The sequence below is a fragment of the Lytechinus variegatus genome, chromosome 7 (assembly GCF_018143015.1).
Source record: "Lytechinus variegatus isolate NC3 chromosome 7, Lvar_3.0, whole genome shotgun sequence".
Classification (NCBI taxonomy): Eukaryota; Metazoa; Echinodermata; class Echinoidea; order Temnopleuroida; family Toxopneustidae; genus Lytechinus; species Lytechinus variegatus.
The window spans coordinates 28,342,567-28,486,654 of NC_054746.1; the positions used below are offsets into that span (position 1 = coordinate 28,342,567).

Consider the following 144,088-nt stretch of genomic DNA (forward strand, 5'->3'; position numbering starts at 1 on the left):
CAACAGGAAAAAAGTCTCGCAGGCAGATATTAGGCGAGGCCAATGATTAAAATCTTGATACACCAATCAGTACCAGCATACCAGGTATCACCTAGTGATGACACTTATGTCAACTGGAGCCTTTGGTACATGTTTTGCCTGAAATAGTATCATAAATATTAAATTTCATTCCGGAAGTGGAATTTTTTTACCATGTTATTTAAGTACATTTTCGACTTGTAGTTCATGTAGCAAATCAATGAGTAAGTAACCCACAGATCTCTCACACATGTGAGGTCTGGCAGACTGTTCAGGATGGAGTTACTGAACATTTTTGTGTGTTGAATCAGATTCTCATGTTATTTACCATCGGCATCAGGTAGAGTTCAATCCAATATCTATTGATTAAAATTCTCATTAACAAACACTGAATGGAAACATCAATTAATTAAACTAGGATGATTAGAATTCACTCCAATAATATGTAAAAATAGAAAAAAGTTTGGGGTACATTATCTCGCATTGCACAAGAAATGTCACATCATGTGTGGGGCTATTCTTGATCATGTGTGTGTGACAGAAATTATCACAAATCATGACTTTGGTTACCGTAAAATTTATTGAGATTTATAAGTAATTATGACAATTTAAATTAAATTAAACTTTCATAATCATGATGCTGTGTTAATTCACATATGTGACCCACTTCTTTTGACCTCTGACCTTGAACTTGCATTTTGGAGACAGCAAAAAATACTTCCAAATGATAGCGGACTGAACATTTGAATTAGTAAATCTCTAAATTTTTTAGATTAGTCATACTTTCGGTCACAAACATGACCAAGAATGACCCTGTAAAGTAGCTGACCCCGTGTTTTTGTTCTACATGAACTGGTTTATCCTATTTTAACATAGTGGGAGTGTATCCCTAATCAAATGATGACAGATAACAAAAACTGGATTTCATCTCTTGAATTTGATCAAAATTATTGAAAATTTAATTCAACAAGTCTTTTGAAAAAATCTGTGTAACTTTAAAGGCCAAGTCCACCCCTGAAAAACATTGATTTGGATAAATATAGAAAAATCAAACTAGCATAACGCTGAAGATTACATCAAAATCGGATGTAAAATAGGAAAGTTATGACATTTTAAAGTTTTGCTTAATTTTTCACAATATGACATGCAAATGAGACAGATTCAGATATTTTTATTGTCCAATTGCGATCAAGTACAAATGGAAATTTAATTTGTTCGTCAACGATGTCCCTCACCATTTTTTTTCTATTGTTTGAATCATACAATATTTCATTTTTTACGGATTTGACAGTAAGGACCAACTTGACTGAACCATTTAGCATTAAACAATGTGAATTCCATATGTCCAGGGAGGAATTATTCCACTTGACAATGAGAAAATTAGAATATTTCATACCATAAAATACAACAGAAATAGTGAGTGGATGACGTCATCAGTCTCCTCATTTGCATACCGACCAGGATGTGCAAAATTAAGCGAAACTTTAAAATGTCAGAACTGTCGTATTTTATGAAATTTTCAGTGTTATGCTTATTGGATTTCCTCCTTTTATTCAAATCAACTTTTTGTTGGTGCAGACTTGTCCTTTAATAGAGCTGTATGAAACCCAGCCTACATTACACAACAAATTGTGCACTTCTAACAGTGTACACCAAAGAAATAAAAACAAATGTTTAGTAGCCAGCAGAGCAATAATGCAATAACTAATAAAAACAGTCTCAATTTGGGGATGTAAAACCTCAACTATGCAAATTCTGTGAACCACTTCAACATCATTTTCATTTCAGCTTTATTCATTAAAACCAAAATGAATTGCGGCAGTAAATGAGAGAAAAGATAAGCCTGTGCCACATTTTGATCAGGAATCCTGCTTGAACAGGGTGAAACCACATGCTCCTACAACATTTGCTCCTGTCCCGATATCTCACATGTATGTCCTATTCTGGAAACAATCCCCATGTTATCAAATCTATGCTTGCCATCTTGTGGCTAAAACTGTGAATTCGGTCAACCTCTGTTCCTAAAATATGATCCATTTCCCCAACTAGAAGAGAACAAGAATGCTGTTCTGGATGACAGACTTCTGAAGCTGTTGATGTTCTTGATGTACCTGTCCAATTGAAGCATCTGGAGGAACTGGTAGTAAGAGCTCTGAAGAGTACAGGGAGGATAGATGTAGGTCAGGTTGACAGGCCTTCAAGGTTGTTGATGTCCTTCACATAATTGTCCCATTGTTGCATCCACTACCAATCATATTCACGGATTGTTCAGTTCATTGTGACCCTACAACCCTAGAACTCATCCTCTGAGCTGTCGGCTAGTAGCATTACCCTGTCATTGCTTGTCATTCTATGCACCTGGGCAGAATTAATAAAAAAAAGTGAAGAGGGCTATTAGTTTAGATCATAGAAATTTAATTTGTGTATCTCTTTTCATTCTTGGAGTAAAAAGCAACATTTTGTCATAAGAAAACTCTGGCAAAAACATTGTCAGAGTTTTTTTATTCATGCTACAAGCCCCTGGTTTAAAAAATAAGTTCCATTTAGAATAATATTTGAATTGGAATGTAGACTTATAAAATACAAGTTGACCTGTAGTCAGCATACATGTACCAACAAACATTTTGTTTTTAGTTGTGAGTCTGTGAAACTGGAAACGGCCCCTGAATGTTTATTAACAAAGATACATTTTCAGAAGGAAAAGGCAATTACATGTATCTGTACCATGCACATTTTATGTCCAATCAAGTTTGGAAGAATTAGGTTGGACATCAGATTCATGATATTCACCACAGATACAAACCCACAAAAAGTAGGGATTAGAGGGATGAAACATTTCAGGTGGAGAAACAGATGTGTGTACATGTATAACACATGTTTAGAGAAAATAATTTTTTTCTTAAACCTGCAGTAACTTATTGGATCAAAAGCAACAGGTGGCATTTCTTATATTGAAATACAGAAATATAATTCAAAAGTAACTATGAATATATTATTGACACAATGATTTATAAAGTACCAACACGTCAATATGAAAATCCATGCAATATCTCACCCCATTTCTACTTGACTTGGCTGCTCTATTTGATCCTCTCCTTGAGCAATAGCAATAAGCAACAGCTATGATAATCACAGAAAATGCAGTTCCCACCGCTATAGGAAGCAGGATTTTACCTGTAAAACTGTTACCCTGTTTGAAGAGACAAAAATGATACAAATTTGATTATTTGAAAATTTTAGTTAAAAATACCTTGTGCTAAAAAAAAAATCAGATTTAGGCATAATGTAAATGTAATGAGCACAGACAAAAAATTACATGTAAACTACATGTATCTCCATGAAAGAAACAAGTGGAACCATATCAGCTCTTAAGATTTATTCAGAAATGCAGTTTTGAATCCATGGTTTAGTTTTTTCAACTTGTATACAAGAAAGCATCGCAGTGCCCTATCCAGATTGAAGCTTGCTGCTAAGGTTATCATTAATGAGTCCACTGATCTGAATTCATGAATCCATTCTTGGTTTTGATGTACCTAACAGAGGTGTGCCCCCACTTTTGAAATTGAAGACCTTTTTTTTGCGTGTCAAATATTTTTCTACGAATAAATTGCTCCCCCCTTGGGAAAATCCTGGATCAGCCCCCCTGCTAAAAGTGGAATTATTCATAGCAACCCATGTGGTAAAAGTGTGCATTCATCAATGGACTCTTTAGTTTAAGTCACGGTTTTGAAACCACAGATTAAAACCACATTTGTGAATTCCGTTCTTTGAGATATATTAAAGGTCAAGCCCACAGCAGAAAAATGTAGGTTTGTATAAATAAAGATCAAACTAGCATAACGCTGAAAATTTCATCAAAATCGGATGTAAAATAAGATAGTTGTGACATTTTAAAGTTTTGCTTATTTTTTACAAAACAGTTATATGCACAACTCAGTGGCATGCAAGTGAGACAGACGATGATACCCTTCACTCAATATTTTTGTTTTTTATTGTTTGAAATATATTATATTGCATTTTTTACAGATTTGACAATAAGGACCAACCTGACTGAACCATATGGTATTAAGCAACGGTAATTCTATACATATTAGGAACTAATTATTGTTTCACTTCACAATGGGGAGGAAATTAGAATATTTCATATAATAAAACACAAAAGAAATAGTGGATGATGTCATCAGTCTCCTCATTTGAATACTGACCAGGATGTCCATATGTTTTGTGAAATTAAGCAAAACTTTATAAAATGTCATAGCTTTCTTATTTTACATCCGATACTGATGAAATTTTCAGCAATATGCTGATTTGATTTTTCTCTATTCAAATCAACATTTTCCTGGGGTGGACTTGACCTTTAAAAGAGGAAAATGGATCCCATCTAAGAATATAGCCATATATTCTTCTACATGTACATGTATCTCTATCTCCATATACCTAAGGCTTGAAAAACAAAACATTTTAACTGAAACCTTATACATGTAATCCATGGAGGAAACAAATAATGACTGAAGAACGCTTTGATACATGTAATGTGCATACACTTCTATTCTTAGCTTGTAAAATGATTTTTCAGCCAATAGTCCGCCAGATTTAGTCATTTTCAATAAGCCAATGGTTATAGTACAACCAACACCCCTTATACCATAGTTCCATATAAAAAAAAAAAACCTTTGCCTCTCTACTGATTGTGCCAGATGGCAGTTTGCCTGTGTATACATACATTTTATTGTTTGTCTGTCTGCACTCTACAACACAACGTAAATACCTAATAACTAATTAGCATCCAATCTTTCAATTTCTTGAACAGGGTGCATGGATACTGGATATTAATAGTTTTAATTAAAGTTTATTTTTTAATACTTTCTATTGATTTAGAGGTTATTACTGTCTCAAGTATTAAGTATTAGTGACTCAATTTGTACGTGATTCCCATTAGTCAATTAGTGATTCCCATTAGTCCAACTGTTCGATGGACATGAGAAATTGTAACACTTTTGTGAAATAATTGTGTGAAAATGACCAAAAGGTGTACATGATATGTAAGATTTTTCATTTGGAAGACCTGGAATCATCCCAAGCCCAATTTTCTAATTGATCATATTATGTAGGGTCACTGTTACACTGCATATTCGTGTTAACATCAATTTGATTCAACAGATAGGCCTACACCTTATAATAAATAAATTACATGTACAGTGCAAAAATGCTAGCTCTCACTCTACTCAAAAGGTATGTAGCCTAAATGTAACTAAGGCCTTGTCATATTTGGCATGGTTCCTTGTATAGATCCATGGTTTCATTTCATTACGTGTTTTAGAAATTTGATTTGCCACTGTATTTCCTTGAATGTTTCCTGTTAACACCCAAATACACAGGAGTTCCAGACAAAAACATACAGTATGAAAAATATGTAACATGCCTCTGCTAGCCTCACTGTAATTTGCTTGAAAACAACTACTACGTGTAGTAAATCAAAAATAAATTTTTCGAGCATAAAATACATTCCAGGATTGTTAATTTAATTCTTAACCTATTGTTATACCAAGGTTTTATAGGCCTACATGTACCTGACTGCTAAAAAAGCACGAATGCCTGTGAGCAAGCAACCAGGGGACCAATGGCTTAAGGTCCTGAGGATAAATGCCTTACTACCCCCACTCTACCAACTGAGCACCTCCCGAAAATTGATACTGGTAACATGACATGGTAGTCAAATGGCCGTTGACCTTGTCCATGTGACCTTGAAAGAAGGGAGTCTAGCGAGTAGCGACAATAAGTTTGAAATATCCTTTCTGGAATTCTGTTTCAAATTTATCTAAGATGTAAACAGAAAAAACTATTAGTAATTTCCATTGTGCAAAGAAATCTGTTCTGCCCCTCCGACAGATTAACCTATGTCCAAGATTCAAGAAATAGAAATATTTAGAAATATAAATAACCTACATACCTACATGTATCTCACCCTATGGTCTTTGATTCAAACTTAATAAGCATAATTTACTTTCGAGTCGAAAACGCAGCCCACTAGCATCACCTATTCATGCCAGCCGAAAAAAGGCTGACATAAATAGATAATAAACAAGACCAGCATACAGCTTAAAGGTTAGCTGGGGGTTATGGTATGTTGTAGAGTCTTGTGTGTGCATGTTTATTGTTATGTAGATGTGATGACATCATCATGTAATGACATCATCATCACATGACTAGTCACATGTTCTGTTATGTGTGTTACTGTACACTGGCCTTGCTTGCTCACTGCCTCCAACCTTTTAGCAAGCAATGCATTTCTTATATACTCCAACAAAATGATAAGCAAACTTTTAGATAGTTGATGAAGAAACCACCACGTCATGGTTTAACTTCCCTAAATCTCATGCATAAACATAATGTTTGACAATAGACTTTAGTGCTTTCATCCAATAGGCAGAGAGAAGGTGAGAATCCTTTTATAATGCATTCATGAATACAAATTAGGAATTCATTACTAAGGAGACTTGAATTCACAATGACCGGTTGAGTTTAGGTATTGAAATTTTAAGACTACAATGGCTGTAATGTATCAAAGCAAGCTTCATTAAACCTCAATGAATGCATGATTCATGACTGTTGCTAGGTCAGATACTTAACTGTTAATAGCTAATTTCACATACCGTATCATGCATATCTTTCAGAGGAAGAATGCATTGCTCATGGCTGTTGCTAGGTCAGGAAAAGTTGTTACAAGGTTTGGCAAAGTAATATATAGATTGGCCATTATTCCATTGGGCCTCATGCCCAAGATAACTTGAATATGCTATGGTTCATGGGGAAATGTGTTTCACAGTCAATGGGGCTGCACTACAGGGGCTATGCTACAGGGGCAGCAGGGGTGATTCCCCCACAAAACACTAAAAATATGATCAAAATTTGACAATGAATAAGAAATTTATGACATCTTTAAAGTTTTGTATTATTTCGGTGAAACAGTTTTCGGCATGTCTTCATGAACATTCAATGAGCAAACTGATCACGTCATATCCCCACTTGTTCTTTTGTATTTTATTATTTGAAATTTGATTTATTAACATGTCTTCATGAACATTCAATGAGCAAACTGATCATGTCATATCCCCACTTGTTCTTTTGTATTTTATTAAATGAAATTTGATTTATTAATTTTTTTCCCTCCAAGAAAAAAAAGGATTGATAACTGATTTAGTGCATTAGATATTCGTTGCTGCAACTTTAATAATAACCTAATTTTTATATAGCGCTTTTCCCAGAATGGCCCAAAGTGCTTTACAGCATGTTATTACCCTGGTCATTGGATTCATTTCAATCCCCCACGAAAAGTGCACGATTTCAACTCCCTGGGGAGCATTCATTGCATTCATCGCAGCCTCATAATGGCACTGACAAATTCAAACATACAATATCTTTCGCATCCTACCAGGCACCCATTTAGCACCTGGGTCGAGAGTGGCAAAATTCAATAACTTTAATTGTTATCAGATTTTGATGAAATTTTCAGCCAATTGCTCTGTGAACTTTACTCTATTCATCTAGATATAAATATTTTCAGCCTGGAGTAGTACCCCTTTAAAAAGGAAAAGGAAAGATAAAGGAGGGTACCAGATAGAGAGGTTTAGATCATGTCCATTACAAATGGTGAAAGAAAAATCATGTTATCTCCCCCCTTCCACTAATCCTCCTTGTTGTCAACAGTGGAGCGCATTTGACAGTCCCACCTGCATTACGCATTTCAGCAAATATTGAATTTGAAAAGAATTACATGTAGGTCTATCTTAATAATTTTTTTAAAAGAAAGAAAAAAATAAATTGATGATAAAATCCTATTGAGCTTGCCTTTGAACTTGACAAAGACACTTGTTTTTTTTCATATCATTTGTGATATACATATCTATCATTAGAAGTGGGCTACAAACAAACTTAATTCTTATGTTCAAAGATAAAAGGTGACAGAGGTCCATAAAAAATGAAGCTGTTATCGGTGTAACTGTAACCTTCAACCTGAAAGCTGGGTCCATGGTAAAAAATATATATTACAAAAAAGGGTAAATCAAAATCAATTATTGTATTTTTTAAAGAAAGCTACAATGTAGGCTAACTGGCTAAGTAAAATAAATTGATAGAGGAACACGATGGGTGATTTCAAGTTCAGTGTTGACCTTTTGGTGTTGATGCTAGGTCAATTTTTACATAATTATTAACACCAAACATAACATGAAGATGGTCCTGAAAAGTCACTCACTAGTTGTTGAGACGTCAATAATGTGATGTGGATCAGTTTTACAAATTCTGAATAAGTTTTGGAGCAAGGGGAAGCAATTCAAACACCAATACCAAGGCCAATCAGCCAATGAATTTAATTCATCAAGTCTGTTTAGCATTACTGAGCACAGAAATTAAAAACAGATGAGAATGTCAAGAGTAAATTTGAGTATTTCTACTGAGTTTTTAGACAGAAAACAGCACTTGGGCATTCTCAAGAAAATGAATTTGATGAAATACACATTGAAATTTACTCTTGACATTTGAAAGATGAACATTTTGCCTTTTTATGTATTCACTCAGAATGCATTTAACTAAAACATATCAATTCTATTACTCAGAATGCATTTAACTAAAACATATCAATTCTATCACTCAGAATGCATTTAACTAAAACATATCAATTCTATCACTCAGAATGCACTAAAACATATCAATTCTCATTCATACACACAAGTTTATGTGAATATGTGACAAATTATCTTTTTTGTTAAAAAGGTTGTTGCTATTTTGACTTAGTAGGGGGAACTTACTTTCATGTTAATATGAGGTTATGAGTTTGTGCACAAAACTGCACATAATTTAAAACAATATACTTATTTTAATCTGAAGCATATAATGATTGTTTATTAGCATAAGAAGGGTGATATGACCATAATATTGGGAAAAGGCTTGATCTATATACTTATGGTTATGCGTTAACATACATATAGATACACTCTCAGTTCACTTTATGCGAACAACAAATTCAATTTACAAGGCAGAAATGTTACGATATGTAGCTTACATACACAGATACGAAAGCAAAAAAAGATAAAATCTAATCTTGGGCTGGGCATGGCTAGGCTCGATGCACTTGTTCAATCAGGGATAATCAACGTAAAATCAATGTGTGGGACTACACAGATGGCGAGTGACAAAGAGAGACCATATCCAAGGTTATTGAGATAATACAGCAGCCGGCTGCTGATAAAATATGGTTATATCAAAGAAACATGAGATGGGTGATGACTCATTTCTTTTGGTGTGTTTCCTCACAATTTCAATTAAATTGGATGTCTATGACTACATACAGACATACATTAAAATGGCTAAATTGTTCTGGAGTAAACAATAGCAAATAAATTCATCACATGAATGAAAATAATGAAAATGATGATAATAATAATAGTAATTATTATAATTTCATTTTTATTATTATCCTTATTATCATCATTATTATCATAATTAATATTATCATTATCATTTTTATATTATTGAATATTATCATCATTATTATTACTATTAACATCATCATCATTATTTTTATTATCATTATTATCATTTATTAATTATTATATTATCATTATTATTGTACAAATACAAAGTTCATAATAAAAATCTGCAAAGCACTTACCGAAATTCCAATTATATTCCAATCTCCACCTGAAGAGAAAGAGAAGAAAAAGATAGATATTTCTAAAATGAAAAGGTTTTTTTTTTGGGGGGGGGCACCTAGAATATCAGATGAAAGCAAAAAACAGCAATAGGCCTGTCTATGAATTTGAACAGAGTACAAAATTGAAAATTCTTTCCTACAATGAACATTACCTGCTGTTCAGTGTGTACTCTGTATACTGTACTTTTCTTGTTGCTACAACGTATGTTTACATGTTATCTTTTGGCAAATTATCAGATTGTTAAGAACAGCTGTTCTTTAAATAGTATGCATAGCATTTTAATATTTAGTAAAAAATTCATCAAACTATATCCCTGCCAAATGAAGTTTATGTATCAAGCAATTCATAAATTCAAATTAAAAGTTTTATTACAGCAGTAATTAAAAAAATTCAAATGAAGCATAGGAAATACACAAGGGCGAGGAGCCCTCATGATGGTCAAAATCAACCCTATAATTCCACCAAAATGCATGCTTTCGGGTGACCATTCTTTCTAGAGTCACCCCAAGATCTTTCACAAACAATATTCAAGATTGTTTAGAAAATCAATATTCTAACTATCGCAGAATAATGGTATATTTGCATTTACTGTATAATTGCTTGTTGCCTCTGAAAAAATATCCTTTCAAAATTCAAATAAAAGAAATAGCCTCCACAATTTTGCAATCACCGAAATGTGGGGCAAAAAAGATAACCCCTGAAAAAAAAAATATATATATACATTTCCTATCCTGTTTAAATGAGAAATTACATTACATTCTAATACATATAATTTTCACTATCTAGACCTTGTTTAATACATACTGGAAGTCCTACATGTACTCATACAGAACTACACATGGGTATTATCTGTTGTTGCCTTCATACCATACTACGACAAAGATAGTGTAAGCAATCCCTACTTTAAAGAAAAACACATAACGTATGTCGAAGGAAATTCCCCCCTGCAGATATTTTCCTCATAATCCTAATCCAATCTTGAATCACCATGGCAACAAGAGGACTCACATGCAGAGTTAACACCAAGCAAATAACATGCTCCCGATAAAGATCAGAAATTGTATCAATACAGGGTCTTTTCTTACTGAATCATAAATTTGAAAGGAGGAGGCGAGGTTTATAAACGCAGGATTGAAGCCATGACCTTCCTGAACATAAATCCATGAAATTTAATATTTCTGGCTTTGAAAATCCAAGAGCTTGAAATACATATACTTGGCATGTACGTATGTATCAACACAGTATTGCATGATACATACGTATAAATCACAAGTCAACACTTAGCATGTAGTCTAGCTCGACCAGCATCTTGTATGAAAAGGAAACCTGAATGGAAATTTTGCACTTACATGAAGCAACCATAATTGCAATGAACTTCAATTTGGGTATTTGATCATTTTGAGTTTTGCAGGAATACATCCCTTTAAATATGAGCATCCATGGAAACATAAAACCCCTTTCCTAAAGCCCTACCAGTCACTAGACATACATGTACAGTGGGTCGGAAGCAATTCATTTCACTACAAAACATATTGTCTGAGGGGAATTATCACATTAAGAATTTAGGAACATCTTCCTGTTATCCCACGAATACAGGAGCCTATCACATGGAAACCATGTTGACAGGATCATCCCTTTCCGCCAATCCAGAGAGTTAATAGATCATTTCCAATAAACAGGGTTTGAAACCATTGAGAAAGGAAGCACTATACAGTGGCAGGAAGAGTGTGACAGGCAGGAGAAAGAAAGAGTGGAAGAAAATCAAGAGGGGGATTTTGTAGCTTTTAGCACTGAAAAAAAAGAAGTGAAGGAATAACCTGTTCTCCACCAACTCCTCCCCCACACCCCTTCTCTCTCCCCACCCCCTCTGTCTACCACACATCCTCCCCCTTCTCTATCTGTCTGGATCACTTGTTGATCTCTTTATCTGGATCAAGATTATTTTGCTAAATGAAGTATCAGATTCCTTTTATGATATTTAGATTTTTCGAAAGTTGCCAAGATCAAAGTTGTATAACTGTACACCTTCTGTCTCTCATACATGTACCTGTATGAATGCTGTATGCACTATCATGACTTTTCATAATAGGTTTAGTTAAGCGGAGCAAGCAATATAGGTGGTATTAAAACCAATCAAGTTTGTCCTCTCTGACAGTTACTGAATGCACACTAGCAGTGTTCCCCATCAAACAAATGGAATGAGCACCCATGCAACCTTGCCTGTATCATTACTTAAAGGGCAAGTCCACCCCAACAAAAACTTGATTTGAATAAAAAGAGAAAAATTCAACAAGCATAATTCATCAAAATCAGATGTAAAATAAGAAAGTTATGACATTTTACAAAACAATTATATGCACATCTCGGTCGGTACGCAAATGAGGGAACTGATGACATCATTCAAGCACTATTTCTTTTGTATTTTGTTATATGAAATATGACATATTTTAATTTTCTCGTCATTGTCATGTGAAATGAAGTTTCATTCCTCCCTGAACATGTGGAATTCCATTATTTTAACATTTTGTGCTTCAGGCAAGGAGGTCCTAATCATCAAATTCGTAAAAATTGAAATATTGTATAATTAAAACAATAAAAAACAAAAGAAATAGTGAGTGACATCATTGACTCTCTCATTTGGATGTAACTGGCTCGTTCATATAACTATTTTGTTAAAAATAAGCGAAACTTTGAAATGTCATAACTTTCTTATTTTACATCCAATTTTGATGAAATTTTCAGCATTGTGCTTGTCTGATTTTTCTCTATTGATTCAAATCAACATTTTTCTGAAGTGGACTTGACCTTTACTTCAATATAGGCCTACGTATGATGTAGACCTAGATGTTGATATTTTACATCTTTTACTTATGGTTTGAACCTACATGTATATAGACTAGCACATCAATGATGTGGAGCTCATCCGGCATCTCACAACGATATTTAACACACACCCAGTTGGCACTGTAGTGAATTATATTGGTGACATAAATTGAGGATATAGAATTGAAATTGATGAAGAAATGACATACATGCTGCAGAATCATTTTTTTGTGATCTATGAACAAATTCATAATTTTCTAGCCAAATTGTCTAAACTCTGTGTATAAAGAACCTTGGTGAACCTCATGTAGCTCTCAGATAGAACAAAATAATCAAAACCAATCAACAAATAAGTATTTTTGTGAGTTTTTAAAATATATGAATAAATGAGCATATTCAATGAGTTTCAAAATTCTGTGTTGAAATTTTGTATCACTACCTCGAGCTATCATATAAGCAAACAAAATTGAAATTGATCAATAAATAAAGGAATTTTTTTTGTGTGATTTATGAATAATTACAATTGTGCATAAATTACCATAAATAATTTCCTAGAAAAAATTCAAAATTTATTGTATAAGTTAGGTGAACCTCATGCAGCTCTACCAGATGGAAGATAAAAATATAAAAATCAGTCAACAGATAAAGAAGATGCATTTTCTGTGATTTATAAATAAATTTTGCATAAATTATCACAACTTTCTACTGAAAATTTCAAAATTCTGTGTGGAAGTTTGGTGACCTTCATGAAGTTCTACCAGGGGCCCGTTGCATAAAACTTTTTACCTGAAAAAACTGAGGTTGTTTTTATCGGAGTTTTTGCCCTGTGTTAAGTCAATGGAAAAAAAATCAGACTAACCAGAGTTTTCATTTTTTACCAGAGTTTTCTTAGCTAAAAAATGTTTTATGCAACAGGCTCAAGATGGAAGAAAAAAAATCAAAATCGGTCAACAATTAAAGAAGAAGAAGCATTTTATGTGAATTTTTAAAAATACACATGAATTAACATATTTAATGAGTTTCAAAATTCTGTGTAGAAGTTTTGAATCTCCCATCTAAATGCTATCATATAAAGCAAACAGAATTGAAATCAGACTTGAAATGAGCATTTTGAAATTCAGTCCATTCAGGCATTTTCTGTGATTTATGAATTTGGATAAATCAGCATAAATAATTTTCTACTCCAAATTTAGAAATTCTGTGTAGAAGTTTGGTGAACCTCATAAGGCTCTACCAGATGGAAGCAAAAAATTAAAAATCGGTGAACAAATACAGTAGAAGAAGCATTTTTTGTGAATTTTGAAAAATGTGCATAACTTAGCATATTTAATGAGTTTTCAAACTTCTGTGTAGAAGTTTTGAATCCCCACCTATAATATAAAGCAAACAAAATTGAAATCGGACTTGAAATGGCAAAGAAGAAGCATTTTTAAAATTGTGGACAGATGACGGACGTCACGCCACGGTATAAGCTCATCGAGCCCGAAGGGCCGGATGAGCTAAAAACAGGCATACAGTAATTATCACAAGAGAAAAAAAAAAAAACACTGCAGCCTCTCGTTGACATTGAACCTTTAATAAACACTTTGTGGATTATGATGAGAAAGGCTTTTGAATCCTTTACAAGAAATGCCTTTTTGATTTGGATTTGTTGATGAATATCTGTTGCAGACAGAATTTTTCTGGAGGTTGCATGTGTCCTATTCTAAATCATAATTGCTCAGATATGCATACAAGCACAATCTAGGAGCACTGGACAGACATAGGGCACCACACCATACTGCATCTGATAATGCAAATGGATGAATGAAGTGTCAACAATGAATTAATGCACACCTTGCTACACATGTTCAAAGCCAAGTCAAGGGGCATGTAAAAGCAGAATAGGCTACTCAATCATAATTACCGACATGTGTTTGGACTTACACATCTTATTCAAACATTAACTATTGAGAGTACAAACATTAACTATTGAGAGTACAAACACTGCTTTAAATTATTTTGTTATCTTAATTCCTATATTGCACAATTCAATTATCATTCGAGTAAGCCTGACTGTTCTAATTTAATGACAGCATTTTTCTTACCTCAGGAAAATGATACACTGTACATGTTGTAGTTGGCTCTTTAAAGGTCAAGTCCACCCAGAAATATGTTGATTTGAATGAATAGAGAAAAATCGAACTAACATAATGCTGAAAATTTGATCAAAATCGGATGTAAAACAAGAAAGTTATGACATTTTAAAGTTTTGCTCATTTTCACAAAACAGTGATTATGCACAAATCAGTGACATGCAAATGAGACAGTCGATGATGTCCGTTATTATTTCTTGTTTTTTATTGTTTGAATTATACATTATATATTTTTTTACAGATTTGACAATAAGGACCAACTTGACTGAACCATATAGTATTCAACAATGCTAATACCACAGGTTCAGAGAGGAATCCATTGTTGTTTCACTTGAAAATGAGGAGAAAATTAGAATATTTCATATTTCAAATAATAAAATTCAAAAGAAAAAGTGAGTGGATGACGTCATCAGTTTTTTCATTTGCATACTGACCAGGATGTGCATAAAACTGTTTTGTGAAATTAAGCGAAACTTTAAAATGTCATAATTTTTTTATTTTACATCAAATTTTGATGAAATTTTCAGTGTGTTATGCTTGTTTGATTTTTCTTTTCATTCAAATCAACTTTTTGTTGGGGTGGACTTGTCCTTTAATTTAAAAAAGTTGGCAATTTCGAAACCACAACTTAAAAAATATATACTCACTATGTTTTGTTGTTAGGTTATCTGATATATGTGTTGATTCTCTTGTTGTTGTTGTTGTTGGAGCTCCTTGTGTTGTTGTTGTACTCCGTCTAGGTGTAGTAGTTAATGGTAATGTTACTTCGTGCACTGGAATAATTGACTGCGTTGTTGGCGTTTTAACAACTGCTGAAGTTTGGGGCGTTGTAGAACTTGATGTACTTGTACTTGGATGTGATGTAGCGGTAGATGTTGGCAATGTGGTTTTAAGTGTTGTTGGCATCGTTGATGATAGTATTGGTGTGGTCGTTGATGCAGATGATGCAATTGTAGTTTCAGATGGTATTGTTGTTTCTGCAAATGCTGTCATTGTAGGTGGCTCAGTTGATGTTACATTCACTGTTGTCGTGGTGGCTACTGATGTGGTTGTTAGATTCTGGGATGATGTTTGATATACTGTAGATGTATTTAAAGCACCTCCAGGCTGTAATGAAGGAACCTAGAAAAAAGAAACAAACAATTGATCTTGTAAAACATAGCAATATCATTTCCGAAATTATCTTGATTATGAGACAAATTATGCTCTTTTTAATCCTCATTTCATTGCACAATTTTCATGTATCTCAGAACGATTGAAATGACAACTGGTTGATCACAAAATATGCTTTTAGTGCAATTGTTATGAGAATATCAACCATCATGTTCAGAGTTCAATCATGTACTAGTTTGTACTGAGATTGTAGCCAATGTGAATATATGACATAATGTAATTCAAAAGATCCATGATCTATACCCTGCAACATACACAAGATACATCAATAATAACATTGATATCCAGTGGCATATCGACATGAGCATTGGGCATCACTCTCAGGGTGCACAATAAATGCAAAACTGAAGGGGGGAACCAAAATAAAGAATCTTGAAAAGTTTTATTTCACATACACTACCCAAACATAAGTTGAAAGATGCCCAATTTCCAGATTTTGGTAAGAGCACAATTTTTGCACTTGCATTGTGTGCTGTGAATAGAGCGATAAGTTTATTGTAAAATTTGTAACACTGGGTCTTTGGCAAATCACAATAAAATCAATAAATATCACTTGTATCTCTCAGTGTTACAGAGCCCTAAACTGTGATGCTAAGTAAGTCTCACCTCAGATGGGATTGTTGTAGAATACTGTGGCATTGCATTGGATGTAGAACTCTCATTACCAGCAGTTGTTTGGAGATCTGTTATGATATCAGTTATGTTGATTTGTAGAGTTGGCCCCGGCTCTGTAGTGATGGGCAAACCAGTTATATAACATGGTGTGGTGCATATTGTTGCCAGTAGCAAGGGTGTGTAGATCCAATGTATTCTCTCCATGGTCATGAGACTTGCATAGCCGTTATTGAAAGAAGTTTGGTGGATGGTCTCAATTGTTGTTTGGATGAAGATTCTACAAAAATAGGGAGTGGGAGAAATGACATGAAATAAATAAGCATACCTTTATATATGTAACACAACTGTACAAAATTTTATACAGTTTGGAAAGCCATATCATATGCCTATCTAGCTGTAATATGAACATGAAAAAGTTGTATACCAAAATATGACTCTTCCATCAAATTATGGAGCAGGATTAAGTTTCTAATAGTACATTTTTCGTAATGACATCTGGGGACTTATCATCTTTTTTTTTAGTCAAATAGCCAATATAGTCTCAATGCTAGAAAATTGTGATATTTGGTTTACAACCAATTTGAAACCTTCCTTAATCAAAATTATAGTAACACAATATGTAGCACATAGGACTAAGGTATACGGTAGTTCAATCAATCACTGAAACAAAGTCTTCCAGATTTGAATTCAGCTCAAGACTTCTGGTTATTAATAATAATAAGAAATCAAAACAAAGGGTTTTTACACCTAAAAGGTTTTAGTTGGGGTACATATCAGATATCTTGCCATTATGGCTAAGTAAATGGCTGCCAAAAATTACACATCTATGAAAGGCAAGCAAATCCAATTGCAAAACAAGGGGTTTCCCCAATTAGGTTCCCCTTTCAATGCGGCCTAAGCTACAAGCAGAAGTGGCTGGAAACTTCATGAATTTATTGGTATTACGACTAGTATTACGCTCATATTGTTTCTCTCGGCAATCAAGAATAAATCAAGAAATTGACACAATAACACTCAACACAATAAAAACAGAACAGAAGAGACTTGCCCGATGTTTACGCCGACATCTTGTTTCCTATTGTTCTTCCCCAACGTTACGCGTATCGTGGGTGAAGAACAATAGAAAACAAGATGGCAGCGTAAACATTGGGCAAGTCTCTTCTGTCTTTTCATATTTTTCTCATTTTTTTGATGAATTCTTGTTTGAAAAAATAAAATCCATAGCGTAGAAATGTCGGAAATGAAGTTGTATCCCATGTACATGATTTAGGGCTAGATCTTTTATAAAGTAGAAATCTCGGGGGCGAAAGTTTCAGGTTTTTTGGTGGTACACACAAATGAATACAAAGGAAGACCAGGGGCACGTTTCTCGACACTGTCATAAGTCTAACTTCTTGACTAATTCGGAGATAGTGAGCTACTTGTCCGCTAACCGTTTCACGAAGCCCTCTTTACCAAGATCGGGTACAACAACCTCACTAAATATTTATGACACCTCCGAACCTGTCATAACTTCTTTCTTAATGACGTAGTGGCATCACGTGGGTAGACTACGACATGCAAAAGTGCCGATAAATTTGAAAATTATAATCTTACGTAATCAATCATAGAGGTTAAAATTACATCCCCAAATAAGTAGGATAATGCATTCAATGATCATTGTAATACAAAGTAACTATGAAAACTGTTGGTAAAACGCCACAAAACCATTCATTTTGAAATGGTAAAATAATCTAATCGATAAAAATTCTACCACGTCAGGCCATCCATAACTGGACTTGTATTTGTCGTTTTCAGACCCTATTGACAATTGGATAAATTCTAATCTCTAATTTATGCATAGAATTTGTCAAATCGTAAGATCGGTATTTATAAAAAAAATGTTAAACTATATTTCGATGATGTTTGGAATCGTAAAATATTGTATAATTATCATAATTTTACAAATAAAACCATTTTTGGTTTACTTTCGTAAACTATTAAAATTGGATATCCCGGGGGTACCCATCTCAACGTAAACTTGTGATTTTTTAGTCATGAAATAAATTATTCATATTTCCGTTTTTCAGCAATTGAATGCCCCAGTCTTCATGGTATAAGTATGTATTATGCATAATTTACCTGTGCTATTATTTTTTAAAAGATGTAATTCCCAATTCATCACAATATTTGCAATTTCATCATAATTTTTCTTTTTGAAAATTATGCTATTTTGTGACTAAGGCTACGTCTCGTCTGCTCTTTTTACCGATAGTATCGATATCAAGGTATTTTAGTTAGGAAGCCTTTCGTGAAACAGGTTTAGTAAGATTGGAACTAACTCCGTGGTTGGTGGATAAAGATATGACTAACTTGTCCATGTGTTGAGAAACGGGCCCCTGGCTTCTTATGAGAGTCACCTTACGTTAGTAAATGATTTTTACTCTCTAGAGGCCTCCTGGCTAGGTTCAATGACCCAAGGCCAAGGCAAGGATGAACCTAGACAGGATTAACCGTCGTTTCTGGGGATTTATTCAATAATTTCTGACATTTTACTACAATCGCCATTCACCGACGGTAATGTGTTAGTGCGAGCCTGCATGTGTAATCTGGCCCGACAATTCGGAGGACGGGTTTTGTCCAGATTTTTTATTTCTTTTAGATTCTAAATGACATTATATTATCTTGATTTTCATTAGACTCTAATCTTTCTATTGATACTATGGAAAAGATATAAACTATACGTTATCAATGAGTTATTCCCCGGGTTATTCCTTATTTTTTAATTTTCTGCCGGAGAGGAAATTATGGCAGCCGTCAACGAGTTGTGCTTTTATCAAGGCTTTCCGATTAAATTTTCGATATCTTGGCCAATCAATGCGAGCGACAAGTTCCGAACGCGCACGCATATCAACATGTACAAGCGCAAAGCAGCGGCACAAATCGCGATAGGTAGCGACTGGTAAATACGTCTGTAAGGATGATGACTTCATCCAAGATGGCAACTTACGTTGACCAACGAAAGGATCGAAGATGACGATGTTTTGATCATCATTTCAAAGGAATTAGCGGTAACTGCAGTCTAAGGTACGATATTTCTGAATTTTAAACATTTTTTCGTAAATATGGATGTGATTTATTTTTCATAATGTGACATTTTATGTACAAAAAAAACGATCGGAATATCGGGTTTCCGCTGTTAGATCTAACGTTACTGCTAAAATACGTTGTCTGTACGTACGGGCCTCCAAGCTCTCTTCAGTCTATGTATTGGTGAGTGAGCCAACGCAGTTCAGCGGAACAACCAAAATACAGAGACTGAAGCTTTAGTTTTGGCATGTTTGGTCTTAGACCAAAAGCTTCGGTCTCTGTTTGGTTGGTTGTTCAGCTGAACTTCGTTGGCTTCACTCACCAAATACAGAGACCGAAGTTCTAGCGCGATCTGTACAGGGGACTCAATGGCCATATGTTTATGTAGTTAAGATCGGATAAAAGGGGGAAGTGAATTTGCGCGACAGCCGAGGTCACTGTTTTTGTTCCTTTTAACTTCATTTTTCTCTGTTTTTTGGCAATTAATGCCAAGAGGGAATATAAATTTGCATTTTGGTCGCATTAATTTTCAAAATTTTTATTCATTAAATACAAAATTTGAAGATCCCCGACGGGGGGATTCTGCATTACAAGTCCCCTAATGGTGGCTGCACGATAGCGAGCCGTCTGTGTATGGTAGTGGATCGTATTACCGAACACTTTTCATGAATTTGATCATATCAAACACATTATTCCAATAAAATTCACCAAACTTTCACCATAAATACACAAATACCTACAAAATATAAACATGCAGAAATTTTGCCGAAATTGTTTTTCATTTTTACGACATCAGCTTCCAATCGGACCCCTCTTCGCAAGTGAAATATTTTGGTCACTTGAAAAGGTATCGTATTACCGAACGTGTGTTTTCTATGGGAAAAGTTGGAAAAACAACCAAGTCACTGATGAGCTATTTTGACCATATTTTATTGTTTTGAGGATATAAAGACTTCGAAATTGTGTTTTTGATAATTTTTCATCATTTTTCTATTTAAGTTCCCTTTGGAAGGAAGTTGCAAAGGTTTGTTGAGCGTATTTGATTATTTTCTGATGCATATGATGCACGCGTTCGGTAAAACAAGGCCGGTCGGTAATACAATCACTCACTATTAACTATACTCCTCGAAACAGACGGCTGCCAGCTGTCTAGTTTGGTCTAGGATCATCCTCCTAGCGCCTAGTAGGATGAACCACTTTCAATAACACAAACATTGACAAAAAGCTTACCAGATAGATTTCTTCTTTTCTTCGAAATTTAAAAAGACCGTCAAAGTCTTAAGATCCGAGTGCTGGAAATCTTACTGCCTGGCTTAGCCGGTACCCCCTTCTTGACGCTCCCTCAACTCCCCGGCCGGGCCGCAGTCGACAGTCCGTCCTCTTGACTCTAGTCTTATTTAGCGTTGCTCGGCAAAGGAAATTAAGAACATGGACAAACATTGGTGGCTTTAGCCCTTGATTTGGTTGTCAGCGAATGGTGATAAGTCTTCAGTTATCTAAAGCAACAATTTCTGATCGTGCAAGGTTAGGCTTAACACAGATTAGAAGGCAATTTTCAGTAAATTTCAACAGCGTAGTGACTGGGTGAGAGTGATCAGCTGACTTGTTGAATAGTTTGATCAAATTTTGTACACGTTATCGCTTATGGTATCTTTGAAGACTGAATAAATGGAAATAGGGGGACTAGTTATGAAAAATCATTTTTTTAAACCGTTTGCTTGCTTTTTGTTTTGCTTGTTAAAAATCAGCACTCGGATTATTTCTTTGAATTGACACAGGCATGTACGTTAGAGTGAAAATGATTCATCCAATAAAGTGTCCAATCCCTAAATTCATGCTCATCATTGACTAATTGGCCATATTGTATCAGTGTTAACGAATAATTTTCCAACCTTTCGTGTACTCTAATAATCAATCCGAATTATCTTTCCATCTGTCTGTCTCCGTCTATTTCTCTCTCTCTCTTTCTTCTCTCACTTTCCTCCCTAGCCTCTCCTCTCAGTTCTTTCTCGTACTGACCAAAGAGTTCCCTTTTTTCCACCATACTCTCCTCTTCCCATCTCTTATCTCTCCCTCTCTCTTAATTATTATCTCTCCCTCTCAATTGTTCATGACCTCCATATATTTCCGTTTGCCTTTCTCCTTCCCTTCTATGATCTAATCCACTTTATTTATTTATTTATTCATTTATTTATTTATTTATTTATTTATTTATTCATTCATTCATTCATTCATTCATTTATTTATTTATTTATTTATTTATTTATTTATTTATTCATTTATTTATTTATTTATTTCACATCTTTATACAGGGTAACCAATGCAGCTATACACGATAAAAACCTTAACAAAGATAAAAAGCTGGTTTGCAATTGGGCCCTGTTAATCAAAGTACATACAAATTATAAAGTACATAATATGCAAAATATACAAGAAATAAACCTTTAAAAATCCCAATCCTCATCACAAACACACAGAAGCACCCAAACCCACACACACACCCCATTACACTCTGCAGACTCTTTACTTACTTGTAACATATAATAAATTCAACATTATGATTACATATTGACATAAGCGAAAACAAATTTTACAAATAAGATACAATTAAGATACAAAATGATGTGGGAATATTTTTAAGAATTCAGAAGACGTTTGAATATTGCTAATGATTGAGCAGATCGAGTGTCTTGGGATAAACAGTTCCATTCACTTATGCCTACCGGTATAAATGTGTTTTTGTAATACTGCGTTTTGAATTTCGGGGCTCGTATAGCATTAATTTATTAGTTCTTCGTGTTATACGCATTGATACATCATCATTAAACATAAATTTGGTACTTAATAAATGGGGAGCTAATCCATTTACACACTTATATACCATACATAATGTAGATTTCCTGTACAATTCTTTTAAAGAAGACCAGGAGAGAATTCGAAAAATACGCTCTGATGGGTTTCCCATGTATAACCGCTCACGATGTAAGCTGCACGTTTATGTAGTTTTTGCACCGTATTATAATTAGATTCAGATCTATACGACCACACATTTGAACAATACATTGCATGAGGGAGAACGAACCCTATGTATAATCGTTCAAGTTGTTCCACATTAAATATATGTTTGTTTCTTCTAATTAACTCAAGCTTTTGTTTCATTACTTTTACAATTGAATCGACATGGTTTTTGAATGTCAAAGTATCATCAATTATCACGCCCAATCATTTGTGCTGTGATACACACTCTAAAATAGTGTTATTGATTATTACAGATAGTGTTTTGGCCCGCAAGGTTGATAACCGCTGTCGAGAACCAAGAAGCATTACTTTGTTTTTTTCATCATTTAATATCAATCTGTTTTTACATGTCCACTCATATATTTCTTTCATTGCGGAGTTAAGCTGGTTATACAGATTCTATGGTACTACTACTAACATACAACATTGCATCATCAGCAAACATAACAATCTTCCGTGATTTGAAACAAGAAGCCAGATCATTTATATAAATTTTAAATAGTAAGGGCCCTAAAACTGAGCCTTGTGGGACCCCAGAAGAGGTTGATTTTATACTCGATTTGATCCCTCCTATTTCTGTGTATTGTTTCCTGAAACAAAAATAAGATTTAAACCATGCGATAGCATTATCAGAACATCCTATTACAACCAGTTTTTGTAGTAAAACATCATCGTCCTCAAATAAGTTTACTTGTTTGCCCCCCCCCCCCATCGACCCTTACCAATTTTATTTCATCTAGTCAGTCTCAGGACTGATGTAAGGACGTAAAAAAAAATAATAAAACAATCCGCAACAAAGTTGGTATTGAAGCAACTTCAAAAAATTGATAAAACTCTGTTCACCATCAGAATTTATTTCAATATTCTTACATTCTTATATACAAATAATTTCGTGGATAGGTGATGTAGAAAATTATTTTAAAACCTATTAATAATAATGATAATAGGCATTTATATAGCGCCATCTATCTAGAAATATTCTATTCCCAGGCGCGTTGTTATTATTATTAACCCCGCTTTAGCTCGAGCTGCCTCTCAGCGCTCATGCATTCAAGGAATTAATCCTGCCGGGTACCCATTCACCTCACCTGGGTCGAGTGCAGCACAATGTGGATAAATTTCTTGCTGAAGCAAATTACGCCATGGCTGGGATTCGAACCCACGACCCTCTGTTTCAAAGTCAGAAGACTTATCCACTGGGCCACAACGCTCCACATTCAGATAAATGAATAAACAAATATATTTTATTTATCTCAATATTTTGTAAACTAATTTCATGAATAATACTGTAGCATAACAAAAACAGTGCATTGCAAATAAACGTTATACAATACATTAAATGAAAACATTGTTACATCATTATCATAGATGAATAAGTGGCGGGAGAACTTTCGGGCCGAGAGAGGGGAAGAATAGGGACGGGGTAGGGGGGCATGGGTAGATGGAAGTTGAATGCAGAGGTCTAATCCTTCAATTTAATCAAAATATAAAATACAAATAAGCATAACATTTACAAATTCACCAAAGGTGGGTGTAAAAAAAGAAAATTGTGACATTTCGCTCTAGTCACAAAATGGTTTCATGCAGAGTATTTTCAAAAATATATTTTAAAGTTTTTATTATTTAGGTGAAATGTATATGAGAGCCAATTTGCTTTTTTTCCTATTGTATTTCCGTTTATGAAATATCTAATGTCGTATTTCTGTAGGTTTGATAATAAATGACTCATAATACAAGACGTGTTTATGGATTATTTCAGCATGTAATAATGATATTACAAAATTTGAATTTCAAATTTGATAGCGAGTGTAATCATTGGATTCCTTACATACATATTACTTAGGTTATTTTTTTTGTAATTCATGTTTTATGGATCCTTTTCATCAAAATATACATAACAAAACATTCATGAAATAATGGATCACATAGGATCACAATGGATTACTTAGGTTATGCTCAAAATTTGTTTTTTTTTAATTGAGCAAAACTTCAAAACATCAATAAATCTTATTTTACGCCAGATTTAGATCAGTTTTATGCTAGCTTGATAGATTTTTCTTTGCAAAAATAAACTGAAACTTATTTTAAAAAAAAAACATTGACATATCAATGTTATCATTAGTTCATAATCCATTGCACAAAAATAATACTGTCTGATAATGGAATGTTAATTTATATTGGTAGTACACGATAAAAGTGGTAAACAATGAGTGGGGGAATGATAAAGACGGTATAAAAATGAAATATAATATAATGCATTAGAAGGTTCTTTCACCATCTTATAAGATGAAAATAAAATATGTTTAGAAGTTTTAACTATTGGGGTAGGATACATATCTATCAACAAATCATTGATTACTTTGAAGAATGTCTGTGATTATGGTATAGAGGCTTAACAATACCTATATGAATACAATTATGTAAAATCACTGTAATGATCCTAAGACTCGATTTAGAGATTTTTACAACAAAAAGGTTCAAATGCTGACCAACATTAAACTTTTAACCACACCCATGGGCGGAAATCCCAGGGGGGACAGGGGGGACGTGTCCCCCTACTCAAAATAGTAGGGGGAACACAATATCAAATGTCCCCCCTACTATTTTGGGTCTTTGGTGATGCTTAGAAATATATAACTCAAAATGGGAATCAAACGTGCGTTTTGGGATGAGTTGACCTTTTTTTTTTTTTTTATTTTGCTTGTCAAATATATTTTCGTCGAAATGACCTTAAATTTTAGGTAATAGCCTTTTTTTTTTTTACTTGTCATATTTTCCAGACCCTTGTCCCCCCTACCTTTTGGGAGAGATTTCCGCCCCTGACCACACCTCATCAACTTCCATGTTTTTATCAGAATAATGTCTTGAATAAAGGGAGAGGGGACTTGGTCATGTTGCAGTCGTCGATGTTGTAATGGAAGATCCAATCAAACTTGACATTGCACATCCCATAGAAGCTATCACAGACGTTGGTAGGAGCCATTTAAAGACAATCGATTAGGTTTCTTCGAGATACCAACCACAATGGCAGCGATGATGATGACCAACATGACCCCGCCTATGACTCCGACAATGATGACAGTTTGCTTCGAGAGCTTTTGGTTTGGGCTTTCATTGACATCAGACTGGTAATAACCGTGTTGTAGGCCATCGGACTTGCTATTGACATTTGTGTAAATGTACGGAAATTCCTGAAATTAAATATAAAAATACAAACGCGAATATCAGGGAGCCATTCTCGATGTAAAAAATAATCAATCAGGTCGGGTAGTATTCCTAAGATCCTAGGACAAGTTCTCTCAAAAGGCTCCCATTCTTTATTGAATTAATTATTTCTTTTATTTCATTGATACTGTCTGTTCGTAGAGAATCAATTACGTTCTTCTGGGTCTCCCTCTTTATGTTTTTCTAAGGAGAGGCTTTCAAAAAAGAACACATTATTTCCTCACATTTGTTAGATTAAAAAATAGATTTCTTTGGTTCATTGTGAAATGTATTCATATAATAAGAAATAACTTAAGATCCCGCGTTAATTCTTAACCTGTTCACAACTGAATCATGAAATTTTCATAGGTCTTGTACAGGGACCAACTGGTACCAGTATGCAATAGGTTAAAACAAGGAAAGTGATGACTCACCTCAGAGGGGCAGTTCAGTTTTTCACCTGGAACCCATTCTAAGCGCTTGCTTCCAACCGGTTCAAACTGAAATTTAAAAAAAAAGTCACCGTTGTAGATTAATATTTTACTCGATATTTTTTTAATGATTTCATTGTAAGAAAATTATGAGAAAAATAAAAATGATGATCATCAAGATAATAATCATGATGATCATCGACTTTCACTCCCACCTTATCATCATACTTGTCATTTGATTCATCATAATAATAAAAATGTTTTACTGTAAATTAAAAGGGGTGATAATAAAGATCATTCCCCATTGAAATATTGGTGGGGAATATTATCGCTCCATATCTCCCCATTCCCACTCCCCCCCCCCCCCCCCCCGATCGACACCCATGTGGACATGAATGCCTTATTGATTGTGACATAGAATTTATACTGAATTTATCTATTTATAATAATTCTTATAATATGATATAATTCAATAAGGTTCAATTTTAAATCAATGAAAAGCTAAGTAGTTGCTCATTGATATTGCGGTCAGTTGAAATGACAGATTTTAATCATCTATGAATACCATCCATCTAAATCTGAGCTATCCTGTTTTTCCGAACATTACATTACTATAACATTTCAAACTATAGATGGCGCTATACTATTTTTAATCTTCAGTAACATATATTTAAGTTAAATTGACCAACAGAACAGTTTTAAAAATATTGCAAAGGTACAGAACAGCTACCTTAATCTATTTTCAATTCAAACTTCACTATTTTACATAAAGATTGATCTGATGATTGAACAATAGCACTTCAGATTATTGCTCAATTAAACAATATAATGTTTGTAACAGAGATGGCGCTATACCACTTTCCAATTCCAAATAAATGAAAATGCTATATGCATAATTGGAAACTAGGTGTGCAGGTGTTTTAAAAAAAATAGTGTTACTCAGAATGGTTAAATGTTTTGATTTAATTTAGAAGAGTTCGAATATACTGTATAAAATATATTTTCAAAAGCAGGTTAATAAAGGTAATCATTTCAGAATTAAAAAAACGTCCTTCGTCCTGCCAAATTAATACAATGATTGCAAAATCTATGGTTATACCGTCGAAATTAATATTCAGTTCTGAATGTGTTCCTAAGGGGAAAAGTCAATGGATTTCAAATGGGGCAATGGTTTCAATTCATGTGAGTGCTACGACAAAACAATACTTCTCTATTTACAAACCTTGATTAATAGAGGGTCGTTATTTTTTCAGCTTCTCTCAAATAAATGACTGGTCTGAACATTTTTTTAAGAGTTTGATCTCCGACGTAAAAAAAATGACAAAAAGAATAAGTGAAAATATCTCAAACGAGCTTCTAAGAAGCTAGGTATGATAAATAATAAGAACGTATAAAGTGAAACGATGCTTTCATATCGACAGAAATGATATCAAATGTGCATTCTCATTTTTTGGTACATTATCTTATGTTACATTTATTCTCGGGAATGTGTCACCAAAAACCATAAATTGCGAAAATAATCATTTGAAATAAATTCCGTACCTATTCAATTTAGCATCTATTCATTTGATCATGTGTGACGTCATTATGTACAAGTAAGATATCAACGCAAATCTAAGGAGATGCTTATGTATTTTAGGAAATTTCAAATTGCAAAATTAAATAATCTCTTAAGAGCAACCCCCTCTAAATCCAAAATATCCTTTTCATACAAACTTTACATAACAATAAATTTTTGGACTGTAGCTGGCGCTATACTACTTTTAAGTTTCAGTTAGTGTAAATTAAAGCAGAAATTATTAAATGAAAAACGTGAAAACGTAACAAAGCTATGGGATAGCTAAATCGCCTTATTTTCGTCATTTACTGCCCTTTTTCAATCTAAAGAAAACTATTTTCATTGCAAAATAACCCTTTTGATATTTTGTATTGAAACAATATAATGTTTGTAACTAGAGATGGCGCTATACCACTTTCTAAAAGAAAGTGTGAATGAAATTAGAATGAAAATTTCGTTTTTCCTTTCTCCAAGGCGTTGTGACAATACGCAATATTGAATAAAGAATTGTCGGTGAAGTTATCATTTCAATAATTTAAACAGTACAATTGACAACCATCTTCACCCAACATATCAAAGCCCTTTTTATCCGATGTAATATATAAAATTAAATGGGATTCGATCACTAATCAATTCTAAAAATAATTGATGGATTTTCAAAAGGACAGTGATTAGTATTCAATAAGAACGCAACCACAGAACGATTTTTCTTTATTTCCACAAAGCTTGATTGAAAAAAATATTCAACTTAATTTTTAAACTTTGTAATTTAATTTTAAAGGTTTTATAGTAATCATAAAAAATATTTGATGTTCATTTATATTTTTTTGTCAAATCAATCAATTAAATCAATGTATAGAATAGTTTCAAATAAATTTGATTAAATAAATACTTATGTACATCATCAAGTGGAAAGGTAATTTAAAGTCGGTTGAAATGATATCAAATATGCATTTTCATTATTGCTACATAATTCAAATTCATTCTTGGGAATGTTTCGCCGATGATGACAAATTGCCAATATAATTTTCCAAACATAAATTCCATACATTTTAAATTTATATCTATGTATTTGATCATGTTTAGCATATGTACAGGTAAAATATCAAAATAAAGCTAAGGACTCAGGAGATGCTTATGTATAATTGAATAGCCACCCTCTAAATTCAAACTATCCTTTTTAATACGAACTTTACATTACTATTAATTGTTGGACTGTAGCTGGCGCTATTCCACTTTTCGCCTTCAGTAAATGAAAATTCAAACTTTAATGACCTAAAGAGCAATTCATGAATATGACAAGGGTATGAAAAATTATTGTCTTTATTTTCATTATTTAATTCATTCTTAGAAATGTAGGAAGTAACATTGAGGGGGGAAAACACTTTGAATATTGTTGAGTTAAACAATATAATGTTTGTAACTAGAGTTGGCGCTAGACCACTTTCTCAGAGAAACACTTGACATATGGGGCGTTGCAAGAAACTTGCGATCAATTGCAATTCTATTTTTGTTCCCTAAATCAAGCATATGTCATGCAATTAATTACAAATTTGTGATTGATCGCTAATCTGCTTCATGAAACATGGAGTACAATCTGATTTGCTACAGATAAAATTGATAAGTCAATCATAAAATTGGAACAGAATATTTGTGATTGATTGCAAATATTTACTTGCAACATCCAAAATGTTTAATTTAATTTCTCACTTTCTCGTAGGCCTTGTGATAGTACTTTCCGGTAAATGTTGAATGTAGATTCGTAAGATGAGATTATTATTTTGATAATTCGAAGGAAAAGTACAATGAATAACCGCCTTCACCCGGCATTTTAAAGATTTTAATTTTACACAATAAAATTCAGGCGTTACAAAATCTACGAGCATATCTTTAAAATTAAAAAAAGATACTTGGTCCAGAATCAATCCTGTATTTTTAAAAATGGGGGGGAATCCCTAAAATAACCCATGGTATCTATTCAAAAGGAGTGCAGCCATAAATAGGTATTCTCTTTTCACAATCTTTGATTGAAAAAAAAAGTTACTGTATTCAACGATTTTTTTTTTCAATCCATCACTTTTAAAGATAACATTGTGATTTTGTTTAATGACGTTGATATTCAGGGCAAAATACAATTGAATGATATAGCCAAGGTAAGAAGAGCCAAACCATCTTACTTTGCATTATTACTGCAATTTTTTAAATTGAGAACACCATTTTCAATTTAAAATGGCACTTTCGATGTAGTTTATCAAAACAATATATTTTTTTGTAACTAGAGATCGCGTTAGGTAATTTTTAATGAAAAAAAAGAAGAAGAAGAAAGTATGACTAATTTGGTTTTTTTTATTGCCTCCCGGTAAATGTTTAATGGAGATTCGTCCGGAGACATATTATCATTTTAATAATTTGATGGGAAAGTACAATAATCCATCTCCACTCAACATTTCAAAGATTTTATTTTTCATCCTATCAAGCAAGATCATAAATTACAAAATATATTAACATACCTCTAAAATCATAATGGGACTTGATCCTAAATTGATTCTTTAAGAAAAAATATTCAGAGACTAGAATAGTGTTTCTATTCCGGGGATCATAACGACCAAACATTATTTCCATCTACAAAAATCATGAGAGTTATAGATTTAGAAAATAATAGGAGAAGTCATTCTTTTCTTCCATTTTCTTTTTAATTTAATCAGTCACTACACCAACGTAATTTTGTTTCATGAATTTGATTGACAGTGAAAAACAACAACCAAAATAAAAACATAAAAAGTTATTGATACTTATAAACAAGAGTCAAAACAATTTTCCTAATTCAAAACTCATTCCAGATTTATTTCATTATTTCATTTGAAGTGATATCATGTCAAATCCACATTTTAACTTACATTCTTTTCAGAAGACATGTTCTGTAAGCTGCTTTTTTTTCGCTGTTATTTTTTTTTCTTGTTATTTTAGCATTTCAATGAAAAGTATTAATGTTTAATTTATATACACAAACAAATTATTTAAAATTTTTCCCTATCATTCATTCATTCCATTCTTTTTAAGTGATCGCAAATCATATTCCGCTATGCTATGTTAATCAGCGTTGTTCTGCAAGGTGTATAAAAGGTATAAATCCTGTCTAGCGCCATCTCTAGTTAGAAACATTACATTCGTTTTACAATTTTTAAATGAATCTGCATACTTTAATCCATGTTTCAATTCTGTCGAAACGAGCAAACAAATCATTAAAAATACATTTGTTAGCTTGTTTTTGTTTACTTATTAAACTTCTTCACGTTTCTGGTAAGCTATGAAGTTTGTTTTTAAAAATGCTAAATTAAAAAGCTGTATAGCGCCATCTATAGTTTTAAAATATTAAAGGTTAGACATGCCGTTCAATCACATTATAATCCTTGAACATTTTCGCTATCAAACCTTTTACATTCTTATGATTTGAGGAGTTGGTTAACATTAAGAAAATATTTCCTTGTCTGTTTTTACCCGCTCATTATTGATGTCTTCAAAATGATATTAAAAGCTAAAGATAAATGTTGATTTGATTTTTCCTTTTTGCTGACGTCTTGTGCGTTTTCATCCCATGCGTGAATAAATTGATATATTCTTATGAGTATATCCTTAAAAACCACTCAAGATATCGCTGACTTTGGCATGTTCACCATCAGGTAGATATATGAATATTGAATAAAAGCAAAATAGAAATATTACAATCTACTGAAAAGTTTACAGGTAGGCCTACCTAGAATTTTCATTTTAATAAAAAATATTATAATTTGTTATTTTCCATTTTTTGATGGGTAAACATTGCATGAAAACCTGAATGAATAAATAATTCGCCCATTAGCAATAATATTGTCGGCTCAAAAATGGAAGTTGGTAATGACACAAACAAAAACCACCAACATTTACCCTCAGATATATTGGTTTTCTGGATCACACAATACAATAAAACGGCTTAGTCCTGTGCTCGAAATAAGCATAGCGCCAACTGTCGTTGTAAACATTATAGTTGCCAAAATAAAATTCAAGAACCTTACATAATTTTGACAAAAGTCTCAATCGCCATTAAATTAAAAGCATGGTATTACAGAAATCAATTTTCGTGATTGTTGTGAAAGGTGACTGCGCCATCACTTGCTTTTTAATAAAAATTAGCCGATCATAAACATTTTGAGAATTAAAATTCATATAGCGCCATCTATGGTCAAAACATTATAGTTCGAAGAATTGATGCATTAAATTGCGCGTTTCTGTTCTGATGATGTATCGCTTTACCTATGTTTGTCTAATTTTTTCATTTTTTCTTTCTTTTTGCCGTTGTTGTTACCTTGTCTTGCTTCGTTTCTTATAAGAATAATGAGTATAATAAAAATATTTTTAGCGTGATAAGAATGAATATTGATAACCGGCTCGCTTGTGCGATATTTCTTTCTTGATGACCGTTCTCCCTTTCCCGCATCCATTCTCGAGACGAGCCCGTTCTACATGTACATGTCAATCTACTTACCAGTCCATTCCAATTAGCTGTAGCCTGTGCAGCCTGTCCCTTTTGACTTAGATGAAAACAATCGGGAGCAAAATAAGAACTATCCGGTGATCCATCCTAAAACAAACAAACAAAACAAAACAAAAGCAAGATTATCAGTTAATTGTTTATCAATGCTACATTGGCCAAAATACATTATTCTACATCATAATAACGTAATTCCGTTCAGAAAATTTATTTTTGAATGCACAATTTACAAAGTAATCTTATTTCAGTCTGTTTACAAGATCTATGTTCTCTTTGAATTCAAAATCTTTCCCATCTTTTTTAATAAAAATGAATTATGGTTTAAAACTGTAACTTCTTTGGTCAACCTGTCAGGTAATGTTTTTCCCCTTTTCCGTTTCGAGTACTATAAATCCTGTATAAATCAATATGATATACGAATAAGATCTAATTCAAAGATTGACACTCTTGTCTATATTAGCATCATCTATCCATTTATCTATTCATTATTCAGATATTCGTATTTATGTGTAAATAATACTTAATAATGCTTATTACTTCTACGGCGCTTTTCCTTTAAGGCCCAAAGCGCTTATACAATAAAAATACTTAAGAATTATTAATTATATTACGCTAAAACTGTGAAACTACAAATCGCAAAAGAGGTTTCAATGAAAGAGCATTCAAATATGAAACAACAAACAACGAAAGAGCTTTCAATTATCACTATACTTATTTATATATTAATTGATTATGATTATTTTATTGATTCATTCAATCATTCATTAATTCATTCGTTCGTGTATTCATCTTGCATCCTTTTATTCATTTATTATCTGTTTATTTTGTGCAATAAGTGCACTAACCAGCGTAACTTACCGCATGTTTGGGGATACTCGTCTCATGGAAGAAAGGCTGATAAACCACAGTGAAATCATCTTTATCATCAAACTTTCCACTTTCAATATGTTCTTGTACTATCCTCTGTATTGATGGTAATGGTGTAGATTCAGAATAAAGAAGATAATAATTACACAACAACAAAAAATATTAACGTATGAATAATGGAAATTCAGATATGTAACGTATCTTAACATCATTATGAATTATAATAATTATTAATGTACCGCAATCTTTTATTACCCCGGTAAGCATTGCCATAGTTCGAGCTTCCGCTTCAAGCGCTGGAAGAATACCGGGTACTCCATTCACCTCACCTGGGTCGGGCGCAGCACAATATGGATAAATCAGTTTGAATCTGTTGGGTTGTTTATTAGTAAAAATCAATATTATAGTGTTATAGCTTAGGAACTGCCACAAATATGGAATCACCCAACTGAAAATATATTTATTAAATAATTAGCAGAAGATATACAAGTGTAACTTATTTTATAAACATAAATAAGTGTAAACAAAATGTATAATGGGATGAAGTAGATGCAATGATAAATAAAAAGAATTAATGAATAAATAACAAAAAGAATTAATCAATTTATAAATAAAAATAATGAATGAATAAATAAAATTTAATAAATAAATGCAAAAATACCTTTGAACGAATGACAAAAATAATTTCACCTGATATTCTTTTGCTCGTTCGTATATGGCTTCTTTGCCTCCATCTTTGTGCAAACAACTGCATACAATTCTGTACCAAAAGAGACAAACTTAGTTCGAACTTTAGACTACTTATTGATAGTAAAATAGATGAATAATTAGAGCAAATCAATAGGGGTTAAGATGTAAATATTATAAATCTTTAAAAAAAAGGTTCAAATCTGGATGTAAAATGTCATTCTTTTCTAAATATCGCATGTTAACAAAGGTTTGTTACACTCATTATTTTTTTCAAATACTTTAAGATGTAAATTAATATGATCATGTCTGACTCTAATTTATGTAAATAATGCTTTCCTCTGTTGAAAATATTTTGCATCTTTTGGGGGACTGTGATTTTATTCAAAACTGTTAGGTGCATTTGAATAAAACGATATATATTTTTACTTTGATTTTCTCAACAAAACGCAGGAAACTTGGTTTACCCCTTATATTTTTTCAAGAATCCATTAAAGTTATATTGTTACAACGGAATTCTTCGAAACAATTTCAAACATCTATTGTACAGCTGTCCTTGCTGTTGTAATATAGTTTATTTTATAATGATTGGATTAAAAAAAATCTGTTTATAGCAAAATTTTATTTAGGTGCACTCAGTTTATCCGTGTAATATCCAAATATCTATATTAATTATCAGTTGCTAATCCTCTTAGATTTTAAAAGGGGGAATAGAGAGGTTTTGAGACCATGAGAATACTTACGAATGAACAAGATCACATTTAAGACTACCGTCTAATTCCGGTAAGATATAGGCGTTTAGGACTCCCACAAGATTCACTATTGCTCGCGGGACCTGTGTCAACAAAAAAATAAAATGACGATTCATTGACGATCTATTTTCCTACATTATCCAAACAGTTTATGCTTAATATTTCATCAATCATATTGTGTACTGAAATTTGCTTTTATTCTGACAAGCAATGAACCATTTTGATTGGTCTATTGAATGTTCATAACGCAATATATTTGATCGGACTGAGTCGGTTTTAGTTGTATGATAGCGGTGTCACATTTTCAAAATGAACTCAATTGTATATACCTCATCATGCAAGATACGCAATGTTTCATCGATGAAAGCTAGATACTCCTGAGGCTCTGATGTTTCTTTTCTGCATCCGCTACAGAGGTCGTTACCTCCTATGAACAGAGTAATAAACTTCCAATCATTCTCCATATCGACGTCGGAATGGGCTCGGAGATCGTCGATTAGCTTACGTGCCTGCTTCGGTAAGCCCCTGAAGAAAGAAAAGAGGAATGCGATGTTGGACACATAATTACCCTCATAGTGCAATTTTACCCAATATTCTTTAGAGTGTAAATACTAAAATATTATCAATAATACTACTACTAATGATAATATCATTAATACTACTAATAATAGTAATGATAATTTACTTTGCTTTAGCCCCGACGACAGCATGGTTGAATGATTTTGACTTGGGTTGAGTAAAGACGATTCCTTCACCCGTAGAATAACCAAGAATATCAGGATTATATTTCCTCAGGATATCTATGAAGAAGAAACAAACAAACTCAATTTAGAACGTTCAATCTAGAGCATGATAAGTAAGTTGATTTGGAGAATGAATTGGGGTATACCCAATAATACAGTGGCATAATCAGGGGGGGCACACGTGCCTTCTTTGTGCCCCCAATCAAATAAAGTGGAAAATAAGAAGAAAATAGTGAGCGAAGGTGGGGGGGCATTAGAATTATATAGAAAGTGGTCAATCGGACCATCTTCTCTCATATTTGTTTTGCTCTCACAATGGTCTAATTTTGGAGAGACGTCTTGTTTGTTGAATATTTATTATGGAGATCCACCCGCCTGGACAGACACTGCAGGATGGTAAAAAAAGCATTGCTGGACCAGAAATGAGAAAAAAAATCGACGGGCATGTTACATTATTATGTTGAACAATGATAGAATAACTTTTTGTTAACACCACTGGTATACCTTAGTGTGCGTGGCAACGGTACATCGAATATCATAGAGGAAATATCGATTAGGACAACTCCCCAGAGGACACCCATGAGATTGACCTATGTCGTTATTATCCACCCAAATTATTAACAATTTTAATAAATCGTGGAATTATATAACATAAAAATATAAATGAATCTTTAATTTAACATGAATAATGTGGAACCAAAAAAAGCTAAAGTGATCTTGGCTACTTACTAGGCAGTGTACCAACGGAAGATAAACTTTTGTCACCCCCAATGCTAGTTTAGGAGAGAAGAAAGAATTTTTAAATGGTCGAAAACAAAACGCCTTTTGCCTCGATGGTTTCTACTGTCCTGCTATGCCATCCGATCTGCTATTCATAGCAGATCGCCAAAATTGTGACGTCTAATTACAAGAAGTAAATGTTTGTCCCATGTTATACAGGCAAGTATCAACATATTAATTCAGATCTATGTTTCAATTCTATTTCAATTATTTCCAATTACTAGTAAAATAAAGTTCCTGTTCAAATGTGAACGTTAAAATCTCCATTTATTCTGAGTTATCAAATCATGTTAACCCATTACAAAAAAAGGCTAACTTAAACAAAACACGATGTTTTATTTTTCTTCCGTTTGCGTTCACTGTTGTGATAGTTGCGAAATACAGAAGTTCCCTTTTTTTAACTATAAGTCATAAACAAACAGTCGAACTTTCAATTGACCATTCGGAAGGAATTTTCAAATTCCCGTATTTCATCATCTAAATCAATATGATTTATTTATATCAAGAATAACAAAAATATGATAGATGACGTATATAGGCCTACCTCGCTGATACACCCCAATAGTTGAGCATCACAGGTAAAAATATAGGAGCTCCAGCGGCATATGCAGTCTGAAATAAAGTAAAATACAAAATATGTATCTAAAAAACGTCATCATCATTGTCATCATCGTTGCCGTCGCCATTGTCTTGGTCGTTGTTATCATGCACCATCATCATCATCATTAGCAGCGTCATCATTATCATACCCACCATCGTTGTCATCGTCGGCCGTAGTCGCCGCTGTCATTATCATCATCATCATCGTGATTATCAAATCAACTTCTTCTTCATCATCATCATCGTCGTCGTCATCATCACCATTATCATCAAGAACATCACGATGATTTGTATTTTGGATTATATCGTATTGTTTCATAAATAATCTTTGTAAGCAGCATTGTGTGATTATATGAGTAGCATGATTAAGAAACATGAATGATTTATCTAAATATACTTACTGAAAGAGAATCTCCTATACCAGCTACCACATCGATATCACCTGGTCGGAGCTTGTGGACTGTATCAAACATAACATAAACATCTTATTTATTTATTTATTTATTCATTCATTCATTTATGTATTTATTTATTCATGTATGTTTTTATTCATTTATTTATTTATACAATAACAATAAAATACAATTGTTCTAACAATACTAAATGACTAAAATAACAATCTGATCACATTATGCAATTTTAAGATTAGTTCAGTATAAAAAAAATAACTAAGTAAATATAATATGGTTCCCTCCATTTCCATCTTAATTTAATTTCTATTGAAAAATAGTATACATATTTAAAACCTACAATGTGTTGCCCAAATTGCCTAAGTGTTTTTTTTTTCACAACATGTGTATCATTAATTTTATTTTTTGCAACGGATACAAATATTTATGTTTATATATGGTATACAATTTGTTTTTGTTTCATGGAAGTGAAATAAATAAATTTGAATTTGAATTGAAAAGGATAACTAAAAGGGGTACTCCAGGCTGACATTACTAATGATTTGAACAGATAAAGAAAAATAGACAAACAAAATGCTGAAAATTTGATCAAAATCAGATAAGGAATGACGAAGTTGTGACATTTTAAAAATGTACATTACTTCGGTAGCGTTCTGTGCATGTCTTCATGAATATTCACTGAGCAAACCGATTATGTGCACTTATTATTTTGTATTTTATTATATGAGATAATGTTTATTCAATTTTTTCCCCAGAACTAACAAATTTGAATTGACAACTGATTTAATGCAATAGATATTCATTGCTGCAACCATTTTCATCATAAGCATGATAAGGGAGACATACCATTCACACTTGTATGAATAAGAAATTATTGTGATTTCATGTTATAACACAAGAAAAGGGAAATGAATATTCATGACGATATGCATAACTGTTTTCATAATGATATATATTGCCAAACTTTAAAGTTTAATAATTTCGTTATTTGTTATCGGATTTTGATGAAATTTTCAGCATTTTGCTCGGTAAATTTTACTCGATTTATTTAGAAAAGGATATTTTCAGTCCGGAGAACCCCTTTAATTTCTGAATTGTAGCATCAATGATCATGCAGTAAATATCTGAAATCTGTCATAATTATTTGTTATTCCAGTCAGGGTAGCAACTTGTCTATGCCCCATTTTGATAATGAAGCCGATTGAGCTCGAATTTCTGAGTTTTCTTTTAAATATTTACTACAAACCTGATGTAGGTTTCTCTGGTGAAACAGACGATGGACAGTCGAATTCCATTCCGACCTGAAAGTCATCAGAATCAACAGAAAGGACATGATATGACATTTTGCTAGAAATTTTAATTTCAAGTTTGTATTATTCTAATGATTTAAGATTATAAGCACTATTATAGCTGTGAGATGAACACCGCTAACCTACTCCACCCCACAGAGAAATGTGAAATTTACCATAATCTTTGCATTCGACAGCCAATATTTTAGATATCCGGAAATTGAATGAAATAAAATTCTATTTTTTATTTTAGGTCAGTATAATCTGTATCTGTTGAATTCGCCTCGCTTTGTCATGTGATATCTACCACTCAGTTTGTTTGTTTTTTCTTATTCCTTGTACGTGTTCATATTCATGCAAAGATAACTCCTTCATGACATTTTTGATTTATGAGACACGATTACGAAGTTTGTTCTACGAATTACCCGTTAAAGGAAAAGTCCATCCAGTTAAAAAGTTATTTTCAATAAAAAGAGAAAATCCAACAAGTATAACGCTGAAAATGTCATCAAAATCGAATGCAAGATGAGAAAGTTATGACATTCTAAAGTTTTGTTTAATTTCTCTAATCAGTTATGCACATTCTGATCGGTATGCAAATGAGGAGACTCATGACACCATCCACTCACTATTTCTTTTGTATTTTATTAAATTAAGTATTCTAATTTTATCCTCATTTTCAGTGAAACAATGATTAATTCCTCCCTGAACTTGTGGAATTAGCATTGTTTTATACTACATGGTTCATTCAAGTTGGTCCTTATTGTTAAATCTAAAAAAAAATGAAATAATGTATATATAATTTAAACAATAAAAACAAAAGAAATAGTGAGTGAGGGATGTCATCGTCTGCCTCATTTTCATGTCACTGAGATGTGCACATCACCATGATCACTGTTTTGTGAAAATTAAGCGAAACTCTAAAATGTCATAACTTTCAGATTTTACATCCGATTTCAATGAAATTTTCAGTGTTATGCTAGTTTAATATTTCCCTATTTATTCATATCAACATTTTGCTAGGTCAACGATTCAGTGCTTTCTAAGCCCTCTTTATTGTTGGGTATCAAGCCCAGACATTATGACCCTTCAGGTGACAATCGGGAAATAGCAATGCATATAATTACGTAACCTTAGGACGATTAATGATAGTATACAAATAGCAAAGTGGAGAAGATCGTAACTCGGTACCGGTGTTTTGGAGGTATTTTGGGGGTGTTTCTACCAAAGTCCAAAATATTGAAAATACTATATATACTCCCTCATCTAGTTCTGTTTACTTATCACTCGATATATCATGTAGCAGAGTATTGTTTATTTTGATACTTCAGTCACACCGCAACGACGACAATAAATTGTTCGACAGGTGACCGGGGAATCGTCTAGCGACAGTTTATTCTGTAATGATGCGGTTTAGACACGATTGCACTCCAAGAATGCTCTGACAAGGAAATCTCTTTTCGGACATTAAACTTTTTAAAAAAGCAAATAAAACTTGTAGAAATGGTAGTTGACTCGTGGTCCGGTAGTTTATTTGTCGTCAGAGTATATAGCGCAAGAGTACTTCTCGCAAGTGTTATCATGGTGATTATTGACATTATTCACGTCGCGTACAATGTTCACCTTTTATGATGTTGAGGAACAATAAAATAAATCGACATTAAAAAGAATGTTGATGTCTCGCCGGAAGAAAACAACAAACTAACTATACCTAACTAAAAGATTGGTATCGAGAAGATTCACCTGACATATCAACAGCTTTCATCCAGAACATAAAGGGGTGAAGTGGGAGTAGCTCTTAACTACATATATTGCTGTATATACTCGAGTGCGACCACATGGTTTCGAAGCTCTTATCATGCTTATATACGCCTTTTGTAGTTAAATAGAATCTTATTTGCGAGGGGTATTCCCTCGTATATTCTAGATATTTGTCCCGAAACATGCTGAACGAGGCGTTAAAAATCAATTTAATTGAAAACCAAGTACATAGAGGGAAAGATACCCTGCATCTCGTCTAAAATATTAATCTTAAGGGTTTTTCGAATTGAACTCGAGATTTGATGTTTTCCGAATTATCTCTCACCGACTTTCGTCATATTTTTGTAAAAAGAAAGGGGAAAGGTGGCACGCTTGACATGTTTAAACATAAAACGATGACGTTATATGTTTCGATTCACTCTAGAAACTAATGACGTTCAGGATAGTCTTAAGAAACAGCTTTTGAAACAACTACTAACAATAATATCAGCTCAAGTGCTCCTGTCTTTTCCCTTATTGTGAAGAAAACAATAAGACTATGTATATCATAGGCTCAAGTGCATAATGTTTTGGGGTCTTCTTATAACTGAAGGACACTTTTTTAAGTGGTTACGAAAATGTTTTTATTCATGAAAAATGTTAACTGAATGATATACTGCACCTAGTTTCAGTTTATTCTTTTTTTTAAAGACAAGTCAGTGATCAACAGTGAAGACTTACAAAATAAACAGATGTTTTAAACAAATCTTTATTAAGATCAAATATTATTATACTGAACAAATTAGGATGTTTCTTTTTTTAATTCAATTCTCTTTTCCAGTTTATATTAACGTTATCATATTTTTACATAGCAAATCCATACGGAATGTACTGGCTCTTGATTCATTATCCTGAACCGACCAAAACATATTTACAATAGAGGATGAGATACAGATGTCTGGTAATGAGAAAACTAGACCGAGGGTGGTTGAAATCAAAGATGATTGTTTTAAAAGAAATGCATGTTTATTGAATTATAAAGTTTACACTATTTAAAATCTAAAACAAGGTAGTTATGAGAGCGATTATTAGACTTTGATTTAGGGGAAAAAAGTGGAAAAGAAAAGGAAAAGATTTATGATTATGTCCTCTGTCAGCATCGTTTTTCTGGTGATTTAATTGACATGTTATGTAATCAAATCACATATAAAACATGTTTAATTAGTATCCCTTTGTGTACAAACAATCTAGCATCACGTGAGCTAAACACACGTTGTGGTGTTATCGACAGAATCAATTGTGAAAAACATAACAGTAAGAAAGTCGTACAGGAAAGTTTTGCATTGAAAATCTTATGCATTACTGGCTTTGCTGAGTTATTTTGTTTATAACAAAGCTTTGCTTTCATCGTTTGCATATACAGTATATCGTTATGAAGCAAAAGATGCTTTTTTATTGTCATTATGATGATGATGATGATGATAATGATTATCATTATTATTATCATAATTATTGTTATTATTATAATTATTACCATTATTATCATTATTATCATAATTATTGTTATTATTATAATTATTACCATTATTATCATTATTATTATTATTATCATTTCTATTATTATTATTATCATTACTATTATTATTTTTATCATTACCATTATTATTAATATTGTTGTTGTTGTTGATATTATTATCATCATCATTATCAATATTATCATAATTGCCATTTTCATCTTCTTTTATACATCGATTCTCATTTTGTATATTCCTTCTTGAACTGATATGTATATTTTTAGGTTTGATCTTTGTATGTTTGTTCATCGATACGAGGCTGATACCCTAGATTGTCAACTTGTCAAAGTTCCATCGTAATCTCACCCATCAAATTTGTTTTCATTTACTTTAAAGACCCTAATCACAAAATGCAAAAACGAAGACGAACATAAATACATAGCATATGAAGGCATTTTTTGGTGGTAATTCTTAGGCGAAATACAAGTTATGAACGCAAATGGCAGTATACTTTCCTCTTACAGATCTATAGCAACTGTCCATTATACTGTGAATCCATACCAAAATAGTGATACAAAGATTGCAACTGAATATAAATCATATCTGCATCCTGCATAATGCATAATTTATAATACCGTTGGTGAATGTGACGGGACAAACGTTATTATAATGCTGAGGCAATTTGTATATACGAAGCTATATTTCAAAACTACAAGTCCGGTGTTTTTATTCATAGTGTCTTCCATAGTTCAAGCACCATGAGCGTTAAAAAATATATCCAAATCATTTATTGATAGTTGGAGACTTAGTAGGATTTAACATTTGACCTACTTCATTTAGTGATGTACTGATGTAAAAGATTGGTATAACGCCAGCACCAAAAGGTCAACATCGAACTTGAAATTGCCCATTGTTTTATACTTTATAAGTTATCAGTGTGAGATAATTATAATCACGCAACCGTTAAACAAATTTAGAAACACTCAATAATCATGTCATGTGAACTTGATTAGGTCTTGAACTTGTTCTTATCACTGAAGATATTTCAATCAATTAGCCTCCTCAGATAAAGACTCTGTAGGTTTGATTTCGGCAATCAAAATGAAAATATTATACACGACGTCCTCCATTAATGTTCTGTTTTTGTTTTTTTCATGTCTATCAATAAGTCATTTTTTTTTAGATTTAATACGATTTGCCAAGAATCAACAGAGGTGGAACCTGGTGACGTGGATTCCATTTTACGGGTGACATGATGATTAAAATTAAAAAACTTTTCAAATTCCCCAATTTCCCCCAAGCTCTTTAAACAAACCAGCCTTCAATTTCAGTGAGGTATGGTACCCTTAAGTTAAAACAATATTAATATCTACGGAGGCAAATCCCCCACCCCCATTTATCAGTAGGCCTATAAGTACTGTTTTTGATGACCAAAAAGTTTTCGTTGGCATGAATTTATCTAATTGTCTTCAAACAAAATAATGACAAGCACAAAAAAGATAAATGGGGGAGAGGTGTTTTTTCTTTCCCATATAAACATTTATCAAAACATGATGACTACAGATACATTTCAAATAGTTCACATTCCATATTAGTACAGTTTTATAAATATAATGTTGAGGTACGATTATAATTCATATTACTGGTGAATGCCAGTGGAAGGGGCATTAATGGATAAAAAATATATATGTAAGAGGTTAAAGCTATGACCTTACCGATTCAATGTTATAGTCATCCCGCGTGGTTTCACTGACATGCCCAAGAAAGAGATGATAGTCGTCGTATACTTCATAAAGTCCCCGAAAATCATCTTCAATATCTTTGGGGGGATGGAGAAAAAAATATAAACAAAATACGAAAGTGTATCCTGACGCAAATGGAAATGTACATAAATTCTTTAGTTTCAATTAACAAGATTTATTATTAGTTTTGATAGCAATCCACATGTATAATCATAATTCATGGTAGGCACTGTGTGCATTGTGTTGATAGTAAAGCAAATTGTAGCCAATCCAAAGGGGAAGGCCCCTGCTCCTCGTGATGCTTATGTGTTTTCTTTGGAAGAAAGTGTATTGGGTGATGTGGATCCCCTCTCACATGATTATCTGAAACTTTCATTTCTTCTTCTTTTTCTCTTTTTTTACTGATATTTTAGCGAAAATGCGGTCGAAAATGATAAGTTAATTTTCAAATATTTGTCAAACGAAATTGAACAGTTACGACTCCCCCATGCACGGACCCCCTACATTTACAAAATTCTCGATCAACTGCTGTTTCCTCTAGTTAATCAGATCGCTCACATTGAGTTGATGATTATTTTCAATTATTAAATTTTGCTCTCGGTATCATCTCAATTTTTCGTTCAGCTTATATCAAATTATATTATAATTTCAAATAAATATGTTATATCACCTTAAGCTTAACTATTAATATACGTGCGATGATATGAATATAAAACCGGACCTTCTGATGCATAAGATTCTATTCCTCCTCCTCCCCCTTCTTCTTCTTCTTCTCTTTCTCCTTCTCTTTCTCCTTCTCCTCCGCCCTCCCCCTAATTCTTCTTCTTCACGTACTCAGCCACGCTTTTCACTTTTTTTTAATAAAATGTAATTATCATATCATTATTCCTATACATGTTAGTACAACAAATAGTACAACACACTAGTCATGTGTTCAAACACATCATTATTATTATGGTAATAATTTTCACATGTCATTGTTTATCCCACTGTTAAACGGTAAACAAAATATAAGCGGCGTCCGTGGAACAGAATTCACTCAAACCAAAACAAATAAATTTACTAGCATTATGTCTCCAAAACATAATGTCGAATATCAAGATCTTGATCAGGGATACTTATGATTTTTTGTTTATCAAGTCTTTGATTACAGTCAGGGGAAATTGTCATCGCAATAAAAACAGGCGAATATGTATTATAGTGATTGATTCTACCTGATAAACCATAACGCTTTTGTGTAAGCAATAATAATAATAAATAAGTTATCGAAGGATATTACCTACCTCCGTTTACTATTGAAATAGCCGACATAAGAATCCACAGCCAGAGAGAAGCCATCTCTAATTAATGTCTTTATTTTAACTGAGTTGACAACAAAAATTAATTACACGACAGCGAAACTAATAATTATGTGATTCGCTGGATCAACTCTCGAAGCGATCTGCCCAAGAGCAGGAAATCAATTTGTCTTATTCTTTGCGGCGAGAGGCAGACCTCGTTACACTAAGTGAACGATACCAGACCGATACCAAACAAGAACGAACTATCGTATCTGGAAATGTGTGTGGGTTTTTTTTATTATAACTTCCTCAAATTTTGATTTAACGATATGGTAAATTAAAAAAAAATCATGTTCAACTTGAAATATATTTATAGACTATAAGTATGTTTGTCTTTTATAATTATATTCAGAGATATTTTGTAGAAGATGTTATTTTGTATTACTATTCCATTGTGATTTTAAACTAATCCAGAAATAATTACAGATTGATTCTGAGTTTACTTTTGGAATGATCATTGTAGATCGTTTTTGTATATGTGAATGATTTTTTTGTTATTCATTCATTATTTTCACATGTTATGTACACTGTAAAAAAATGAAGGTTAAATCTGACACCAATTGGTGTTAATAGAGGACCACACCCCGAGAAGTTAAAATTACACCCTAGAGATTAAACATAACACCAAAGAGTGTAAATGTAACAACAAAAGGTGTTGTAATAACACCTATAGGTGTAAAACTAACACCAATTTAACACCGGTGTAAAATAACTGGTGTGGTCCTCTATGTACACCGGTTAAGACCACAGTTTTTGCTGTGTATAACGAGGAAGAAATAAAATATGATTTAAAAAAAGGGTCGTTCAGGGCGTTTGTTAATTGTCATAATATCAGAACAGATAGGTCTCAACAGAAAGCTATTATTGAGAAATTAATAGATGCCTACACAATGATTGTGGAACAGAAATTCACTCTACCATGGGGTCCATGATTCTATCAACCGAGTATGAATATCGGTGGGCAAAGTATACTTACTTAGTTTATGCCTTTTATAAGGTCCTATTGCACTGGCGTAGGCTAGAAAAGGAGATAATATTACAACATGTCCGTGAATTTTGGAGGGAGGAGGAGGGGTTGAGAGTGAAGCAGGTTTTTGCCCAGCAGAAGAACCCATAACATCCTTATGAAATTGATTATCATTCCTAACCATTTTTAGGGCAAATGATGTCACACTACATACTTTAATAATAGACATGTGATGCACAATAATCAATACACTATATATTCATGACATACCTAGATTTTGACATTAACATAAAAACAGTTAGATAATTCTATTTGGTGAACTCGGCTGCAGGTAGTGAGAATAATTCATCCTAAATCAAGTAACTGGTAGGAATAATTCCTTGCACAGCAAAAACTGTGGTGTTAACCGGTGTACATAGAGGACCACACCAGTTATTTTACACTGGTTTTGAAATGGTGGTGTTAGTTTTACACCTATAGGTGTTATTACAACACCTTTGGTTGTTACATTTACACTCTTTGGTGTTATGTTCAATCTTTAGGGTGTAATTTTAACACCTCAGGGTGTGGTCCTCTATTAACACCAATTGGTGTCAGTTTTAACACCACAGTTTTTACAGTGTGAATGCTCATGAGCATTGCTGAAGAAGCGGTACCTCGATCAAGCTGGGGTAGAGTTGCACTTTGTATTCTTTTAATTAAAGCGCTACAAAAATCCAGCGAAAATTAAAAAAATTATTTGAACTTGTGTTTTATACGTGCTTGTGATTGTTAAAACATGCAGGTTGGCCTATTTTCGTGCGAGAGATGGCGCCAAACCAAATACAAACATGCCAAAAAAAATTCGGTATTTGAAAAAACCACAGTTTGTTTATTGCTTAGTTTCATGTTCGCATTTTGTGTTCACCCCATATTTTTCCGGAAAGTGAAAACACGATAAAACGAGATAAAAAAATTGTCAAGTCAGCCCCTGATTATGTCTATTGAGATTAATTTGTGGAAGAATAAATCCTTCTAAATTCTTATTAATTAATCTTTTTATGTTTCATGCGATTTGTATGTAAATTGGTCAAGAAAAGAGGTCCAGAAGAAAATCGAGTCCAATCTAAATCTCTCGGCCCGGAATTGTCTTCTTTTTCTTTACCACCTCATCCTCTCATCCAGAAGGGAGGATGGAGGGGGGAGGCACTCGACTTGCACATTAAGGTTTGCATCGGCTTCCCGCCCCACCCTTAGTCTGCAGGCACAGACCCTAATTGAAAATTTGATCGACAAGTGTGTCTCCACATAAGACTAGGACATACCAAACTTGCTGTTTCAATTCCAGGGCGAGAGGGTGCCATGAGCCTAATTACATCAGGAGGGCTCAAGATATTCGTTCGACCCAACCCATTTACAATTTTTTTTCAATTTGATGTTGCTGATTGACAAAAATGTATGAATATGATTCAAAATCTAACACTGATTCTAGAAATGGTAACTACTGAACTTCCTTCGCCCAAATTGGGATGATAAAAAAGTGGCTTGGTACTATTTTTTGACTGGCGGACTAATTAGGGCTATTTTACTGTTTCAGTCGATGAATTTGATCCATTCATAGTTATCTTCATAAATGGCGATTTATTTTCAAAATGAGCTGGCTACGGTACCCTTTCCTGGTCAGATATGGAATGCCAGATATATATCCTATCCAATGGTAGTAAACATTCCACCCTCTAATTTCACATTTATTTTTATGAATTTTTCAAGTGTCATTTTAACAAACAGGTCTATGGGGAATGTTTTACGCGCGTGACACCAGGGAAGCGTTTCATGAAAGGACTTGTCGGACGTTTTATCCGACAGTTACTATAGTAACAGTGCTTCTCAACCTATCAGAATCCAGGAAAGTTGTCAGATCTGACAACTTGTCGGACGAAAATATTGATGAAACGCCCCCCAGAGGGCCTTCAGTACGCAAGGCACGAGCGGACCACCCGTCCTCGTCTCAGCGTCAAACACTTTCGATCCTGCTTCTGTACTCTACTTATGTATACTGTATAGCTGTACATTCTACTTTGGATAAACTCAACTCCCTGATCCGATGAAGTCATGGGAATTCGTACCGACAGAGACTCATGACTGCAAAAGTACAGTATTTTCAAGACCTCCACGAAATACAGTAACGGGACTCGAAAGGGCTTTTGTAAACCTCTATTGAATTTCTTTTTCTATACAAAGCCGCATGTCAACTGGATAAGGAACACGGGTGCACTGAACTGAGAACAGTAAAGCAGGTCAAACCAAATGAAACATATATACAGTACACATGTATTGACCCGGGGTATTGACTCACGTTCAAAGTGACCAGACCAGACGTTTCGGAACCGAAGTTATATTAAAATGGGGTACACACCGAAATATTGCTTTCTTGTCCTTTGCTTTCTCGCATCTACTGGTTTGCTACCACCTGTGCATTGTACGACTTATAAGTTCTCAAATCGTAAGTATACTGGTATCTCTTTTACCTCCATGATTAGACCATTCAGAAACATAATGCCTGTATACAAGGCTGTATACCAAACTGGAATGACAGGAGTAATTATTCAAAAGAATACAGGAAGCAGCTATGGGTTGTGAGAAAGTGAGTCAGGGGCCACGGAGTGGTTTTGAAAGTGGGGGGGGGGGGGGGGGCTGACCATGCAAACAATCGTAATCACATGCCATGGTCATTATTACGTATTTTGTACACGGTTTTGGAAAAAAGTCCGGGGGTGCAGCTAGAGGTGAATTTGCCCCCGCAGCCCCTGCCTCGAGGGAGGGAGAGAGAGAGAGAGGGGGGGGGGGTGGGTGGAAGCAGATTGACAGACGTATATACATGTAGAGATTCGAGAGTAATTCACGTTCAAGTTGATCGGGATATGAGATATGGACTTTAGTTGCTGGGGGAATACCCGACCTGACCGTGAGTTTTGAAACAGATCTAAACAAAATAAAGTTTTCGTCACATTAATTAAGCCTAATACTGGCTAATATCGCCAAATAAAGTAAATTCATATGGACATTATTATTGAATTCACTTCATACCAGGACTCAGGAGCGACGCCAGTGTATTTTAATAAGGGGGAAAACGACTTATAGAGGTGAAGTTTTTTTTTCATTTCAAAATTTCCGAAAACAATAATGGAGGACTTCGAAATTCTTAGTTGAATAAAAAGTTGAATACAGTACGACAATACGGCTGACGATCATATGGCCTGTACTTGTAGAGAAGAACTTGAGAAGAAGAAGAAAATATGAGACAGGTCCACATATTTTTAACATCCCTTTCCTTTTCTTCTTGATATTTATAAATGTAATATATACAACTCAATTTTAACTGTGGAATGTCGAAATGCGGGCTGGCATGGGGTATGACCCAGCGAGAACGTATAACTTTTATCATGGGCAAATTTACGGAAACATTATCTGTTGTTGACCTTGCCGCGGCTAGCTTGCTTGCTCTCAGTACTCTTTCCACTATAACCCATTTCCGTGTCAATTCTATATACAGAGATCTTTGTCCTTATGAATTGGTACGCAATTAACACAAAAAAGTTATTCATTTTCGTGGCATAATCTGTAACGTCTTGGGGCGTATGAATGCTGCCACGATGTTTATTAGATTACTATATAAGCACCACGCTTTTAAAAACAACCTTCTCAAATTAAGAGATACGTTTTTAGTAGGGGCACTCGATGGAATATTTCTATTAAAACAGGATTTAAATTTTTGTCGAATGAATTGGTCTGTATCAAATTTAATGAAAGTGAGAAATGTTTGTTCATTTTGACGAAAAAATATATTTTTAAATAGACTTTGTATTAAGTACTCTTCTGATAAAGTCACATTAGAAGTAAGTTGTATAGAGTATAGTCTATATACTTGTTAAATTATCATAAGCCCTTATCTCTTGTTACAGACTTTAAAAAATAGAGAGTGAGAGAGAGAAAAAAAATATATTATACCTTTAATCAAGTTCCCCCCATTTGCATGTTTTGAAAATTTTGATCAAGTGGAAGAAAATCTCTCTTCTGGGAATCGAACCCGGAAAAAAAATATATTATACCTTTAATCAAATTCCCCCCATTTGCATGTTTTGAAAATTTTGATCAAGTGGAAGAAAATCTCTCTTCTGGGAATCGAACCCGGACCCCCCCCCCCCCCATCTCTCCGGTGTAGTACGTAGTTTGAGACACCGGCTTTATTTGCCGGGGTTTCGGATGCGATTTCCGACAGGGATATTTTTCGGCCTCACCAAAATTTAAAAAGGAATGATGGCTATGGAAAACATTAAGCCCAGCGCACACTATGCGACGCGATGCGACTCGATTTTTTAAATAAATTGCAATTTGCATTGAGTCCCAAGAAGAAGAATAATTTTATTTGAAATTCGGAATAATGTTAGGAATAATTTTGTTTTGCAGCAAGCAAGTCCAAATCGGCTTCAAGTCGCAGGTGATGATGGCGTCATTACAATTTGGAATTTAATTTTCTTTTATTCCTCCAGAGAGGCTCGAACAATTATAGCCTTTCGATTATAGTCCTTCCATTATTTTGAACTATGATCGCCAAGATATTTTTTGTTGATGGAATGTTTATATCAAATGTTATTACAATTTCTTTGAAATTCGGATCGCAACGAATCTCATAGTGTACGTTGGGGGGGGTTGATTACAGCTACGCCTTCTATTATTATATATTTCCATTAATTCACAACATAGTTTCAAAACGAGTTGACGAAAATAAGCCTCCCATAGTTGAAAAACCCACAATAATTTATTTGAAAACGGATTAAACATGCAATTATTCAAAGAGAAAAGCAGATCTAAATTTCCATGTATTGAAGAAAAATCTGATATACTTTTTAAGGAAATCAAAATTAATATCTTTAAGGCCACGTCCATGCACCCCAAACAAAAAGTTGATTTGAATGAAAAGCGAAAAATCAAAAAGCATAACGGTGAAAACGCCATCTAAATCGGATGTGAAATAAGAATGTTATACGTTTGAAAGTTTCGCTTAATTTCACTGGAGGAGGTATGCTTTATAGAGCGATTGTGACGTATAAGTTTTGCATTTAGTATGAAACTGATTTAAAGTAACAAAACGTGTACTAGTAATCGGATTCAATGTTTAATCTTCTTGGGGTTTTGTAACTTTCTTGCGCTTGTATAGGGTGTCGAGAGAGGGCCCTCCGCCCAATTCAGACATTGGTTTAAATCAACAATGCGTAACGACCTCGATGATGTGTCGATGGCATTCAATGCTTTTTAAAGGTCAAGTCCACCTTAGAAAAATGTTGATTTGAATCAATAGAGAAAAATCAGACAAGCACAATGCTGACAATTTCATCAAAATCGGATGTAAAATAAGAAAATTATGACATTTCAAATTTTCGCTTATTTTCAACAAAATAGTTATATGAACGAGCCAGTTACATCCAAATGAGAGAGTCGATGATGTCACTCACTCACTATTTCTTTTGTTTTTTATTGTTTGAATTATACAATATTTCAATTTTTACGAATTTGACGATTAGGACCTACTTGCCTTAAGCACAAAATGTTAAAATAATGGAATTCCACGTGTTCAGGGAGGAATGAAACTTCATTTCACATGACAATGACGAGAAAATAAAAATATTTCATATTTCATATAATAAAATACAAAAGAAATAGTGAGTGAGTGATGTCATCAACTCTCTCATTTTGATGTAACTGGCTCGTTCATATAACTATTTTGTTGAAAATAAGCGAAATTTTAAGATGCCATAACTTTCTTATTTTACATCCGATTTTGATGAAATTTTCAGTGTTATGCTTGTTGAATTTTTCTCTTTTTATTCAAATCAAGTTTTTGTTGGGGTGGACTTGTCCTTTAATGAAAGTCTGACCATTGTCGAATATGTAGTTTATTCTTCGTGGCAATTCCCTTTAATACTATTTGCTTGCTGAACCAGAAGACATGGCCCCTATAGACACACCATGGACACACACACAAAAATTGAAAACAAATAGAACGCATTGAGGGAACATGTTATTTATCAGGGTTGTTTACTTTTATTTTATTTGTATCATTCACATGCGTCTGTGTAATGCAATGTCAAATAACCTATAAAAAAAGAGAGAGAGAGAAAAAAAAAACTGTATCTGACGTTTGTAAACGATGATTACTATGAGCAAAATACCTGGAATATTAATTCTTTGGGGATTTTTTTTTTATTTACGATGGTTTATGAGAAATATTGTGGAATGTTTATTCATATCATTCTGAAATAAATAATGAATATAACATAATCAGATAAAGATATTTTTTTTAAATTGCAGGGTATGGTAACCATATGGGTGTGTATGCATCATTGATGTAGAATTGGTGTCTTTCGTATTATGTAGTTCAGATAATCATAGCACCAGTTCAGTTTTTTGGGTGGGGGGTTGTGAAAATTTTGAAGGACAAAGTTCCCCTTCCTGGTAAAATCCATGGACCCGCGGCTGGCGTCTGTGTATACAGATCTGGACGAACTTTATTTATTTTTGGAATAAACGATCCTTCGGGATGATTCCACAAGTGTTCGGATTTAGGAACCCTTTTTATTTTCGGACTATAAAGAACATCTCGGTATAAATTATGCAATCTGCGTGTTTCGGAATATCGTACCTTCAGAATGACGGGTGTATAACGTTTCATGCATGTGTGATGTGTTGTCTAAAATGAAATCGATTGCTTTCTTGATTGTTGAATTTTCATTATTAGTTTAGCATTATATTTTTTTCAATGCAGGTGCTACTGACTTTTTACTCAAGATTCAAAATGGATTTGAAAACTCCTCTATCAGCTTAAAAGATGAACTCTTCGTTGATCGGAACATCGACAAGGTAGATATTCTTTTTCTTTCAGACCCGCCGATTTATTTTAAAACTTCAGTAAAACCCTAACCCCATGCCCTCTGAGATATTATGACCGGAGCAATATTGTCTTATAGAATCTATATAATGTCGGTTCACTGTTAAGGTATATACATGAATTCTATATTTTGGCTTAGTCAAACAATGAGGACAATAACCAAGATTACAGAAACAACTACTTGACCTTTTGTTAGACATTGTGAATCTTATTATTAATGTCATCTTCAAGAGATCACGACTTGACCATCCAAAGTTATGACTGGTGTTATAATCGGATAGAGCTTTGTTAAATGCTCTTCTTTATATTCCATTTTCATCAGAATTTGAGATTTCGTTACCTATATGTCTTTTGGTTTTAGGTTGGATCAAACTTTGATTGTCCCGAATCTGTTTCGCCAACGGTTCCAGAATCAGGTAAAAGAGGGGTTTGGAGGTCGTGAAAGAGAGAGATAAGCTACGTATACGGGAGGGTGGCTGTATCTATAAATCGTCTACAAACATAATATAGACTATAGACCTAGTGTTGTAATTTGTGCTTTGCCTATGCTGCTTTTCGAAATGAATAATATTTCTGATTATAATTATGCACCATGAGTCTCTAATAATTCACAATACGAGAAATTCTATCGGTCAATACCATGAAATTAACAACGACGTCATCATCATAAGGGGAAAAAGTGTCACCGGCTCGTCTCGATGCTAGTAATACAATCATACCAAATCATTATTATGGACAGATCAGAGCAGGAGCCGCCCTGGGTAATTTTTTACACCAAAACTTGCAAGAAAACTATTATGGTCAATCTTTACTCACTCTTCCCCTACCATGCCTATATATACGCAACTATTTTCTCTCTTCTATTTCGTTTGTAATAGGGCGCATCATTCTAACAGTACACACATTGATGATCTCAGCTGAATTTATGCTAGTCTTATTAGCTGAGTTGATTGAAAATAACGTTGGTTTCTTTTTATGTTCTTCTTATATAGTTCATTTATTACGACCCGGAGACATCAGGATTATTGGTGCTCTAGGTGACTCGTTGACGGTAAAGATGCATCGTATCAGTAAACCCGATCCTTTTTTATTTACTTTATTATTATCACTTCATGCATGTCCAGTGCAGTTCACTTTTTTTATAACAAAATTGAAATATGTTAGGTCTATGAGAAACGATGGTCTTTTACTCAACAGTGGAAATTTTTATAATGTGATGATAATTTTTGTCCATCTTGGTCCATTCCCGAGCATGTTTCATTATCGATGATACTCCTAATAGAATTATACACGGATATGATGATTTCGTTTGGGATTAAAATTTAATAGAAGTGACGTTCCTGGCAGAGGTGCTTGTTTTTGATATACGTCGGATAATATTACAAATATTCAATATTATAGTCCAAGAATAAACTAACCGTAAATAAATATACATATTCATTTTTCCATCATAATGTCTACAATAGCTGCTACTAACGGATCACATGCTGTACTCTTTTTAATTATATCATAATTTTAGGCAATTTAAACATGTACAATATGATGATTTAATTCATATATAGGGAAGATGATATGGAAGTTAATCTTATCTAATATCTCTCTGTCATTATTTTCACGATGAAGGCGGCGTATGGAGCTGGTGCGAGCTCTTTCTCACCTGTGATGTTCGAATACCCAGGGGAAGCATCAAGGTGATTACTGGATTCAAAACTTTTACTATTCAACCGAGGACCAAGTTACCGCCAACGGTCCGCAAGCATGATAAAAAAATTCCATCAATATCGAAGGAGAAGAAGAACAGGAAGAAGAAAAAAAGGAGAAAAAGAAGGAGCAGAAAACGAAGAAAGGAGGAGGAAGAGGAAGGGAAGAAGGAGAAGAAGGGGGAGAAGAAGAGGAAGAAGAAGAAGAAGAGAAAGAGGAAGAAGAAGGAAGAGGAAGAAGATAAAGAAGAAAGAGGAGATGGAAGGCGGGATGGAAGAGAAGAAGAAGACGAAAAAAATATATATAGACACTTACGATCACCCTTTTTAGCAATTTTGTCATTGCTTAAACATATACCTTTGTCCTTCTTTTTAGTATTGGAGGCGATAAAACGTTGGAGGAGATCATTACACTTCCGAGTAAGTATTCATTGCGAAAAACGCTAAACAACTATTTCATTGCAAGCAACAGTTGCTTCTTTCTTCAAAACAGTTAAACTATTATACTTTATTCAGGCCAAGGGTAAACTTATTTTCCTGGTTGCTAGATTGGTAAGATTTTTTTTCTTCTAAATGTGATAGTACAAGCTAGGGAACACACGTGAACACCTTCAGGGGCAACCTTTCATAATTATTTGTGCTCTGAGAGGAACCTTAAATGTTGCACCTTTAAAATCTGCTTGAATGCAAGAAAGTTTCGCATCTTTTAAGTGTACTTCTGAGTGGCTATGTGTTGCACATTTTTAACGGTACAAAGTTAAAATTTGTCATTTATTCATTAAAATTCCTGCCAAGCACGATCTGCAAATGAATCCATATTTGTATGTGTTATCATACATCGAACTTTAGTCCCCGTAGGAACACTTCTACAAAATGAAAATAGACTACATTTTTTCTAAGTTCTCTCTTAGATAAATTCAGATAATACAATTTTCATCTTGGATTTCCCCTGTTTGCTTAGACTCCCTCTGTAAATACAGGGATCCCTGGTAAATAATTGAAAACATTATTAATATATATATTATTTTCTAACGTTCTCACGCAGATATTTTCAGAAAGTATAATTCTCATCTGTATGGCTATTCGACCGGACTTTCTGTCATTTTAACCCAACCATTCAACAAACGATTGAATGTGGCAATCAGTGGATCTTATGCAACGTAAGTCAATTTTCCCCCAAATCCATGTCCCACCAATATTATCTTTTATATACAACAACCATGATTTATAACAATAAGAATAGTGGCTACTTATAATAGCGCACATGTTGACTTTTCAGTGCCGCTCATGCAAGGCCCTTGAAGAAACTCATGACCAATGAGAAAAGACATTTCGTGAACCTGTAAACAATACTAATTAATAAGAATACATATTTTCAAAGAAATCTTACTCAAATTTATTTTTTCAAGAAAATCAACATGGCCTACCTGTCACATTTTATTCAATTCTGTACTTTCAAGATGAAGCATTATATTTCAAGGTGTCAAATAGTCAAAGTCAAATACACCTGTTCAACCGAATTTAATTGAACTGAAATGTACTGAGCTGAAGTGAATTGAATTGATCTTAGAACTGAACTGATTTAAATTGAATGAATAAGGTTTCATTAAAATCAATTTGGATCTTATTTGATTTAAATGAATGAAATTGAATTGAGTGGAATTGATCTTAGAAGAAATGAACTGATTTAAATGGATAGAATAACGTTTCATTGAATTCAAATTCGAACTTGATTTTGTTAAATTGAATGACATTTAATTGAACACTGTTAAAAATGATTTAAACAACGTTTTTTACTGTGTGAATCGCACAGTATAGTTTACATATTTTAAACAAGTGTTCAAAATCTTATACAACAAAATTTGAATTAAAATATTTCATTATCAATAATTTAAGCATGGTTGTTTAAGATCTCAAACACTTGTCAAAACTGTTTAAATAACTAATGTGTGATTCACATAGTAAACAACGTTGTTTAAATTATTTTTTACAGTGAATGGAATTGAATTGAATTGAATTGACTAACGTTACATTAAATTCAATGGAATTGAATTAAAGTGATCTTAATTTGATTTAAATTGTATTGAATGGAATTGAAATTGAACTGAATTGAATTGATATAAATTGAACAGAGACATGCCTGGCCAGGCTCGGGAGCTGATCCAAACAATGAAAGATGATCCTTCGGTCGATTTTGAGAATGATTGGAAACTGATAACATTATTCATTGGCGGGAATGACCTATGCAGTGGATGTCTGTACGCTAAAAACTCACCAGCAAACTACATTAAATTTGTGGAAAAGACCATCCAAATATTACACGATGAGGTTTGTTGTTGATGTTATATTATCTTTCGATTTATAGTGGTTTCGGGAGAAAACTTGATCTGCTTCTCAAGAGGAAAATATTATTAGGGGAAATTGCTTTTTAACAAAATTTTGTTCGAGCATTGTCAGATCATGTGCTCACCTGGGACTCTTGCATAAAACTTTTGCCATAAAAAAAACTCTGGCAAATAAAAAAAAAACTTTGGCAAACAAAATTATGCCATTGAAAATTACACATTGAAAAATCTGGCAAAAAATTTGCCAGAGTTTTTTATGGCAAAAGTTCAATGCAACGGATCCCAGAAAGAACAAAGTAGATTTTGACGTCTAAGCTATCACATTTTTTAAATATACTTTTTATCCCTTTTTAATAATATTAATAATAATGATATAGGGTATCTATATTGCGCACATATCCACCTTGTTAGGTGCTCAAGACGCTCCTATATTACCCGGCTAAGGTAGGCGTTCATAGTGCACACAGCTTTTTAAGGAATTACTTCCTACCGGTACCCATTTACCTCACCTGGGTTGAGTGCAGCACATTGTGGATCAGCATGCTGAATGAAATTACGCCATGGCTGGGATTCGAATCCATGACCCTTTTTTTACCTTTAAATACACCTTTTACCTTTAAATACACCAAAGTTGTTGTGTTTTTTTTATATGATCACCACTCTTTTACTTAGTGATTGACGAATTATGAGGAGCTTGGTATTTCACCAGGATACTCAATGATATATTCTAGAAATCAGCGCCCGGGCATGTGGCAATATCACTCTTCTCCAAATTCCTGACGCCGATGCTCAGATTTTACTTTTAATCCTGTTTTAAAAATAAAATATGCCTTTTGCACTCCCTTGAATTGGCGCCTTCCTTACCTTAATACTTCAAGTGATGAGGTTATTATACTGTTGCCATTGGTTTACGTTCATGCAATTTCGTCATTACAAACCAATCTTAATCGCTTTAGTATGTTCCATTTGTGTCATGTTTGTTATTTATTTTTAAAAGAGCCCAAGGACATTCGTCAACGTTATTGGAATAATGCAAGCTAATCAGATCATGAAGCTACAGGGCCCGACGATATGTAACTTAATTACCAGGTAAGTTCATTAAATAGGCTAATATCCAATGATTTTGCTTTTTGTGAAGAATTTGCACAAAAATGTATACATACTTTATGGGCCGCGGAACGATCTCCATATGGGGGGGGGGGGGCTGAACATAAAATCACGGTTTGGTGATCATTTTCACAATTTAGTGAAAACAGCTAGTGCCCCCCTGTTCTGTCGCCCCTGCAACATGTGCAACAAACATCATTCTGATGACTTAAACCATGGAGGTCAAAGAAACACCACCATGAAGACCTGCATTATTTCGAAACTGATTTAGCATAAATCATTAAAGAAGGTGCTTAAAAGCATGTAAAACATAAAAGCAAGTAAAACATGAAACTGGCATGATTATGTTTCTTTATTCCTTCCTCGTGCTTTGTTATGAACACCCGCGCTTTTCCTACATAGTTCCTATTATGCAGAGCTGAATAACTAAAAGTTTCGACTGCTCATATAATATATTTTGTCTATGTTTAGTTTGACCACAATTCCAAATATTTTTTTAAAGATTATATATCTACGATCAGAAAAAAAAATCGTTATCACTGAAACATTTCTTATCCTAAAACCGTGCCCCAACTCACTCTAGATAGTGTGTAAATAATCAGACAGCTACATATTCCAGTAAATTAGCTAAATTAAGCAATGTTGGATTTGAAAAATATGCGATTGTGATGAAACGTTTTGGAGTGATGAGAAATGCTGCTCCACCATCATGACCATTATAATAGTTGCTTCTATTAGTGTACTAGTAGTTTATAATAATAATATAGGATATTTATATTGCGCACATATCCACCTTGTTAGGTGCTCAAGGCGCTCCTATATATTACCCGGCTAAGCTAGGCGTTCATAGCGCACACAGGTTCTTAAGGAATTTCTTCCTATATACCGGTACCCATTTACCTCACCTGGGTTGAGTGCAGTACATTGTGAATCAGTTTCTTGCTGAAGGAAATTACGCCATGGCTGGGATTCGAACCCACGACCCTCTGTTTCAAAGTCTGAAGACTAATCCACTGGGCCACAACGCTCCACATTATGCTTCTTATTATATCAAACAACCTTACTTATTGATTTTTTAATTTCCATGTATGTTTCGCTACTCCCATTGTCATACATTTTGCTTTCTTTTTATATCATTATTATTTTTTTGCTTTGGTTTTATTGTATCCAGTGTGTTCTGCCCATGTGCATTAGGAGGGTCAATCCCACAACACTACGTTTATCTCAAAGCCAGAGAAATGCAGGTAAGACTATTTGGATCGGATTCTCATAATGTTTAGTTAATCTTTCGCCTTTGATAAATGGGATTAGATTGGGATAATCAGAGCCTAGAGAAACTATTGCGGTTTTATCATAAGGACAATTTTTTTAAACTACTTTGCATGTTTTTTCTTGATTTTTTTTTTAAGTCCATCGTGATTTACCATGAGACAAATCCCTGGCATATATAAATGGGGAGCGTGATGGCTCTGGACCAAAAAGATCCGTGACAATAAATAAAAAGGGGAAAAAGAAAGAAAGGGGTGAAATGAGACATTCTTTTCTGAATATAATGTCAAAATCTATCACAAGATCAGATTATTACTTCGTAAAAGGTCAACATTGTCGCTCGCTTACACCGTGGTGTGCTCTCATAAGCTTGTTTAGCTCATTATTCCACTGGGGGATATAATAGTTCGGGGGACTTGTCGAACATTAATCCGACAAGTCCTTTTTTATCTGACAGTTACCATGGGAACTGTACTCCTCAGCCAATCAAAATACAGTAAAGGAAAGCTGTCCGATCTGACAACTAGTGCGACATTAATGTTGATAAACGCTCCCCAGAATTCAATCTTGCCCCCCCCCCAGCAAGCAATGAAGTGTGTGTATTTGAGTGTTGTCAGACGTGTATCAATCAGATATGATTATTTACGTCTGGGACCGACCTTTAACGTCACCATCCGAAAGACGTGACCAGGGCTCGAACCTCTGCATCAATTTGTAACTTCCCCACATAGCTTGGATTACAGGCGCACGCCACAACGCCCAGAAGAGACATTGCTGGATTTTTAACTGAGATGGTGCAGCTCATTCATAACATCAGGTTCTTGATTGAAATCGAAATGAGCTCTATACTAGTACACACTTTTCCTATTGGTCCATTGCTCTGTAAAATTAAAGTTTTTGTTCAACTTGCTCCCATTTCTTTATTTTTCAACAATTATGTCCATACGTGATGTATATGATCCTTGGATAATACCACATGACCCCATGAAATAATGGGGTCAAGGGTCATCTAGGATTCTAGGGGTCAGAAGGTCAAATGATAGGAAATCATGCTCATCCTTTTTTTTGAAGTTTTTTTTCAACTTGCTGTCATTTCTTAATTTCTGCATCATTTTTATGATCACATCATAAAGGGGAATAAAACTTTAGGAACAAGTAGGCTTGTGTCGAAACAGAAAAATCAAAGAATAAGAACAAAGAAAGTTTCAGAAAATGTTGGCAATTATTGGGAAAGTTATGATCATTTGAATATTGCGATCACTGATGCTATGGAGATCCTCCTGTTGGCAATGCGACAAGGATGTGTGATGTCACATTTGAACAACTTTCCCTTAATTAGACGGACTATAAAATACCCTCAAAATATACCTTTTGGCTTTTCTCTTGGTGATACAAACTCTTTATCCATGATTTATTCTTTGAAAATCTGTAATACCCTCCTTAGAGAAAGAACACAATCTACTGATAGCTAATAGTGTATAAATGCATATGATAAAAAAGAATTACACCCCATGCACTGTTTGTTCTCCCTGACTCTCTTTTATTGAACACAGCGACTTCTTCGCAACTCTGTAGAAAGTGGAAAATATGATGATAAAGATGATTTCACGGCAGTATATCAGCCATTTTTAGAAGACACAACTGTTCCTACACTACCGGTATGTTGTTTTATTGCCTTGGTTCCAATAAGATATTGCAAATTTCAATAAAATTATCGCGAAAAGTAAATAAAAGAAAAAGAAGAAGTAGAAGGAGAAGGAATAGGCAGAAGAAAAAAGGTGCTAGTCGTAGTAGTAGTAGTAGTAGTAGAAGTAGTAGTAGTAGTAGTAGTAGCAGTAGTAGTAGTAGTAGTAGTAGTAGTAGTAGTAGTAAAAGTAGTAGTAGTAGCAGTAGTAGTAGTAGTAGTAGTAGTAGTAGTAGTAGTAGTAGAAGTAGTAGTAGAAGTAGTAGTAGTAGTAGTAGTAGTAGTAGTAGTAGTAGTAGAAGTAGTAGTAGTAGTAGTAGTAGTAGTAGAAGTAGTAGCATTAGTAGAAGTAGTAGTAGTAGTAGTAGTAGTAGTAGTAGTGGTGGTGGTGGTGGTGGTGGTGGTAGTAGTAGTAGTAGCATTAGTAGAAGTAGTAGTAGTAGTAGTAGTAGTAGTAGTAGTAGTAGTAGTAGTAGTAGTAGTAGTAGTAGGGGTAGTAGTAGTGGTAGTAGTAGTGGTAGTAGTAGTAGTAGTAGTAGTAGTAGTAGTAGTAGTAGTAGTAGTAGTAGTAGTAGTGGTAGTAGTAGTAGTAGTAGTAGTAGTAGTAGTGGTGGTGGTGGTGGTGGTGGTGGTAGTAGTAGTAGTAGTAGTAGTAGTAGTAGTAGTAGTGGAGGAGGAGGAGGATTCAAGCTTGTTCTTTTTACATTTTGATATGCATATAGTGCTTTCCTCGATTTCGTTCATCCCTTCTATTAACCCATTTCCTTGATTCCTTGAATTAGGACGGAGAAGTCGACAGGTCATTCTTTGCACCCGATTGTTTTCATCTCAGTCAGAAGGGACAGGCTGCCCAGTCAACGGCCAATTGGAACAACTTGGTAAGTAAACAATATTATATCTAAAAATAAAATAAGTCAATAAAATTTACTTTCTCACTTGGGACCATTGTCGTTGCACTTCTAACCATAAGACTTTGTGTCAATGATAACTTATTAATCATCAATTTTTTGCATGTAGAACCAATTTTTTTTGGTTAATGAAAGAAAATATTTACTTTTTATCATAATTGTGATGGGATGAGCTTAAATTCTTGGGTTATGTGATTCAACATAATAACAATATATTATTTCCAAATCAATATGGTTTCAGAGAGAATCACTCAACCAATTATGCAATTTTACAATTATTCGACAAAATATCTGATTCTCTCTCTAAAAAAGAACACAATGTTGGGGGTTTTATGGACTTATCAAAAGCATTCGATACTATGGATCACCGCATTTTACTTTCTAAATTAAAGAGATATGGAATCAGGGGGGTTGTTTTCACTTGGTTCAAAGATTACTTAAGTAATCGACGCCATTATGTTTCTTTCAAATCAAACACATCCAATATTTGTACTATGAAATGTGGAGTACCACAAGGATCGATTTTAGGTCCCTTGCTATTTTTGATTTATATGAATGATATTGTAAATGCATCTCGAGAATTAACATATGTTTTATTTGCAGACGATACAAATGTCTTCTATTCCCACAAAGACTTAAGTATACTCGTCCCGACACTTAATTTAGAATTAAAGAAATTATCAAAATGGTTTAAAGCTAATAAGCTCTCCCTAAATATAAGCAAAACAAATTTTATGTATTTTAAACACATTCAAACTAAACATATGTTCCTTAATATATACATAGATGACATCCCTATCATTGAAAAACAAGAAACCAAATTTTTAGGTGTATGGATTGACTCAAATTTAACCTGGAACAGTCACATTCACAATATTTGCATGATGGCATCCAGAGGAATAGGAATTTTGTTTAGATTAAAATATTATCTCTCCCAAAAATCATTATTTATGCTTTATAATTCGTTCGTTTTATCTCACTTATCTTACTGCAACTTAGTATGGGGGTATGGTAGTAAGGTAAAAATAGAAAGGATTTTCCGTCTCCAAAAGAAAGCACTCCGCATATGTACTCATTCACATTTCATTGCACATACTGATCCAATATTTCACAACTTAAAAACATTGAAAATTGAAGATATTAACATTTATCAAACGGCCATATTTATGTTTAAATTTTCATCCAATACAATCCCGATTCCATTTCGCAATTTTTTTGTTTACAACAAAGACATTCACAATTATCCAACACGGCATTCAACAGATCTCCACTTAACCAACCCAAGAATATTACTCGCTCATAAGACGATACGCCACCGTGGCCCAGACATTTGGAATGCATTGCCACATGATATAAAACAATGTACATCTCTCTATTCGTTTAAAGCTTCGTTGAAAAAAATTCTTATTTCTAAGTATACCTAATTTAATTCACCTGCACTCACCCACATGCACACACTTGCACTTCTTTTTACCAATTTTTTTTATATACCAATATATATATATATGTATATATATATATATATATATATATATATATATATATATATATATATATATATATACAAATCTTATATTTCGTGACGATCAATTTATCAAATATAATTTATGAAGCCCCCTCTCCTGGCTGCTATTGCTTCAAGCACCTCTGTGCTTATAATAGCTGGCCCCTGTATTTTACCGAACTATATCACATGCTTAGGTATGATTTAATTACCAGTCTTGTTTGTATTATTTACATTGTATCTTTTAAATTGTCACATTTAATTTGTATTCATTCAATTATGTGAACATATTAATCTATCATTGATTTCTGAATAAAATGCAGAAACTCCTGCAAAAAAACAAAAAAAAAACATCCCGCCGCTGCCACCGTTTAAAGGGGAATCCTGCCTTGGCCATAAAATGTTGTGTTTGGAAGGAGAAAAATAAATTAAACAGAATGGTGAAAGTTTGAAAGAAATCGGACATGCAATAAGAAAGTTATAGCTTCTTTAAAACTGAGATCACTAATACTATGTAGATTTCAAAATGGCAACTGGGTAAGTAAATTATGACAAGGGGCAAGGACAACTTTCCCATAGGCTATGTACTTTATTATCAGGGATTTGTGGTTTTCTCCTAAGTACTTATTCCCCTGGAACAGTAATCTAAATATAACCGAGGTAGTATATTGTTTTATGTCCTCATGAAAGAAAAATATAATTTTAAATAAAACTTTTGGGAAAAATGACATTTTAGCCATAATATGTATATTGGAGTACATGGAAGAGTAGTCCTTGCCTTACATCACTATGACATCCCATATGCGGCCAATTTGAAGTCTCCATGGGTATAGTGATTACCAATATTTACAACTTTTAAAAATTCATAACTTTCTTGTTGTTTGTCCAATATTGTTCAAACTTTCACCTATCAACTTGTCTGATTTTTCCTTCCTTATAAAAGCAAGTTTTTATTTCGGTTGGATTCCCCTTTAATTAAAGCAAAATGTATTGATATTTACAATTGACATTTACCATTGCTTGTGACTTTTGTGTACATAGTTACCATTATATACAGTCACTCTTAAATATACAACAATCTTTTATGCTACCGGGCCCATATTGGAACTTTAAATGAATGCAATAATAATTAACCCCAACGAAGGCTGAACATGCCGACTTAAACAATAAAATGATCTCATTCACAATGAGATTCAATAGTGCATTTTTTGAAAATCTATTTGTAATTATATTTTTGAATTACTCATTGCAGTTTGAACCTGTAGGATCCAAAGATACATCATATGACACTGGTGAAAAACTCAACTGCCCTTCACAGGTAAGACAGATAGTGGAGGATAGAGCAATTATTGTTATTGGGTTTTTTGTCTCACCTGCATAGCAGAGTGAGACTATAGGCGCGGCTTTTCCGACGGCGGCGGCGGCGTCAACATCAAATCTTAACCTGAGGTTAAGTTTTTGAAATGACATCATAACTTAGAAAGTTCATGAAACTTGGCCATAAGGTTAATCAAGTATTACTGAACATCCTATTAGAGTTTCATGTCACATGGCCAAGGTCAAAGGTCATTTAGGGTCAATGAACTTAGACCATGTTGGAGGAATCAAGTTTTTGAAATGTCATCATAACTTAGAAAATATATGGACCTAGTTCATGAAACTAGGACATAAGGTTTATCAATTATCACTGAACATCCTGCGTGAGTTTTATGTCACATGACCAAGGTCAAAGGTCTTTTAGGGTCAATGAACTTTGGCCGAATGGGGGTATCTGTTGAATTCCCATCATAACTTTGAAAGTTTATGGATCTGATTCATGAAACATGGACATAATAGTAATCATTAGCATCACTGAACATTTTGTGCAAGTTTCAGGTCTCATGATTAAGGTCAAAGGTCATTTAGGGTCAATGAACTTTGGCCGAATTGGGGTATCTGTTGAATTACCATCATAACTCTGAAAGTTTATTGGTCTAGTTCGTTAAACTTGGACATAAGAGTAATCAAGTATCACTGAACATCCTGTGCGAGTTTCAAGTCACATGATCAAGGTCAAAGGTCATGTAAGATCAATGAAATTTGGCCATGTTGGGTTTTTTGTTGGATACCATATCTCTGTAAGTTTATTGGTCTAGTTCATAAAAAGTGGACATAAGAGTAACCATGTATCACTGAACATCTTGTGCGAGTTAGAGTAGTTTTCAAAGTCAGCACTGCTGCTATTGAACCGTGTGATGCAGGTGAGACGGCCAGAGGCATTCCACTTGTTTTTTTTTTTTGGGGGGGGGGTATTATTGTGATAGTAATAGGAATTTTTACAAAATAGTCATCCATTCTGGTGAATGCCAAATGTACTCATATCTAATATGATATGACAAAGTGCAGCACCCCAACGAAGAGTTTGTTGTAAACATGTCAGCAAAAAAGAAAATTGGTGAAGGTTTGAGGAAAATCCTTAAAATATTAAAAAAGTTATTCGAATTTCAAGTTTTTGATGATTTATGACATCATGAAAGAGTTACGAGCAGCTGCCCTATATATTGTGATATAAAATGCATTTTTTTTACTGGTTCGTGATGACTTATTTTTTATTTTCTTTTTAGGAGCGTGTGTGAAATAATTTACGTATTTTTTTTACTGAATTTACAATAAAAACATCTTCAGTTAACTGAGAATATCAATTTTATTGATTTTCTTACAATATTCAGGAAAGCTGCTCGCATTTGACGTCACAATTCAAATAATCAAAATTCTAATAACTTTTTTAAATACTTTTTTTTCTGCTATTCTGTTTGCTTCCGACAACAACCCAACCCCATAAAATTATCATGAATGTATAATGTATTTGAGTCCAAACTTTCTGTTTTATCTAGGAGATATCAACTGTGTATCTCCATTAATTTGTTAATTTGTTTGTAAATGTCGCCCATAAACCAAACTCCGGTGCAGGAAGCTATCACACCTTATGATTTTTTCACATTGAGAAAAACGGATTTAAGTGATGTCGGGGAAAGTGATATTAAAAATATTTTGAATATGTGATCGCTAACACTGTCCATTGGTGATAAAGATGAAATGAAGTTTTGGTCACATTGTCACTCCCTCTTCCCCACCCACCTGCCATTGAAACATCAGACGTCACGGAAACATCATTTTTATTCATTCCTACTGTTGAAAATAGGGTTAAATGAATCAAATTTGATACAAGTTTGAAAGAATTTATGAAAAGCCTGAATGATACTCAGAAGATTGTATTATATTGCATCATGGTCAATTCATTTGCCCCCTTTCACTTTCTAATTAAACAGGACTTTCCATACCTCTACACCAATGTCAACAGTAAACCAGGATTTCTTACCAAACTTCAAAGATCACACACTTTCGACAATGAGGTACCAAATACCAATGCAACATCGGCACGAGATTTACGCAACCATGTCCACGAGATCAACACAATACTTCGTCTTGTTCCATAGCTGTCCTCATATCTTTAGTTGGCAGAAAATAAATATTTAGGGTATCATTTTCAAGACCATATGGCATTCCGGTATTAATCCATTGATGGTGTTATATTTTGGTGTCACCAACACTTTAACACCACACGGTGTGGTCTGATCCTATGTACATGTATGGGCTGCTTACTCAGTCGGAAAGCGGATTTCCATGGACTATACCTAACATGGTTTATAAGATAACCTTGGTGTAATTAAATCTACACCGTGCAATGTTAGTGTTGAATAGACACCAACACTGTGTCAAATATCACCACTTGCATGCAGAGAAGTATTTGGACATACCAGTGCTAGATTGTAACACCATAACAAGACAATTTTAAACACTAGCTCCAATTGACATTGGCTGTGATGTTCAATCGATCATAATATGTCAGCATCGTTATTGTTCATTAAAATCATTATTATCATCGTCACTTTCTTCCTTATCACCATCAGTGTTGTTATTTGTCAGCTTATTCTTCACAAGCAGGTGCTTATTATATGAATTGAAAACTAACCAAAGATTTTAAATCACATAGATATTATTTATGCATTGAAATTATAAAATTCTGTTATCATTATCTCGTAATTATTATATTGTGGTTGATGTTTGTATCTTAATTGTAAATGGTGAATTTCTATAATTTTACCTTACTAATTCAATTACATTTATTCATTCAACAATTTTTTTCCATGCCTTAAATAAAATTCTGTGTCTTGTTTTGTAGGGGTGTGTATATGTGCGTGTGTGTGAGGGTGGTTGAGCATGCGGGTGTATGTGTGTTTGCAAGAGGGTGTGTTATATTTTTATTTTCTTGAAGCGCCATGAGCCATGGCTACCTATATATAGGTATAGCCACCATTATTATTATTAGTAGTAGTAGTAGTATAGTAGTAGTAGAAGTAGTAGTAGTAGTACTAATACTACTACAAGTAGTTATTATTATTATATCATTATTATTATCATCATCATCATTATTATCATTATCATTATTTCTATGAATGTTGAGTATACTTGTGTGGTGGACGGATAACGGATATTAAACTGGAGAGATAGAAAAAAAAATGCTGAGAAAGTAGAGATTAGGAGAATATGGGAGAGGGCGGGAGATTCGATGAGAGGGTCTGAGAGAGTAGGAAACACAATTAACAGTCGGACTGAATATAGTCTGCAGGCACAGACCCTGATTGACACTGATCAACGAGTGGGTCTCCATGCAAAAACTAGCACATGCAGATCTTGCTGATTTAATTCCTGAGCGAGAGGACCTTCAGTACACAAAGTAGGCTGCACATTCAGAACTCGAGTGAAAGGCTTGCACAGCAGACTATAAAATATTTCTAATATGTTTATATATATATATATATGTTTTAAATCTGAGGAAATGCAATATGCTTTGTATTACTGTTTACAACAAGTATAATCTATTGAATTATACATAACTGTATGTACCTTTACAGAGGTCTAACGAATTGGGAATATTTTATTCTAGATATACTAATGCAGTGATCTGGGATAAGTGTTTATTTCTTGGAGGTCAAATTCTTACCCGGACCGAATGAGTTGAAATGATATATAGATAATTTTATAGGCCGGTATATTCTCGAAGCGCTACTAACTTTAAGAAATTTCGCTGGTAAAAATATTTAATGGCTCTAAAAACATTAATTTTGATACCTTATGTCGTATTGAGCAAAATTTCTAAAAAGCGTCTGGAGTGTACGCCATAATTATCTTGCTCAATAGGCTGATATGTTTTGAAATATACAATGCATATTTCAGCTCGGACATTGAGCTTTCATTATTTATTTTGTTTGATTTACAAATTGATTTTGTTTAAGTGCTCTGTAAAATGTTTGTTTTATTGTGTGAATATCACTTGCAGCTTTTTGCGCTGTGCGCTCGCATTATTTGATTTGCCAAGTAGGCCTATATATTGATACATTATGATACATAATGTAAAAACGAAAGGTCATTGACCTTTGAAATGCTTTGACCTTGAATTTCATGGGTGAATGAGCATCCTAGGTACTTAATTTTATTTTATTTGATCTTTTTGTTAGAATCTGTGCATCATGACACCGTGATCACCAACCTGTAATATAATTTTTATCTGGGAGATACCATTATACAGTATATTTAAAAAGGTCATTGGCCTTTGACCTTGAAAAAAAAACACTTTCCCCAACCCTTATTCCTCCTAACTTTTTGTTGGTAAATGTTGATACCCATACCTACTCAAATCAGTCAAAAAACCATTTCCAATAATTTTATTCCAGATGGTTACTAATTGCGGGATACTATTTTGTTTGATATACAAATTGATTTTGGTTAAGTGCTCTATATAAAATATTCATTTTATTGTGTGAATATCATTTTCAGCTTTTTGCGCTGTGCGCTCGCATTATTTGATTTGCCAAGTATGCCCACATATTAATTTCATAAGATTCTTTATATACTGATTCTATGACAAATTACTTAAAAATCCCCCTTTCATGACATTTTATCAAAAATTTTGTCTCGCGATTTGCGTTAGCATTATTGTTGAAAATATATCAACTCATAAATCCTATTCATGATTACAAAAGTGCTTAAAATGTCAAAATTTCAGGCTTATAACATTAATAAATACGATAAATAAAATTTTCATGAATTCCTAATTATACAAAATTGTTCCTTTTACAGAAATTGATATTGACAAGTTTCATATCGCGCTTAGGAAGAGGAATAGGAGGATAGATATCATTTTCACTTGACAAAATGTCCTTAGGCCTAAAATATCCAGGTCTCGGGTCAAAATAGTAATAAAAATACCAGCTCGCGCTTCGCACTCGCAACATTTATTAAGTGCTATCCATATCCACTTTACAATATCCCTACACAGTGATTTAGATAGTGCTTGAATTCACCCTTTTCATACCGGAATATCAAGCATTTATATAAAAAAATATACTAAAATTATCCATTTTCAGATCAGAATATCAAAAAAATTCTGCTCTCGCTTTGCACTCGCATTATTAATGTAGAAAAAGACCAAACTTCCCATCATTTTTCATGATTTACAAGACATGAATAGAGTGTCCCATTTATTTATTTATAAGAACATATTTATTCAGGTACAAAAGATCAGCTTAAAACTGTTTTTCATCAATGACCTGATGAAAACATAAAGAACAACATAAATCATATCATACATGAAAAGTCAAAATCAGAGTAAAAGATAACAATGCTTGGTAACATAAATAAACAAATATTTTTACTTAAATGATAATATGAATCAAACCGAAATGTTTAAGTTACCAAAAGACTCTTATTATCAAATTACTAATTGCATAATTTATTCACTGATAAAACAACACTGAAATGATAGCAATGAAATAATAATGGCATTATAGAAAATCGAGTGAAACAACGACAATCAGTTATAAATGTATGTGAAAACAATAAAATATCAAAGGGTTAAGGATCATTACAAATAATAGCAACGTGCTATTGATGTTAAAGAGGAATAAGATAATTGTATACTTTTAGGTCTGAAATCTCAATTTTGCCGTTAATGATTACAAAAAGTGCTCAGAATGTCAGTTTTTTAGGTCGGAATGTCAAAAAAATCAGGTCATGCTTCGCGCTTGCATTATTATTTTAATAGTTGAAATATGCATCGTCTTAATTGCTAACTGCAAAACGTCCTAAACATGTCCCTTTCCGATAAAGCCAGAACCACTCGCAGCAATTATTTAAGTAACATATATATATAACGCATCTTTTTCAGTTTCACAAATATTGCCCAGAATATTCAATTTTCAGGACAAAATACATGAAATTCCAAAAAATTTCAGCTCGCGCTTCCCGCTCGCACTATTCAAATATACTATGGCTCATGAGATTATTACACTTTTTTATGTTGTTTTATAAGAATAAAGCTAAGAAATGACTGTTAGGACATCAGGCGTTTTGCCCCCCCCCCCAAAAAAAAAAAAAATCACGGCCAAGAAAAAAAAAGAAAAGCAAAGGGACAAGGGTGAAATATAGGCCTGTTATTTTCCAAATGTCATGTCAAAATCTATCATAAACTTTGATTTTTTGTAATAAAAATGTTGACATTTTTACTCGCTCGCTTCGCTCATTACTTATCAATTTTACGTGATATGCCGTATCGAGCCCCCTCAAAACTTTTGGCTCATTACGCCACTGGGATAACCCCTTCGTGATGTCAAAATCTATCACAAACTTTGATTTCTTGTAATAAAAATGTTGAAATTTTTGCTCGTTCGCTTCGCTCGCAACTTATCAATTTTACGTGATATGCCGTATCGAGCCCCCTCAACATTTTTGGCTCATTACGCCACTGGGACAACCCCTTCAAAGAAACAAAAGTCAACTTTGAGCGGCCGATCAGGGAGAATTTGGGTGATTTTTTTTCGCCCCCCCCCCCCTATTGGCGGGAGCTGGATCCGCCCCTGGTCCCCCCTACCTTCGGGGAGAGATTTCCTCTCTTGAAGAAACGTAATTATTCTCTTCGTAATTACCAGTGTGAGGATTAGTCTCGAAAAACCAAAAAACAAGAGCGGCGGTTTCTAGAAAGGTATTCAATTTGATTCCTTTCCAAGCAATACCCGTCAATAATTGGATCAGTTTTCTTTATATGAAATCAGTAATTCCATCGACTTCTAACTCATCTATCGGGGGGGGGGGTAGAGAATTTCTAGAATTTCTCTTCGCACTGCGGTTTTTATGTTCTTTTACTATGTTTTTCATTTTAATACGTATATCCTGGGGGGCCACTTACATTGATGAGTGGATACCATGCGCGACCAAAAAATACGTAAAAAAGGATTTTTTTCACGATAGGGCACGTTACGTACGTAACGTGATTAGGGTGTCAAAAACACAAAAATAATGAAAAAAGGGTATCTATTTCGCTAGGAAAATTACGTGTTTAGGGTCGAATTTGCGGGGATGATAAAACAAAATTAAAATGTTTCATGAAGGATGTCCGATTGGCCCAACACTAATTGGTGTTTAGAGTCTGATTTGCGCGAGGTGTATAAGATGGGGTCGTACTAAACCAAATAAGGTAAAGCCAACGACCGAAGGACCCGTAACAATAAAACATTCCTGTACTTGTTTAGGGGTTCATTTTAGGGAATATTTGCCAAGTCATATCGTTTTGTTTCAATACTTGTTAAGGGTAGGGTTTCAATATACTTGTTAAGGGGTGCATTTTCAGAATATGGAAATTACGTGTTTAGGGTGCTTTTCGAGACCCCATGGTCGCGCATGGTATCCACTCGTGAATGGAAGTGCCCCCCCCCCGGATGTATATGAATGTTTTTAAAATACTATTTTTTTAATCTTTTCGTATCGTCTCATTTTGATTTTTACATGTTTTTTAATGTTCACGGACTCGCTGAAAAGCAGTATTTTATGACTGAATGAAAGTTTTATCGGCCGTTTCATCGTGATTAAATAAATTGAATACAATACAATAATGGCACCACCCCCCCCCCCCCTCCCCCGAGCTATATACGCCACCAGTATCTTGTTCCCAAAGCTTAGCGGATAAGCACCGCGTAGTGCAGGGGTAAACTCAATCTGCTCGCTACACGATTGTGGTTTACAGGGGCCGCGCCCCCTCTCGATCGCATGGCCTTGGTCATTCGTACAACTACTCTGAAGCTGAGCTCATGAGCCGTGCCGAGTTGCATTCCATGACCATGTTGAGCTGAACTCGCTGGGCATGTGATTTAGCCAGAGTGATCCACAAAAGCTATCAATACAGCGTAACTGCCGTGTAATGTATTGTTAGACAGCATAAAAAACAGGGTAGAGCCACAGGTAAGTAGCGAAATTGACTTCTGAAATCTGAATTCTGTTGTTGGACTTGGAGTGTTTATCCACTTTGAATACCGGACTCTAAGTCTAACGACAACGTTAAGTCTTACTCTTCATGCTCTTACTCTTAAGATTAAATGGCTGCATTTTCTTTTCTAGACTCTATCTAATCTTGAATAAATGAAAGTTGAACTTGATTGATGATACTGATAGTGTCGTCGGTAACATTTTGTCATTATCTAGCCGGTTGTGAGTGTCTTCTTGTGTGAATCATAATAGAATACCGTAGGTACTAAGTTACCATGCAGCCATGTAGGCCCACTCTTCATAGAAAGTAACTGGTGGGACTGGCGTGAATTTGTGACTCTTTATTCCCTCAACGGTTCCTTGGCACTACAGCAGTTGCACTGCACTAGGGACCTATGCTGGGCTGGCTATGGCAATGCTGAACTGAAACATATGAAGACAGGCATATAATATAGCTATATTGTAGGCCAAGATCTTGATGTTGAGGGAAGAGTTCCCGGGGGGGGGGGGGGGGGGGTACTCAAGCATTTCAATGGACTCTTGTTCATCCCCTCAAATCTCTGTCTCCCGCAACTATCACAGCCTATCCCCATGCCATATACATTGTACACAATGTCTGTGATCTCACTCATATTCACAGAAAATCTCATGCATAGAGCTGGTCTTTGAAATTGGCATCTCTGGGTACTCGAATTATGTTTCTTATGTTATGTTGTCATATTTCTTACGCTAGGGGTGTGCCTGATGACGAAACCCTGAATTAGGGGTCGAAGGAATCGACTTCAGGGGTAAAATACAAGGTCTTGGGGAACTGAATGGTGTGAAAAACGGTCTACTGAACAGGATCGCAGTATGGTCAGTTCCCCCATGTCTGCGCGGTCTCCCAAGTCTGCGCACCCGCGTATCTGCGCGATTCTAGTAAAAGAATATACGCAACGAACACAAACTTTGCACATTCAATGCATAGACAGGTATTCATAAAAAAATCCGACTCAAAATGGTGGAAAAATAATGAATTCAGGGCATTTCATGTGACGGTCTCAAAATGCAGCCTTTTGTCATCAAAATTCCCGAATCGTGTGCAAAGTGAATGAGTGCGCAGACATGGGGTACCATTTTTTTTTTCAATCTGAAAATGACTGCCCGAGGTTTTATCCAAGAAAATGATATATTTCTTTCAAATTTTTATGAGATATTTGGCACACTAACTCATTATGATGTAAGGAACATTATCAACTTAAAGATTTTGTGAAATAAGAAGAAATTCATGTTAAATCTTAACTCAAATTGTTAGGTGCGCAGACTTGGGGCCCACCATCATACTACTATCTATACGGTGTGCGCTAGCAATAGCGCTGTGCATTACACTTGTATGTGGGCGCTAGATCTCGTGGTAACACAAATGTGATTGGCTGGTGACCTTAATGTATGCACTATAGTTTTGCAAAGCTTTAGAAAAGAAGTCAAGCAGACAAAGGTATCAGATGGTGGTTAAAATGCCATGATATCGGTTTGTTATAAGTTGGTATCACATTTTACGGTATTGTTTCGAATCGAAGGCCTCAGCTTGCAAACTGTTGAGAAGTTCCAATTTTCTCGCAACGGAAGCATGAGGTAACAAATTTGCCAATATTTTTACAAATGCAGAATTTGTTACCAAACTGAGCAATATTTGAATGTCGACTTATGATGGGTAGTATCAAACTATTCTTTGACCAGAAATAGATTATGATTCGGTCTTGTCCAGATATATGGTTACCGGTAAACATTATATCTTGTTTCAATTTTAGGATTTAGTAGGTTGGTTGGTTGGTTGGTTGGTTGATAATGATTTTGGCAAATCTGTCAAATTGTAACTATTATTGCCTTCTTACATGAATATCAGAGATATTTTTTTTAAATTGAAAGTTGCTTATTCTTTTTTTTAAATACATGTATATTTGGAAAGAACAAGATAATGTTATGTTGGATTATCCACCAAGTCCGCTGAGATGCGATATCCTGTCAAACCCGCTCGTGTTTTATTTCAAGGGCTGAGGGATAAAATCTCTGTCTCTCAAATAGTGTGTACAGAGAGGTATAAAATCGTGTGGCACATAACCATGTTACATTTAAATTGTCTTTGCTATTCGGTTTGATTTTCAAGCTGTTGTTGAATTTGAAAAAGAGCCTCCCAAATTGCTTCTGCAATCAATAAAAAAAATGTACCAGTTTGCACTATTAGGCTTTAAGTTTAATTTACTCTGGATAATGATTTTTCACTTTCTTATCACATACAGACTCGCTATAAAATGTTCTCAAATAGACCATGTAGTATACTAATCAGCAGGACCCCCTGCGTGGCATGCCATATATGGAAGGTGTCGGCTCTTGGGTCGCTTAATAACCACCTCCTACATCCCCAACCCCATCATCATCATCATAGGGTAGTGCCTAAGAGATGCTTGCATAGAACAGCATCCGTGTTGTCCAGTAGCAAACAGGTGAGTACAGTACCTCAAAATTTACTTTATATATATGGGATTAACAATGACATTTAAAACTTAAAAGTGGAGGGGGTGAATGACTTATGTGTGTGAGTGGGTGGAAAGAGGAAGCATTTGCCCTAATTTTATCTATGCTTTTATATATTTCCATTACGTAAACATTGTATAATTACATGTAAAATAATCTGAAAGCTCCAAGGACATTATTTTTTCATGATTTTTAACATCAAAAGAAAATAATGATTTTATATGATTTCTGCAATACAAATTGTAGCCATCCACACCCCCACAGCCTTCAAATGGCAATTATTTGTATCTCATTCTCAAAATAGATTAAACTTGATCATTATGTGACATAATTTGAAACACATATTGAGTGATTTGGTGTAAAATATCAGTCTCATTCAAATGCACCCAAGTTGTTGTATCAGCATTTCTACACAGTGAACAACTATTGACTTAATCAGGTGAGGGCAAAGGTATATTGATTTAGCTGGCCTCAGTATCGGGTCATGGGGTCAAAATTATAACGAGTTGTATGATAGGCTTTCCTTTTCTTACAAAATTCATGATAAAAGGTCCATAGCCAATAACATGCTTACTGGGAATTCAAATATTATATCTTATTTCTATCGATGGAAATTGATCTGGTAAATATTAGTTATTTAGAGTAGAAATGCATTGAATCCTTGAAATTATAACTTTTTAATATGTAAATGGAAGGCTTCATGTATTTGGTTGTGAAATTATTTTTAATGTAATTTTTAATTTGATAACATTGTGTTATTTTTAATGTTTTTACAAACATTTATTTGTTTTTTTAAGTTAATTGAAATGGAATTATTATGGGTAATTTTAATGTAGACTTGTTCTTGTTAAAAGTTGCATTTCTTGAAATCTATTCTTGATAGTTGCAAATTAGTTCCATGTTTGTAGTTCCTCTGAAAGTTTTGAAAATCACACATTTTGTCTAAAGTGGTATCTTTTTATATAAACTTGTGTTGGAGTTTGCAATGTGAAGATGAAATTGGGAAGTGCATTTAACAGGATGAAGCTGGAAGTGATAAAAAGAAATGTTCTCCAGTCCAAAATCTTATGGACAGAAAAGGCAATGTTCTCTTCAGATCATTTGTGGTAACTTGCTTTGTATGGATAGTGTACATAAACTATTCACAAATGTTTTCTATACATTAAAGGCTGATACGTAATTTTGTGTTAAACTGTTGTATGTTATAACAGGAGGTCAAAAGACCAGTGTGCTGTATTTTTAAGATGTATTTTGTCAAGTGACCATGTAATATTACATAAAACGGCTGAAACCAAGGTTGTTGTTGCAATTATTGAACCTTTTTGTAATTAGAGATCATTCAGATTTCAGAATCACATTTTAGTGAAAGTAAAGGAAGATCACTAGTTCCGCATTTTAAAGAAAGCGTGTATCAAAATGCAGATGCTGGCATCACAAAATGGTTGATACTGTTATGGCAAGCCCTTGACAGTTTGCTCTTGACCCTTTCATCATTGCATTGTATAATTACAAACATTCAAGAAAGGATGAAAATAAGGAAAAGAACATAAAATTGTATTAAACTGAATATGTTTGGAGGTTCACACCTCATCATCAGCCTAAAGTCCTAGAACAGAATCACTGGTATTTATACATTTGGGATATCATAGTAATTTCAAGAATGTAGGTGCAGAATACAAAGGTACATGTAGTATGTATGTGGAACAGGGTGAATTTAAAAAGGAGTGAGAGTAAAAAATCATTTCAGTGATAGGTCAGTTGGGTGGGTTTATTAAACTTATTTTCATCTTTAGTTGATATCGTGTGATTCGTGTCGTTCTTTTGGAAATCAAGAAAGGGCACTTCATTTTTTATTTGAATCTCTGACGTACATGTAGATGTAGTTGTGTGCACCTTTCCTTGACAGTCAACATGGACATTGTGACATTTGCACTACAAAACATGGTCAAGAATTCCATCTTGAAAACAGAATTGCATGACTAGGTTCTAATAAGCATTGTATAAACTAGGTAGGGAACACTTTTGTCTTTCATCGTCATATCACATGATTTGCATCGCAATTTGCAATTTCTTTGTTGATTTATGCTATAGATACAAAGCATTTGTTGGATGATTTTTCTTTGGACTGTCCATAACTTTGTTTAAGATTTTCCCCTTACAGCAAGAGCTTGAGCTGCTATTAATCAAATTTCCAGGAGTAAAATTATTTACTGCTTTTTGAATTACCAAACAAAAATCTATGCAATACAGGCAATTGCCATCAATTGTATTTTGTAAAGGTACACTTGTTTATGGACATTAATCTAATGTCTTTGTGAATGCATGGATGGATGTGAATTATTGTATTCAATCGATCTTGTCACAACATAACAAATGATTTGGGGTTGAATGGATATTGACAACCACTCATTACACAGCATGTACACTCTGAATTTCAGAGATTTGAAATAAAAAGCATACGGGGTTCATAGTCACCTGTAGAAATCTTGATTTAATTTTAATGCTAAAGATTTTATTTCTCAAGATTGTAATTCATATCTTTTGAGGTTAAAATCTAAATCCGGTGTTTGGCTGGTTACATCTGATATTTATATTATCTTTACCCGTGTAATTCAGAGTTTATAAATGCACTGATTGATATACTGGAAGATTTGTGTATAGGCAGTTCTCTGATCAAGTGTTGCCATCCTATATTAGAATAACGAGATTCATATTAATTGATTTTTTTTTCAATGACTGGCCCACTCCCTTTTCACCTTGAAGTAATCCTTGGCTGCATTCCCCACATGATTTTATTGATTTCAATTTCCTAAAAGTGGTTGGGAAAAGAAAATGTTGGAGCATTTCAGCTGGCTCATGATTTCTAGATGAGCTGGCTTGAAATATGAAAACAAGTATATTGATTTAGACATTTGAAGAAAAGGGATCCTTTATCATCCTTGGGTCCTTTTCGTACTGACTCAATCACAGAAAATGTATTTTCTAAGGAATTCTACTCAGATCAGAAAATACCAGGTTCATGGTGATGTATTTTGGCAGTGTGGAAGCTAATTTCTAATTATAGCCCCCAAAGAAAATGTATGCAAGTAATCATACTTTTCAAAATTATTAAAATAATTTCACAAGAACTTCTCCAAGGTTGCAGGGATTTGTTTGCTGTGTGATATCTAGTAAAAAAAAATATATGGGACTGTAGTTGGCCTATTACGTTTGCTTTTAAAGCTCCACTTACATGTAAATGACACAGTATTGATTATGTTGAACAAAATAAGATAAAAATTAAAAAAAGAACGAATACTACATATTTGTACAGGTGAGGAAACTCAAGTGATGTTTAGACCAGACCAGTAGCCATAGCTTAGGAAGTTAGGAAATCATTTATCACACTGCTGATTACTAGTAAATTGTAATGTAATGAAAAATGATGTCATTAACAAGAATCTCTATATTATTTATTTCAGGTGTCTTCAGCAAAAGTGAAATTCTTTCAGGATGATACATTACTCCCCTTTTCAGCTTTTTTAACGGATCCTTTTCAAAGACATCATAATTACCTTAGAATTTCATTAACGGAAAGATGCAATTTAAGATGTAAGTTTAACCTCTAACCAATATAATATACATGTACGTGTATTTCAGATACATGCACATGTTATGTTTAGTGATATTTTGATGATTCATCTTTTCTTGTTATTTATCAAAGTTTTGTTGAATATTTCATTTAAGCATCTTGATCATAATCATTATTGATCAAAAGTTTATATTGAATATGAGGCATTTTAAGAAATCATTCTTTAAAGTTTAACCTTAAAGTGTATGCTTGGCTGTACAAAAAAATGGATTTTTCATTTAATAATATGACTGCTGTTTCAGTTTGAACATATCTATAATCGGAGTAAATATTTCTACTCTTAAAATTAATGATATTCATTAAATGTTGTATTTTGAACATAGATTAGGCTATTTTGTGATTTCTGTAGAAATGGTCAAACTGAATTATTTGTATTTCACCATTTTATAGGTCAGTACTGCATGCCTGAGGAAGGGGTCACCCTCTCACCCAAAGAGAGACTTTTATCAACAGATGAAATCTTACATCTAGCTAAATTGTTTGTTAGTGAAGGAGTAGATAAAATCAGATTAACGGGAGGAGAACCATTAGTCAGAAAGGACATTGTAGATATCATAGGTAAGTACTATATTGGGTTGAGTATGATTATTAAATGACAGTTGTATAATTTGTTAACTTGCATTCCCTTGAGGCATGATAGCTTACTTCGGGAGAGCGGGGGTTTCCTGATTTAAGTGACCCTGGGTTGATTCCCACTTATTGCGCTACTGCCTTTTGGTAAGGCATTTATCAATACCAAGTTCGTCGGAGAGGACGTTTGGCTGCTAGTCCTCTGGTTGCTTGCTTACCAGCATTAATGCTTTCTTTAACAATCAAGTAAAAAGAAAACTGACCACCACCTATCAAGAGGTTGAGGACTCAGAAGTCAGAACTCTGTCTGACAATTCCTTTTATTTTGGTGTTTTATACACAGACCTCTAATAGAATAATGAAGCAAAGAAATGGTATTTTAGCTTGTGATGTTTTCATATTGTATGCACGTTTATTGCATGTTCTTATACCTCCAAATTCTGTACATGAACATTCGTTCTGACATTTTTGGCAAGACACCATAGTATGCATTAGACATTGAATGACCAACAGGGACACATGATGCTCCTTTTTTCTGAAAATTTCATTTTTGGCCATGCTTTATGAATTTTATTTTTGTCACTTCCTTCTGCCTATGTATAGCAGTTAATCTTGGGTTTGTCGATGGTCACTGTACTGAAACTGTCTGATTGGTCGTATTCTTTGAACCATGCAAAGATATGAAGATTAATGGCTGTTCATTATGCATTGGTATTTCACTGGCACTTCCAAGTCTATTATATTCCCCAAGCAATTTTGAAGCACAGAGGAATGTGTGTTGATGTAAATGTATGTGAAAAATATTTATAAAACGGCTATTACACTCGTTTGTAATTTGGTGCATTACACTAAATAATCCAATACTTAAATTGTACATTACCCCAATGTCAATTTTCCCATAACAATTTATGGCTTCCTTCAGTTTTATGTTTTCCTCCCAGTATTCTCTTGTTATATCCACATCAATGCAAGAATCAATTTCAGCATTCAAACATTTGGTGCATATGACATTTAACATCAATGACATGCGCCTTGTCATCTTTTATTCAGAGGGCCTCAGGGAGTTGGAGGGTCTTAAACAAATTGCCATGACAACTAATGGAGTCACCTTAGCCAAACGACTACCAGATCTCAAGAAAGCTGGCCTAGATCTGATCAACATTAGCATAGATACCTTAATCCCACAGAAGTTTGAATTTATATCAAGGAGAAAAGGTGAGAGAATGACTTTGTTGACTTTGATATTAAACAAGTGTTTTATATATACGAAGAAAGAGCAAGATCAAAATATTTTGGTTTTACTTGGAACATTTCTTTTTTGTTTTTAAATGACAAATTTCATACTGTGTTTGTTCATATCATTACCATACCATTTGATATATATGTTTTAGAGAGCTTCCCAAATGTCATTTTGACTGAAGAGCTGTAAGGGAGGGTTTTATTACTCTTCTTCTTTCCTTTGATGCATCCGGGGTTGGTACAATGAAAATGTGTTTTGTTCAAACATGTTTTAAATTGATATCAATTTTTTTAAACATAGAATAGAATGTGTAATAAAATAAAGACACCTTTTTGTCAAACCCTGCATGCATCCTAATCTTATTGGCCAACTTGTCATGTGTGTTTCCCAGCCAGTGTAGCCTATACATGTATCTAGTGCATTTGATTTTTAATGATATTGCAATTTGCAATTGATCAAGAAAGGAAACACAAGTTATGATTGACCATTGTTTGAAGAGCTTTTCCAAATATCCTGATGAAAGAAGAGCTACATGAGGGAAGATTTCATTTTGCAATGTACATCTTCCTCCCACTCGTTATTTATATTGATCATTTCAATAAACTTCCGTCATTGCAATCATAAAGAGATGAGTTGATATGAGTTAGATTCAATTTCATTTGACATGATGTAATGAAACATTGATTACATCTTGACAAACCCATCTGCAATATCTTAAAGGTCAATTGTGCTTATATACCATGTAGAAAGCATTAGTTAAAGGGACAGGTAGTATGGTCCCCTTAATTTGATACAATTGTGTACAGTAGGTTTGTGTGTTGATAAGCTGGTACAGAATGGTAGAATTTCATTTGAAAACCTCTGTTTTGGGGGGAGGGGGGGGGGTTGGTAGTTGTCAAATCCACTTTTGTAGTAGCATTGAATTAAAAACTGATTGATTTCCATTTTATGAAAGTGAAAAGGTCATAAGTGGGGCAAACAGACCGTTACATCATGCAGATTTCATAATTCAATATATGTTAGGACTTGGGGATTTTGGAAAGTAGGCCTACACACTAGAATAGAAGGATAACTTTCAAATGTAACGGTCGAAGACAGCATTTATAAATATGGCAACAAACAGATTCGTATTCAGCACCTAAAAATAGGGGGATAAGCACAAAAAATAAGATTTTACAGATTTTTTTGGAATTCTTACTACTTGCCGCCTACTATTTGCATTATAATTTGGTTTGATTCATGTTGTATTCTGGTTGTGAATGTTATTGATAAGTAGAGAAGGTTATATATGATATTGATATGCTTTTGGTTATTCGTAGGATGGCATCATGTGATGAGAGGAATAGAAGCTGCATTAGAGCATGGATACGACCCAGTCAAGGTCAACTGTGTTGTGATGAGAGGACTCAATGAAGATGAACTATGTGACTTTGTTGCTCTCACCGAGGACAAGGTAAGCAGTGCCATTAGGTTGTATCTACCTTGTCCACACTATTGTCACTAGGCCTACATAAATCGGCTAAAGTAAAGTATGTCAAATTGTGTTATTTCCGATCAAGGCCCTGTTGCAATTGATGAACATTGAATAGCAAAGTTACCATGATGTTAACTTTGCTATTCAATGGTGATTACCCTGGTAACAGGGCTCATCTACCAATCAAAATCAATGATTAAATGAAATTTACTGTTGGATGGTAAAAGTTACTATAATAGTAAGTTTTATACAGATATCCCCATGAGAACACACTGGAAATTACTTGAAATGAAAATTGATAAGAGAGCTGTTTTTATGTTACTTCTTGAGATTATTAAAATGTTGATTCCACTTTGATTGGGGGCATAATTTTAATACCACACTATTTATTTGACAAAGCCTGCTCATTTGCAGGTAATACCAAATCATTCCACAAATTTTCAAATACAAATTACAAAGTGTACATAGCGAAAGGCCACATTATTCCATGCTCAGGCAAAAACTGCCCCGATTTTAAAGGCTTATGGAAAAAGAGCTTTCTGTAGGAGGGTCATTGGTGTCAAAATCTTGAAAATGTGGAAACTTTAGCTGATGAAGATAAAGTATTTGTAACAGACTACATTAAATGTTTTCAATGTCATTGTCAGAGGCCATTGACAACATTTCAAGGATACCATTAAGTTCATTACAAGTAGGTCATGTCACAGACTATGTTCATACACTCTTAGAGCTGGCCTTTGTCTGACAGCCACACCTGCTATGGTTCAATGCCAAGGTTATTAAAGCTCCAGTCAGCTGAAGATGTTCTCTTTATGTATGTAATCATGAAACAATTCCTGATGGGTTACTCTATGTGCCAAAGTAACCAAGAGTGATTATTTTGTTGTTCCTTTATAACATTTTTCTATTTTTTATAGACTATTTGTTTTATCTTAGACTCAAATTTAACTAATTTTGAATGATTGGGTAGCTGAATGCTGTATATTATTATTAGATTTTATTACTAGATTATTATTATTATATTAAAGTAGTTCTGGAAAGATTTTCAGAACTACATTTTAGCCTTAATATGGGAGCGCCTTGAGCACCTAACAAAGTGGATGTGTGCGCAATATAAATACCCTATATTATTATTATTATTAATGTTAATATCTTACCCTTTAATTCATGCATTTTTTTGTGTAGCATGCTTTATCAGTGTATGAAGTCCTAATTCAGACTGGCTTTTAGCCAATTTATTTTGGTGTTTTTTCCAAACCCCTCGATGACCTTTTACTACAATATCAAGACTGCTTCCCTTTTCCAATAACGAAAGACTCAACTGTATATTTTGTGCATGCCTAGAAAATGTTTAATGTATAACATTGGAATGTGATGCTTGCATCTTGTTCCCATAGGCTTGCTTCTTCATCTGCATTTGGATGTAACCTAATGTACTTCCCCCGACTGCTAAATTATAGAATATGAAATCCACTTTGGAATTGTTATCCTCAAATTGCCATCAGGAGAACCTTCAAATTGAAGAATTTTATGATGAATTGAGAAGTCATCATGTGTGCTTTGTGACTCTTTTGATTTATTGGTTAAAAGCAACATTGATTATTGTAGAATTATAGGGATCAAAAGTCAGTTTTGAGGTAGACTTTGTGATGGACTTTATAACGATTGATTATTGAAAAGGCTTTTAAAATTGAATTAATGTTTTCTAGTTCATACACTTGGTTTTATATTTCTGTTATGGGTTCAAGGTAATGTTAGCATTTATTTATTTTGTTCTCATATTAGTTAAATGCTCCATATATCTTCTGAGCAAGTAAGAGCTTCCTTCCCTTGACATGCATGCAGCCTTGGTAAACAATGAAAACTGGTTTATGTGTTTGCCTTTGTGAGAAACATCACACTGCCTCAAGTCTATGAAATTAAAAAAAAAATAGTATGCATCGATGATCGTAAATATGCTCTGGAATTTTGCTGACTGAAAAAAAAAGTTTCATTATTTTTTCATGGGGAATTAACTTCTTTCCATATAAATTTGTACTGGTACAATGAATGCATATAAAGAGATACAGAGAGCTCTGCTCTGCCTTCTTTGTCAGACAGAAACATGTAAATTTGTGAACTGTTCTTTCATGCATGTACAGTATTGTATTTGTACTCTTCCCAGACGTATGAAATCCCTTGGATTAGACACATGCGACCCTGAACTTAGGACTCTTCCTCTCCCCAACTTTTTTTTTGGGAGAGAGAGTTACTACCCAATTTTATAAATGAAAATGAATGAAAATAATAAAATATACGGTAGGCCTAAAGGTCTTTTTTGTAAAATTATTAAAATTCACATGTGAGTGTACATGCACAGGAAGTGTATGACTTCTGCAAATGGTTGCTTGCATTTGAATTCTATTGACCTTTAATAAGCTAAGGTGTATTGATGTCGAAACGGAATGAATTTACAATGTCATCAAGTTCCTTCTTTATTTTGTACAATTGAAAAAATGAAATACATGTACTTGTGATTTTCAAATGGCATTGATCAACTTATGAATATACATGTATGTATAGGCCCTATGTACATGTAGGTCCTATGTATTTGAATGAAAAGCTGTCGAAACTTTAAAGGATGATGAATATGCGCATACAATAATTCATGTCACCCCAAATTATTATCTCCTTATCTTGCAATGATGCATGGATTACTGCAGGCTACATGCACATATTATATCATAGCCATAGCATCTGCATCTTGCCAGGATAGGCTACGTTTATACTATGCCATGCTAAAGGTCTCATTTGTACAGTGCAATGTGACCTCTAGCATTCCAATGAGTTAGAACCCCTGGGAGGGCGTCTGCACACAACACTCCTTCAAATATCATACCCTTTCACACTGTAGAAAAATTAGTATACCGATATATGCTGTGTAGTGTACATGATAAAAAAAGTTAAGTGATAATTTTTTCCCGGGGGGGGGGGGGAGAGGGGTACTCGAATTATAACATGATACCTACATGTATGTGCCGTGCCAAAGTTGGGGTCGGGGGCTATGGAACTAATTTTGGTCTGAAAACGGGGGTCTCTGGAACAGCTCTTGGATCAACGAATGCTAAGTACATGCAGTTCAGTAGTCCATGATATGCACGCATTAATTGGGCATTCGGAACGGGAAAAAATAGGAATTTCTATGGCTTTCTTTATTGGTGATGCTCTGGAATGGAAATTTAGGCTGAAAATGGGGGTATCAACCACAGCACATATGTATCATACATACATGTAAGTGCCCTCCCTCCAGCAATTCGACATACCCATTTTTAGGATATTCATGAAATTCTCAAATCGTTTGTAAATTTTATGATTTTTGCAGACAATTAGCCTAATGATTTATTCTAGCAATAGCCATTCAGATTAAAGATCCCGTTATGCAATAGACAGGCATATATGCCTACATGAATTTACAATTGCAATTAATTGTAGCTTTAAGGAAATAGACTCATACATTCATACCCCTTTCATAAACCCAATTATGCGGCTAATAGCAGCGTAATTTGGTCGTAAAATCGGAGGAGGACCAAAGTTATCCGCATTATTTTGATGCTGCAATTATCTGCATAATAGCAGCATCGGGACCAGATTTTGACTTTATGAACGCATTTCGAAAGTAATGCGGATAATTGTCATGGAGCGGTCACAAGGTCACCCTTTTCCAACGCAACCGTATCGGAGGGGGTGTGTGCGGTTGCCATGACGATTATCCTCCTTTTTCAGGACAGGCGCTCGTAAAAATAGTGTGGATTATTTTCGAAGTTTATGAACGCAATTTTTATTGAATTATCCGCATTACTCTTAGGCGGCTAATTGGAGGATAGGTTTATGAAAAGGGTATTAGTTTAATAAGCTGGCATATAAAGTAATGAATTGTTTAATATGTTGCATTATTCGTAATTGTAATTTTACGGTGTGTGTATAGTGAATAAAGAAGAAAATGAGTTATTTTTAAAGAGGGTGTTTCACACATGCATTTGAGCAGCACATAGATTCTATCTAGCCGTATGTCTTTTTTTAATGCCATGATGCATTTATGATGATGGCTCGATGCTTCATTGCATGATTGTATCATGGACTTAAATACCATGATTGTATACGGTGGTTTTGGATAGTGTGAACAGGCCTATCTTAGGCCATCTAGGGCAGTCTTCTGTCATTCTACTTGGTGTAGTGTATGTAAACATAGGAAGTTTCACATGATTGGAGTGAGTGCTCTTCCTTCAGCAGAGATCCACCAGGGACTGTCTCTGATATTATGAAGTCAAATTTATACCATAATAAACAGATCAGTGCTGTGACCGATTTCACATGTGCGCACATTTTATAGTGCATTTGCGTCTTTGAGTTCGACGCATGATTATTTCAGGCTTGTTATTTTACTGCATGATATTTCCCATATCAAATTGTACAGAAAAGCTAATGATGTTGATATCATGCTTTGAATTGTATCTCTTGTAAAAATTAATTTAAAATAATTAATGATTGGCAAATTCGACATACAGGTACATAGTAGCTCTTCTTTATTATCATATGTATAAACACAAATGGTCAAAGGTAGTACCGGTATGTGCAGTAACCTCCCACTTTCCTGGTTCTAAATACATAATGTCCAATTCACGCTGTCATTATCAGTGTTTACAAATGGATATGAGCACCCAAAGCCTTTGGTTTTTTTCTTAGCCAAAATGTATGTGTAACTTCATTTGAGTACTGACTGTATTAGCAGTCATCTGTTATTAATATTATGGGTTAATTATCAGTTTGGCAGCCATGGACTTAACGTTCAATAAATCATGGAATTTTAGAATTTCTAAAATACCGGTACTGAATTCTATATGTTCTCAAAGAAATCTGACTACATGTACTTGTGCGTGTACATGTAGCCTGTTAAAGGTCAAGTCCACCCCAGAAAAATGTTGATTTGAATAAATAGAGAAAAATCAAACTAGCGTGTTATACTGAAAATTTCTTAAAACTGGGATGTAAAATAAGAAAGTTGTGACATTTCAAAGTTTGGCTTTTTATTTTTTACAAAACTGATATATATTGCCCTTAAAAGAACCATATTGCCCTCGTCTAAAGACTCGGGCCAATATGATTCTTTTGTTGGCAATATATTTGATGTTCCCCTCAAGGCCAGTTAATGTTATTTAAATATTTTCTAGTGTATGAACTTTTAAAAATGACCCACTAAAGATACACACATGTGTGTTGTTACAGGAAAGCATCATTAGTGGGTTTAGAAACATTTGTTCATTTCCACATTAATTTCTTACATGACAATAAGGCCTCATCTTAACTGGTACATGGCTGAATGCATAATAAAACTTGTGTCTTGCTGTGCTGTCCCATGCACAGAACCTCAATTTTGATTTCACACAGCTGTGTGAAATGTTTCCATATTATTACGTGCAATTATTTCAGTTGTTACTTTTCAATGTCTATGAAAAATCAATTCTAATTTGCTTACTGGGCTCACCAGAAAGTTTTGCCAGTCTATATTTTTTTATCTTTAATAGAAGAGGTTTCTTTCTTACATGGAAAATGTAATTCTTTGCTCGGGCTGTGCTTTCTACATGTAATTTCTGTAGTTTAGGCAAAATGTTAATTTCTATATTTATATAGTGTAATTCCTCTCTTTATTTCTTCCCTTCTCTCTAAAACACTGTTCTTTTGTCATCTGTCTTTCCTTCCATCCCTTCATCCCTTCCTTCCCTTCATCCCTCCCTTTCTCCATTCCCCTCTTTCTTTCACCTTCTTATATGCAGGCATTAGACATCCGTTTTATAGAGTACATGCCATTTGATGGTAACCGATGGAATGACAAGAAACTCTTCACCAAAGACGAGATGGTTCAGACAATTAGAGAGAGGTGGCCTGACTTTGGTCCTACAGATAATCTTCCTAATGATACATCAGTTGTAAGTATAAACATGAAGGCAATGCCCTATATTCACAAAGGTGTGTAGTTAACGCATACATTCGTAATTGCGAAGTTTCGTTATTCCAAAGGTTCGTATTTCCGAAGGTTCGTAATTCCGAAGATTTTTTAGTCCGAAAACGAAATGAGGTTCGTAATTCCGAAGGTTCGTTAGTCCGAAAACAAAGCAAGGTTCGTAATTCCGAAGGTTCGTTAATCCGAAAACGAAATGAGGTTCGTAATTTTGAAGGTTCGTTAGTCCGAAAACGTAATGATTAATGAACTTCATTGCGTTTTTGGACTAACGAACCTTCGGAACAACGAACCTTATTTCGTTTTCGGATTAACGAACCTTCGGAACAACGAACCTTATTTCGTTTTCGGACTAACGAACCTTTGGGACATTGAACTTTATTTCGTTTTCGGATTATCCAATCTTCGGAATAACGCCACAAATGTTCGGATTAACAAACCCTTTTACGTTTTCGGATTAACAAACATTGAGGTATAGGCAATTTACATGTTTCGGAAATAAGAACCTTAGGAATTACGAACCTTTGGAATTACGAAGTGTAACCGTAGTTAATACTGATCATCATTGACTTCTTGAACATCTCCAGTTGGGAACTTCTAAAGAAAGATGACCTCAGGTATTATCATGGTGTATGTGAATGCATGAAAATTGTTCATTTTCATATTCATGTGTACCCAGTTGCTCATTTGGGCATAAAAGAAGAACCTATATTCAAAACTACAATACCCTTTTTAAGTCACTAAAATGATGCATAAGCGAGTGTCATTGGAAGTCACTATCTTGCAACTTGATAAATTGCATCTTTGAATGGCAAAACATATGCACCATTTTCTATTTGGTTATGTAGGTTTTCATGATAGAAATTTGATGCATATTAAGAGAATTTTTTTTCATCTGACTGAATTTATATAAAAAAATAGTGTTAAGCAACAGGGAACACTTTATATGAAATCTAAATCATAGTTGAAATAAGTGTAGTTTGGATTCATTAAGAGTATGTAAATGCAGGTCCCCAATCCCGCAGGAAACTTCTGTATTGTTTAGAAGATTTAGGGGAAGCAAAGGTTATCACCAACAAAAATCAGCGGGGATGAGGTCAGTGCATATAAATGCATAAGCAGATCATCCAGGAGCACCCCCCCCCCCTGCCTTCTAATGCTGGATTGCTGTCCAGTAGAAGTGGTTTAACTTATAAGCATTTTTACAATTGTCTGAAAATATGTCTTGGAATTTAAAGTTCACTTTTCATGAGATTAAAGCAATTAGACATAAAATATCATTCAGAGTAACAGATTAATTGAGTTGTGATATTTTGTATTTTGCAGGCATACAGAGTACCAGGTTTTGTAGGTCAGGTTGGGATCATAGCTTCCATGTCTAAACCATTCTGTGGTTCATGTAACAGACTCAGACTGACAGCGGATGGTAATTTGAAGGTGAGATCTTAGAGTGTTGTTCTTGAAAACATTGCACACGTGAGGCAATGAGCAAGGATAGATAGGAAGACCGGATAGCATAATCAATACAGAATATAATGTACGTCAATTTGGGATCATTCATAGTTTCCCTTTCCAAACAATTTTATGGTTCATGCAATCGCTGGATCTGTTACAATGGTACCTTGTGCATGTAGTTCTTACTAATCCCTTTGATGATGTGTATAATATGTATTATATTGACCGTAGAGTTTTATTAATGATATGATACAATTTGGCAGCCTTAGTGGTCTGGCCATTAATTGACTTGCATTATATCGGTGAAAGCCCTTTGCATGATTTCAAGTAGCACCTTATCTGCAATTCCTTGAGATAAATTCACACATGCCCAATAAGATGCAAGTATTTCAGTAGTTTTTAACAAGAAATGATTTTTTTTTCCATGAACAGGTGTGTCTCTTTGGTAATGCTGAGGTATCGCTTCGAGATGCTCTAAGAGAAGGCAAATCAGATGAGGAGTTGTTACAAGTCATTGGAGCAGCAGTTGGAAAGAAGAAAAAGCAACATGCAGGTAACTTTTACTAGAATAAATCATATCCTCTTACTAAAGACTTGCTTTGAAAAAAAAAATTCTGTAAGTTAAATGAGGGAAAATGGTTATGATGATATATTGCGATATGCAGGACCCATTTGTAGAGCAGTATCTAACTGAAGTGGCTACCCTGGGTAAATGAAGCATAATTATTATTTTTTGTTTAATTAAATGATGAATATTTGTTTGGCCCATTAATACATTCAGGTATATTGTCTCTCGCAGTTTCATTGTATCCTGAATATGCTAATCATTTACATATTTACATATATTCGAAAGACAAAACTGTGGTGAAAAAATGTAACATAAATGCCAGTTGTGGTAACCATTTCAAAGTGAGTTCAAACAATATCCAATAAAGTCGCCACAAAAATGACTGTATGTTTAAGTAGAAAATACCACATGATCCTGGTAGAAAATGCGGAATTGCTATTAAAATTAAGCAAAATAAACATGGCATTGTTGCCACTTGACAGGCCTTTTTCAAGCAGTAATGGAACACGGTCACACATCCTTTTCTGGGTGGGCGATCATATGAATGCTCAAGTTTCATCATAGAATTCATGATTTTACAAATTTAGGTTTATGTAATCATACCAGATCTAGATCCACAATGGTATGTTGACAATTAATATTGATTTTAAAGGCTTCTTTTTTCATTATTTTCTGCATCTACTTGAGCTTTGACTTATCTTTACCATTTTTTATGCATTTTTCAGGTATGTTCAAGATAGCCAAGATGCAGAACAGGCCGATGATTCTGATCGGTGGGTGACAACTTTTCCACAACTCTCTCAAATATGATCTAGGTAGGATGAGAGTTATCCTTCCATATCTTTGACTATCTATCCATTTACAATCACTCTAAATAAGTTTATGAACGTTTTGACACCATTCCGAGACGATCACCCTGTGCAATTAGGGCTAAAAGAGGTGTTTTCAGTTAAATCCTACTCAAAGATGGTGAGTGGATTCTTATCACGATGAATGCCTATTTATTTTTTGTACTTTATTCATGAAAATACCACAGGTTTTAATAATCCTTTTTTCCCCAAAAAACAAACATGCCTATGGCAGAAAATTGATGACGACTATGTTAACACCTAAAATCCTTTAAAGTTCTGCAGTTCTTTTCAATCCCAATTGATGAATTACTTCTATGCTGGACAAAGTGATGATTGATATAGATACATTACCAATGACACTTCATCATGTAATATTAAAGTGTGCATTTTAATGGCTTTATTTGTTGATGTTTATTCTTATATTACAGATTCATCTCCTATGGAGATTAGAATGTTGGGTACTTTTCATCACAGGAATCCTGACAGCGTATATACTTCAACTAATGTAGCAAATCAGCATGTGCTTCCAGCATCAATTTTATTCAATCATGGTGTCCATTCGTACAAAACCTATCATAGTTCAAGAGCCTGGATCCATTCCTCGACAAAGTCTTTTAAGGTTGACGACCCAAGCAGCAAAGACGGGTCTGGGTCTGATTTGAGGCTGACCCACGTTGACTGCTCCGGACAAGCAGAAATGGTGGACGTGAGTGGGAAGGAGACGACGGTGCGGGAGGCGGTGGCATCGGGTAAGGTTCAGCTGGGACAGGAGGCTTTCTACCTTGTCCAGGAGAACAAGATGGCCAAGGGTGATGTCTTACGGGTGGCACAGCTCGCTGGCATCATGGCAGCCAAGCAGACTAGCGCCCTCATCCCACTCTGTCATAACATCCCCATACAGAAGGTGGATGTTGACCTTCACCTGGATGAGGAATCTTTCAGCGTACTCATCAGGTCAAAGGTCAAATGCATAGGTCGAACTGGAGTCGAGATGGAGGCATTGACTGCAGTCTCTGTAGCAGCTCTGACCATCTATGACATGTGCAAGGCGGTCACTCATGACATGGTCATTGCAGAAATCAGACTGGAACAGAAAACTGGGGGACAGCGTGGTGATTTTTATAGAGAAAATTAATTAGTTAATGGATGTCCACACCCAAATTTTTGTATCGCCTACATAGCAGTGTGAGACTATCGCCGCCTTTTTTCTAAGGGCGCTGGCGGCGGTGTCAACATTTAAATATTTAAACTAGGGTTAAGATTTTGAAATGTCACAATAACTTAAAAAGTATATGCACTTAGGTTATGAAACTTGGCCATAAGAGTAATCAAGTATGACTGAAAATCCCATGCTAGTTTCAGGTCACATGACTAAAGTCAAAGGTCATTTAAGGTCAATGAACTTTGGCCATATTGGGGGTATTTTTTTTGTTAAATTGACATCATAACTTTGAATGTTTATTGATATAGTTCTTGAAATGTGGACAAAGGGGTAATCAGGTATCACTGATGATCTTGCGCAAGTCCTAGGTCGCATGATCAAGTTCAAATGTCATTTAGAGTCAATGATCATAGTATTTTATTATCATATGAATGGTGTTTCTTGTGAATTATAGTCATTTTCAAAGTCAGCACTGCTACTATATTGAATCGCGTAATGCAGGCAAGACTGACGAAGGAGCTCCACTTGTTATTACCATGATGAGGTGATGTTTATGAACTTTTTCTATAGGTACTACTTTGGTGCTTTTGTTTCTTGTCTAAGGTCTAGTACATCAATTATTCAACAGTTTTGTATATTGTCATTCAGGTACTTGTGCACCTCAATTACTGCCACTGTTTGACTCTATGGTTGTGTTCCGTCTCCTTTGCCTATCAAATATACCTGTACTAGTTCCAAGAAGCCAAAGTATTTATCTTAGAAATGCATTGTAAAGATTATTATATTCTATTTCTTTAGTTAGACAATTTGGTATTATACTTTTCTATCATGATATTTGTTTGGGTGATCATCGTTATGTGTCAGACCACCTCTTAACCATTTTTTTTTATTTGTGATGCCTTGATTTTATGACAACATCTCCCTCATGTAATTACTAGTCAGGATTTGTTTTCATAAGAGCAAAGTTGAGAGAGGGGGATAATGGTGATTTTTCGTGAGTGTGAGGCAAACCCAACCAACCCTGTTCAGTTAGGACTATGACAAATTTCAAACTTAGACTACTAACTGACTAATGACCCACATCATTGTCCCAAATAATATCTCATGAGGTCAACATTTTTAAAACAGTTAAAAATAGATAAAATCACATAAATGTTATAAAGCCAATCAGCATAGGATACTGATAGGCCCTATTAAATCCGAATTAAATGGTGATCAGACTTGCTTTTCTTCTTTTTTCTTTTTTTTTTTTAAACCAGTTATGCAGGGCAATTCCATAAAATGATCAACCTATTTGAACGTCCGACCCCCATTTATCTGAAGTTGTACTTCACTTCATAAACTGACCAAGTTATGGTCCTTTGAGAACATTACAGCCTGTCAAAAGAACAAGAAATCAGAGACAGAAAATTTCATGAAGGTCCCACATATAGGGGGTCGGATGTAGATGATTTATAGAATTGCCTTGCACACCTAACATTGTCCTTGCTCCATACCAGTACAGGAATGATCAAATTTGTGAATCATTCTGTGTAACTCAAAACTATACGACTTGTTATATATTTAGAAATATGTGGTGTACTATATTGTGTTTTTTTTAGTTACATGGCCCTTTCTCGTGAACAATGGTGAGTATGATATCTTGCTTTTATGGCTTTCCTTCCCTGGTTTTATATCAGTGTGAGGCAGTTATATTTTCTGAAACATCTGCAATTCCTATTTTTTTATAAGTTGGTAAGTTATATCATGTAAATGCAATCCGAAAATTAGTTCATTTATGTTTCAATGCTGATATTAAAGGTAAAAGAAAGCAGTTGCAGTAAACAATTATTTCAGTGGGAAGTCTTTTTAAATCAAGGTTAATTGACACCATATTATCATATATTTAGATCTAGTTCATTTATGTAAACTTACCTTTGTGAAATCATGAAATCTTTGCTTAAAAACCAATAATTTTGATGATCACTAACACAGAAAAGCATGTGTGGGACAGTGTATTTATATTGCTTAAAAAAATACCCAATATTTGATGGAATTCTGTGCTTATTTTGCTCATTTCTCAGCAATTACACATTTCTTCCAGAGCCATTTGGCATATGCTCTTTTTTTTATTTATACTGTACATACAAATGCTTGGGTGATCATTTTATTGGTTTCTGTTTGAACTCATTTTTCAATCACAACTGGTAATTATCTTTAAAATTAGCATGCAACATCATACATACATGTATCACACCTTCCATCACTGGTATGGAAATGTGATTGAGTATTTTCTATTTCAACAATGTGTTCATTGTTGGTTGGTACTATAATGTAATTGGGAAACCTATCATTTGTGCATTGAATTTTAGTGTTCAGATTTCTCAGTGCCATCCTCATGTTCATGCATAGCTATTAATTGTAGTGCCATTCATTTGAAATACATGAATTATGTAAATTGACATCAGTCAAGTAATTTTTGTTCCTATCTATACATTGAGTATTCACTTTTTCTCTTTTTTTAAACATTTTTTGAAAGTTTTATAGTTTTATTATTGGAATTATAAATGTATACAATTTTCTTGATTCTGTGCAATATCACTGATTGGTTGGTGAGGATTTTTTGTTAACCTGATTACACAACATAATGAGGTAATTTTATGATTTCTGTACTATTTTTTTCAAATGTAAGGAGATTGTGGAAATTGAATTTAATTTGCCACTTATATATGCATTATAAACATGTATGTTGCCCCTTACTTAAATGAGAAAAGGAAATTTATTTTCTCAAGATATATGAGAAATTATGAAATTAAAAAAAAAAGCTTAATAGTCACACCAAAGAGGCAGTACAATAGGCAGACAGTGGTGATATGTCCGTCCTGTGAATAATTGATCCGAATGTATGTTGTTCTAGTGCCTTTCAATCGTATATACTGCTACTACTGCTACCTGGCGTGCAATGTTCTTTAATGTGACATAATCATATTTTGGATAGCCATTGAGATTGTAGAGTGAATATTGCAAACCTTAATATGTAAATTTTCATTCATACTTAATCTACAGTATTATCAGTCTTATATCATGGAAGGCATGGGCTAGCGTTACAAAGGTCTTATTTAAAAAAAAAAGAATTGGGGGCCATTTCATAAAGCTGTTCGTAAGTTAAGTGTAAATTTAAAGGGATGCTCCGGGCTGAAGACATTTATATCTAAATAAATAGAGTGAAGTTCTCAGAGCAAAATGCTGAAAATTTCATCTAAATCTGATAACAAAGTTATTGAATTAAAAATTTGCATTATTCCAGAGAAACAGTTCTAGGCATGTCTTCATGAATATTCATTAGGTGGGCTGATGATGTCACATCCCCCACTTTCCCTTTTTATATTTCATGAAATCATGATTGTTTCATTTTTTTCATGAATGTGTAAAAGATGTTTATCCATTATCCTTGAATTAATGCAAATCTTTAAAATTCAATAACTTGGTTATTTATAATCCGATTTTGATCAAATTTTCAGCATTTTGCTTTGTGAATTATACTCTATTTATTGAGACATAAATATCTTCAACCTGATTCTTTTGTTTTACACTTTCAATTTCAGACCTTTAATGTTACACAGTATGTTCAATATTACTTTTTTTTTTAGATTTCTTAATTAATGATAATAATATCAAATATTTATGACCTGCATTTCCTATATTGCCCAAAGCACTTATGATTTCAGTTTACCTAATTCATACAAAAACAAATACAGAATGACATACATATAAAATGAAGGCAGTTGTCTAGAACCAAAAAAAAATTTAGGGACTTCTGTAATGATTCAACTGTTGGGGATTGTCTTATCATGAGAGGGAGTTTGTTCCATTTCATTGAGGATGCAACAGTGAAGGTTCTATCTCCGATCTGTTTTTGTTGAATATGTTACATGTAATTTACTCTTCATATTAAGCTTTCAATGAATACCTCTTTTTTCGCTATTGAAGCACTCTGTTTTAGCTCATTGTATTAGTATTCAAATATCATTTTGTGATTTGATTTTTTTAAAGAACACTAATTAAAACTGTACCAGCCCCCCCCCAAAAAAAAAAATGTTTAAAATTGCTTACCTACCATACGAATTAGTGAACCAAAATGATGAAATTGAAATAGTTTATTATGTGGTATATTGTACTAAAACTTTATCTTAGAGAAGGATCTTTTTATTATACTCAAATATATTCTGTATATATGTACTTCTTTTATATCCAATATGGAATATTTGAAAGGTCCCTTACCGGTATCTGATCTTCATAAAGATTTCTATGTAATATCTACCTGTACATAGTGGTCATATGTATCATGTATTGTGATCCTCTTGACATGAATTTATCATAGAGTATGTTGTATAGAGGCCTCTCCTTATTTTCTTTACAGAATATATATAGACTGTCAGTACCTAGGGTTACTGAAACTTCAGAGTTGTTGAATACTATGTGATGTTTAAGATGCCTCAATTTTTAAGTGCCTTGCATGATATTATATGCAGCTTACATTACTGTAATTTACAGGTGGGTTTATTTACACATCAAAATGTGTATCTGATTGTTGCAATTGTATTGCATGTTGAATAAAGTCTGAGATATAAACTAAAATTTGAGCATATTCTATTGAGTTTACTTCTTACTTTTGAGTTTTTTTTATATATATAGAATATAGATAATTAGAATTATATCGCTGACAAATTTAGTTCTATTCAAATTTACATAATTTATGATTCTAATTTGTATTTGTTGAGTTGTTCATTCATGTGTTACAGGTGGATAATTACCTTAATTTTGTTTTATTGCAATCATATACATAAGGCTTTGTGGGGTTTTTTTTGGTAGAGAAAGATTGGTGTATAGGTGAGGAAGAAAGAAAGGAAAGAAGAGTATATGGTGATAGTTTGTGTGTATATCCCAGTTTTGCTTCAAAATGAGCTGCAAAATGGATTTATTCTTCAAGGTTCTTCAAGTGGATGGGAAGGGGATAAGGAATGTGTTGACGGGCACAGACCCCCCGCCCCAGCCACACACCCACTCCCCACACACACATTGTTTACTATAAAATGCAAACTGAAATAAATGAGATAAGGCTGTTAAAGAAAAATAAACTTAACCCCTGGGGTATTAGGAAATAGATAGTTTGAGAAATATTTTTTTAAATAGCATAACACAACAAGTTGTGACATTTTCAAGTTTTGCTTCATTTCACAATTATGTAAAACACAGGTGATAATTATTCAAATAAGAGTTAACACGAGGCAAGGGGGCACTTTCTCACACATAAAACGGGCGTTTCTCAGGTGAAAGGGGAACAGTACACGTTCGTGAGGGGCACTTTTCTTGGGTAAAAAGGGGCACCAATTCAAAAATGGCACTTGCAAAAAGGCAAGGGGCACTTGCTCATACATAAAACGGTGGTGATTAACTATTGAGGGTAGAGGGCGCTTTCATACGATTACGATCGCAGAAATACCTCTCTGATTTGTACCTTAAAATTTCATATTTTCGGAAATCTTATCTTGAAAACGTATTTGTCAACACCACGATGGAGGTACCAGCAGGATCTTCAGTGGACATTGAAAATCACTCGAAGGGTGATGGAAGAGATAGAGATGGATCTAGGAAGGAGATAGATACTACCTATGCTGAGAAAGCAACGGCCGATAACCCAAGCCGACGAGATGCCGGTTCGAAACCCGTATTCATGCGTCAAGCAGATATACCTAATGCGGAACTGAACCAGCCCACAGGAGAGGAGATCTATCTTGCCATTTCTAAGTCGATTGCTCCTGAAAACATCATGGGTATACAAAAGGTGGGTGGATTATGGAGAATTTACTTGAAAGAGAGAGAGAACAGATTACCCTTACTAGTTCAAGGTTTGAGAATGAGGGGTGTAAACATACCCATCTTCGACACAAACCCCTTTTTAAAGGAGAGGAGTGAAAATCTACTGAGAATTACAGTAAAGGATATACCATTATCAGTGAGTGACGAAGTGATAGCACAGGAGTTAGAGGAGATGAAATGTAAAGTGAAAGGGAAGATAACGAGGCAAAGATTACGTGTAAATGGTCAGCTTACATCATGTCTAAATGGCGACAGGGTTGTATACGTGGAGAAGCTAAATAAGCCGCTTGATCGCCATACCAGGCTCGCCTCTTTCAAGGCGAGAATTTTCCATGACGGGCAAGCGCAATCAAAGGGAGCGTCCGTAGCAACGTGTTCGAGGTGCCTGGATACTGGTCACCACGCCTCAACTTGCGTCAAGCCATTCGTATGCAAACGATGTAAACGACCTGGCCACAAAAGCTTCGAATGTGATGAGTCACGTGATCAAACCGATCTTGTTGGCGCCGTTGGTGAAGATATTCCAGGATTGGGGGAACGCCCATTTGCTACAAATGAGAAAGATCGTGCGTCAAGTGATCGTGCCAATACAATCAAGGTCAATGCCGTTGTCCATAGAAGTCCGTTGAAGCATACAGATGTAAACACTCGGACCACGCGTGAAGAGCGTTCTACACAACGGAGCTTGCCAGATCTTTGGTTGAGAAGCAGTCATGCTGCTAATGCTAGTCAAAGCTCGGAAGCTGAGAACAGCGACAATACTGATGGCTATGAAACCACTGATTACCGATCAGAAAATGTAGCGAGTGACAAAGAGAAGAAACGCAAAGGCAGACAAGAAAGAAAGAGGAGAAGAAAGGGGTCAAATAAGAAATAAATAACGTTAACACACACACAAAAAAAGAAGAAGTTTGAAACCGGTACTTACGCGGACAAATGTATCACACTCCTTTCACTTAATGTGCGGGGAATAAGGAACAGTAGAAAAAGAAACATGTTATTTCAGTGGCTCAGAAATCAAAATGCAGATATCTTGTTTTTACAGGAAACCTTTTTAACACAGGATATGGAAGAAAGAATTAAGTTAGAATGGAAGGGACTGTCATTTCATTCATACGGTAGTAATCATGGAAAAGGTGTTTCGATACTGTGTAAAGAAAAACTAGACTTTTGTATTGATTCTAGTGCTATAGACAGCAATGGACGTATAATACTGCTTAATATGAACATTGGTGATAAGAAAATATGCATGGTAAATGTATATGTTCCGACAGAAAAGAAAGAAAAGATAAAGTTTTTGCATCGTCTGAGCAACTGGGTTCAGTGCCGTACGGACATGAAGTCGTATGCCTTAGTGTTTGGAGGTGATTTCAATTGTGTAAACAAGGCTGAGCTGGATACCTTAAGAGCAAAGTCTATTTATAAAAAGCTACCTGAATATAATCAGTTGATTAAAAATTACAAATTAGTCGACATTTGGAGAAAATTACATCCAGAAAGTAGACAATTTACGTACAGAAATACATTTCTTAAAATGGCCTCTAGAATAGACTTTTGGCTTGTAGCAGATTGTTTATGCAATTACGTCAGGCAGGCATGCATAAAACCAGTAGCTTTATGCCCCGATCATTGTGCAGTTACATTTACACTGTTTTGTGAAAATGGCAATCGAGGCAGAGGGTTTTGGAAGTTGAATAATTCCCTTTTAATGAATGAAGAATATAAATTACTAATTAGAAAAATAATACGTAGAATGAAAGAAGAGACGAAAGGCGAAAAGGATGTGTCATATGTTTGGGATTTATGTAAAATCAAGATAAAAGAAATCTCCCTTCGTTTTGCCAAACGATTAAAAAGAAAAGAGAATGTTAATATAAGAACTTTAGAAAAGAAATATGAAGAGTTGATTAAGAGCACTGAAAACGATAACAATAAAAAAGATATAGTAGAATTGAGAAGGAAAATAGAACAATTTTACTCGAAACAACGTGCCGGTGCACAAATCAGGTCAAGAGTGCAGTATTATGAAGAAGGAGAGACAAATATGAAATATTTTGTTGAAAAAGAAAGACAGAATGCAGTTAAAAAGACTATTACGTCTTTGAAAATAGGAAGGAAGAATGAGCATAGCATGAGTAAAATTTTGAATTATGTACATAAATTCTACTCAAAATTATATACTTCGTTAAATAAGAACACATATGAGGTTAGAGAGTACGTTCAAGACATAGATGGACCACAATTGAAAAGTGAAGAAGCGAATACATGTGAAGGTAAAATATCAAAGTTAGAAATAACACAGGCACTGAAAAATATGAAACGAAATAAAACACCGGGCGGAGATGGACTGACGGTAGAATTTTACATCGAATTCTGGGAAGATATACAGGATTTAGTTTTGTTTAGTTTGAATGCGGGCTTTGAGAATGGACGTTTATCGTACACCCAACGGCAGGGTATTATAACATTATTGTATAAAAAGGGAGATAAAGAAGATATCAGAAATTGGAGGCCAATAACGTTACTCAACGTTGACTACAAGTTGGCTGCAATGGTCTTAGCTAATAGATTGCAAAATATATTAACATTACTGATAAATGAAGATCAAGTTGGTTATATAAAAGGTAGAATCGGGTATTGTAATGCAAAAGTGATTCAGGATATTATTGACTACACACAACTTGAACAGGTTGATGGTCGTCTTATATTTGTAGATTTCTACAAAGCATTCGACAGTCTGGAGTGGAATTTTATAGATGAATGTTTAGAAAAATATGGTTTCAAAATAATGTTCAGAAAATGGGTTTCGATTCTATATACACAAATATCGAATTGCGTTCTTTTGAATGGATATTTTACAGAAACATTTTACCCCACTAGAGGGATAAGGCAAGGTTGCCCGTTATCTGCGTTACTTTTTATCTTAGCGGTTGAGTTTGTCAGCAACAAAATCAGAAGTGACAAGGATATAAAGGGAATTTGTGTTGGAGAAAAATCTAAAGAAATAAAGTTATGTCAGCTAGCTGACGACCTGACACTTTTTATGCAAAATAATTATTCAGGAAATAAGGCCATAGAGCATATAATAGATTTTGGAAAAGTTTCAGGTGTTATTTTAAACAAGGAAAAAACACAAGTTATGTGGTTGGGGAAAGATAAACCTTTAGAAATGATAAGTAATATTCCATGGGCTGAGAATTATGTTAAAGCCCTTGGTATAATTTTTACAAGACATGAATCTATGAGCTGCGAACTTAATTGGTCAAAGGACAAAATTAATAAAATAGAAAGATTGCTTAACATTTGCAAACAACGAAATCTTACATATAAAGGTAAGATAATTGTCTTAAAAACATTGATATTGTCTAAATTTGTATACACTGCTCAAATTATTTTTTGTCCTAACGACCTGGTAAAAAAAATTGACAAATTAATGATGAACTTTCTTTGGGGATCCAAAATTCACAAAGTAAAAAGAACTATGGTAATTAATGATTTGTCAAATGGTGGATTAAATATGTTAGATCTAGGTATACAGTTAAACAGTTTTAAGTTAAGATGGCTTTTCAAATATTTCGATGACACTAAATCAAAATGGAAATGGATGTTTGATTATTGGTTTGATAAATTAGGTGGAAGCTTTATTTTAAGAAATTGTAAGTGTGATCCACAATATGTTCTGTCATTGAAAACGATTCCAAAGTTTTATCGTGATATATTATATGTCTATTTTACTTTTAAAAAAGAAAAAATGCTTAAGGAAAAGAAAAAAATAATATCAAGTGCAGAGATTTGCAAAGAATTGTTATGGTTTAACAACAATATCAGACATAATGGAAGGATGTTGTTATTTAGGAACTGGATACGGTCAAATATTTTGTTCATAGGTGATCTGGTATCTAAGAATACCGTTCTTACTGTAAATAAATTAAAGGAAAAGTTAGTCAATCTTGATGGACAATGGTTGTCAGAATATGCAGTTTGTATAATGTCAATACCAAAAATGTGGAGAGAACAACTAAAAGAAAATAATCTTGCTTTGTTTAGAAAATTTAAAAATTCAATTTTGAATGATGAATCATGTATGCCATCTGTAAATACATTGCTTAATTGTAACTCTAGAGTAAAACAAATTTATCAAGAGATGTTGCAATTAAATGTTGAAAGATCAAGGGCCGAATTATTTTGGAGAGAAATTTTAGATGAAGAAAATAAGAATTCTTGGTTGTTTACATGGACACTGAAACTCAAAAGTATTCAAGATAATGCCATAGCCCACTTTAATTTCAATTTTATGTATAATTTATTACCTACTCTCTGTAACTTAAAAAAATGGAATTTAAGAAACACTAATATTTGTAGTGAGTGCAATAAATTGAGTGATTTATTTCATTTGTTTTGGTTGTGTATAGAGGTTGATAAGTTTTGGAAATACGTAGAAGCACTCATAAGAAAATGTTTAATTCAAAATTTTCGTTTGAAGCCTCAGCATATTGTTTACGGTCTAAGAAAAGAAAAAGGAAAAGAAATTAATTTAATTTTGAATTATGCATTATATTCTATTTACAAATGTTACAAAATAACATTAGTTACAATGAAAAAGATGAAGTTTTATGATTTGAAAATTATGTTCATATATGTTGTGAAAAAAAGATATGATATTGAGAAAGGTAAACGAAAGGAAAATTTGTATATGAATATGAGCAAATGGAATCTAATATTGAATAATTTGTAAAATTTTTTGTTTGTGTACATATGTATGTGTATATTTTTATCCAAATAAAGAAGACCAGTACTGGTTTAAAAGAGAAAAAAATACATAAAACGGGTCTTTCTCAGGTGAAAGAGGTACAAAACACGTTCGTGAGGGGCACTTTTCTTGGGTAAAAAGGGGCACTGATTCGAGAAAGGGCACTTTCAAGAAGGCAAGGGGGCACTTGCTCACACATAAAACAGGTCTTTCTCAGGTGAAAGGGGCACAGAACATGTTCGAGAGGAGACATTTTTTGTAGAAATTTGCACTTATACCAGAAAGGGCACTTGGAAACAAATAAAACGGGTCCTCCTCAGGTAAAAGGGCCACATTACACATTTGTGGGGGGCAGATTTCTTGCCTAAAAAGGGCACTATTTCAGTGGTTCAAAAAGTTGGGGCACTATGCCCCTCGCATCGCCACCCCTGTCCTTACTGCCCAGATAGTTAAAAAAATCTAGCTTGCCTGTTTTTTTTTTAATCCAATTTAGATGAAATTTTTAGCTTTATGCTTGTTTGATTCAAAACTACTTGTTATTTGAAAAGAATTGGCCCTTAAATGTTATTTGGTAACACATTTCATTAAATCAATTGTGACCGATGGGTTGTCACTGTGCGTTTATGCCAGTATTATGTCGACGTACGCATGGCAAAGTATTTTGTAATCTATATCTTTTCAAACCTTTTCTTGGCTTCAAGGATTCCGTTCTGGATAACAATATTTAAAAAAAATTGATCTCGATATCAAATATTGCCATTTGTTCAACAAGTTCAAATTATTTTTGTCTCTCCCACCAAGATGAAGGCGAGACTTATGGATCCAAATGTCGTCCGTCGTCTGTTCGTCACAAACATTATGACACAACTCCGCAACCGTTAGTCAAGTTTTCAAGCAAACTTGGATGGTAGATGGACTTGAGGAGACCTGCATATCATGACGCAGTCAGATCGAGGTCACATGGTAAGGTCAAAGGCCATTTGAGGTCATTGTTATGACAGAACTCCGCAACCGTAAGTCACTATTGAACCGAACTTGGGTTGTAGCTGTACTGAGGAGACCTGCATGTTATTGTGTTCGGAGTAAGGTCAAAAGGTCATTTTGAGGTCAACATTAAAGTATACGTGTAAGACTCTTATGACAAATATTATTCCATTCCAGTTATTTTAAGACAAATTTGAACTTTTGATACAATTCTGTTGCGTGCATGTTTTCGCAAATCACGATATTTCTCTTACTTTCACAAGTGGGCGAGACACAACATCGCTTATGCCTTGTTTATATTGCATGTATGTCGTCAAACACTTAATAATAAATCTAATAATAGATGAGATTTGTGTTTAAGATTTTATACAACGCTGTTTACAATGTGAACCTTACATTTTTTGTTAAACCGTTTTAACAGTCATGTTTGATTTATTGACAATTAGATGATGAAAATTAAACTATTTTGCTTAAGATTTAAACAGTACATTAAACTGTTTAAAGAATTACTTTAAGGTTCATATAGTAAACAGCGTTGTATGATTTTTTTTTTTTACTGTGAACTACTGCAGCCGTCACCAACTCCATGATCGTTATTATACTTTACATTAGAGTCTTACGAGTATTAAAAAAAAGTAAGTGGAGGCCTATCATATTCCAGTAGGCCTAAGTGATCACCATCAACTAACCTACCATTCCGTTATTTTAATGATGGTATTTCCTTTTCTAAGAAGAGTGCAAAATGCATAATGTATCAATATATTGCAAAACTATATTCTTAAATTATAACTTTGGGGCGCTCGTTTATTGTACCAACAAAATTGCGATACCCTTCAAATTTTGGACATAGGGCCATAGTCATGACAGTGGTCAACGTCATTATCGTACAACTACTAATAACAATCATCATCAGCATTACCACTATCATTAGCATCATCATCCATCATCATTATCATCATCATTATCATCATCATCATCAGCATCACCACCATCACCACCATCATTAGCATCATCATCCATCATCATTAGCATCATCTTCATCATCATCAACATCATCATCACCATCATCATTATCATCATCCAACATCATCATCATCATTATCATCATCAACATCATCAGCATCACCACCATCATAAGCATCATCTTCATCATCATCAACATCATCATCATCAACATCATCAACATCATCATCATCATCAACATCACCAAAATCATCATCATCACCATCATCATCATCATCATCATCATCATCATGTGCCAATCAAATACCGTACATTTACTGATATTAAACATGAGCATAACTTCAGTTATGGCATATATAGTTGAGTATATTTCATAATTTTAATAATCTTCTTAAATTGTATGAGATTAGACCAACAAGCAAACAAACAAAATCTTCGAATTCTTTAAAATTTGCTTTTAATGTCCAAAACACTCCAGAATTTACAATTCAACGCAATACACCAGTCAGCATTATGTAACGCATCTACTGAATTCTGAGTCTTCCTACATAATAAATAGTGCACAAACATTTCAAACAATATTAATCACCAAAGATAATTCGAAAGCAAGATAATAAAGAGTAGACATTTTCCACAATATCGATTAGGCTGATAGATGAAATTTTCTTACACGCGATATTAAAACGCGTTACTGTTATCAAAAATAATAAATGCGTGGCAATTTCTATACAAGACTCTAATTTATTGGCTCAATATAACCTAATAATTGGTCACCGCATATTTTCCTTCAATATAGGTATAATCATTTACATCTACGATAATCTTCTTTGTACAAACTGGTGAAAATGGAACTATTCATTTCAGCGCAGTCCATCTTCTTTTTTAAATCAAACCTTTAAAATCCAACAATCAAGCAGCGTACCAGATCACTTCACTTGTTATAATTATTTACTTGAAAGGCAGATTTCGATGATTGGCTATAAAACTTCTCATATCTCATCAAACCTTCTCTGATTGGTTAGTTATTTCCGGTTCTTTGGCTGACGTCTTCATTTAATGGTAAGGCACACAAATATCACATTTTATATTTATCCGTCCCAAATTACGAAATGTTATTTCTTCATCCACTCTTTAAATTGAATAATGACGTTGCAAGAACACTATCTGCTCACAATCAACCACGTTACAAAGATACTTGTGGTTTTTTTTACAGTTTAGAAAAAAATACTTTGATAGCTTTTGCATAGATAATATAGATATATATGTTTTCGATGGTTTCCTCAATTATATGGAAGCAGCATTCTCCTTTAAACTTAATCTGTGAAACTCAAAATAAAGAGAAGTGAATGAATATATACAATAAAATTGTGCGTGGTGCATGAATATAAATTTATATTTTCACTTTTTTGTTTAAGAATAATGCTTCAAATTTCAAAAAGTATACCACTTTCATATTAGTTTGATTAGTAAATGAATAACACAAAACACAAAATATCAAAGAAATAAGTTATGTGAAATATTGTTTTGAAAGAGCAATTTAAACAATTATTAAAGAAAGCATAAAGAAAATAAAGCATTTGTACAAATCTTGGTTAATATGAAAGATACAATAAAATAATTTTCAAGAACTACATGAATAAAATCCCAAATACAAAATAACAAATGAAATATACTCATGATAACAATGGGTACGTATAGACTTCTTTATCATAGTAATAATTCAAAAGTATATCATTTTTGTCACTTACATCTAACAATTGATAAAGTATCGTCATCATAAAGTCTGAAAGATCTGATACTATCAGATTTCCTAAATGAGACTGCCGTGTTCAATTGTGACCGTTCCGTGTTATTAATGAGTCACTGACGATTCAAGATGCATTCTGTTACTTCTTCCAAAGGTAGGGAGTTTTGGCGCTGTGACCCACAACAGGCTCAATAACACAGTATTAGATATTCCCGTCAATTAGCAATGAAAATATGAGAAGTCTTCGTCGACCTTGGTGAACCGGACCAACATTTTTGTTCTAGGCTTCGGAGCTGACGAAAATTGCAAATATTTCGTTTGTCCCGAGTCCAGGGCGAAACTGCTGTCGGTTTGATTCACCTATTTTCGACAAAGACTACTTGGATGCTCTTTGTCATGAAGGACATTTGATAATATATTTACTATGTCCGTGGATCCGTTGTGCGACGTGGAGCCCAATCTCCCTAATTTTTAGAGAAAGGGGGTATCTTTTATTCTCACATTATTTGGTCTTCAGCTATCCACCAACCTTATATAGACGTTTGCTAATTGAATGAAATTTCAACATTCCAGATTAATGGTAATAAAGACTTTTTCATATTCAAATCAAGTAGGGGTGGCAACGGAGGATTTTTATATGGGGGCGGGGACAGGGGAGCAAGACAACATTATTTTAGATGCCATGGTTTTATTCTCAATTAAGATTTTTCCCCCCTTTCCCTCCGTTTTTAAATCATTAATTTTGATCACTATCATCATTGGGGACGTACCATCATTTCCGTGGCGCCTATGCTTCTTTAACTGACATTTTCCTGAATCTCTCATTTTCATTCAATTCCTGTTTAATGTCAGGTGGGACTTATTTTTGGTCGATACATTTCTGTTCTCACTGCTCGTGGTTTGGGGAGATATTTGATTTAGAAAAGGGTAATGGATTTTCCAGAGTTTTACTGTTGAGGTACATGCAGAGTATAGGTATAGAAAACCGAGATAGAAAAGAACTACTTTTATTTATCTGACCAATTCATATTCATGTTTAGGATTTTCATTCTGGCCAAATCATGATCGTAGATTTTTCCAAGACAATTTGATTTGTTATCTTTCAGTAGCAGTGGCGTAGCTAGGATTTTTTCCCGGGGGGCACTGGGGGGTCCTTGCTTTTTCAGGGGGGGCACCGGCCATTTTTCCGGTGTGTGTGTATGTGTCCACAAGGGCGGATCCGACTTTCGCCAATAGGGGACGGGGCCCGAAATTATCTTCACCTATATCAGTCACTTCTTAGTTTTATTCTTATAAAACAACATAAACATAAAATAATCTCATATGCCTTATAAAAAATGCGAGCGCGAAGCGCGAGCGATTTTTTTTTTTTTTACTTTAATGTATTTTTTCCTGAAAATTTAATTTTCTGGGCAATGTTATGTGTGATCCTGAACAAGATTCGTATGTGCCCCCAAGCGCGAACATAAATTTTTATCAACTGTTCAAGCATTATCGAAAAGGGACCTGTTAAGGACTGCTTACAGTTACCCACGAAGACGGTATATATTTCAATAATGCGAGCGCGAAGCGCGAGCAAATTTTTTGAAATTCCGACCTAAAAAAAATGGTCATTCTAAGCACTTTTTGTATTAATTAATGGGATAGGTATGTAACTAAACAATTGATGCGAGCGCGAAGCGCGAGAGGAAGAAAATTGAGATCTTAGACCTAAAAGTGGGACACTCTATTCATATTTTGTAAGTCATAAATAGGATATAGTCAATTGGGTATCATTAATAATGCGATCGTGAAGCGTGAGCAGACAATTATTGATATTCTGTTGTAAAACTGGATTAAGTACATTTTAAATAAAGAACATGCAGGCCCTATCGCGCATGTTTTAGATTTAGAATCTGGGCATTCTGAATACATTTGTTTAATGGAACATTATGGAATACACGTAGACAATATGAACTTGGCAAATCAAACAATGTGACCACGCAGCGTGAGCTTAAAATGCTGATATGTAGACCATATAAAACGGACATTTTACAGAGCACTTAAATTTGCAAATGAAAAAAAAAATAATGAAAGCTCGATGTCCGAGCTAAAATATATTTTGCATATTGACTTCAAAACTTGCTCCACATCAGCAGGATATGAATCCCATCGAACAGGCAATTATGGCGCGAAGCGCCAGCAAAAATTTTATATACTAACATGAAAAGATTTTTTTTAATTGCAAGTCTTCCCCTCACATTATGTCATTCACTCGTCTTCCTCCTCTTATTTTCCTCTTCTTTTTTCTTCTGTCTTTCTTCTTCTTTTCCTTTTTCTTTCTTCTTTCTCCCTTTTTTCTTTTCTTTTTTTTTTGCTCTGCCAATTTTTTCTGGGGGGCACCTGGGGGGGGGGGCACGTGCCCCCCAGGCCCCCCCCCCCCCCGTAGCTACGCCACTGTTCAGTAGATGTTTGCTATATTTCAAGCGAATTGTTTTCTTTTACCAAGTTGGATATAGATATACGTTTAGTCAAGAAAAACGGCACAAGGGGTTCAAGCTACCTGCCTTAACGAACGACAGGAACTTCAGGAAGGGAGATTGTCGTTCCCGAACGTATCTACCCGCCTGTACAAGCAAGGCTATAGCCTATCCCCTTCCTGGATACTAGACTGATGATGGCGTCAGCTGATGCTACGACCATCACGGTCACTTTATCTTCCATTTAATTGTCTACACTCGACACCTTAGACAGAGTCCTCGACTTCAGATAGTCTGTTTGTGGACTAAACTGGTCCCGACCTCTTCGAAGTCTTCACTTGTGATCAGCCTGTCAGCGAAGCTCGAGTGCGAGGCCAAGATGGCACCACCGATCCAGGTGGTGATGTCGCGGTTGTCGGGGGCAATGGCGGTCCGGTTGAAGTCACCTTTGTCTAGTTCGTGTTGGAGTCGTTCGGTGAATCCACGGAGTTTGGTATTACCGCCTGCTAACAGGATTGTAGGATCCAGACCAGCAAGGAACTCTGGGTTGCACCTGATCGACAAATAGGGGATTAATGTAAGATAAGAATCTCATAATAATGTCAATCAAAGAAATAATGAATAAACTTAATGCTCCTCTCCCTTTCCTGCCGATCTTTCAAATCTATCAAAGTTATAAGCAAATTGAGTTTGGCTTGGTTGGTCAAGCTCGCCAAGGTAATTTGGTTATATTTATTATTCTGGGTTTTTTTTTATTAAGTAGCTTTCATTGACAACTTCAATCATTTTGAGAGTTGTGATCTATGACGCTCTAGTTGTCATCTGAAACATTTTGGACATAATCATCTGCCAAGAGAGGCATTAGTGTGACTTGATCGACATTGCTCTGGTTGCTATACGCACCAGTGACAGATACAATGGCCCTTGCCTTAGAGTATAACGAGAGGGCACTCTTGGCAGCCGTCTCGGAAACTTTGATAACCCTTTTTCGTACTTGTCAGAATCAGATATTTGTTTCTGTCCTCCGCCAGATTGACTTTGCCGAGTAAGTTCAAAATTGTCTCGACATTGCCTTATCGAGCGAGGAGACGGATCAGCATAAACCAAAGCAATAACCAAAGTCGGATCATTGTTATTCCGACGAATCAACTTTTTTTTACTCAGAATGACAATGTTATAAAAAAATCATGAAATATTTTTATTCGATACGAAATTCTCATTCCTCTTATAAAGATTTCTACCGTATCACATTGTCTCCAATATAAATAGGTGTAATAATGGAAGTGCCGTCAAATACACTGCTACTTCAACGCCAAAAATGGCTTACTTTTCAAGGCAGTCACTGAGGACTTGAACCAGTCCCTTCTGAGGTAGTCCAACTATGTCTGGTCTGAAAATGGTTTCCGAACAATGGAAGAGATCTCGCTTCCGGAGCATGACTGATGAACCGTCAGGTAAAGAGTACTTGATCGGTGTAGTCAAATCTGATTGTGACATCTCACTCTCATAATCTGAAAAGATTCAAGAAACAGCGGAAAGATAAAAAGGTTTATCAGGTATAAATTTACATTCACAAATTTAGATATTCAATGTCCGTAGATAAATGTCTATTAATGTCAAACTGTAAAATAATTCGAGGTGGTGTTGATGTTCATATTACGTCTAATCATAGTACACTTCCATGGCCAGTGCGTGCTAAGCTAAAGAGAGAATCTTTGCAACGCTTAAAATTTGCCCCTTAAGTCCGTCAGGTGCCATGGCGCTCATTACACTGAGTAAAATGTTCAATCCTAGAAGAAGTCCAATTTAACACCTCTGTGGAAAATGAAAAGACCATGTTAATGTATTGTCAACGGTAAAGTCTAAATTCATTTCCAGGAGATCTACAGTCCGACGATGGATACGCCTTGATTCAAGAAGCATTCTTACCTTTGCAGACATACGCCATGTTTTCTTTCATTTCTTGTAGGATGCGGTGGTCAAACGGCGTAGAAACAGAGAAAGCTCTTTCATCCATCAAGATTCGCTGAAGCCTTCTAGTGACCCCTCGGCCCGCTGCTGGCATCTGAATGTATGAGATGAAGGGGGTAAATCCAATTCTACCAAATTCTCGATGATTAAAAACAAGATTTTTTCAGGATTATTGTTCACGAATGTGACGACCTTAAGAATAATGAAATATAATCAAATGCTTTCTCGGCATCATGATGAAGACATTAAAAAGTATCAGTCAGTGACGAACTATTTGGAATATCATCGACATGTTGTATTGTCAGCTGTTCTGACTGAACTCGAGAAATATGCGTCGGATAAAAGTACAGCAAGACGTGCCATTACTGCTGTTTCAGATTTAGATGTAAAATATATTAACATGGGAGTCTAAAAATAGGCCAGTTATACAATGTAGTTACAAACTTTGCAAAACAGTGAGCTGTTCTCATCGCTGGAACATATGAACTTTACCAGACTTGTCTCAAGGATTGAACTGTCACTCGAAGAACTATGGATAATAAAAATGAAAATCCACTATGCACATACATGAATGTTAATTTCTCAAAGGTTTTTAAGATATTATTCAGACAAAATATTATGATGGAACCAAGTGTATGTTGGTTGGGAAGATGGAAAATTTCATATTTAACACTGCGTTTATGCTTTGGCGTGCATGCTCGATTCGTCGCCGTCATAACTTCCCGTTCTATATCGTAAAGTTGTAATAGTCATAAACCCCCAGAGATCACCCCTCACCATGGTAAAACCCATGCTTACCGTGGTAACTGCATGAGACATGGTACACCCCTGGTATACCGGTACAATCTCTGTTACCCCACTTCCACTGCTCAAGACCAGTCCAGAGGTTTCACCATTGGCATGTAAGGCTAAAGCACCTTGGTTAGCCACAAAGCAAGCTGGAGTCTTGTACGTCTCAAATAATACCTGGTGGTATGAAACCATACAAGTAAGATTTAGAAATGGCGAATGAGGAAATTAAATGATTTCTGACTCTTACGGAGTTTATGAGTCATTGTTATGCAGTGTTAATCAATGATAGTAGTTAAGAATTAAGATTTATCTTGAACCATCATTAACATCAATATTGACCTACTTCTTTTCAACGTACCAATATATCTATAATAAATGTTTATTGCAAATTTTATCATCTTTATGAAGTCTACCAACGTTGGTCTCTATAACACAATGAACTATTAGTTATATTATGCTACGAATTAACCTTCAAAATAATTATTTGGTAGATTATTCAATGGTTATCAAGGTGACATTTAAGGTATTCAGAGCGAATAAACAAAGTTTTTTGTTGTTTGTTGGATATTAATGGCGACCAATCATATTTGACTATTACCGCCAACTCGTTAGGCCTATTATTATTTTCTTTCTTTTTCTGCTAAGTCTTTGATGTATACCTCAAGAACCCTTTCCCTCTGTCGTTTTGGTGCCGATGCCACCTCTGTCAGCAGAATTGGATGATCTTCCCACGTGACATTTAGCTCCTTCTTGATCACGTGGTCCCAGATATATTCCAACTCGGACCAGTTATCGATTAACCCTCCTATTTGGGACACAAAATAAAAGGTTATTCAAAATGATTAATCCTTGTGGAATGTAGGTTACGAAAAAAACACAAGAAAATTTTATGAAATAATGTGTGTAATGATTTTTTTTAACCATGTCCACCAGCTATTGAATGCATAGTTAATGAATAGAAAACTAATATCTTATTATATACATAACAACATCATGTTATCAACATTTCTTAAGTATAGAAAATATGAGGTTTACGTTGGTCTGCTTGATATTTCATCAAGTCCTCTGCCGAATTGCGTGATACATCAAAGTTAATATAAGTGTCAATGTATAAATCAAATCCTATGACAGGTTAAATTCATGTTACCATACAAGGTGCACAAAACAACGCCTACGGTAAATTAATAAAAGTTTCGAAATAGCTTTCGCATTTTTACTTCATAGGTTTCCAAAATGGTTTGTAACAGTAATTCCAATTGAAAACACAAAGATGGTTTGGTTACGTATTGATGGCAGAATGGAATTCAAATAAAAGACAACTATAATTTCCATTGGATCACAATTTTGAAGCTGCATATATGCAATCTTAGATATCATCCTACGTACGACTATAATGGCCCTACCTTTCATGGGGTTGTTTACACAGACCAGTCCATACTTTTTGGTGAGTTCATTACCCACGTAAAGATCTTTACGATGTCGAAAGCTTTCAAGGTCCTTCTTCAGTCGGCCAACCACTGTCGGGATGGTGACAGAGGGCGCCACGCCATCAGCGAGTCCCGCTCTGACCATCGATGTTCCGTTATCGATGATGATTGGGGTATTGAAGTGACGACGATGTCGAGATTGACCAGGAGACGAAGCTAGGCATAATTTAACCACAAATAACTGCATTAGATTCAATACAATAATAATTCACAAACCTCTGCATCAAGAAAAAAATCCGAAGTTAAGAAGGGGCGAATGTTCACCATTCCATTATGACTCAAAGTGTTTTTTTTTTCAAAGTTGGCACATATAAAATGACAAACAAAATCACCAAACACTTTTTTTTTAAGTAAAAGTATACGAACAGCCCCTGGCTAATATAGTTTGAATATAAGGTAAAAGAAGAAAGCTTTGTAGTGTATACCCTGAGATATATCTCGAGGCAGCGATTGTGTCTCGAATGGAAATGTCTTATAATAATTATAATAATTATACTTGCTTATATAGCGCTTAACACTTACTTTGTCAGAAGTCTCTAAGCGCTCTACAGTATATGCAGCATAATTACCCTCTTATGTCTCAGAGGCGGAGACATCGGTGGGACAAAGAGTTTGAACCCATACCTTGTGATTCATGATCCATCCACTAAACCACATCGCATACATTTCTCATCTCGTAACAACCGTCTTTTGTACGAAAGTTCCAAAGGTGACATATTTCTATTTCAATGGTTCGGAAAAAAGATATCCAAGAGTGTGACCATAACACCCACCCACTTCTTTCGTTATCTATTCAGGTTTCAAGATTACTTGACGGAAATAATGACCTTTATCAAGAAGCATTATGTATATATATCGTGCTATAAATATATTTGTACGGAAACTATTTGACCCTAGCTGCGGTGACGTGGACTGTGGCGCCGTGAAGTGGGAAGTTTACCGGCATAGAGGGCTGCGCGACAAAAGGGGCAGTTACAGTGGCGGACCGTGACCCTGAGGAGACAAAACATAGGAGGGGCACAGCATTTTGCACCAACAATACAATGCCCCTCCAGTCATCTCTGGGAGGGGTATGTTTTGAAATTCTACCGTATTTTAGAGTGTAATTTTGGAACCGGAGTCGTCTAGGTATTCTAAGCTAAATTTTCGCTCATTTCGTTCATAAATTTCATTATCTTTCTATAACCCATCTCTCATAGTCAGCCCCCCCCCCCCCATTACAAACCAATCACCATCCTTCTACACTGAAATAAAAATACAATTTATTAACTCCGCCATCAATACCCATAAGGTCTGACCTTTAGTATATCGGGACGCACATTGTTGTGAATTCGCATTCCAAAGTTCAATATATTCGATTGCTACCCGTCTATGTATCATGTCACGACTTTCCTGGAAAGCAGTGACGTCACTGACATACCTGGTGAAACGGCTAGTGGCCATTGATGACGCAAGGCATCGTCCTTACTGGACCCGACACTCCTGGGTTCCTCTGCTGGTGCCCCTGCTTCGGTAAGAGGAACCCCCATCGAGGCAATAGGAGCCCTCTCTGGGCACGCGTCCTTCACCTCATCATCTTTATCCTCCGTCCTTCTTACCACTGCTATCCCTTCTTCCCCCTCTCCTCTTCTAGACCTCCCACCATCCTCTACCCCAGTTAACGTGACACTATCCTGATTTTCTCGTCTCCCGCAGTCATCCTCGACCTCGTCACCCGTGTCGTCATCCGCTCGAAGAGGAGCTGAAAGGTCGTTGTCGGTACTTTCGATGATCTCCACATCAAGGTTGGCGAGAGATGGTCGCGAAGGGTCAAGCTCCAGAAAACCATACCAACTACTGCCTGTAAGGAGATGGAAATTATTGGGATATAAAGTTTTGAGAATTGAACATCCGCTAGATAGAAGTCAATAACTGTCTCACCTCCTAAATTTTCGCACTTCATGTTACGTTTAATGTCGCCTTGTATCTCTTAAAAATATATAATTATAGAAGATAAAAAAAATCAGGAAGAAACGAGACAAAAAGGGAGACGAAAGTGACGAAAGAAATAAAGATAATTAAAGTGAAATGGAGATGTCATTATGCTGCACTTACTATACGATGGTGAACTCGATGTCGATGTTGAGTCGTCGATATCAGCATCACGAGCAGCTGAAGTTGATTCTTCATCCTGCGAATCAAGTTCTAGAAAGAAAAGAAAACATTGTATGTCTTGATGAAATTATCTTGTCTATTTATATTGAAATGCATGGTTGGTTAAGAGTTGAACAGAATTACATAACGTTAAAATCTGAGCCAATAATTGATAACGATGTCAATCTATTTTTGACTATTTGGTTCTCGTAATGGCGGTTTCGATCTCAACGTCATTGGATAAAAATCAAGATACATGATTTTGTTTCTTGAAAATAAAACATATATCTGTATATTATGATAGCTTTAAAGGATCAATCTTAATGTACAAAATGATGATACCTAAATGGATAGCATGGCTAAATAAGTGAAAATCTTAGCCAATATTTAAAAAGATGATGTCCAATATTGATCGGATGTTGACACGATTTATTTTATATTTTTGATTTTTAGTCTAAGTCGTATCATCCAAATCTGATGTAACTTATGAGTGTGCATGTACATTATATCGCATTATTTTGGATTGTTCTCACCATTATATATTCATCTTGAACAGTCAACCAATCATTTCTTTAACAATGCAATTTATATTTTGTTCATTGTGTATTCGAGATAATCTCACCATGAACCTCTTTGCAAAATCACAGAGTTGAAGAGATTTCGCAAGAATTTATTAATAGTGTTTATTTTTATAATTTTTTTGAAAAATTATTATCTAGATATTGCTTACTGCAAACCATCCCAAGGAGGTTTCATCCCCCCTCCCTTTAATTTCGGAAAGTTCAGGTCCAAACAACCCGCTGATACCCTTAACATACTTGTTCAACAACTTGTTTAAAAAGTGTTTAAGCAAAACCATCTGTTTAACAAGTACCACAATCCAATAAAACTGAACTTTCGGACATTGATTTAAATTTTCACGAAAAAGTGAGGTCACGCGATTTCCTTATCCGACGCGATTACTCGATATTTCGTAGTAAGCCTCTAGTTACGAATCTTCAGTAGATGTAGAACTAGTGAATGTAAATCTTTTAATTTGTACTCAGTCTTGATTCGTGCAATATTTCCTAACTCATGAAATATTTCGGATAGCCCATTTCGATCCATCCAATCTAATATCAATGATCCCATAACATAAGGAAAAATGTTTTGGGGTCATGATCTACTACTACTACTTTACAATACTACGACGACTACTACTACTAATACTACTACTACTACTACTACTACTAAAATACTACTACTACTACTACTACTACTACTACTACTACTACTACTAATACTACTACTACTATACTACTACTACTACTACTACTACTACTACTACTATACTACTACTACTACTATACTACTACTACTACTACTACTACTTCTACTTCTACTACTATTACTCTACTATCCTACTACTACTACTACTTTTTTTCTTAATCTTCTATAGGCCTATACTACTTCTATACTTATCATTATCATCATCGCCATCACCATAATACTAAAAATCATGATCATAACAATGTTTGATTCGTGTGTCAGACTTGACTTAATCTGAATACCCTCGTTCTAAAATTACTATTCATGTTGCTAGTACGAATGTACTACGAGGAGCAAAGCTCTGCAACACGTGATAAATGCAGTCGTTTTGATGACGAGAGGAATTCCCTCGGCTTTTTCCCTCATCAGAACTTTCACTCTCGCTTGGACTGTAAAGCCGTAAAACGTGCTGAGAGAAAAACCCGGGTGCATTTGCTTAATTCCATGCATAGTTCTCTTGATGAGCAAGGGAGAACGGCGGACCAGGGGAGTAGGATTATGTCAAGAAAAGGGTCGCGACATTTGTTTGAACTTGTCATTTTGTAACTGAATGACCTGTGAAAAAGTTATGCATGAGCCTGTATAATCATGGACCTATTACGAATGATCAAAGCATTAGAGTGGACCCTTATCTCCTGTAAAACATTCAGAGACATAGAGTGTCAAATGAATTAATATTAAAGATTAATTACATCGCAACTACGAAAGCTAAATTTAGATTAGAGATTAGAAAATCTTTCCGTTACATATAAAGCATTTTGCTCCCTTATAATAACAATAATAAACTAATGATTTTGATGATCATGATGATCGTGGCGATAATATATAGCAGTAGTATAGTAGTAGTGATAATAATAATGATAAAAAATAATGATAATAGTACAATTAATTATAACAATAATAACTTAAGTAATGAAATTAATTATAACAATGATAATGATAATAATCCAAATATTGTAATTATCATAATAAAATCGGTACAGGCATTTATGCTATGTATTTAATATTGAGCTGCGCTTAATCTAAGTTATCGTATGATAATTACACCAGCATTGGCCACCCCTTCCATCAACCCATGGGATAAGGGCTCGGGAGGTTGGAGTGAGTGTTGGTATACATGACGTATAATCTAGGGCATCCCATCCCCTACCCCCTACATCCTTCTGTCACATTGCATGCATTCTTGTCGTCATGGTTTCCCCGTTGTCCAAAGATGAACAACCCCGGATTCAACTCGTATATCGTGCTGCCCTTGACAGCTAAATATAAACATCTGGAATAAATAAGATGCTATTCTGGATGCTACTGGAATCTAAATCCGGAACCGGTGGAAGTCATCTGTTTCACTCGTTATCTTTAATTCCCTCGCGCAGAGAGAAGAAAAAACGCCACCCGCCTACCGTCGCATCTAACGTACACTGCAATTACAACGAATCAACTCCAGTGTAATAGATATTAATAAATAGGTTCACTATTAGGTAGGCCTGTCTCGTTATTATGATAGTGATAACCTTTGACTTGTTTAACAGCGAACCTGGCGCTTTGTTCTTTCGTTATTTACTTAAACCCTTGTGCAAAACAATACAATATTATGAGAGAGATTAAACACTGCTGTAAGTTTGTCATCACTGGATGAATGAGAAATTATTATTTTGTATGTGTCAAATCATCATTATCTTAATTCTATTCTATTTTTTTCACAACGTCAAATAAATATTATTAGTCAAAATTGCTTCGTTGGTTATCATTTTGTATTCTAGGAAATCGTTGTTTTAAAATTCTTTATTTTATGATAGAAATTATACCTTAAAAATGTATAACATTTTGGAATATTCTTTCAATTTTCGGATATATTCTCATGAATTTTGTTTTGTCTAACTTCTGATTATTCATTTCTAGATTTATTTTAGTATAAAAAAGAGATTGCATATACCTCTTGAATCATTCCAATCACCATCACTACCATTATTATGATGACTACCATTATTATGATAATTATGATTATTATTATCTTTGTCACTTTTATGATAACCAATACATCATCAACGTGATCATCACCAGAAACCAGCATCAGCTTACTCGGCATTTTTAACAAACCCCACTTTTTTTAGGACAAGACGCGTTTAATCAAACTATCATTGCTGGATATCCTCATTTTTCATCATTTCACACCTTGCATAAAGCAAAATGGAAATTAGTAATCACTTTATCATGTTTATTGCCTTGCTAAATCAAGAACAGGCCTGATACAAGTGATAGTTTTCAAAAGGTCTGTATTGTTGAGGATCGTAAAAGTTTTATACTTAACAAATGTATAAGATATGAGTATGGATTATGGTACTCACCCAATGGTTCAGGTAATTCTGGTATTGTCGGAGTGTTCCAGGTATCTTCTCCATGGTGACGATGGTGCCTTGGCGTGACGTTGGTCTCTTGACAAGACTGGAAGAACCGACTCTTGGCACTATTGGAGTCGGCTGCGGGAAGGCGTACGACGTCTTCGCTCGCAGAATTCTCACTTTCTTCAGATGAATGACTTTGTCGCCCTTCCGAAAGATCAGATTCCACAGAACTCCGAACGGTCTCCACGAAGAGAAGTGAAGCACGGATGTCAAGGTCCTCGCTTGATATGAAACGCTTAGGACCAATATCAGATTTGTCTTTATCAGGTGAGGAGAGTGTAGTGATTGTTCTTGTCGATTCGGTTTCAGGAACAATCTTGATCGTAGTGGTCTCTGGTTCCTTGAAAAGGGTATCTGTCGTTGACGTTGTGTCTGAAGTTGATTGAGGCGATTCATCTGACGGTGATGAGTCGGTCTTGGCCTCTGCTTCAAGGAGGTCAACACTGGAATACTTTGACCCCTGACCATTGGAATCGCTTGAGTCTTGTGTGCATAAAACGGACATAACAGCGCGAGCGCCACCAGCGGCGAGGAATCGAGCCTTTGCATTGCTGATTTCGAGCGCTTTGGAATCCTCAAAAACATCATCACTTTCTTCCATGTCCGATGTATGTGTTTCCATGTCAACATCCTTACTTCCTTCTGTTACTGAATGAGACATGTTCATGTCAAAATCAGAAAGGCTGAAATCACTACTAGTCCTGTTCACACCAGAGATATTTGGTTGATCATCTGAAAAGAGTATACCAGCTTCTCTACATTGAGCGGTTTGTCTACCAGCGGCACGATATCTCTCTTGTCTTAAAGACATATCGGATGAGTCAATGCTGTAATGGCGGAACATTTTGGGTCGCTTTGGAACAGTGTAAATAGCTCCATCAGATTCGCGATCGAAATTAAATTCAGGTTGGATCTCCTGTGGAGATACTGTCGGCGAGAATGTAACAGATTTTTTGGGACCGGGTTTTTCATGACTGTTTCCACGTTTCAGGATAGATGTATGTTTTCTCTTGGCAGCTGGAGCAGAAAACGGAGGTCTGTCTTCTGAGCATTCTCCTGGAGATGTGGCCGAAAGCGATGGAATATTCAAACTAAGTGGCCGATGGCGCTTGATTGGTCTTTCCAGAGGTGGTCCCATTACAGTCTTTGTCATTGGGGGAAAGGACGCTTCATCAGTTGCAATGGTTGGTACCTCGAGGCTTTCTTTCCTCCTGGCACCTGGTGGTTTCTTTGGGTTGACAGTTGCAGGTGGCATATTGCCTGGCGGTCCAGTCTGAGGTTGTTTCATTGGAAAAGATACTTCACCCGTGAAGACTTGGGGAACTCCAAGACTATCAGCCCTTTGTGGAATTGGTCTAATAACCTCCTGTGAGATTGTTTGGTCCTTTTCTTGTTTTGTCTCACAAATAGCAGGTGGCTGTACAGTAATTGTCAATGGTTCAGACTGCCTTCGTGTCGGCATTTTCCGTTGGACGCCAGGGTAAGCAATCTCCCCTTTCACAACCGATGGTATACCGAGGCTGTCTTTACGTATCACCCCCGATGGACGCACTGGCCCTGAACTGGCTGAATCAGCTGAAACTCTCCTACTCGGTGGTGGCCTTTCAAAAGCTGGCCTCACTGAGAACTTAACGAAGAGATCGTTTGATCTGTTTACAGGAGGAGAACTCTCTCCGCTTGTGTTAGCCGGAGTGTCGCTGTCACTTTTGTCCGATTCACTCTCAATGCAGATGATTGGCAATGCGATGCGTTTCTTTGGAAGTGATGGTGACTGCTCTTTTTCACCGTCTTTGTTACGACCAGGATCCCTGCTTTCGAGGATTCTCACATCAACATCTGCCAGAGGTGTCGGAGTTAACTCTGTCGTAAATGATAGCTTAGGCACCACTATTCCAGGATTTTCAGAGGTTGGTATTTTGATTGTAGATTCTGTTGCTTCACTTTCCTCATGAATGGTCGCTGGGGCCATTACCGTGATCGATGGCAATGGACTACTCAGACTCCTTGAGCTGGGTAAGTGTTTCTTCTCTGTGGATGAATCTCGAGAGGGTGTCTTCTGAGGTGCGGAAGGACCTTCCGTTTCCGTTTCTCCGCCAGAGAGGACAGGTTTGACGATAACTGGATTAGAAAGAAGACAGAAAGAGAGAGAGAGAAAGAAAGAAAGAAATAAAAACAAGGTTAAACACCCTGACCGAGGCATACATTTTGAAAGCGATTGAGATGTCAAAGTCAAGTGGCCGACCAAAAATAGAAACGACATTAAATTGTACTCAGGTTATAAATATCTCACTCTTAATTAAAGATATAAGGGGGGGCTTTAATAGGACCCAACTTGGTACTATGCCAACAATATGCCGAGAAGGTGAATACATCGTTTAGCTCCACATCTGGGATCAGGGATCTCTGTTCGACTTCGATGACAATTATATTAAACAAAACAAAATTTCATGACAGGGGAAAGATTAATATCGCCACTAGCGCCCTCGTTTTGTACCTATGAGATGCATTGCTTGCTGTCTGAGATAGATCTGAGATGGAGTGACATGCCAAGTGACGTAAACATTTTTCATGATGGATTGCTTTCTAAATTAACATCCTGACGAGTATTTCATTCGGTATTTCCTCTTTATCTCCTCTGTAATGTATTTGGCATCAGGGTTGTGAGAGTGCCTGTGTGTATGGGTGTATTATTTTGATTTATTCATTTCAATGAATCTATTTCATTAGTTGATTAATTCAAACACAATTGATGTGTGTGTGTGTGTGTGTGTGTATATACATAGGAATTGTCTATTCAATAATTTTTCCACACGTAAGCAAATAGCCGGGAAAATGTGGAGGATTGCCTTTTTAAACCGAACTAAGATTCGAACCATAAACCCACCTGAGTTTGAGTCCAATGAACAAACCACTCTCTCCATAGATTACCATCGCATTTACCCACGTTATCATCATCTCATGTTGAGGATGCGTCATGCAATGGTACATAACTATTGATCTATGTCTTGTATGAGGATAGCATAAATTTTTTTATTAGAATTAGATTAAGACGCGTCGTTTAATCTAATATGGTTTGATTATAAAGTCTTTTGACAAGCCATTCGGTCACCAAAAGGTTTTTATTTTATTTTCTTTGTTGGTCACATCATGAAATCCTGCTGTGAGGTTTAACAATCGACCCCATTCCAATACGGTCGTCAATGGTATTAACCTTTAATTGACTCTCCTTTATAATCTTTAACTGCAAAGTCCTTGCCATTTATTGAATAGAAGTAGTGGTAGTAGTAGTAGTAGCTATGCTAGAATATGTACAGTTGTTGAAACACACCAATAATGTCCACTCATACAACTTTAATATCTTTTTTTTATTAACCATAGGTATTGATAGGCTATATCTTCTTAAATGAATGTGATATTTTATATTGATATTTAAAATATCGCTGTTCAACTTTTTCCGCCATGATCATGACAATATTTCGATTTTGTCTTTCTATCTCTCAGTAATAATACTATCGTCATTAGCATAACAGCATCAATAACAGGAGTGTTAGTAGTGGTGGTGGTGGTGGTGGTGATGGTGGTAGTAGTAGTAGTAGGGGTAGTATATAGTGATGGTAGTAGTCGAGAAGAAAAGATACCCGAGTATGACATTGGTGATAGTCTTAACGTATACTTGATGAGATAATTCCTCTTGCAGCTCCAAAAAGCTTTGGTTAAGTATTCCTAACAGGAAATTTCGTTACTCGTTTTCAACGTGATATAATCATAGCAATGATCTCTTGCCGAGGAGCAGTGCCCTTTTAAAATGGATTGGTGAATTCTGCACTGACATCTTGCATTTGCAGATGAGAAAAAGAATGCGCAATATACAGTGATCATAGTTATTTCATCGAACAATGACTCTATACATAATTACAATAATGACATCTATTGCCCCCCCCCCCCCCCGAGAGCTAAATTCCTCGAGCATCCCAAGCCCAAGATTATTATCTCAAAATGTTGTTGGGACTGCGAAAGTATATATAGTGAACAAATGGTTAGGCCGAAAGTGAAAGTGCCAAACTAGTAAGGCAACAGCTGGTGTTATGTTCACACTTGGACGTACCGGTACCGGTTTATATGGGTTAAGTTGACACGCTATCATACCAAGATATGAACACACCCTAGGATGGCGGGCGAACCGGCATTCCTGTCATACCATAGAAGCAGCTATTGACGGCATTGCAGGCTTGATAGACGTCATAAAAAGTCCTCGCATGGACCTCGTATAAACAATACCCCCCTCATCATTCTCAATGATTTCCCCTTCTCCCTTTATTTGACCCTTGTACCTCTCCCCCTCTCTGTCACTCTCTCCTCCCTCCCCTTCTCTTTCTGTCCTTCTTTCACCTCTTTCTCAGAAAATACAAGATAATCTACAGATACTGGTAGCAAGGCGTACATGTTATACTTCGATGGATATTAGGCGTAGCACTACGGGGAAGAGAAGGGGGCGGCCGTGCACCATTGTATCTTAATCAAAGGTGATGAATAGTGTGGTATATCTAATTACAGATTGCTAATTAATATCACTACCTATTTTCTCTTCATATTAACCTCGATGAATGGTTGGGTTCATCAAGCTTTGAGGTGAATTATAAGCAAGTTATTAACGTTACGAAGGACATGTCAAATTCATACTTACGCGCTGTATGTAGTTACACTTGATTATTATGATGACATTTCAAGATGAGTGGAAGTCGCAGGTGCTCGAGTAATTTTTTTGAAAAAAATATAATTGTGTTTATGAGAAATTACGTTCCTTTCGCCACAAAAAAATTATCCTGGCTTATTCGTACAAAGGTGGAATAACAGCATTTAAACTCATCATTTTTTATTTTCAGCATCTGAAAAGAACACCCTATATTCGTCCCTGTTCTTAAAATTGGCAGAAATGCTATTAAGGGTAATGTTATTTTCTAAGTAAAGATTCCAAAGCAGTATTAATCAACAACTTTGACCTGCCATTGACCCAAGGGATTTGACCAGCCGTAGTACATGACTCGACCAATTATAGATCTACGACCTTTTCTGTTGGACGGCTGGTATTCTTATGATTAGTGCTCAGACCAACACTATGAAGAGAAACATCACAACCCCACTCCTCTATCACCCTTTCATTCTTTCTTTGTTTATATAATCTCTATATTTTTTCTGTCTATTCTCCCCTTTTTTTCCGAACTCACTTCTATCATAATTTAAAGATACCCTTTTATTCAAGTTCATATTTTGTGAATTCGGATACTCCGTGCCCACGGAGCGAATTAGATGGGATGTTGGGGGCTGATGGTCACTATGAAAATTCCCAAAAGGTATTTTTTTATTAAGTAGTTGCTGTTAGTTGATTTTTTTTCATCAAATTTTGTTTCAATAAATCTAGCTATTTTGACTTTATTTAGTGAATTTTACATCACTGTTGGTACCTCTGAAATAATAGGATTTCTTTTACGAAGGGACATCATTCTGCATTCTGTTATGACCATACATCTGGATTTCTGCATTGTGTTGATCAGTGGCGTATCTAGGACAAACGGGGAAAGTGCTAAAATCGCACCGCATTCAATGAATATATATATATATATCCTCGCCCCAAAAATGACATTTTAAGAATTGTTTATATAAAAAAATATATCAACATCTATTCTTATCAAATCAGCGCATGATGGAAACCAAAGATAGGGGGACCACGGGCTGGAAAATTTGACAAGCAAAAAAAAAAGGGGGGGGTTACCACCCAAAAAGTAAGGTCATCTCGTCCAAAATACTTGTTTTATTTAGATTTTGAATGATGTATTTCTTTCCATCATAAAAGACAAAAAAATAAAAGGGGGATATTTCATATTGCGTCCCTATATATACTATTTTGGGTCCCTAACCCCCCTGGGATTTCCGCCCATGAAAAAAAATTAATGAAAAGAATTAATGAAGAGTAATGTATCAAAATGCAAATCTGTAGATGAAAAGTTATGATATTTGCCTTTGTAAAAGTAATATTTTAAGGACTGTTTGTTGGACGAATTCTTGAAGAGAATAAGTGTATCACTGATCAAAAGCTGGCACGAATATTCATCCCTGAGTAAAGACATGCAAGATTCATTTTCTTAAGTTGTTGGAAACTGCAATACTATATGGTAAAACATAGGACGGGGTATTAATTACCTTCAGTTGTATTCCTCTTCTGCGCCTTTATTCCTTTGCCTTTTCTCTTCATGTTTTATCTCCATTTTCTTTACTTGCGCCCCCTGAAAGTGACGCCGGGGTAGGTGCCCCCTCCCCTCCTAGTTACGCCAAGTGATGTTGTTAGGAAAGTTATACTGCATACCGCTTCTAACTCTTCGTTTATTTATGTACGTGTCTTGTATATTAGTTTACAAATCTTAGGAGAACGGGCCAGACAACAAAACTAGTAATTACACCCTGGTATGGCGAACGAAAAGAACTGTTCGGGTACTTTCCCTTTTCTAATTTGCGTCACATCCTCTTTTATAATTTAATAATTTTCCTGGCCAATGCCTTTGGTCATCTTATTTCAGATTTGTCCTAAATTCGAACGCTCTTCCCGGTTGATCCACAACATAGACAAGAGAATGTGACTCGTCTCTTTGAACATGAATAAGCACAGTCATTGTACAAAAAGAAAATATGTGAAGATATTGGATTACATATCCTCAGGGCATTGATCAATATAAAAAATAATAATAATGAGAGACCGATGCTTGGCGGAGGCATGCAAGGGAGAATGGTAGCTGTATGTACACTATAAAATTTAAAATAAACCCATTACGGCTGTGAATAGTGACCAGTCGATATTAGGATTTAGAATTAATCCTTAAAGATTTAAATGAAATTCTCAAAGATTGAATCTAAATCCAAATTGATTAACATTTAAATCTTTAAGGATTAATTTTCAGTCCTAAAATCTTTAAGGATTGAAGATTAATCCTCAAAGTTTTAATCCTAAATCGACTGGTCACTATTCAGTTGTAATGGGTTTATTTTTTACAAATCCCTATAATTTAGAGTGTAGCTGGACATGATGGAAGAATAGTAAAGGGTTATTAAAAATTAGATTGAAATATTGATAATGACCCATCCACTCTGTATCAGAATGGTTCTTGATCTTGATTGTTTTTATTCAAGATCATAGACCTCACGATTTTGGTTTAGCCGGACCCTGCTCCCCCTTCCACTTCTCATTTCTACCTCCCCACCCCCTTTCTCCCTCCCTCATCTACCCCCTCCCATCCTCCCGCTTTCTTTGTCTCTCATGACAATCATGTTCCCTTTCTATCCTCCCACCCCCCTCCATACAGTCAGATATTGCATTTAAGGAAACAACTCTATACCACCGTGTCTTGGTATACCGTATACACAGCACACGCGACTGATTATTTTCTGTCTGCTGCTAAATTAATATCGGTGTCGGGCAAGGGCATGGCAAGGGGTGCCTTGGGGAATGTTCGTGTTTACCCCGATCATTCAACCTACATGAACAGAGGATTTATATGCACAGATTCTATAAGTTCATGTCAAACACACCACTTTACAGCTTTCATGTTCACATCGTTGAAAGCTATTCAGCAATTTATTTGAAATCCTTCAAAGACAAATCATCAAGGGTTATAAATTCAGTGATCAGTTATAGAGACAACAATATGACAAAAAGGAGTTTTGAAGGAAACACTCCTGTATATAAAAAAATGTGACTGCATCAACGATTTGAACAATCGATTTTGAAGTCTAATATTGAATAGATTGTTCAGCAATATGTCATTATAAATGGCTTTTTCTTTCAAATCACAGCCGACATTTCTGTTGAACGTCAAAAAATTGAATACAAGAACAACAAAGTTGGCATCATTTTAAACGCCCTAATTCAATGTACAATAAGCGGGGTTTTTTTAAGTATATCTATCCCACTTTTTTCATTTTTTTTATTGTGATACAGGAAATTACAAAGGAATAACATAAGATTTCTTAAGAAAATCGATGGAAAAATGCTTTTAGAGCCCAAGTTAAAACAGGATTGTTGATTTTTTTTCGACTTCGATAAAAAAGACAACTTTAATCAAGTTATCATTTGATAAAAATATAATTTTGTAAATAATTTGACATACCTGAATTACAGGTTATAGAATTATTTTCATCAAAAGGATTGTGGAAATGTACTGCTTTAGTATTGTTACCTTATCGAAATCATATAACAAGTTCCCCCTATAAGCCCCCCCCCCCCCTAACATGACATTACTTTTTAACACTGTGAAGCAAAATAAGGCAGTATAGGGGTGTTCCTATAACATGTAAACCTGACTTCAGTCTGTGAAAAAATCAATTCTATTCTCCGAGTCATACAACAATAATCATGCATTAAAGGCAAAAATTATCACTCTTCATAAGAATAAAGTGTATTTTTTTAATTTGTAATTATTATCTAAATGCATTTTGGTGATTTCTTTTGTTCTGGTGTATGTTTGCATGATTATTTTGATGGGCCATATTTAGGGGGCGGTGCGATTTTTTTTATAAGGAAAGGCTTATATACAGAGATAATTATTAAAACTTAGGTCCTATAGGATAGAGAGTAAAACCTAAAGATACATGTATATATGAGAGAAGGATGAGAGAGAGACAATGGGGGAAGCAAGAAATACACGCACACCACTTCATGCATGACACATATAAACACCCAGTAGTAAGAGATAGGGAGTTAGATGCAATAACGTTCTAGAACCCAACGTCTTGCATTCCGCACGCTTTCGTCCAGAAGTAAGTACTCCATGTAATCCCCGCAAAAACATCCCTCCCAAGGGATAGCGCACCTTCTCCTTATTTAGCCCGCCATTTTAACCGAGCTGCCTTCTTAATCATGACCGTCTGTCCGTGTCCTCGACAAGACACGAGATATAGGGCATATCACAGACGATGGGGTTATTTTTAGTTAACTAAAAATAATTCTTATTCCAGTACCTGGTCTTGTATACACAAAATAATTTGGGAAACTTTGATAGTCTGTTGTTTTGATTTCCTCCGTGCTCGTATCTTACCGAGTCGGAAATCGAAAGATTGTAATCTGATCGGAAATACTCGAGATATTTGTAATTTTGATATTATATGACTCTTATAATAACATATACTTAGAACGGATGATCATTTCCATTTGTATTTCATGTGCATGCAAGCTGATGTTATGTGAACATCTTTATTTCATAATGTTTACAATCGCGGATAATTTTACTGCTGATATGAAAAAATAATTCAGAGGATGCATGAACAGAGTGTTTAGGCCTGTACCGGATATACCCTTGTAATTAATAGATTAATTTAGATTGAATATCATTTATTATAATTTGGGATATCATGAATAATATTTTGATAAAATCAAGAGAGGCATTCTTAATTGCAGAGCACATTTTGCGATCCGGTCCGGTCAATTTATTTATTTACTTTTTGAAAGGGATGCGTCTCTTGTTTTTGTTAACTCTTTGCCCGCCACGGACGACTAGCGGCACATACAGCGGACTGCCAACGACGACTCAAGTCACAGTTCGCACACAATGCATACGGCACCCCAAAATTAATTTGGCACAGGGGCGATAGTGTACGTGGCGGACAAAGAGTTAAATATGTGTTTTACCCTTTCGTATTATATTTATACGCACTGCATTTTTTATCAGACAGAAAAATATGATAAATTATATATCGATTTCTTTAAGCATGCATGTACAAATATTACAAATAAAATTCATATAATATTGATGTTGCCGATCTTATAGTCTAGTAGAGAATGTCAGCAGTTATTTTTGTCTAAAGTCTAAAATTACCCCCCCCCCTAGGCTGAGTTGCGATATATTTTGTAAAAGATTATCATTGGTAATAATCCCGAAACTGAAATACTTTTAACAGGGGGTTCACCATGACATCCGTTTTGTTTGATAATGGTAGATAAAATGAAAAAAAAATAATGATAGTTACACAAAAATCCACCAAAGAAATGTTATAGAAATTAATTTCAAGGATCTTCATTGTGCGATATGTTCTTTTATATAGCATGAAGAATGTCGTGTATTAAAAATCTTTGAAAATAGAAATGAAATAATTACGAATATTGCATTCGTGCTCCTCTGAAAAAAATATACTCATTCCGTTATTCATAAAATCCGTAAACATAATAAAGGCGTGATAAGTTTTATGGGAAAATACCATCACTTGTTATTCGCTGAGGCCCTTTTGCCAAACTTTCATCCTTTATTTTCCTTCGTTTCGTTTCGACATTAAAAATAAACTTGACTTCACCTTAGATTTCTTTTTAAAATATAAACATCATTCTCTTTATCAGTTTTATCGAAGATACATATCTATACCCGCTGTCTCTAAATACATTGCTCACACGGCCTACATACCTCACGCCATTTTCAATTTCATCAAGGAGCTCAGTTTGAGGTGCAAAGCTTGTTTCGTGATCTAAATTTAGATTTGCTACATGGTGTGATTTTGGCTAGTATACAAGAAAGGCAAAGACCTTTTTATATCAGGGCTGCAGTATCAAATCAATTTCAATTTTCCAGAAGAATTAGCATGAAGTTCCTGGCCGTGTGATTCATATAGAACGCTTTCCTCATTTTGTTTTAATTCTATAGTTAATCTTGACTTTGATTAAATATTCGAGTAGCAAATCAATGTAGATTTCCAAATACCCCCTCACTAGGGTAAAGGTCATGGGAACAAACATAGGGGGAAATTGTAATTGAAATCATTCACTCTAAAAAAGTTGACCCAATATTTGGTAAAATGGGAATATGCATATCATTTTGTTGGGTAAGGGGATGCCAAATATTTTGCAAATTTTACGTAATGTTGCGTTGAAATTTACCCTTCAAACGTAAATTTTGCCCAGTATTGGGGGGGGGGTTACACAACAAACGTACATGTTCCCTCACTACCCAATATTGGGTATATTTTACTCTCTGTTTTTAAAGTGTAAAAAATTGAACCCCGAAAGGTTGATGCAAAATCAGCACCCTATGGGTTCAAAAATTGAACCCTGCGGTTGGGGTTCATTTTTGCACACTGCTGGTGCAAAACTGCACCCCTAGGTGTTCAATCAAAAATTTAGGGGTGCAGTTTTGAACCCTATGGGTGCAAAAATGAACCCCAACCGCAGGGTTCAATTTTTGAACCCCAAATCAGGGGTTCAATTTTTTGGACCCCATAGGGTGCTGATTTTGCATCAACCTTTCGGGGTTCAATTTTGAACCTTTATTTATTAGTGTGTAGGAAATAAGTAAATATATCATGATATTAGATAGCCAAGACAGATATATAAGCGCGATTGGTCCATTGCGCGTCACGTGATATGATCGAAATCAATGTATTTTCCCAGCCGGTCCACCTTCGATGAATATATTGACCAACCTGTCCATGAATATATTTTTCTACGTGTATGGTGCCCTCTTGTGGATTAGATGTTACCATGCATTATCGACCTGCTTGGGTCCTGGACCTGGATTGGACTCGAACTTAGATTAGATCTAGGCCTAAACAAAGTTGATTAGATTAGAAAAGGGTCATTAACTGCGTTAGACTAACGTTACTTAGATATCTATAGATCAAGATCTAACGTTAGATTTATACCAGTTCAATCAATCACTGTGAATATCATAAACAACAGGCTGCACGCATCGTTAGGCCTTACTTTATCTTTATCATTAGAGGCTATCTAATATAACAAATATTGACTGATGGGATGGGTAAAAAAAAAATTTTGGACCACCTAAAGGATCAATATTTTCCCTCGTGATCATATTTTCCATCGGCGCTGCGCGCTTCGGGAAAATACAAATCCGGCGGTCCAAAGAATGTTTATATTACACATCCCTTCAGTCAATATCTGTATAATACATTCTAAAAAAAAATATTGGGTAAAAATGCTCCATGAGGGTAATTATTTGTCAAACCAACATAGGACATGTCTTTTAGGCATTTTTATTTATTCAGTGTGATGAAAATTTTGCCAATTCTTAAGTAATTTCAGCTTATTTTTAACCTTACTGGTATATGCTTCCCACGTTGGGTAAAATACTGCCCCAAATTGGTTGGACACAAAATTTCCCTCGTGCTGGTTAGAATTTTACTCAATATTTTTGACAATGTAGAGGTGGAAGAATATGTTACCACCATGAGTTGGGGTGTATGTAGACCTAATAATTATGTTTGTACAAAGTAGAGTGGGACGAGTAAAAGCCATGGTATAGAGAAAAGGCGGTATGTTGAGGAGACTGAGTGAGAGATATGAGGTAAACAGAGGAGAGACGGGACCGGTGTGAAGGGTGATGGGGGAGAAAGGTAGGTCATAATCAGAAAGGTACACCGCAAAATTGTGATTTTGATTGGTGTTACATAGAGAACTAAACCAGACATTTTTTTGTTTAAAACTCTCGGTTTAGTTAAAAACCTATGAGAGTTAGTCTCGGAGTTAGTTAAAAACCAATACAACACATTTCTATGCTCTTAATCATGGTGTTCAATCTCTAGGGTGCATGTATTTTTTTCATGGTGTAGTCCTCAAGGGACAAACTGGTGTCAATTTGAACACCCCAGCCTTTTTGTAGAGTGTAGAGTATTGGGTAGCTGGCAAAGATTAGACTGAGAAAGAGAGAGGGAGAGAGGGGGGGCGGAGACACACCCACATCACAGACAGATACGAATATACATACATACTGAGAAACAGACACATGGTGGGAGTGACAGAAGAGTGAAATGATGCATGTGGTGGGGGTCGCGAGAAGGAGGAAGAGAGAGAGTGAGAGAGAAGGGTGAGCACGATAGAAGGGGGCGAGGGTGTCACTCCAATCTCTTATTTTGGTGGTGCCTGGATAGTCAGTCAGCAACGTACTGTATAAACGAAAGGACGGACACTCCGGTTTTAAGTTACCATCCTGACGTAAGCACACGGTATAGTGCCTGCTGGGAGTGAATCAAGCAATACACTCCCCATTGTATTCCATCTACTGAAGTAGAGCTACCTAAAAATGCGTCGTGATCAAGTGGAAAGGTATGAAATACCGAGGAAGGGATGGGGGTCAAGGAATAAATCAATTAAGCAAGCAAAGGGAAGTATACGAGGAAGGTGAAAATTGACTGCACTATGTTGCTATCTACTATAGATTCCCAATTGTGTTTAAAACAGGGAAATGTCGGAAATATTTTATGATTTATTTCTCCAGGTCTCCGTAACACACAGGTTTGCAATCAATCGCTAAATACCAATGGCCAATCAAGATCATCGTTGCATGCGTACTCTGTTTAAAATACTGACCGGGAACCAATCAGTGCGGCTCTTTCATATTTGCAATTCATCGCAAACCTTTGTGTTACGGAAGCCAGAACTGACCTGGATTTGTGCCTTTCATCGAATTCAACGAAATAGTCATTTATGTATTTATGACTTGTGAGCGATACATTTTTTTAGATTTTGTTGCTTTAAAGTTCCAATAAAATTAAACATTTATAGTGAAAATTATACAAAACCTATTCCCCATACAATGGACGTGTATTCTAAATTCTGTTCACTTTTCGGATATGACTATTTATTTACACAACTTTCCAGCAGCACCTGCGATGAGTGATATTGATATAGGGTGCATACATACTTCCTCTTCCAAGACCTTTCTTCCAATGGTATTCTATAGAATACAGTTTGACTATTCATAATATACCAAGTTAGGTTTATATTATTTAATAGGCATATATTAGCCCTCCTCTCCCCCGGGTGGAGAGTACATTTTTTTCTAATGCAAATTTTCATTATGTATTTTTACAAGTTTTTTGGGGGGTTGATCTATATCGGGACTGTGACATTGGGAGAGCTTTCACATAATTACATTATCAATGATGCAGAAAGAATTGATACTCACAAGGGCGGAAATCTCTCCCCAAAGGAAAGGGGACCAGGGGCTGGAAAATTTGACAAGCAAAAAAAAGGTTATCACCCCAAATGTCAGGTCATTTTGAACAAAAAAATATGGACAAGCAAAAAAAAAAAAGGTTATCACCCCAAAAGTAAGGTCATCTCGTCCAAAATACATGTTTTAGTTCGATTTTGAATGATGTATTTCTTTCCATCATAAAAGACCAAAAATAGGGGTACATTTAATATTGTTTCCCCTACTATTTTGGGTAGGGGGACGCGTCTCCCTGTCCCCCTATATAGGATTTCCGCCCATGGATACTCGAAGCTTGAAGTATGTGTGAAAAAGTCATGGTAACCATGATGCATAAAATCATTCATGAAAGAGTTGACCCAGTTTATTTTTCTACCTTTTGTTCAAGTCTTGATCGAATCTCACCTTATAAACAACTGCTTTCCTAGATTTTGAAACATCATGGAAAGTGCACTTACCTCTATATAGCACGGCATATTATTAAGTAAATATAATTAAAAATATAGTCAATATAATCAAATATATATTCAACACTATGATTTTGATTTTCTTCCTGGGTTTTTGTAAATGTCATTTGAACCTAGTACCAAAATATGTATGGGTTCTTCATATGTGGTTTAACAATATTGTTTGGACCTGAAAATGACAAAGAAGCAACATCCATTTGTCATATTACATACATCATTATACTATACGTTGAAAAAAAAGAAGCTTTCACAAAAAAAATATGCTGCAAAGTATCAATTTTCATTTCATTCTATAGCTTTAACCTGATTTTTCACTCCTATAGAGTGCCGATTATGGTTAAGGTCTTTCATTTTGTAAGGTGTATTCGACTCGCTCGGGTTTATTTGAAACTGTCGTATGGTACACATATCAAGAGAAATTATACGCATTTACATATTTCTAAACATCATAAACACACCCATATAGTCCGTATAGGTTTTAAGACGTTTCTTCTCTCAAAAATACATTTTCATCCGTGTCACAACCCATGCATTAACCCCTTTAAGTTGGTCTTGTTCTCTCGGAAGAGAGGATAACTCGTGATAACAGCTGCTCCCATCAAAAGTGCTGACGTCACAATGTCTCTCTCCTCGGTCACATCATGGTATCTAAAAAGAGTCGTGTCAATTAAAACTGACTGTAACTGATGGAGTCCCCTCTACATAGAGTACGTATATAGCATGACATTGGCTGTTGGTATGCAGTTTAATTTAGTTTTCAAACACGCCAAAAGGCGTCCGCCATAACACACCCGACCGTGTCCTCTTATTAAAGAAAGAGAATACCCCTTTAAAAGAGAGACATTAAATTTAATTCTCCCGATTGATAATATTCATTGCTTGATAGTAAATAAAAATACCTATTTGAGAAAATACAGCTATAATACTTGTTGTTTGGATATTAATAATGCATCAAGAATTATTAGAGAAGAGATGCTCATGATAAAGTTCAGTGTCTCGATGCATTTTTATTTCAGGAATTGAATTCCAGAACAATTCCAAAAAAATTAGGAGTTGGTTCATGAAGAACATGTTTGTTTAAATATTTTAAACATTTTGTGATATTAAACATTTTGTGACCAAACAATCCCAAGTCTAACTCAGAATGGGATCTAAGGTTTACGACTATTTTAAGAAGTACTGTCTACTTTTTTTCTTTAACAAGCATAAAGATTGATGACTGGTCTTACTGTAATAGAAATGAATCGAGAAAGGATGACTTGTGAGTATAAAGACCATTTATTATTGTATGTCATCAGCATACAAACATAGACCCACGAGGATTATTCTTTTAATGATGCGAGTCGGGGAGATATGAAATAGATTATTGTCTTAATGATAATCTCTTTTATATAAATCTGTCTGCTTGTCTCTGTCTCTCTGTGTTTTGTCTAGGCTATATTTTACTGCACTGCACCCTTCCCATTCTCCGTCGTCACCTTCTTCTCTCTAGCAACACTGCCCCAAAATAGCGGTGTTAAATCAACACACTACCTAAACGAGCATTTTACACCAGTGTACATGTAGTTCAACACCCAATCACACATTCTGGTGTTATTCTAACACTATTTTGGTGCTATATTTAAACTCCATGTTATTTTCAACACCTGAGGGTTCGGTTCTCTCACTATTCAGACCGCTGATGTGTTTAACACTTTAGTTTTCACACGATCCAAAACTCCAACAGCCAATGAAAGATTTCATAATATTGTGGGTTTCCATGAAAGGGCCGAGCAAATTGGTCCATTTCCTTTTATAATTTCTTCTTTGTGGAAAGACTGCCTTAATTGCCAATAGCGACTTCATTGTCACCGAAAATATAGCAACCAAAAGGGGAAAAAGGAAAAATAAGGCTATATCACTAAAAAAAGATAAATCATATTTGCTCCCCGGGACCAACCCATCCTCCCTATTCGCCGTTACAAATATATTCATCTTTATATGCTGTGGCGAAGCAAGTATAAGCTACGGACAAAATGCCAAAATAAGGGGGAAATCATTTTGGAAAATTTACACAGCTATAAGGAAAATCCATTATTTGTACAACCTTCAAAGTATCACAGGAACATGTAAATTACAAAAGACAAGACAATATCAGCATAAATAAGAATGAAAGCCACACGGAGAGAGTGATAGGGGGCGGTGAGGTCGAAGAGGATGACGATATCAATAATTAACATTATGATTAAGATGAAAAAGTAAGGAACGAGGACAATAAATCCGGAATGTCTTTCTTCTTCTTTTTTTTTAAGTTCACGCACTTTTTGGATTCGAATCGTTGTATTGACGCTCCTGATAAAAGCGACTGGAAGATGAAGAAGTTTCTATCCCATCTCCCTCTTCAAACATGCATCAATGAAACCAGGTCAGATGGCAAACCATTTGAGATATGATCCCGGTCTCATCACCTAGGAGATAGATGAAACCAAATTTTCTTCTTCTTTCTCTCCTTAAGCAAGCTTCAAATTGGAATTCGTCCGTTGAGTGAGGTAAACTGTACGGTCTATACCGGTATAAAAGCATTTCAAAGAGGGGCAATCTTTGGTATAGATCCCCTTTGGTCTTTCCATAATCCGCCTTGGATATCCGAAAGTTGATTGCATTTACAATCCTGAAAAGGTTTGCACTTGCACTTTTGATGGCAAATTTTATTTAAAAGACAACCCTTTTCTCAATGTTCCATGAAATGGCAAGAAGATCCTTAATTACGCAAGTCAACAATTATTCAAAAATACAACAAAAATATAATTTTAAAAATATATATTATGTAGAAAACTAATGAATCTTTAGGGCTCCAGTTATTTCATTACTATAATTTTATTGTGTTTCCTAATGACGTCCAATACATTATTGAATACGATTATTAAAAAAAACTTCTTCGGATTACTTGCAAATAATTATCAATAACACATTTTGAACTGACAGGTCAAGTTCAACTATGGCAAATCAATTCATACTATTAAAAATTGAACCAGAAATCAACTGAAAATTTGCGATCAATAAAGAAATGTAATTGTGTCGAAACTTAAAATTTGCTTTTATTTAAAGGCAAGTTTTATTCCATAACCACTAACATGACTAAGGCCAGCTTTTTAAGAAAAAATGTCAAATAAACTTTTATTACATGAAAATTTTGATAAGCAATGCAGCTAAAACGTGTTCAATCCATGACAAAATATCGATAAAACTTTGTCATTCAACTTACTATTTACGTTTTTACGTTTTTATGGATGTCCTCGTTTTTAGAGAGCAGCATATAAAGGCGTCTTTTTGCCTATATTTTTGGCTTTTGAAATAACACAATTATGCACCATTCGGGTTGATTTGATCCTGTAGTGGTTATTTTGGAATAAATATTGTCTGACTTTTTAAAAGAAATATGAATCATGTGTATCGCTTCCCCTGTCTATTTTGTTGTTCACTAAATATGTAAGAACTATAAAAATCGATCAACAAAGAGTTATCTATGTGGGTATGTATCATCGATTTTAAGGGAAAACAAGACATAGAGAAAGAACAATTCGCAAATCGTGCACTTCACAGAAATATTAAATTTGATTGGCAAATTTCCCTTACGCGAAAAAAATGAATTATCAATTCGATTCAATCTGATTAATATTGCTCAGTACACATTCAAGAAAGTACAAAATGTGTATCAGAAATCACAGAAAACTGATAATATTACATAATTATCATCTCATGCAATACAAAGACATTGAGGCCGTCGTCAACATCAAGCAGGTCGCTCATGACGACGGTCTCCTGCGTTCTGAAATTTAGTTAACTAATATTTGTCATGTACTTTTTTTTATATTCAGAAAGAGATTGTAAATGATACGTGTGTCTAAAATGTATATATATGTAAAATCTGTGTAATTGATTATGTTGTATTATGTTGAACATGTGGAACGCAGAAATAAATTTCAAGCAAACAAAAAAAACAAACATTCTGATCGCCCACTTCTCCCTCCGCTCCGCCCCCCCCCCCCCCCCGTTCTCCACCACCTCAACCCCTCCCATCCCATATACCCTCTCTTTTAATAGATATTTCCTTTCTCGTCCACACTCTCTCCTTTGATCAAAAATGCATTGATTATTTTGCTGATGTTGCTATTGGTAGTGGTGTTGGAGAGAGAGCACCTATTCACGCAATCAGAAATCCATCAATAAAATGTGATTTAAATCTCTGTGACGTCAAGCAAATGTTCATCGCGTGACCAATAATTCTATTTACTACATTCCAGTCAAGTCACTTTCTACTGATGCAGTCGTTATCATGACATTAATTCGAGTGACCTATCGATTCTCATTACCAATATCAATAATTCTTCCTCTCTGAAAATAACTCGTATAGGTTATATATTTCATTTTGAAGATGATGACATTTTATGTATAGACCTAAATTAAAAGTCCAGACTCTCTTTAACTAAGCATTTCGTATGTACCAAATAATTCTCTCTCTCTCTTTCTTTGTTTCTCCAAGAAATGTCTTGAATTCTCTGTCTCTTTCTTTGTTTTTCAAAGAAATCAATGGTATCATAAATTATGATACCATTAATTTCTTGGAAAAAGAAATAAATAAATTAAATTTACCTCCCATTAATTGAAATCAAATGTTTTTTTAATCTCTCTTCGGAATGCAATATTTTGGTTGTATACGCCTTCCGAAATACTAACTTTGGGAAATTTCTGTGCTCTGCATGCATGGTTTTCTTCTGCATTCAAATATGGATAGTAATTCACATGAACTAAAAACTAGTAACCTGCGATACATTTCTTCTATTTCTGCAACCATGACCAGAGGAGAAGCAATCATAATCTCCATGTTGATGTTTCATTTGCAAATGCTAGACTTTAGCAAATAATCTTTGCCTGCTCCATTCGCCTTTCTATTATGGACTATATTTATTTTTGTCCAAATTACCTTGTCTAAAGGTTGAATATGTCTACGTCACAAGTGAAACCCATTAATTGAACTACATCATTTTGATTAAAAATAGAATGTGATGTCAGTGTAGAGAGAAGGAAAGACGAGGAGGCAAGGATGTGTCCATTAGAGAAGATGAATCGGTATTTCAACTAGTGATCCCACCAAAGCTAGATACATTGCAATGCCAGGTATTCCGATGTTAAGCTTTGATAGATCTAACTTCAGCCATTAGGATGAAAGAAGAAATCGAATCGCAGCATTGCACAGGTACTGACGTTAACGGTAACTATCATTTGCACCGATGGTATGCGATGATAAACGATCCGATCGCTCTTATGTCACAAGTTGTTTGTTCGGCCCGTCGTCTGAGTCGAAACAAGGTGAGCTATAGGAGAAACATTGCGCGCCAAAACGAGCCCATGTCCAGCTCCATTCAAAATAAGCAAAATGATACGTTAATCATTCAGGGTAAATCTAATGGACTGAGAAATGCAAAATGAGATTTAAATGTTTAATAGGTTGAGAGGGAGTATAAGAAGACAAGAACTTACCTTCAGCTGTGTCTGAGCCGTGATCGTCTGACGAAGACGACGATTGGCGGGTAGCGACCGAGCAAGATGGCGTGGATGTGGGAGATGACGTAGATGATGACGTCAACAAGGTGGTAACCAGTGATGACGAGGCCTGCATCCTTGGAGACTGCAAGAGAGAGGTGGCCGAGGATGAGGGCAAAGAAGAAGGAAACGATGACCTTCGATCCAGGGTAGGCTTCCGAGGTTTCTCCCTTCCCCTTTCGCCCCCATCGTGGATATCATCTTCATCCACTCTTCTGCGCGTGATCTCCGCGGTTGTGGCGAAGTCGACAACGCGAGGATGATGGTGGCCATTATTGTCTGCGCTGGCTCGGCGTAGTAAGGATGGTTTATAGAGGAGGGGGTTGTTCCTGGGCTGTGCTGGTTTAGCTACCCAATGTGAACGGTGCATATAAGCTGGCTGTCTATTAAGCCAGCTTTGCTCTGGTTGACCCTCCTTGCTGCTTCCAGAACTTGATTTTCTTCTCCTTCTCGTTTCACTCCCTTCCTCCCCGTTAAGACTCCCCTCCGTACTGCCCTCCGAATCGTCACTAAGTTTTCGCCTCGTGGCGGCCACAGTAGAGATGGGCGTGGTCGCCGCCGATATCAAATCCTCTTTTATTGTTTCTTTCTCTTTTTCTTTAATTGGGGGGTCCTGGTCAGGTGCTGATTGACCCCCTCCCCTGTCACGTGGTGGGTCAGCTTCGGGCTCGTATATTTCTTCCGTTACGTTCACTACAGCATGAGGTCGAATGATGTTGGTTCTTGTCTGGGTTGTTGTCGACGTCAACGACCACCATAAAGCGACGGTTCTCTGGCAGTAGATGACAGCGGCCGTCGACACGAGCACGGCTGCGAGGGAGACAGCGATCTGAGTACTCAGTGCCGACGCCAAAAACAGTTCCAGTCCGTATGCGATCGGATAAAGCAGTACGGAGGCCATGGTTTTGATTAGTGGTCTTCCTCTATAATCAACCAGCCGTTGGACAGCACTAGCCCTGCCTTGTGTTAACTCGTTGAGAACTTGACTTACTTTTGACGATGATGCGTGCTCGATGATGCTACATCCCCATCATCTCCGTCTTTTCCTCTCTTTCTCTCTTCTCTAATTTCTTCCCTATCTCTCCGTCTGTCTCACCCTCTCTCTCCTATCCTCATTATCTTCCAGTATAGAGATGCCTAGTCTCTGAGAGTTTGATGCTCATCATCCAATCCTAGCCTCGCTACCAGTTTGCGGGGGGCCCTGGCGCAAGCGCAGCAATGCCAGGAATGAAGAACAGAGATCCACCAACTGATAGGCATGAACTATTTTGAGTTCGAGATTAATGGTTCAGACAGTAATGCAATAGCGTTGACACGACTGACCGCCCATTGTACATCACCAGTCTTACATCCGAAAAGACTTAAGTGAATATAAGCTGGTATCAATCTACCCCCACCAAACGACACCCCCAAAACATCCCCTTCGTGACATCTTCATCAAGAAGTTTTGATAACTATCTTCTTCGAATTGTTTTGCATCGAAAAAAATATGTCCAATACAAATCAAAGATACAAAATGATGAATGATGTTTGATAAAGCTGTAATGAATCCCGCATGATTATCTTCAGGTTAAAATACATAATAACAGTATCCAATAAAAGTTAGAACATCTTCCATGGATGTTGATCAATATGCATAACTTTGTATTCAGCCCCCAATGCAACTTGTTTAAAGGAACATTTCCATTTTGGTTAAAATAAAATGACTTTAGAATGTCACGCATTCTCTATTCCTGTTTGAGTAAAAGAAAACCCTTTTTCCGGTGAAGAGCCGCATTGAAAAGTTAATACTTTATTAAGGAGAGTATTACGAATCTGTTGCATTGTGTAAATTTACTTAAATTCTTCCTTTTCCTTAAGATTAATCGGATGTACAAGGTAATGTATCAGTGAATTAAGTTCTTCTATCGGCATAGGTTAAGTTCTTAAGTGATGTAAAGTGATAATTTTCTAAAATTGGCAAAGGAAATTAATTATATTGACACATTATGAGAGACAGTGTGAATAACAGAAAGTCGAAATAGTTCTGTGACGAAACATAATTGCCCGACGGTGCGAGATTACAATCCTCACCTACCATTCTTATTGATTTCACCCATTGATTCCTACCCCCTTACTATGTTGGCCATTTGAGGGTAAAAATATTGTCAACATAGCGGCTTTATAAATCATTTTAAAGAGATGTTTATGGTGTCATTTCATTCCAATATTGAGTTTAAGCCGGTTTGAATTTTACTGAAAAAATGGCATTGTCTGTTTGTTTGTTCGCTTGCTTTTGAGGTAAATAAACCCCAAAAGTTCAGCCTTACCTGTTCTGTCCAACTCAACTCAGAGTTTTCTGAACTCTGGTTTTACCTGAAACCATTATCTAAGTCCACGCTTTTGTTCCAAGTACCCTAATTTATCCACATGTTCTTTGCTTATCGTGTTTATCCGATACAGAATGATGTTTAATCATGGACTATTCTGATTTTGTTGTTGTTATTCCTAGTCAGTCTTGAAATTCACGAGTGAGAAATACATTTTGTTTTAGAATACAGCCAAATTAGTATAGAAAATGGCGATTACACGTGTCATATGCCCTTAGAAACTATAGACAAAATTATCCTTGGAAACTTATCCTTTTGAAATGTTTTTTAAAGATTAAGTTTTAGAAGTTTATTCCATTCCCATTGTATCACATCTACCGTAGACGAAGGGGCGTGTCGTCATTGGACTCCACATAAGAGGGCGCACTTCAAGTATTAAGAATCTGCCAGATATGATCTCGGGTGATATTTTTCGTCTCCCCTTCTCTACTTGTGTCGTTGCTTCTCCCTTCGAATCTCTCTCCCATTCAAAGAATCGTGTTCGTATCATGTTGTTTTCTTTACGAATAAGACATCATTTCCAAGTATAAACAAAAGGGGTATCGTGCATATTTTGGGAATGTTCCTTCTCATGTTCTTGCCCAAGAGGGTACTTTTCTTAACCTCTTCATCCCAAGCAACGCCATTTTATAAGCACCACCAACTCCTAACCTTCTTCCTCCCCCTTCTTTCATTCCCTTTATCGGTTATACTTCTTCACATTGGTACTTCTCATCAATACTATATTGTATGCCTTGTACCTCCCCTATTCTATGTTACAATAAAAATGTGAGCATTACCGTAAGGGCACTAGTATTCAACCCGGCATAATTCAAAGATTTTGACATATTTCCAAAAATATTTAGAAATATGGAAACTATCTTAATTTCATACCTTTGTTATTTCCAGGGTAATCTGTTGTCGGTATTTTCTTTATCAATCTGTCAACTGTATGCGCGTAGGATCGAATTATGCGCCGATGGCCTTTTGCACTGAATTGCACTAGGATTCAACCTAGTGAGGATAGATAGCAAATCTCAAAAGGTTTATATTGGTGAATTAGATCTAGATCTATGTAAGTCTCTGGCTTTGATTTATTCCCTGTTTGGTCTCATCTCAAATGGTCTAGTCCATAGTCGGATGGGACAAGGGCAGATTGAGAGACAGGGCCATCTTTCATTGCTAGGTTGAATACTAGTGCAGACGGGTTGAATACTAGTGCAAAAAACCGTCGCTGTATAATTCGATCGCCCGCGCACACAGTCGACTTGGTTGAAGAAAAAATAACGGAAAAAGAATCCAGCATTTGCTCTTAAAATAAGACGGGTCTGAAATTCAGGTAAATTCTATGTTTCTATATATTTGAAAAAAATCTCCAAACGGGTTGAATACTAGTGCCCTTACGGTACTTAAGTTGTAACTAACAAGAAATCTTCCTCCTCCGTTTTCTTTTTCCTCTTCTCTCCATCCTCATTATCCCTCTCTTGTTATCTCTCCCTTATTATTCTTAATCATTTTCCTTCCTCTTCTCCTCCCCCTTCTCTCATTCTTTCTTTCAGCCAATTCCTACTCATCATCATACTTTCACCCCCCCCCCTCAAATAAATAGCATAAAACCACATCGGTACAGAAACAGCAGGACAATACTATTATTATGTTGTTTTAGTTACATATTTATCCAAGAACTATGACAAAATACAAGAATTTATCATACAAAGTCCACCAATTACTCACAAAACCAAGAAATAGCCAGTGATTAGGCTACATTTAAGTTCTTTCAATCTATTGATTTGAATCTAAGTATTTAAATATGGTAACCATACCAGTACACATGTTTTTCTTTACATATGTATAAATAAGTGTCAGTTTATTTTTATATATTGTGAAAATAGAGTGTGCATATTTGCAAAAAAATTACATTTCTCATTATGAACGATTAGTAGTATTCCACTATAATCCAAGCACAAAGTACATACCAGTAAATAACATCCTATTTATCACTTCCGACTCGTACATGAATATGAACCAAGTTCAACATTCTATGTGCATAAATTATCTGCTGGTATTCAGTACCAGCATGCACAATATGAGGGTGATGATCGAGGGATATGATTGGTCTGTTCGGACGTCAAAATGCATAATGCTTCAATATCTAAACACAATCATCATCCCTTCCATCCCATTGAAACATAAAATTCAGAAGTACAACAGAGGGGGCAGTGAGCCTCATTTACAAGCATCACAATTTCAACCTCTCATTGGTGTATCATGTGTTTACATAAATGGGCTATACATAAATTTATTATTAGAGGATATGTATATATCATACAAAGTATACTGCTACTTAATTAACAAGCTTTCAATATCTACTTGCTTATGATCTTGTACCAGAAAAATTGGTATTTACTGCTTTAGCATGTGTGACTTTTCAAAACTAATAGTTTGTTAAAAAAAAATTTATTGTATCATGCTAATACCTTGGTCACGTTTGTTCTACGGCGGCAGTACGGCGAGTCGAAAAAAAAAGGTTTATTTTTTGTTCCAGCTACATAAAGGTGGTTTGAACAGAAATGAATAAAACAACTGTTTTCGACTCGCCGCCGAGGTATAACCAACCTACCCTCATTTTTTTCATATTGCATACATCAACCAAAAATAGCAAGAAATCTCAAATAAATTATCTTTTCATATTTCATAATAAATAAAATAAAAATATGTTTGACAGACTATTTCTATAATGTAACTCACAAGTTCATTTTCTATACTGTATCTCCAAAGTTTAATGAGCCTTTTTCCAAATGAAATAAAAGATAGTGATATTTACACAAGGGATAACACAAAAAGAAAATAAAGCAGTGCTAAAAGGTTTTGCATAACAAAG

General features: G+C 34.9%; 5 protein-coding genes across 6 annotated transcripts; 2 read left to right on the forward strand and 3 right to left on the reverse strand.

Moving 5' to 3' along the window:
* Nucleotides 1-1,884: 1,884 nt before the first annotated feature.
* Nucleotides 1,885-21,171, reverse strand: LOC121418900 (cell wall protein DAN4-like). The gene is made up of 6 exons (XM_041613092.1): nt 20,777-21,171; nt 16,469-16,754; nt 15,337-15,811; nt 9,689-9,717; nt 3,074-3,208; nt 1,885-2,376 (listed from the first exon to the last, which is right to left on the reverse strand). The coding sequence occupies exons 2-6, from the start codon at nt 16,685-16,687 to the stop codon at nt 2,311-2,313; spliced, it is 924 nt and encodes a 307-aa protein (XP_041469026.1). The 5' UTR covers nt 16,688-16,754; nt 20,777-21,171; the 3' UTR covers nt 1,885-2,310.
* A 4,140-nt stretch (nt 21,172-25,311) lies between these two features.
* LOC121417996 (phospholipase B1, membrane-associated-like) lies at nt 25,312-44,883 on the reverse strand. Its single transcript, XM_041611702.1, has 14 exons — nt 44,693-44,883; nt 43,383-43,486; nt 38,371-38,425; nt 37,116-37,174; nt 36,659-36,726; nt 36,064-36,107; nt 35,277-35,391; nt 34,921-35,116; nt 34,583-34,674; nt 33,843-33,912; nt 33,144-33,248; nt 32,280-32,375; nt 26,203-26,268; nt 25,312-25,755 (listed from the first exon to the last, which is right to left on the reverse strand). The coding sequence occupies exons 1-14, from the start codon at nt 44,745-44,747 to the stop codon at nt 25,525-25,527; spliced, it is 1,356 nt and encodes a 451-aa protein (XP_041467636.1). The 5' UTR covers nt 44,748-44,883; the 3' UTR covers nt 25,312-25,524.
* Nucleotides 44,884-47,673: 2,790 nt separating this feature from the next.
* On the forward strand, nt 47,674-67,158 carry LOC121418902 (phospholipase B1, membrane-associated-like). Its single transcript, XM_041613093.1, has 14 exons — nt 47,674-48,198; nt 52,519-52,613; nt 53,003-53,057; nt 53,634-53,692; nt 54,265-54,332; nt 54,718-54,761; nt 55,387-55,501; nt 56,474-56,669; nt 57,684-57,775; nt 58,965-59,037; nt 60,616-60,720; nt 61,529-61,624; nt 64,411-64,476; nt 66,467-67,158. Exons 1-14 carry the CDS (start codon nt 48,099-48,101, stop codon nt 66,632-66,634), a joined length of 1,332 nt encoding a protein of 443 aa, XP_041469027.1. The 5' UTR covers nt 47,674-48,098; the 3' UTR covers nt 66,635-67,158.
* Nucleotides 67,159-72,304: 5,146 nt separating this feature from the next.
* LOC121418903 (molybdenum cofactor biosynthesis protein 1-like) lies at nt 72,305-92,048 on the forward strand. Of its 2 annotated transcripts, XM_041613094.1 has the most exons (11): nt 72,305-72,491; nt 74,795-74,998; nt 78,491-78,620; nt 79,051-79,218; nt 80,281-80,445; nt 81,790-81,923; nt 87,755-87,907; nt 89,266-89,376; nt 89,827-89,947; nt 90,688-90,735; nt 91,242-92,048. In XM_041613094.1, exons 2-11 carry the CDS (start codon nt 74,807-74,809, stop codon nt 91,946-91,948), a joined length of 1,929 nt encoding a protein of 642 aa, XP_041469028.1. In that variant the 5' UTR covers nt 72,305-72,491; nt 74,795-74,806; the 3' UTR covers nt 91,949-92,048. The 2 variants fall into 2 exon arrangements, with proteins under 2 accessions (XP_041469028.1, XP_041469029.1); XM_041613095.1 differs by lacking the exon at nt 90,688-90,735 and having other exon boundaries at nt 72,306-72,491.
* Nucleotides 92,049-108,687: 16,639 nt separating this feature from the next.
* On the reverse strand, nt 108,688-139,918 carry LOC121418904 (microtubule-associated protein futsch-like). The gene is made up of 10 exons (XM_041613097.1): nt 138,797-139,918; nt 118,774-120,948; nt 115,082-115,171; nt 114,408-114,827; nt 112,904-113,143; nt 112,160-112,305; nt 111,507-111,674; nt 110,667-110,802; nt 110,065-110,248; nt 108,688-109,290 (listed from the first exon to the last, which is right to left on the reverse strand). Exons 1-10 carry the CDS (start codon nt 139,758-139,760, stop codon nt 109,023-109,025), a joined length of 4,791 nt encoding a protein of 1,596 aa, XP_041469031.1. The 5' UTR covers nt 139,761-139,918; the 3' UTR covers nt 108,688-109,022.
* Between the last annotated feature and the right edge of the window lie 4,170 nt (nt 139,919-144,088).

Bases quoted from the DNA above. Each gene is read 5' to 3' on its own strand.
- LOC121418903 (XM_041613094.1), top strand. From the start codon at position 74,807: ATGTTCTCAAATAGACCATGTAGTATACTAATCAGCAGGACCCCCTGC. The intron at 78,621-79,050 runs GTAAGTTTAACC...ACCATTTTATAG, and splicing joins GGAAAGATGCAATTTAAGAT to GTCAGTACTGCATGCCTGAG. The intron at 87,908-89,265 runs GTAAGTATAAAC...TGTATTTTGCAG, and splicing joins TTCCTAATGATACATCAGTT to GCATACAGAGTACCAGGTTT.
- LOC121418900 (XM_041613092.1), bottom strand. From the start codon at position 16,687: ATGACCATGGAGAGAATACATTGGATCTACACACCCTTGCTACTGGCA. The intron at 15,812-16,468 runs GTGAGACTTACT...TCTTTTTTCTAG, and splicing joins CTACAACAATCCCATCTGAG to GTTCCTTCATTACAGCCTGG. The intron at 2,377-3,073 runs GTGAGATATTGC...AATTCTGCCCAG, and splicing joins CCAAGTCAAGTAGAAATGGG to GTGCATAGAATGACAAGCAA.
- LOC121417996 (XM_041611702.1), bottom strand. From the start codon at position 44,747: ATGGCTTCTCTCTGGCTGTGGATTCTTATGTCGGCTATTTCAATAGTA. The intron at 35,117-35,276 runs GTAAATTATCAT...TTCTTTCTTCAG, and splicing joins GTCGTCGGGGCTAAAGCAAA to GGGCTTACCGAAGCAGGCAC. The intron at 34,675-34,920 runs GTATATACAATT...TTGTTGACACAG, and splicing joins TGCGTATCTTGCATGATGAG to GTCCCGCGAGCAATAGTGAA.
- LOC121418904 (XM_041613097.1), bottom strand. From the start codon at position 139,760: ATGGCCTCCGTACTGCTTTATCCGATCGCATACGGACTGGAACTGTTT. The intron at 114,828-115,081 runs GTAAGTGCAGCA...ATCTCCTTACAG, and splicing joins ATCGAGTTCACCATCGTATA to GCAGTAGTTGGTATGGTTTT. The intron at 109,291-110,064 runs GTAAGCCATTTT...TTTGTCGATCAG, and splicing joins CTCAGTGACTGCCTTGAAAA to GTGCAACCCAGAGTTCCTTG.
- LOC121418902 (XM_041613093.1), top strand. From the start codon at position 48,099: ATGGGGTACACACCGAAATATTGCTTTCTTGTCCTTTGCTTTCTCGCA. The intron at 54,762-55,386 runs GTAAGTATTCAT...GTTCTCACGCAG, and splicing joins GGAGATCATTACACTTCCGA to ATATTTTCAGAAAGTATAAT. The intron at 64,477-66,466 runs GTAAGACAGATA...CTAATTAAACAG, and splicing joins AACTCAACTGCCCTTCACAG to GACTTTCCATACCTCTACAC.